Here is a 144,179-nt window from a genome sequence, read left to right as displayed (position 1 = left end):
ATATAAGCATTTTTTTAGAGAAATAGAAATCTGCATTGATCGAATTTTATAACATTAAAAAAATAATACTGGAGACACGAATGAAATTGCTTATTAGTGTTTGATTAAAGGACGACCAACTGAACATTTAGAACGTTTTGAGCATTTCTAGAATATGAGTTGTCCTCAAATTTCAGCCTTGATCAATGTTTATATAATAAATGAATGGATGACCTAATGACACCTATTATTTATTTTAGAGAGATCATGCAATACATCGTGCCCTAGGGCACCAATAGGCTTCAATTGAACCATGCTGACATTTATGCTTGCGTCTCAATACAAGTTAAAATGCCAGAGAGCTTTTGCCGAAAGCTTCCATCATGCGTCAAGGCTTTAAAAGAGTGAAAGTCGTAAAAAAATTTTGCTCGCCGTCAATTTAGAAATTGGCTTCCATTCTTCATACTTTGACGTTAAGCTTCACGAGAAACAAGGCCGTAATAAAGAAAAAGCGTTCCAACGAAACATTTGTGTAAAAGTTGCTTGAGATGCTTAGTTGATTAAAAAGTTCCTCCATAAACTCGGTTGCCAAAAATCGTAAGAAAAATCAACAAAAAACATGCATTATATTCGAGTTCTGATTCATCAGTCATCTAGAAAATTAGGTTAACAACTTTTAAGGAACTTTTCGTAATTCATGACATTGTAATTTCGAGCTTTTGTCACGAAATATAGACGGTAAGGTAGATTTTTTATATTCAAAAGATTTTTCAACAGAACAAGTTACTCGAAATTGTCTAAAATTTACACACTGAGCCACGTTTCACTGAACTTGCAGTTGTTTTACTCATTGTTTTCCTCAAAAATTATTTCGCACACTAGGTTAATACCATCGATGATATTTTCTTCTGGTATTTCTTACACACCTGATTATTATCGCTCATTAATTAACTAAAACAATTCAATAAACAACAAATTAAACAACAATGGGAATTTGATCAAACAGCAAAGCAAGTCTGTATAAATATCCCATGCCTAATTACATGCTAACTAATTCGTGAACTGCAATGTTTAGCCGCGACTGCGTCATTGAAACATTGTACGTTAACACATTAACGGCTGGTATAGATGAGCTGGAATTTAGATAAGAATATTATTTTGACAGCTGCTAAATTATCCAGTAGGTGCTTTAAATTTAGTCGAATTATATATTTATCGAAAACTTTATGAACTTGTTGAACCTCTTGTCTGTTGCTCATTATTTCAACAACGGACTTCAAGGCAGAGCATCGTGGCCAGTTTTTATTCAATGAGTGAATAGAAGAACTACGCTTGAGTAAGCAAGTTTTGGTTAGTAGGAGTTTTTGCTCAAGGTAAGAGGGAATCATTCATTTGAATATGTAATCATATTACTTGCCAGACATGAAATACAATGCTTCCATTCAGGCACGGTGAGCTCAATTCAGTAGTATGTAATTAAAATATAGAGTAAGAAATAATTAAAGTACTTTTCTTAGTAACGAACAAGCGTTCCCTAAATGGTTTAATTTTTATAATTACTAGATGAATTATTCTGCAAGCAAAGTGAGGGGATAGCATTCCTTGTACTGAAATGAGTCATTGATAATGCGGTGAAATTACGAATAATTTATCAGCTACTTTTTAGCGCATTTTATCATTTATGGAAAAAATGCACTATTGCATGTGCTCGCCATGTCCGTCTGTTTTTTTTCGTCGACGAGAAAATGCGCTCTCTGTCACTCACTGCAGTGAGTACTGAGTTATATTTTTTTAGTTAGGTTGTTGGCTTATGGTGACAATGGCACCCACCTACCTGATCTCTGTCTATAAATATCTGCTAGGTATCAGTGCGCTCGAGGTAGACCCCGAAAGTAAAATGAAGCTGATGGACGTGTCAAGTGTTGGGATGAAATGCCCTCGAATCATCGTACATTTTCTATGTCAACTACAGTTGAGTGTTGATTTCAAGTCAATGCATCAACTGACAGACAATCCATAACTCTGTTGAGTGGGGTGAGCTGTAAAGATTCAGAAGCTATTTGTCAGATATGAGTAAGCTATTGCGAGCATAGAAGTTACAGTCTGCTGCGAGTAAATTCTATTAGACAATTAATTTCAACTATTTATGACGAAAAATTGACACCAATCGGAAAAAATCATATAAACAAAGTAATAAACTTTAAACGGAAAATGCTACATTCTAATGATTTAACCGATTTCAATATAACGTAAAATCCAACTGATCTATGACTCTCATGAAATTTTATCGCTTCTAATTTACAATGCAATGCAATACTTCAATTTCTTGACTATTATTGATAAACAACTTGTTGGAAGTGTACTTCTCCTCCTCATTGATTGGCACTATGACATAATACACTTTGGTACAAATGCCAAGATCATAACTCGAGTGATACAAATAATGTACTTCCACTTGTGTGCGTCCAGGATTTCAACGTCCACCGTATTCATTTATCTGAACCACGTCTCCATAAAAGCGTGATATACGTGTATGGACCACATATGTCCCCGAAAATAGATAATATACGTGAATGGATCGCGTATTTCTCGGTAAATTCTTATAATATAAGTATATGGACGACGTAAGTCTCCGTAGCACGAGCGGCAACCAAGAGAATGGGTCTGTAAGTTTCTAAGTCAGTGATTCCCAGCGGTCCATGACGCAGACTGGCACAAATGTCGGGGACGGCCGTTGCGGCTTCCTTCAGACGCCAACAACCTTAAAATTCTACAAAAATATTCCCCGTAGGAGGCTAACAATTTCTCAACAGCTCATGAAAGAATAGGAGACAGTCAGTGTTCACATTTCCCCCTGCAACTCTTGAAAGAATAAATTGTGCGACAGCTATAATATAAGTCGACTTAAAACTGAGCTCACCCATTCCAAAGCTGCGACTGACGTAGAGGCAATGTATACGCGAGTCTAAAAATAATCTATTTCTAAAAGTTTAGTGAGACCCATTGGAAATGTTATTTTCTTAGGTATAAAAAACAAGCTTTCAGTGGCTTCATTTTCTTTTGGCTGTCAAAAGAACCGTTGGGGTAGCGCATATCAGTAATAAGCAAAAATAGGGATGTATTTATTAAAATGACGAAATTTCTTATTAAAATTGGTCTGCCCTAGAATTAAAAAAATTGTCATGCGTGAATTATAATAGAATTAACTTATCCGCAACGGCAAAAAATCATAAAGGGAAACATTATTATTACATGTAAATTCGCATTTTAAGTCAATCTAAACGTGATTTTTCGCATGGTATGGCTTTATTCGCAAGTGTAATTTGAGCAGCTTTGAAGCTAACGCAGTATGTTCGGCCCACATGAGTTCAACGGAAATGCATACTCGGCAATAAATTTTACGGTTCGACCAGGTATTTTAGCGCTTGCCATTCAGTAAATTCCTTTGCAGAAATCAAGTAAGCAATTTTTTCGTATATTTCTTCTCAGAAATCAATTCGGTTGTGATCAAACAAATAAAAATATAATTTAAAACCTCTGTGTATAAAACAATCGTTAAAATTAAAGACCAAACAATATTGCTGTATCTAAATTTTTATCAACAACATTGAAGAAATTTAATATACATAGAGTGAGCTTGCGTTAATTTTCGCTCATATTTCTGTCGCATCAAATCAAAAGTTTGATCTTCTGCAAAACTTCTCATCTGACTGTAAAATTGTCGTTATTCATCTGCAATCAGAACGAACTTTTTTATTCGAAACGGAAATCATTGACTGAAAATTTGATTGATATGTTTGACTTTGTATATAATTGTATCCATAACGGATAAATAAAGAAATCAAAAATATTTTTAAGAGTTACAATAATTACCTGCAGTGTGGGGTTTTTAATGTAAGTTACTCGTGTTTCTGCCGCCCCAATTCGGAAAGTCCAATAATTGCGCCTTGATGCTTCTTATGTGAAACTCCGTCAAAAAAACGCTTAACAAAAACCTTTTTAATGAACAAATGAGACTAAAAGGCACCCGGAAACTAAATAGAAGATTCAAATAAAATTTAATGTAAGTTATTTTCATCTTCGACAGACCTTCATGATTTTAGAATTTGAAACAGAATTATACTGTGAGGTCATAAGCAGGTCTGATTAAGATGTTCCCGAAAATACATATTGTTTATCAAATGATACATGACCATCCTATTGAATTTAACGAACGCTACTACCACTTCACGTAAGCCTCATATATACTCATTGGACACTAAAATACAGGAAAATAAACTTTATTCACAAGAAACATTTTCTTCGCAGCAAAACGGATTTCGAATTCTCCCACTAGACATTTCATCAACATCAAACATTCGGATATACAACCTGTACAACATTCATTTTTAAGTTGAATTCATTTCTCTTGAACGAAAGCAATGCAGAGTTGATCGAGTTGGCGCGCTGACCAGCAGCGGAGAAAGCAGTTAATCTCGTCTGCGAGCCCGATAATGCTTTTGCTTCGTTTCTTTCGGTACTGCAAATAGAAAAGCAAGCGATGGAGCCCCCTTGATATTAAAAAAAAGACCAGGCGAGTTTTCTCATTGTTACAATAGTGTGGCTCGGCATCTCGGCGTTTTCGAGTAATTTTTTCTCTGTTACAAACGCAAGCAAGCATTCACCGTTTTTAGTCCTCAAAAAAAAAGCGTGTTTTCTTGTATACAGATCTTAGGACGCTCTAAAAAAGAAGAAACATGAATGCAGTCCTAAAAATGTGCAATTTTAAATCAAATTTAAACACAAGGTGCAAGCAACAATAACTCGACCCAAATCATCTTTCAATGGCCCGCGAACACAATCAATGGGTCTGAATCGCGACTCACTTTCTGTACTTAGGACTTTACGATCTAATTCCTGACAAAATGGTTCAGGATGATACAAAAAGGACTAAAATTGCGTCGCTATTGGGACTAAAGTCTTATCATTCTTTTCAGATAAATATTCCTATGAATTTAGGGAATCCAAGAATTGCAAGCCATCGATTAAAAAATTTAGCCAGACGTCTTTGAAATAAAGAATAGTTTTTCAGTTTACAAAATTAACTGAGCCGATAACAGGGAAGATGCAGAGGTTTTCACCGCGTAGTTGGATATATAATGTGTATCGGCTGCATCACTGTATCCCTCAACAATAAATCTCGTCATCTAGCCAAAATAACATTTGCGTTCCCGTTCACGTTGGAAACTCGTCATGAAACGTTTTGTAAAATTAGTATCTACTAAAAAATACTGACGGGTTCAGCGCGTGTATTCGAAAGCAACACAGTCATTGTTTTTGTATTGTTTTTATTATTATTATTGATATTATTATTGCTATTGTTTTTATAACTGTTATTATTTTTGTCATAATTATTATTATTGATAATAATATTATTATTCTTATTACTATTATCCTGTTCAATTGAAATTCGAGGGCACTCCACACACGAGTTAGCAAGCGAAAAATAAAAGACACGAGCAAAGATGACGATGGATAAAAATGACTACGCACTTGATTCATAGGCTCTACGAAATAGTTCCATCTTTAGGCGTCGACGAATCACCTGCAACGAACGAGCCAATATTGCGGAAGCCGGCAGACTGTTCCAGGTTCTGGCGGCGGCGGTCGGGAACGCTGGTCGCTCAGGGTAGATAGACGTGTAGATGAAACGACGAGGTCCGCTGTTGATGACGAACGCAGTCGTCTTCTGGATGGCAGATTCTGTACGCTCTGCAGGCATTCCGTGAGATAAGGAGGCGTTAGACCGTGGAGACATCTGAACGTCAGAACAGCGACCTTAAACTGCGTGCGCTGCTGAATGCACAGCCAGTGAAGATCGCGCAATATCAGCGTCACGTGGTCGAATTTTCGCTGATTGCACACGAGTCGTGCAGCAGCGTTCATTGCGAATTGCGTTTTAGTAAGGGCCTTGGTTGGATGTCTATAGAGTGTGGCATTGCCATAGTCCAATCTGGTCAGAACGAGCACCACCACGAGGGCCTCGTGGACTGGCCTCGAGGGACAGCGACTGGCTCTACGTATTAATCGCAGAGCTCCAAAAAAAGCAATGGTGACTTTGGCACTGTTATTGTTCATAGAAAGTTCGGAATCCAGCAGAATGCAATTGGTAAACAACCGATCTCCATTTCTTATGTTGCTGTTGGCTCACCCTTCTATTGCAAACTAGACTCTGACATTCAATAATGAACAATTCACATACGGTCGAGTTCGTCCTTTCGACCCACGCACTCAATTAGTCTATTTTTGAAAGAATTTCCTGCGTTTATTGTTGGTTCAATTAGACAATCGATTGTCTAATCGACCCATCAATCGATCGGTCCGTTTATGCATTGATGACCAAAATTTTATGTTTGAGCCTGAACTTAGCTTCTAGGATGTCAATAAACTTCCAATTACGACTGAGTTCAATGATGATGTTACTGAAAACAAGCACTAAGTTAAGAATACTACTAAATCAACAAGTCAGGAGAATATAGTTAACTTAGATAGCGAGTATATGAAAACGAAGATAAACCTTCAGCATGTAAAACTTTTGCATCTATCATCATTTTCACTCTAGACACCTTCATCAAAGCTCCACAGAAAATGGTGACACTGTCCCACTTAACGTATAAATATAAAGCATTGAACAAAGTTTTTTAAAAAATAATCTTTCAAAAATTAAAATCCTGAAAACTTTGCACATTGTCTTACATTCCACAACAGAAAAACTTATAATTATTTATCCTAATTATGTATTTGTACAAATGCTGCACTCATATGTTACGCTTATGGTAGGTGAAATATCATCACCCTTTTTAGCGCATTTTCTCATTTATGGAAAAAATGCACTATTGTGCTCGCCATGTCCGTCTGTCTGTTTGTCCGTCCGTCTGTCCGTCCATGACTTCAAGTTTTCGTCGACGAGAAAATGCGCTCTCTGTCACTCACTGCAGGGAGCACTGAGTTATATCTTTTCCGTTTCCATTTGCCAGGCAATGCCCGTTACGGACAACGCAGGCAGGCGGTCGTGCGCGCGGCTCGCGTGAAGTGACTTCTCATTTCTGTAATTCATTCCGGCCAGGCGGGGCAAATTCTGTGCTACAATTGAAGGGATCCAATATCACAAGGGATCGCCGTCAGCTGCGCCAGGCCGCCTCTACGTGATCGGCAAAATTATATCAGCGAGACCTCAGGGTGCGGAACGCCTGGCTCGCCATTATTCCTTGAGAGCACCATGGGCATTAAATTAAGCCACGTTCTGGTCATCATAATAAGAAGAACATGCACTGTAAGTGGATAGTTAAGGGAATTAAATGATCTACAATTCTATTTCTCCTGCAATAGAAAAGACCAATGCTTGCCAATGGATAAATTACATTAATACTATAGTAATTGTATAATAATGAATTGAAAACAATGAGTTCTCCCTACTTCAATTACCCCATTACCTTTGCTTAGACGGCAACAAGGTATGTAACGCACGTTTTTATTATCATATGTCATTAATGCATCCAGACATCAAGCAAATTATGAAGTTGGTGACCTAACTTTTGACGTCATGTAGCTAATTGGAGGAATAAATTTTATTGTGAAGCAAATGATAATTGATAATCTGGAGATAGATTGTAATTGACTGATGTACGATAACTAACTTGATTGCAGGAGTTCACTGCCCGCAAGATGCCTTAGATGCAGTAAGCTCAGCGCTTTTACTGGACATATAAGTCTCTGTCTGGCGAACAGCGATTATTATAAACAAAAGTTTGAAGTTAGTATAGAAGTTTGGGCGGTAATCGAACTTGCTCAGAACTTGCTAGGGAAAAGAGAACCATCAGAGCCTCAAAAATGAGCAGATTAAAGCGCAGTGTAAATATTTATTTGCAAGCATGCAATAACGAGTAGAAATCGGAATTATATTAATTCGTATATATCCCATATTACAACACTTCTCTTTAACTTCACTTCTTGTTTGTCTGTCTGCTACAAATCTTGTAATCGAAATTTAATACACTTCTACTTATCCTATCAATCTGACATTTTGCACACTTCCGTAAAGTTGGAGACCATGCATGAATCAATTGACAAAATAAATAATTTGATGAATAACAATTTTTTAATATAAAAAATGGAAAAATAATTTTGTCAGCTACAAGTCTTATAATTGATATTTGACACACTTTTACCTGTCCAATTGATATGAAATTTTGCACACTTGTGTGAAATTGGAAGCAATGCATGAATCAATTGACAGAATAAAAAATAATTTTGAAAAAAATTTTATATATTAAAAAAATTGAAAAATTAATTTTTTAATATTCGAAAATAAAATGAGAAATTCATTGTACATCTGTAACATTGGAAACACTGGATTCCTTAGAAGTGTTGTCTTTAAAAAGTAATTTTTAAATGTATATTATTTTAAACTTTACTCATACATGGGAATTTCGGAATGTGTATATTAGCCTGTAAGTTATCGATTTTACAGTTCATTTTCAGTGTGCTTGTATTACAAATACCACCTTGTATTTTTGTATTCTGCTCTAATTTTCAACTTGAAGCTCAAAAAACCTATCTATAGAATTAAGCTGCGAATTACTTGTAATAGTAATGATTTTTTATTAAATGTAGTACACATCGCCGCAGAGTTCGTCTCTATATTATTAGAGGGAAAATTTTATTAGTAAATTTTTTATTATTCTTATATTAGTAATGTCATAATTTTACCATTATGACCTTACCTGTCATAATGGACCCACAAAATTGTCCTGACTTTTTATTTACTATATCCCCGCTTTAAATTATCCGCTTTCACAATGTATTAAATTTTGCTTTAATTTCGAATACTTTTATTTTTTTTTAATTTTGAATCGTGACTTTACACTGAGCGGTTCACTAAAAGAAGTAGAAAACAAGCGGATACCGCTTGTGTGCTTTCTTATTTTGTACTTAAAAAGAATTTAATTCACCTACATTCAAACAAGTGACAAGTAAATAGCTTAAATAAAGTTAAAATTAATTAGGTAATTTAATATCATTCGAAAAATTTTATGCAGAGATATAATCAATTGAAAAGCTCGGGACATTTTTGTGAGACATCCTGTATATGTTGGGAGAGATTCTGCCGCACAGAGTACGTATCATCAAACGCAACAGAGTATCATCAAACGCCACCGAGTATCATCAAACGCCGCAGAGTATCATCAAACGCCACCGAGTATCATCAAACGCCACAGAGTATCATCAAACGCCACAGAGTATCATCAAACGCCACAGAGTATCATCAAACGCCACAGAGTATCATCAACCGTCAAACTTAAAGTTTACTTCGCGTGTTCATGTCAGCAGAAATTTCTAATAAGAGGAGTTGGCTTCGCATGCGTACATAAGCCACCTTCCCAATTATCAGAGTTGTTTATTATGGAAGCAAACTGTGCTGCGAAATTGTCGCCTTCCTATTCTTAACTCTCAACACATATTCATTTGAATAAATAAGTAACAAAACGGTATATGATTTATATTTCGCGTGAAAAGGCGTGACTAGAAAATGTCTTTCATTTTGCCGACATAGTAATGCGAATTGGAAACTGTAAGACAGTGAAAATTGAAGCCACAAGAAAAGCTGTCCTCATCACCAACTCTACGGTAAGAAGTGAGTAAACTGGAAAAATCCAACAATGTCTCCATATCGTCGAAACTTTAAACAAATAAAATGTACGTAGATAACTCATTTACTGGAAGAACTATAAGCATCGTCTCTAGCACGCAGAGGTGATAATTTAAATGCCCCGAGAACACTTACCTTTCTCTTGAAATACTCGTGAGAAAATAATATCAAATGTTGCGTGGCCGTGTACATAAATTCTAACCATCTATATAAATAACCATCATTTTGGGCATCACAAAATCGATTTAGCAAACACGGACCGCTTTCCTCAGCCATGATTCAACATCAGTTCAAAATTAAAGCTGCAAGATTAATGTGACTGGCAGGGAAAAAGTCATCTCGAGAGCCCTCTGGAAGCGGCATTTCAGCGCCTTCTATAGTGGACTTTGTATCGCTCACAAAAGCGTCCTAAACTTCTGACTTGCTTCCAGCATATAGCCAACAAAAACTCGCTAATTTCGTTCGCTGATGGATTAGAAGCCAACAAAACGAACTCGGGCTTTTGGCCGCGATTGTGATGAACATGATGCCTTCCCAGCGGCGATTCGTTGCTACGCAGAAGACGTTTGTTCGGCATGAAGGCTATATACTTCATATTTTCAGGAGGTATTTCTGATAAGAACTTATTGAATATAGCGGAGTTTTCTTGTCTTGTATTCTCACGTTTGATTCATCAAAGTAGGTTTTGTTCCGAATGAAAACCTAAACGAAGAAACAGAATTTAGTTGATTCGCCAGTAATTTATGTATAACACAAATAAAGTTTTCTTAGTCGAATAATAATTGTCCTCTTCACAAAGAATCGTGTTTCTAATAAATAAACGTCACTAAAGATGAACAATTAATTTTTATATTTTCGGAGCTAAATCCATAAGTTTCCAGGGTTTAATGGGCTCTATAAATCTTATAATTCATGGTTTACTTGGGTTATAGAGATATTCCTTGCCTTCAGATACAAAAGTATTGTTTTAGCATAAAATTCGGCTTCGGATGTCTAATAGCCGTACAAATGGGATAAATACCCTATTATATAAATAAAATAATAGAGCAACATATTCTTATTATTCTTGATTAAATGAGCTAATTTTCAACAATAATTTTACCCAAATGCCGACACGTTCCGACACCAATTTGAACGAATATTAATTCTGGATGGTAACCACTGAAGCATTTATAGCAAGTTTAGTATAACTTAATTTCATTTCAGTTCAATTTTTGCCAAGAAAGTGATGCAAAGTGTGTTATGGATGAGTCAGTGGAGACCAAACTGAGTTTAAATGATATTAAATTATACTTAACTTCTTTTAAATGACGCAGTAGAGACCTACTAAACTTGAATAATACTAAGTGATAGATAGATTTTAATAAATACTTAGGGGGGAGAACGTGGCCGCTCAACCACACCCTCGTACGGTCGATACACGATCATTTCCCCCTGTTCTTAACTGCGCTCAATCATCGGAAAACTCTTACTCGGGCAGTTGCTTTGATTTTTGTTTTCCTGAACAAAAGGAAGTTGTTTGTTGAAAAAACAGCCCCCCTGCGAACTGGAGGAAACATTAAATTTCCTCGCTGACTACAGAACAATCAAAATAAAAGTTTCCCTTCAACTAATTGCTATTTCTGCTTATCTAAACATCTGTACTGAATGTAAATGTTTATGTAATAGTCTTCGGAGAAGTCACTTAAGTTGCGTATCCCAAATAATTGAAGCAGATGATATTCTAAGTTCTCCGACAATAAAAGGGAAGAAAAATAACCAGAACTTGGATGTTCGGGGCAAAAAATTGTTTTTCTGTTTAAATATTATTTGTGCTGGTGTCCTAAAAGAGAATCGATTTATCTGTTTTAAATAGACACAAGACGCCGAAAAAAACAAAATGTTTTCAAAATGAACACATAGGCAGGAAGAGGGGCTAGAGGTGGATTAGTTTTGTGTACTTTTTAAGCTACTGCAGTTACAATATTTTTCAACGTTTCTTCGAAAATGCAAAAAAAAAACTGGACCATCCGTTCTAAAAGCTGGAAAAATACAATTTTTACAGGCCAGAAAAAATGTTCATTTCCAACAAGATCAAAATCAAACGATGTAATATACTCGACGCTTTCTAATAGAAAATTCTGCTCCGTGAACGATTTTTAGTCTGAGATAAAAGATCTTGTCATAAACTCGTGCGGTTTGAGCTGGAAAGTTACTCCACCGTTCGGAAAAAAACGAACTGGTAATCGACCAAGGGCGAAAAAAGTGCCCTTAACTTCATCTTCTGAACCGAAAAGAAAGACTTTCTGCTCAATTGCATTAGAGAAGCAAAAAGTCGCCGCCCCCAACACTGAAGAAAATTCAGGCCTGCCTTTCTGTGGCTTCCTTACGATAATCTCCTAAATCGTGAAAAGGAAACAATGCTTCTCATAATGGACAGTTTACTTAGAAGGCTGAAACTTATGTTAAGAATATAATAACTGATGGCAGGGATTTAACGTTAGTTACAGTAATGGTCGCCAGAATGATTTCAAGTTATTTTTCCTAAGTTTAATGTCTTAAATTGCAGTTTAGTTGACTCAGAATTGAAATAATTACATTAAAATTATTCAAGCGAAGGTAATATAACGTGTAATTGTTTGAGCATTGCATAGGAAGCACCATCTGAGTTTCGATTGTTAATTGTTCGAACGTTGCTGCTCTCGCTGGCAGCAGCGATGAGACGTTTGTCTTTTCCCTAGGAAGTTCTGAGAAAGTTCAATTAAGTCACTAACTTCATAATTTTATTGAAGTCCGGATGCAGTAACGACGTATGGTATTAAACACGTGCGTTACATAACTTTTAACCGTCTAAGCGAAGGTAATGAGTTTTGCCGCGCGCACATATGCGCGCTCCGCTCTGTCGCACCGCATCCATTATGACGGAAAACCCGTATTTATCAGCCCAAAAATTAAATCGGTGTTTAATGTAAGGAATTATATCGAATTTATTTTCATTAGTCGTACTACATTAATAAAGTTGATGGCAGTTATTGACAATGAAGGGAAATTGTTATGAAATAGAAATTTAGATGCCTACTGGTCTCATATGCTTTCTCAACATTCCAGAATGTTGAAGGCCGGTCCTAGCACTTACGGAAATCACTTTTTTTACTTGGACTATTCATCACGAAGGCAGCTCATCTGAGGTGCAAAGAAAAATGGTTCACTTTTTTCAGAAACCAGTGAAGGGATCTGCACTAATTGGTCGTCGTAGACTCCCACAAAGACGGATCTGATCTCTTATATTACAAGCGAAAATTTGTATGCAAAAAAAACTTCCTTTTACCAGCTGTTCTTTGATGAACTCTATCCCAATAATTTCACACTCTAATCTGTAGCGGGCATAAAGTTCTTAAAGCAAATTAACGTATGGTGATAAGTTATAAAGTCATTATTAACGAATAGCTAATTCGTAAATCAAATAAACTCATGCAAACGTAAGTATAACTTATATTGCGCTTGGTGTTCAACGCTTAAAGTTCAGATGAACATGATTTCATCGCATCATGTTAGGGTTAACATGACTACTTCACTCAGTGTTCAGGCTAAACCTAATTCAAGTTTCCTATAAAGCGGCTTTATTTGGAATTGAAGTATTAGGATTGAAAATGTTATTAATTATTAGCGTGACGAAATTTTAGTTGCGAATCGATTAATACCTATTAAAATAGTGGATTAATTTGGTCTTTCGTCTTTCCACGTAGGCGTGCCTAATTATAGTTATTATTCAGATTGAGCAGACCTGAACAGAAATCTCCCTTCAGTTACATAAATAACAGCTAAGCCTCGCATAGCTGTTCAAAACGTTGAAACACTTAGCTAGTAGTCTCGAGTTCAGTGTAAGGATTGTGCAAAATTATGAACAAGCTATACATTATTGCTTCATAACCTTCAATATACTCCATTCATTATCGGTGCCAATTGGCATTTGACTCACCATGAATAGCGGTCAACGGACACACTTCTGCCCAGTACTAAGTAAGGAATATGAGGGGTTACAAGCTCACTTTTTGATCGTTTGGCCGGGTATCGCGATAACTTTCTTGAGAGTTTCTCTTACAAAAAAAAAAAACAAATCACAAATTAACCATTGAATAAGGCTTAAACTTACAAAATTGCGCACTTTTACTTACATGCCATTTTAAAACTACATTTTTTTAATCATGTTTGAACTCACGTCGAAAACATCCTAAAAAGTAAAATCTCAGATTATATTTTATATTTTCTTCTCATTATTTCTGATGAACAGTATATTGAAACCAGTGGAATCCCAGAAATCTGCTTCGATAACAAGAAAGCTGAGGCGTTTTAGTGCCTTGCTAGGTGTGCTCCACGAGAGGCGGAGGCGCAATAAGATTAGAAGCGTCGCTATTCCAATTCATACAGACTCTCATGACGACGCCAATGCTGTGTTTAGACATCGTCAGGCGCGCTCAAATTACACCTTCGCCTGGCGGAACTCGCTCGTTCCGAGCCTCAAAAGTGAACGCTTTAAAACCATCAAAGTCTCGAACGCCTCTCACGAAACGCAAATGAGAGACGCGTAGCAGCCATGCTATTCACACCAGGAAAAACACCGGCTCGTTCGTTGTGGGAATCACGGTTTATTGGTCGAATTTTGTAATCGCACCCTGATATTCTGTGGAAAATGTTGTAAGGTCTCCAATATATTATGCATGAGTCTACGAAACCTGTACAACATTTCTTTCTTACCCAAATAATATGTACAAATCGGTGCTGTGAAAAGATGAATCGAACTTGACTGGAATATTATTGTGGTTTCATTTTCATTGCACAGGTTATAGAAAATACCATGAAAAATGGAATAGCTCTGAAAAAAATATAGTCGTAAAAATAATCACCTATATAGATTTTTCTATTCGTAATCACTTGAAAGGATCTAAACTTTCATGTGATCATCCATGGGAGAACATAGGTCCTGAGCTTGAAAATTAGTTCCTCGCAGAGAGCTTCCAGTTTCATAAGTACTTGGTCAGAGCGTAATCGCTGTAATTCCTTATGCAAATTCATGGAACTTCTAGCAAAAAAATCGTTCGAGCATAAAATCCTGGAAGCTCTTACTAACAATAAATATTGCATCAACATTGCAGTTATAGGGATATTTCGAAATATCTGAAAATGGTTGAGAATAAAAGTAACAAAACTAAAAGAAAAAATACGGGAATGAAATGAAAACAGAGATGTGTATTCAATTTGAGCAAGATAACGGTACAAATGTGTTAATGTCACTTATTTGCTTAAATCGCAAGTTGACTAAAAATTTAAAAGCAAAGAATAGTCCACAAAAATTCATATCTTTATAGAAAACGTTTTCTATAAAGATATTCTTGTTTTCAATAAAGATATAAAGTTTTATGGACTATTCTTTGCTTTTAAATTTTTAGTACAAATGTGATTCCGGAAACAAGACGCCCAGATGATTGAGAGCAAGCCCCGAAGACAGCCACGCATGTCTCTCGACCGCGACGCAGGCTTTATCGCGTCAGTGCAGCTGTTAAGGGAATTATCGTAGTGATTGTTTGTCGCTTCGTCCGACGTGCGCAAGTGCAAAACAATTAATTCCGTTATCAACGTCGGCTCGTGAAATCGTACCTGGAGATTAGAATTTATGCACTATTGGTGGAACAGGTTACACAGAAAACCTGTTCCATTGATTCTTGTTGTGGAAGCAATGAATCAGCCATATTTTCATGGTCAAATTCTGAAGTTCGTATTCTCCACGCGCCAGGTAAGTCATTTTCAAGCAGTATATAATAATTATGCTCAATTGTATAAGATTCTGTTCGTTGCTGGAAAGGAAATATACGCAAGTTCTTTAGAAAATTTGCAATTTAATTGAATCTGCAACGATATAGCATCTTTAAAATAGAATTCAACGGGAGTGAATGTTGTAGCATCCACTAGAGATGTTGATAATATTTAAACTGGAGATGTGGGAGGTTACTTTACTGTAGAAATTTATTTTATTGTAACTTGGAACGTGGAATTTCCTGGAACCTATAATTTTTCCGCTAGTTTGATTAAAAGATAAAAGCAATTAGTCTAGTGCCTGCGCCACACCCAGTTTAGAACTTAAAAAAATCTGTTTTCAGGTACCGAAGGATATTCATTTAGTTTTCGGTAAATTATTGATCAACGGAAACTTAAATTATAACAACATATATGAATTACATGACTTAAACACATTAATTTTTCACCGCATGTTCGTACATACGAGAAATTTTTATCTTGTACATCAATTTAAACTAACTGAAAAATTCCCAGCAAAATTCAATAAATTACTTTTTTCTCTTCCGTCTAATTCAAATCGTGCATGGAAACTCAAATAAATATATAAAAATTGCTATATTATAATAATCTGGATCTAATATCGAAAACATTCATCCACTTGCCTGAAGGATCGTAGTTTAAATTTTATTTTCATGTATCTAGAGTCAGGTCATGACTTTCAGGCGTGATTGCTAATTAATATAAAGCTTATCTTGTGCGCTTTACCTCTCGTACTTGCGGGATCCAAATTAAACAGCGCTGTTGCTTGCTATCTCGCTGGCTAATGTTAATTAACAGACGGGAAAAAATAGCTCTTCGCACTTCACTGGCCCTACACCCTACATTTGCTGGGGCAGTACAGGGCTGCCTGGAAAAAGTTCTTTGTTTACACCCAAGTTTGCCTCGTTTTAATGATAATAGTTGGGGCCTATCTCGGCCTAACAGCGAGCCAGATGCTCAAACGGAGATAGAAATAAATCATTTTAATTTCATAGATCTAATTTACAATTTGTATACGAGGAAGTTGTTCTGATTTTCTGATCTTATACAGAAATGTTTTTTGTGCAATTTATACAACTTTATATAATTTTTTATGCAACGTAAATTTATACAACTTTTCTTCAAACTGATATTGGGCAATCTACAATTTCTGACTCGTTTTTATATTGTGGCAATTGGCTTGACAATAGAAGTACTTTATATATCTGATCAAGAAGTTTAATTTATGATCTTTTGCTTTGACAATAATAGCTGTTATCTCTATATTCGAGATGCATCAAGCTCTGTGTTTGCCAAACGTGAGCGTGAATTTCATTTCGTCTGATGCGGGCTCAGCGAAGCGTTTTACTAGTTTTTTTAAGCCAGTTTTTCTAAAGTCAAAAGAGGGTTTGCCTAAAAATATGCAAGGGAAGAACCCAAAATCAAGAGAAGGTTAAAATGTTCCTTCAAAAGTCCGCCCACAAAATACGGTGCCCTCGTCCAACTTTTGTCGGGTGGTTTGATTAAATAGTTCACGTTACGACGTTGGTGAAAATCGTGTCCTGAGATTGCTTTAATTGAAATAATTAAATGCTACCATAACGCGGTAATTTAAGTACAGCCGGTAATCTTGCCAGAAAATAGTAGACGAGCAACTGTGGTTTTAACTGAAAATAGAAGAAAGTAGAGATATTTTATGGTTTCACCGAGAAAAATCTTAACATCAACTAATAAATTAATTTGTACATTCTTGTTGTATCATTCGTTGAAATAATTATAATCCAAATAATACTTCCATTAAACTATCCCTCGTGGATCCATTTGTTTGTGAGTATCGATTCATGCACAAATACCCATCAACATAGTCTACATTCAATTTATTGATTATCAACTTAGATATTTCATACAATATATTCAAATTTTTCTGTTGAAATATTCCCGTATCACGCTGTTATTCCTACTGTCGTTTGTGCACCATTTGAGACACTTAGTGCGTCTAAATTTACATCTTTGAATCTCTTCACGAATTCCTCTACCCTCCTCCTATATACCCTCCTATTTCTACCTTAGCTGCAAGATATGAAAGATTTACGCCTATTGTAATTTTAATCCAGACCTTTGGGGCATGTCAAGCTAGGCAGAAGAAGCTCGGCCGTCAATATCCGTGACAGGAAACACTCGCTTTGGCCGCCCCAATCGCTCCTCTAGCAAGACGGATGGGCGCTCCCTTCTGTTTTTATGCCTTTTTTGACCCCGATATTTCTACGGGTAGAGCAACCAGTAAAAATTGGCGAACTGACTGGTTTCTCGACTGAATTTCTTTCCAGATTTACTTACTACATTTTATCAAATTGGTCATGGAGAAACTAAATTTTTTGGTAAGCTGGATAAAATTAGATAACGATCAGATGAATCAGGAGCGCCTGGTCATTAAAAAATCTTTGCATTTAATAAGCTTGCACGTTCTGCCTCTTGTCACTAGTGATTGCTTGTGTTGAGCTTCGAAAAATATATTTCGAAAAAAGCTGGGATAAAAATTGTGAATTCCAAGTTTTGTAATTACAAAACCGGAAGTAATTTGACCTTAGCATTTCAGAAAGTCAAAATTCGTTCTTTCAGGTTCATGGATTGCTCTCTGGCATTTATTAGCGCATTGCCGACAATCTCTACACAGATAATGGTGTTGCGCAGTTAATCAGATACTTTTTCATTATTGTACCATTTAGCAAGAGATCAAATGTAAACATTGAAATTTTTGGTGCCAAATTGATTTAAAATCTTTGCGTCAAACGAATTAAACATTGCAAAGAAAATAGGTTGCCACTAGGTGTAACATCAGAAGTATAAGAAGTTCTTGGAATTTATCCAGATTGATTTCTGCCCCTCATTAACCTGATGTTTTCCGCATTTTAGAAGCTGTCAAGCGAAGCAAGAGTAGTTCCGTCCGGCAGACCGTGCCACCCGCCCCACGTCATCAGGCGCCATTAGACTTTCTTTATACTGAAAGTTTGCTCGTGCAAGAGCTTTAGCGGGACCAAATCTTCAACTTTCGCCTGCCGCTGGGACCTGTGGAGCAAATGGCGCACTCTTCCAGAATTATGGTCGTACCTGCACTCGTTATCTTTGCTACGACGTGGGACAGATTTTCGGGAACATTTTCCTTATAAGTGTACTTAACTTTCCAACTTCGTTCCATTGCTACGAGACGACTTTGAATTTTAATCAATGACTTTCCAATACATTTTTGGGAGCTGCACCGTAACTTCGCAAATCGAAAGACGAGATTTGAGAGAATTCTGGGATCATGTATCACAGTAAAATCAAACCTTTAATTTAGCTGAAAAACTGAAGAATGTATGTCCATAAATTAACACATGATTGGGCAATTTCAATGGTGAAATCATCTTGAAATATTTATTTCTATCTAACTATAAGATTTGAGATGAAAAATTCAATATTCAAAGCCCGATTAAAATTATACATCCTCATATTAATTTGATACGCCAACACGTCACGTCCGACGCCTATACTGAAGCAGTAACGTCGTCGCCATTGATTTTGGGGGCAAAAAGAAAAATTTGAACAGGAATTTTTTATATATGAAAATACATATGTGAAGTTCATGATATTATATATGTATGAAAAATGAAGTCCTTGGCCATAAATTTAGTCCTCACATGATGTCTAAGCTTGCTCAGTTATTCAATAGTGAATTTCAAAGTGATAAGTTCAATTGGTAGTTTTCTTAATTCACACCATCGACTGATCAACAATGACCTTTGAGGTAACCATAATATCTATAAGGGATAATCCATCTAATAACATGAGGTAAGATCCCCGCACGAGCAAATTGCCTAGATGTAAACCACTTTTGCGTCTCGAATGATCTTCAAACAACGCAGCTGCATCGACTTATGAATATCTGGTCGCATAATTCAGCAACTTCGTCCTATGTATTTTCTCGCGCAAGTTGCATCGTTTGCAAGTGCTTGAAGGGATTAGTACGGGATTATGAAGGGCTTGTAATTAAAGCAGCGAGGTCATCAAGCATCGCCCCATCTCATCACTCGCTACACGCCGCTCTTGTCGGCTCGACCCTCGCCTCCATGTGTCGAACGCGGAAGGTTTTCAAAAGTAACATCGACTTCAATTTATCGTAACGCTATATGTCACATCGACTTCAATTTATCGTAACGCTATATGTCACATCAACTTCAATTTATCGTAACGCTATATGTCACATCGACTTCAATTTTATCGTAACGCTATATGTCACATCGACTTCAATTTTATCGTAACGCTATGCTTCAATATCACTTTATGCTCCTCCAGAGTTAAGAAGTAATTTAATTTATGTTGCTTTATTGTTTTAAAGCAATGGCAGGTTAACATAGCTTTGATCGGAATATTGTGCGAGGTGCGTAGCAATTTACCCTATGGTCTCAGGTCAGGTTAAATCCACCTAAATTGCCGTTTAATTAACCTAACGAAGCAAGTTAATTTGTCGTAGCCGGGCAACGAATTTTTTTGCGAGTGTCTTCAAGTGAAAAAAAAAATTGTAGCATTGATGCCGTTCTATTCAATCTATTGTATGCACTCGAGAGGCAATCGTCTGAGGTTCAATATGTGATTTATTTACCTTAGTATATATTTCGTATATAGCCTGGTTAATAGTAATATTATGTTCAACCTCAAACAATTGATTCGGAGTGCATACAAAATAATAATAATAAATAACGCTACAATTTTTTTCACTCGAGTAAAAAATATTTGTTTCTTCGCAAAAATTCGCTCTGTGCTAGAGAATGTAATCCATGATTCCTGGCTTCAGGTAAATTCAAGGTATAATAGTGAAAAAAACGTAACTCAGTACTCACTTCAGTGAGTGACAGAGAGCGCATTTTCTCGTCGACGAAAACTTGAAGTCACGGACGGACAGACGGACGGACGGACGGACATAGCGAGCACAGTAGTGCATTTTTTTCCATAAATGAGAAAATGCGCTAAAAACGTTCCATAACTTGTGTACAGCTTATTTTATCACTTGTTATTGTTTTAAAAACTTCGGAATATATGTAAACTGGACCTAAAATTTCATTTGAATATTCTTGAATTGCTGGAAGAACAAAAGACGTTACATTAAATTTAAATTTTGTTTATAGATTTTGTAATTTACATTCTCCGAACAACATCATGCATTTAACTTTCGATGGTTTCCATTTGAATATTAGAGAATCGAGCACTTCGATCGATGCAGGTTTCTCCAATTATAGACCTTCACTAATATATGTATTGACACCGTATCAAAGAAAAACGCCATTCGCTTTTATACATCATTCTAAGTCCCTGGGCAATACACTCTCAGGACGTGAAACGGCTGTTAAACAGTAGTATCATCATCTGAGAACAAATGCGTCCATATTTTATGCCATTGAATTGTATGCTCGTTCTGTTTCACGTTGATTTCCAAGCAAATTACGATGCCTTGTCGTGATTTGTGGATAATTCTATCAGTAATCGTACATGGGATCGCCAGCGCTGATTTAAGAAGCCTCACTTCATTTGAGTTGCCATGAAGTCTCTCATGCAGGGCCATGGATCTCCCCCATTGAATTTATTGCTATTCGAGCCGCATTCCAGGAAATTTATTTGACAGCTAAAGCTTGTATGGTTTATTTAACGACTAGACTCTTTATAAAGAAGCGATCTACTCTCCATCTCTAAAGTTATAAGCTTAATTTTCTCCCGTCTTCGTCCGCCGTGCACTAAGTTACGTGGTTTAGCAGCGCCATGATTGAGATCAAATGTTATTGTTTATTGCGTAAATTGAAAGTAAATGGTATTTTGACTTCAATAAATTCGTTTTAAGCTCCATAAGGAAAACGGTTATTATTATTGCTAGTCTCTCCTCAGTCTTCCAATGCCGATGCGACTTATTATTTAAAAACGAAAACATTTATTCCCCATAAGTTAATTTTCATCGCAATAAATTATTGCTTATTTCTTGAATAAGTTAAAGCTGAAGTAAAATTTAAAAGATATCCATCCCTATGGAAAAAAATTTGTTTCAGATAAATATTCAGCGTCACGTTGCAGTAAATTGATAAAAGTTTCCATTCTGTACGTCTTCACGCTTACATCCGGTGATCCAATGCGTTTTGTTTTACAACATTAGAATGTAAATGTAAATAAAAAATTACTGGATGACAGCCCAACAAGACCATGAGTCTGTCGCATTTTGTTGACATTGTAAACTCACTGCCAAATGGCACAATCAATAACTTCATCATCAATTCTTTTGACTGAAAAATATCGACTTTTCTTCGAGTCCTTCTTTGAATCGAGTATGAAATTAACAGCGCTCAAATAACTGAAGCTGAAATAACTATCTTTGAAAATAAATAACTGAACTTTGAAAACAAATAACTGAATAACTGAAGGGCTGAATTTTTTCGATAATAATGATTTTGCAATGCGTAATTTTAGGGATAATATTTATAATGACAATATTTCTTCAAATATTTCTTTTCAGTGGTACGTAGGAAACTCTAAACAATTCGTAAAAAATATCGTCTTCCCCAAGTTGTTTTTCATCCTCGCAAAGAAATTGAAATCTTGCACTGCTTCTGGTTAAGTTTTAAATCCATTTATTAAAATGTCTTGTTTTTAGCGCATTTTCTCATTTATGGAAAAAATGCACTATTGTGCTCGCCATGTCCGTCTGTCTGTCTGTCTGTCTGTCTGTCTGTCCGTCCGTTTGTCCGTGACCTCAAGTTTTCGTCGACGAGAAAATGCGCTCTCTGTCACTCACTGCAGTAAGTACTGAGTTATATTTTTTTTAATACGCCGTCTTGAGGTTTCAAAGCCTGAAGCCATCTTCAAGTTATGAAGTCTCGCGGCAACTAAGCTGAACCCAATGATTTTTGAGAACAAAAATATTCCCTTTATCGCTTAATGGTTCAAGTTTTTATCTTCATAGTTTAAAATTTGCATTTTCGAGTTAGTTATAATAAATGAGCTCAGCCAAAGTCGGCTTGCCAAACTTTAAATCGTTCGGCCTAGCTATTAAAAATTTTCAGTGGATGAGATTATACAAAATGTTTTAAATTATTCAATATAACCCATGTATCACCGTAGATTAAAAACTTATACTAGGTGAAAAGACTAGCAATCGCTTTTACTTTTCAACCAGGTGTCTATATACTAGTACTATTTCAATCATAGATCACATATTTATTTTTTAGTATCAAATGTCATTTTAATCTGAATTACATACCCAGGTGCCTGTAAGCTGATGTTAAAGACCTATTCTAAACTATACACTTGAAGTACCTCAATATTACCATTCATTATTAAGATTCGGGGTAAATAAGAACTTAAGCATATGTATATATTTTAAATGGTGTATTAACACGATTTCATTACACGAATCTGAGTGTAATTATCAATTGACGTGACATATTTACGTATTCATAAAAAATCGTCGTGTTGAATGACTTGCCCTATGTTATTCAGTGAATGGCTTTTCAATTATTCCAATGAATGACTTATTATTAGTGAATCACTGAAGACATAACTTTTCCAGCACATCTTGCACATTTCTTACGTCAAGCATTTCATTACCTATGTCTCCACCAGGATAATGTTTGTACAATTCAAGTGCGGTGACTGAAATATCGCCATTCCACGGGTCTATAAATCGAACAACGAAGAAAGTTTTCGCCTTCTGACGCGTTCCTCTGTTCAGACTTGGAATCAAACACGGAAATAAAATTGAAAGAGTACGAAGTGATTTATTTACGAAGGGTCGCATTTTTACTTGCTATTGGAGAAGAAATGGTGATTTGTTACGTCTTATAATATGGATGACCTCAGTTTTAAGTTCATGCGCCGACCAAGTTTGTATATGACAAACAAATTCGGCGCGCAATAAAATATCAAATGATTTATGACCTGTTTTTTTCTAGTATTCGAATTGCAATGAAATCTAAATTTTAATTCTACACGAAATTTTAAATATAAAAGTTTGTTTTCGCCGCCATATTGGCTAGGCTATAAAATTTTACTAAATTTTAATCTGAATTTAGTTATAAAATTGTAAACCTCACCCATTTTTCATTGTAGACTTACAAAAGAACACTGTTCTTAGGCAACAAATATCCTATAAACTGAATTTAAATTCACTAAGCGTCCTTCATAGTTCAGCTCAGCTCTAACTCACGCCGTCGTCTCATGGTGATATAACGCGATGCTCGGATTGTAAAAACCAGCGGACTGACTAGAAAATGTAAGATGATATCAATTTGAAGCGAGGCGAGCACGCGTTTGATAGATGGCCGGAACAAGACGGCGCTGCGCGAGCGGACTGCGTTCCAAGTGCAGAAATTTATCGATGCTGGTCAAGATTGCGGTGCCCCAAGTTCTAAAATATGACCGCATGTTGCGTGCAAGTCCGGTGCTCTTCCTGGCTTCCCCGGCTCTTGATGTAGCACAGCAGGCTTAGCAATTTCCAGAAGAAAATAAGTGAAATCGTGCATGCGACATTCTTCGTGATCTAGGCTGACGGTCAAGGCTCACTGTACGCACGGTGTCGCACTTTACTTACTGAAACTTACTGAAACACGCGACACGTGAAATAAATCATTCACGTGATTTCTCTTCCTTGAATAAAAACAATTCTGGTTGAATAAGTATAAGTAATTTATACTTAAATGAGTAATTTATATTTAAATGAGTAATTTATACTTAAATGAGTAATTTATACTTAAATGAGTATTTTATACTTAAATGAGTAATTTATACGTAACATTATTATCTGAAATTTTAGGCAGAAACATTTATGTCAACGTCTAGGAAGAATACCGCCAGCTCTGTTTGCAAGGTGACATCGCCATTCACTGAGAAATTAATTAATGTAAGAAGTCCATTAATATGAGTGTAGCTAAGATGAGAGGAGTAAGTAATTAAGAGCTTGTCAAGTGACAGCTTTGGCTGCTCACAGTCTGCGAGATTAATTATGACGAGGCTGCTCCGTTAACGCTGGGCTCCTAACAGCGTCAGGCCGCTTGCCACTTATGGATGGACTCCTATCAATATTGAAGAGGCGCAAATGAAGACCGAATAGCTCGCATGATTAGCGAGAGGCGCCAGTAACCATGAGATTCCCGCCAAATGAGTCCTGAATGTATCCAATGTGGCGGTATTCCGGCCAAAATGCGGCGAATGGAAGGCGACGTTAGCTCGAGACTCTCAGCTAAATAGGCAACTTTCCGTCCTTTTTCGATACTTACGAATAACGAATTGATGAAGTGAAGTCAACCAAGGGTGCGTTGATGAAGTAAAGTCAACCAATATCACAGTTAAGGAGTAAAGTCAACCAAAAACACATTTATGGAGTAAAGTCAACTTATAACCAATTTATGGAATGAAATCAACGAATAACGCATTTATGGAGTAAAGTCAACCAATAACACATTTATGGAGTAAAGTCAACTTATAACCAATTCATGGAATAAAGTCAACCAATAACACATTGATGGAGTAAAGTCAACTTATAACCAATTTATGTAATAATGTCAACCAATAACGCATTTTTGGAGTAAATTCAACTTATAACCAATTTATTTCCATAAATTGGTTATAAGTTGACTTTACTATTGTTGACTGAAGTCAACATTTATTGGTTGACTAAAGTCAACCAATAATACATTTATGGAATCAAGTCAACCAATAACACATTTATGGAGTAAAGTCAACCAATAGCCCATTTACGGAGTAGATTTCATAAGACTGTGTCGCTTCTCGAATTTTGTGAGGCGTCTTCAGATCTCCAACTCGCCAGGATTAAAGAATTTATCGGAAAAATTTTTTGGATCCGGATCCGTGTTTGAAAATAAATTTTGTTTTGAGACTCGGAGGATTGCGCAAGTCTTCCTTTTGGAACTCTCAAAATCTTATATATATATTTACTATATACATCAACATCTTTTATTATTTGTTTAATAACATTGAATTATTTTCAAAGAGTGGCTGGTATCTAACTAAAACATGCAATATTAGTTTAAATTTCTTAATCTCCCATGAAACATTGTATTTTCTAAGTACGCATCTTAAGTACACAATGTACATATATAACTATAACTGTTCAACTCCATGAAAATTCAAATGCACTCTCTGGTCATAAATTGTACGCATATAATCAAGACATTTCTGCCATCTTATGATAACATAACTATAAAAAGACCTTTCCATGGACTATTATGCAAAATATAGACAAATTGGATTCAACTATAATCTGATGCTTGTGATGCTCCTAATACATTCCTCGGCAACGCAACGCCACACCAGACAAATATTTCCAAGTCTTGCCGGTAATTTCCACGGCAGTCACCTTTGGACATCAAAATTATAGGGACAGGCCCCAGGAGGTTCCAATTCGTACCGAGCGATGGGCTTCCATTTATCGCTGACCAAGTTGACCAATGACCGCTCGATCTTTGCTAGGAAAGCTGGGCCTCACCAGTCGAACTCCTCTACGTTCCCGGTTGACAACAATAGTAAATTCCAGCATAGACAACTTCCGGGGTATGTTCCGAGGCAAACGTGGCATCCTTCAAACAAATTCCGAGCCATCCAGTATAATATGTAAATTACTTTAAGCTTAGGTCAAAAAAGCAGTGCAATTCAGAAGTCACTATTCATTTTCGAATCAAAATCACAAAATAGCTAATGCCGCGTCATCGACCAATCCTTTAAAATTTTTAAAATAATGCAGAAAAACTAAAATCAAAAGAGAGCCATCGATTCATTTACGATCGATGTGCGCCGTTAAGCTCAGTTGATTCAGAGGCTCTCGTGGCAATAAACGATCAAATAGAGACGAATTGCATCGCAGAAGCGCTTCAGATGCAATAAATTGGAGTGCGCCTGTCTGTTACTTCCGGTAGTGCGCTTTAAAACGCAACAGAATTCACTACTAAACTTGAAGCCAACAATAAATTTGCATATTCTAGTGATCACCATTTATTTTCATTTAAATCCAATCAACAATCCTGCTGTAAAAGAGATATTCATCGTATACTTTCGTCTGACCCTTTACACTTTACAGGGTTGGAGAGGGTGGTCACAATCAGCGACAGTCCCGTATGCAGTCAACCTCAGATATGACCATTATTCTGCGTTTCAATATCATAAGTTTCATTGGCAGCCCTGCATTTCTTCGGCATAAAATGATGCTCTTTCGGGTTAATGATGGGATTAATCAATAGTGTTGTAAAATATGATTGTGGTGGAATGCAATAGTGATGATGAACGAATGGGATTTACTGTGTACGATTACTGGCGAACCTCGCGATATCCTTTAGTCTGAAAGATTTTGATCTTTCCTCAAAAAGATTAAACTCAACGAACTTTAATTCAAAAGGATTATTTTTCTGCAAGTATCACTTAATTAAGTTTACAATTAAGCTGAGAATTATGTGAATTTAATTATAAACTAAAACTTTAATGTAGGAATCAGTTTATAAGCCTGGTGTAAATTTTAATGTTGTTTCTATTTCCTCGCGAACATTTTAGCGTTTCGGGTGAAATTTTCAACCTTTTTCACTTCATAGAGAATAAATGAATGATAACAGTTTGCATTTTCACATCGTACGCAGTAGTTAGGCATAATTTCCACATATATTCGTATTTTTCAACTCGTCACGTTGTCAGGCACGAACTAGAGCAGACAATTAGCCATACGTAAAATGAGAGTAGATGTATAGATTAAATATATTTTAATGTACTTTTTCGGTTTTATGAAAATTTCGTCTAAAACGGAAAAGTTGAACGGTGTCTAGAAATGGAAACTCCATATTTTTCGAAAAGTGGATGACTGAATTTATAGTGAAAGTGCTCTCGATCATGGTCAAATTGGTTTTGTAGGCGAATTGGTTCCGTATAAATGTAAAGCGAGGATTAAAGTGTGTTGACCTCACTAAAATATTCATAACATTTCGAATCAAAACTATGCGAAGTCAAAAAGTTTTCGTAATATGACGCATCTTAGATCGAACAAGAAATAAATCATAGGGTCTACATGCTATAGGAAATTTTGATCACCTAATTTTCGTATTAGAGATTTCGAACTTTCCTGCAAATTCGGAAATTGTTTGTTGCTTAAATTCTTTTTTTACAATTAACATTTCAACGTATATGTTCCAAAGCTGTTCAAATTTAATTTTATATTTGGCTTAAGTTTCTCTTCATTTCAAGTCGCAGCCTTGCAATGTATGGCGGCCTCAAGATTCAAATTTTCAACTCTCAAAGAAGTTGAGCAGACTGAGTTTCCCTAGGAATGCTGAGGCTTCGAAAATTTTCAAATAGAAACTCCTGAAGCTTTAAGAAACTGAGGAAAGATGCATTCTTTGTTGAACGAAGATTTGCATTGAAGACGTATCGGTCGAAAACCAGAGACGCCTTCGAGAGCTCAGTGGCAAAACCAACTGAAGTTTTTTTAACGATTTGCTCTCCGAGACTCAAGAATTTTGGGTAAACTTTTCAAGGGCTCTTTTTGAGCCTTGAGGGCGCAAATAAATATAATTTATAAGTATACAAACACACACATTTTATACCGTCTGAATTTTTTTCGAGTCAATATATATGTATCATATCTTGGAACTTGACTATTCTCGTTGGAGGAACTCTTTCATTTTTGTAATCTCTGTAGAACTTGACTTATTTTGTTCATTCATCAAATAATTTACTTTTTGCAAATCATCTTAAAGATATTTCAGTCGATCGACCGATTTTATAAAATTTATTGCAGTAAAATGATTCGAATGAATCACAAGTACCGTTATAAATGATTTAAACTGTTCATATTATAAGATCAACATTAAATTTTACCGTTTTCCTCATTCAAATACTGAACGGTGATACTGATACAGATACTGAACGTGATACAGATACAGATGAATGTAATACAGATACTGAACGGTGTACGGTGTACGTGTTTAGAAGAATTCTCACTTCACTATTCATAGGATAACATGTCAAGTGATTCATATCCAGTTACTTCTCCCACCCTCAGCACTTAAACAAATGCAATGCATGGCTTGGGTCCCAAGCGGGCATGAAACCGTAACAATCTCCTGCCGAGCCCCTCACTCCGGCGAGATGGTGGAGCTCTCAGGGCACTAGAGCATCCTCTAGGATGATGCTGTATGAAGCGGTCCTAGAGTGTAGAGCGCTCATAGAGTGTAGAGCGTTCCTAGAGTGTGGAACGTTCCTAGAGTGTGGAGCGTTCCTAGAGTGTGGAGCGTTCCTAGAGTGTGGAGCGTTCCTAGAGTGTGGAACGTTCATAGAGTGTAGAGCGTTTCTAGAATGTGGAGCGTTCCTAGACTGTGGAACGTTCCTAGAGTGTGGAGCGTTCCTAGACTGTGGAAGGCTCCTAGAGTGTGGAGCGTTTCTAGAATGTGGAACGTTCCTAGAGTGTGGAGCGTTCCTAAAGTGTGGAGCGTTCCAAAAGTGTGGAGCGTTCCTAGAGTGTGGAGCGTTCCTCGAGTGTAGAGTGTTCCCAGAGTGTGAAGCGTTCCTTGAGTGTAGAGTGTTCCCAGAGTGTAAAGCGTTCCTAGAGTGTAGAGTGTTCCCAGAGTGTGAATCGTTCCTTGAGTGTAGAGTGTTCCTAGAGTGTGAAGCGTTCCTAGAGTGTAGAGCAGTGTTGAGCAGTCAGCTTGACAGCCATCAACGGTCGGACCAAAGATGATCAACCAAGAAATAATAATTAAATTATTTTTCATTAAAAATAACAAATAATTAAAAACATGGCATGACATGCGGTATTCGATCGTTGCCGTAGCAAGTGAAAAGAAAATATCTGTCGACGACCGCCTTCAAAACACGAGCGGAAAACTTTAACGAACTAACGAACTTCTCATATCTTATTTATGCGGTTGTATATTTATATTTGTATATTTATATTTGAACGCGGTTGTTTGGATCACTGGAGCTTCGAATGCGAGGAGTGTCGTTTCGACTAAAACTTATGGCAAACTGAAGAAGAAATTAATCAAATTTTCTGATCTGGTCCACTGAAAATTCTGTTGAGCTGCGTAATAATTTCATTTAAATTAATATTGCCTTGTAGGAAAAATAATATTAGTCACGTTTCACCAACGAAATGGCTATAACTGGTCTAAATTTCATCAAAATTGTTTCCGATTTCTGAATATTAAATTCAAGTTGATCGATAAACTCTTAAAATTTGTTTTCGATTCTAATCTAAACTTTTCGAGTCATTCGTGAAATTCATTTAATTAAATAGCAAATTAGGTGGTCATTTACCACTTCCGCCATCCAAAAACTATACTAGAAGCTTTTTCCGGCCAATTTAGTTGTCTTGGCTTAGTAATTTGATTGACTGTTGAGGCCTACGGTGATGGAGTCCATCTGATCTGAAGAATTAACTGAGTCCATCGGAGAAGTTGGGCTCCAATACTTGAACCATCAGGGATTCAATAGACGCATCGCTGGAGAAGCTTAACAGGAGCATCGCTAAGCGAATATCTCTGAATGGTTGAGGTGATTGGCCGGGCCTTTCACACGACTGAGTCTGATGTTGGCAGCTTCGTTTAGGCCACGTTTACACTGAACTCCAACTGCACAAAAGTTTTAAAAATAAAGTATCCTAAACCCTGCAAAAAATAGAGAGTGTCACATTCTAAGCAATAAATAAGAAATTATCTTGAACTGAAAACTCGGAAATTGTTTGTGCCACGGACACGCGATGCTAGTGCTAATATTAAGAATTTTCAGTTATGGCCCATGACGAAGCTTTAAACGTCCCACCTCAAGCCTAATTCGCACAGACGACTAGATCACAGCTTGAAATCAAAGTGATGCAGTCCAAATGTTGGGTGATTATCAAGCCAGAGTCTTCCAGGTTCTGTGACAAACTTTGGTCTACCAGCTTACGTGACAAACTCGGGTCTTCTACTCTTGTGCCAAAATTGGGTCTTTCAGCTTCACGATAAACTCGGATCTTTTACTCACAAGAAAACTATATTCTCTTACTTTTATAATAAACACTGCTCTTCCAGTGTCATTGTCAGCAAAAAATCCAACTTCCATTGATATTGATAGACATTCAGTTACAGAATGAAGTCAATCTTTCAGTTTTCATGAGGAGTAAGTGTTTTTCAGATTCTGAGGAAAGGTAAAGTCTTTCCAACTGAAGTCCGCAAGAGCCGCCCAACTTCAGTGTCACGTCTGCTGTCCGACCAAGCAAGTGTTCGCCAGCTTCTGCTGTCATCCAGCGCGGTTCAATATATATGATTGAGACGTAATAAATTATATTGCGTTCTACCGCTTGGATTGTCAAAGACGCTCGTCCAGGAGACTAATCGAATTATGTGTTATGTTGGTGACCGCCAAACTGGAGGAACAACATTAAATGTTTCAGCTTTTGCTTCGAGTATCTAATCCGAAGAATTCCGAGGTTCCCAATTTCATGATTATATAGCAATTATCCAGTAGTCCTATATCGTGTTTTTGAGAATTACCTCGAAATGATCGTTTTTATCTGAGATTTCTAAAAAATTCTGCCTGAATATCCAGATTGATGGGTGGCTTTTTCCCGATCTTCTAGTTTAGAAGCTAGATTAAACTTGAGAATATTAGTTGAGTATTCCTAGAATACAACCTGGATACTGGAACTGTTTATTGTCATGTAAAGAATGCCAGATATAAATGATTCATTTGAGAATTGGACTACTGCAGGATATCCCTAGCCTCAAAGTAAAGTTTCATCTATACTTGCAATCCAATAGCCTGTAGGATACAAAGATTCAGAAGCTAATAATGATATGCAGTCAAAAAATTTCCTCTATTTTCACATCCCCAATTCAAAAACTCTAATCCAGCTATTCAATATTGCAAGACTTCTTAAATTCAACAAGCCTAGCATTGCTCAATCCACCCAGCCCTTGTGTTTCGCCTGGTGGGATTTTACTAATGAAGTTCATATATTCAATATTGATTAAGCTGGGACACTAATTTGATCTAAAAATGTTCCACTTAAATTAATGGTGCAGTTTCCACCTTTACGCATATTAATTTTATACCACTCTCAAATTTTACTTTTAAGTACATTAGAATTTGCAGCTTGCAACAATAGAAAAACTTACACATCAACCAAATAGTAGTCGGTTATTTTAATTTTTCTACGGAATTTGAGATAATATAAAAACTACTCGAACTAATTCAAGAACTAATTCAATTTTACTCGAACTAATTCAATTTAATTCAAATCTGATCATGTTGAAACGGAGTCCCAAGCCTGGACGGTGTGTGTCAATGATATTAGAAATATTAATCTAATATTTACGTACGTGAAGATTTTGAAGACCTATTAGATAAAGTACGTCGCTAAATCAATGACTTTCGAGCAAACCGTGTAGGTAGATATTACTTCAACGAAGATTTAGATTGTAGGAGACGTCGGAACTATAAATATACAAACTCGGTTAGCCGCTACCCTCTAGGCCGCATCGAAACAATTTTTCTGCATTTCATCATGATTTTAAATTGGCATAGCACTAATAGTTAACAAATTCAGTTGAAAAATCACTAGCACCGTTATTGGAACGAGTCTTCGATGTAATCAGGAAACAGCTAATGATCACACTGCCGTTAGTTGCTTCCACACAAACCTCTGGTGGAAGACAATTCCAGTAGATGACGCTTTATCTATCATATTGTTCCAAGCACTCGAAAATTACCGAAGAAAATTCCAAGAGTTGATTACTAACACCTCTTAGAATATGTAGGATTATTACATGTACGAAGGAATTTTTTTCCAAATTCTATCTATCATAAGTCGAGCGTATGAAAACATTTCCAAACTATTAATTTCAATATATGGATAAGTGAAATTTGAACAATTTTTGTCAATTTTACTGTCGTAAATGTTCGAAAATTTTGAAATGAGAGAAATATGGTTAACGTAAATGGCAGCAATATAGACCATTCACCGACACCACGATGTCACCTCATTTCCATATTAACTCTGCATTGGCCCTATATAAAATTGTTACTATAGGGAGGAGATACATTATAACACGATTCCGTGGCCCACCACAATGTGCACAAGTTCCAAGACTAGCGTAACAGATGAAGAGTTCTGTCAGTTTGAACTCAGTCGAATACGACCAACTCTTCTTATAATAAAGCGATGGATATTCTTCCATTGGGCGTCGCCGCGGTGGCTGCCAATCAAAACTTTCAGTTGACAGTCAAAACTTTCTCTTCGTCAGAATTATTCTACACGTCAAGGTTCCTTCGAACTTTGCCAGTGTCTAGACATTCAAACAATCCCTCGACTAATATTGGTTGAAGGAGCGGGCGGAAGATGGTGCTCGGGTAATTGTCGACTCCTCACCTTACTTGACGCTTGTACTTTGACGCAAACTATTACGCACTGGCTCCATACAAAATACAATATATATACAAAGATTTAGTATTTCATCTTTCCATTGTCATAACTTTTGAAAAAATAATTTAGTATTTGCACACGAAAATCTGGGGGTTAAATGCTTATATTTATATTATAATAAGAAATTTCAGTAACCGCAGCACTTTAGATTTAAAGTTGTCCGTCAAATTGCTGGACAAGACCTTAAATCAAATATCATGAAAAATTTTGCTAATATTCAAGATGTAATTCAACAAATTCACTCGTTTGTAGTCGACAGATGAGCAAAAACTCTGAGAAACCTTTGCTGGCTCTATTATTCTTATTATAATCTGCGGCCTCTCCCGACTGTGCTTGACTGAAGGCTTAATTATGTCAAACCAAGCAGCCAATAATCCAATTGAGCTGCTATAAAACATGCTAGCGTGAGCCTACACTTTTTGGTATCGTTACAAACGAGAGTTTTTGATAAAGTCGTAAGAATCACGGCATTTCCCTAGCAGCGGTCACGGTATTCCTATGTTATTGCTGTTTAGTGTGAGGCTTTCCGAATTTACACAGACCGTTGCACAGAGTTAGCTTTCTAGCAAGCACTATTCCAGTACCTCATATAATTTAGATTTATTAAATATTTTACGCTATAAGATGATGACACACAAGATGCACAAGACAGAGAAAAGTCGCGGTCTTAATATGAATTAATAATGAACGAGTTTGACATTTGCATGCAAAGCGCCCTGAAGGCCGCATATCTTGGTAAAGTTTATTTTAGTGAAAGAATCAATAAATCTTTAAAATAATAAAAATATGTTCGAAACGTTTCATTTATGGTACAAGTGCTTGATTTCATCTAGATTTTTGTTATTGTGATTTCTGGTTTGTATTGAAGCTGCTGTAGATGTGACAATATTTGTAATTTGACGGTGCGTTGCCATACAAAGTCGAACAGTCATAGATAAACCACGAACAATTTGCTCATTTGGGACCGACTCCTTGTTAAAAATTCTTTACTGATGAATTAATGGCAAGTTTACATTACCATCAGAATGCTTGCAATAAGACTCATATTATAATGGTTCGATGAAAGGTGAAACATTGCCATTATCACTGTTTATCACACGACATTCTTTCCCTTATTTTGAGTTTACTGATACTGATAGTACGAGTAAGAAGTAACCGTCCGTAGCCATAAGCTGAATTTTTCGAGTGACTCAATGAACTTCTGAAGTGGAGATTAATTCGATATATTAATTATATTATAATTAACATCCATAAATCTAAAATTTTCAGTGTAATTTTTTAGTAAAACTATATTATTTAATTATTTCTATAGCAAAAAAATTAGTACCTATAAAAAAAGTTCGCTTCTAAGAGTTTTGCAACTTTAATTTTAATGTCATATATTCTGCAAAGTATCAGCTTATTTATAATTTTACTTCCTTATTAGTTAACAAGCAGTAGAGACAATACCCATGAGGTTAGTTAATATCTTTTTTTCTTTTACGAAATTGTTACATTTAGTTTACCTTTTTCGCGAATGACAATCGATTCTATCCAAACTTTAGAGCTTTATTCAACTTTTAAATATACATCTTCTTAAAATGAATTAAGTACCAAAATAATGAATATACTTTTTCTTTAGAATTTTAAAATATTACGTAGCCTTTTCTCTCGAATTTTTTTCTTTTTAGTTTTTTTAATAAATAAGTTCATCTTATTTACATCTCTGAAATTCATCAGGATCTGCCGGCCTTGCTTTCATAGGAAGCTGCCATAAATTTTTAATGACCGCTTTATAGATAAAAGTGACAAGAGTGGCCTTTTATTTCATATTTTACTCAGAATTAAGAGTAATTCATTAAGAGTATTTATATAAGAGTATTTTTAGTAAAAGAATTAAGAGTATTTATTTCATATTTTACTCTGAAAATTAAAAAAAATTCCGAAACGCAACAAGGAAACAGCAAATAAATCTAACAATTTTGTGCTATTTTGTAACTCTTTTTGTTGGTCAACATGATAAGAACCTATATCATCCTAACAAAAATATTACAACATTCTCACTGCGCTGCTTGCTATTGAATATTCCTCACTCCACAGGAGCTGAATGTCGTCAAAAATTATTAACACTAATTTATCTTTGACTGAATAATTTGTTGTAATTGACGCTGATAAGAATACAGAATATCTGTTCTGTAATTCCAGTTGAGAATTGTCTCGCCTTTTCAATCTGAATTTTACGTTTGCAAAATTCACGTTACGTTCCCAGCTTTATTAATTTTTTATATGAAACAATATAGTAGTTCTCGTAGTGAATTTTAAATCACACTTTGAAATAAATTCCAGTACAGTTCTCATTACTCATCTCATATCACGGCTTCATTTCTAGCAATCATGGCTGATATGTTCCAGTAAATTGCACTAATGAGAAGGAGGGAGCGGTGCCCTCTTTTATGCAACGCATGCAAGGGAATGACGCTGGACTCATGCACCCACTCATACGGCAGCACTGACCTTAAAAATATGTTAATATCATTTTAGCGCTACTATGAATACTTTTTTCTAATTTGTGTTCTGTAGCTCTATGTGACACAAAAATTATTTTTATTGCAGGAAATGCAAATAAAATTAATTCCTAAGTAAATCTTTGATCATGAGTGGAGATTCTTCACAATGCTACTCGGACTTGCTAATGTAAACCAGCATCAGGAACCTAAGGGACAGACGTCTTATTTGTTGTGCAATGCGCAGGTCGCTTGGTGCTTGGTTTCTCTGCGACCCAAGCATAACGTCCACGCATTCGCCACTTTACATGCATAACAAAACGAACAAAATTTAGCGCAGGACTGTTGGTGTTATAGGTACTGTAGCTAGCCGTTCAATGCAAGACGCATGGACGGTAAAAAGCAGCAAATAATAATTATTTTCGAGTAAAATCCTAACATGAGTCACAGGAAATTATAATTTTTAAACAAATTTGATGATAAATAAATTTATTAATAAAGTATATATGAGAGTGTTAGGATAGATCGGACGTCTTTCTGTCACGGATAAATCTGTTTTTAGTCCGCAGATAAGTTGGCTGTCATAGATGACAGGCGAACACAACAGGAGAATATTGAAGTTTTCGCCTGCATCAGCCCTCATCGCATCGTGTGAGAAGTTGTGAGTAACGCCTTAAAAACCTGCAAACGCCTGTTAAATTAATAAAAAAATGAGTGTTTATGAAACATTTATGCATTATTGTTGAAAGTATTAAGGAAATAGTGTTTTCTCATGTTCGCTCATTTATATTCTCCTGCGTGTTTAGTCAACCTATTTTCTGAAGTTTCCAATACTGATATACATCTACGACGCAATGAATGTCTTGAACTCTCAGCAAAATCGACACCGAAGTCAGGCCTCTAAGGCATCTGAATTACCGTACGAGATTCAAGATCCACAGGGGATAAATGAATTTAGGATTCAGTTTTAGGATATATTCACGTCGAAGGATATTTAGAGCAGCCACCAGCAGCGTCCTTTCAAGTGGCTTCGGTGTCAACAATAATCGGAATTGTAGGATGAATGCTACTACTCGATTTAAAATGAACATCATGAATGATTTCAGTGTGAATGTAAATGTTCTGAGTTGAAATCTTGCCGTGATATTCACGACCGGGAATGAGAAAGGCACGTGTTTGGCTCTATTATTTTCAATAATCAGTCAGTAATGAATGTGGAATTGACAAGCAATTTTGTCGCTTACTACGTGCAATTTCAAGCAATGTGTATTGGTATTAATGTACGAATCATCCCCTTTGTGTACATTTTGTTTGCTCCTTTCCTATTGTAATCAGTAGTAAACTATCGTTTCATGAAATGAATTATGATACTAAAAATTCCACAAGTAAATCTCGATAAAACTGAAAAGGTCTTCAAAGAGAAAGCGGATCCAATAATAATGATCCAGAGAATACGGTTTTCAAGAAGACATTGACGATGCGTTGATCAATCCGCAATCCGAGCAATCTTCACTAAAGAAAAACCAATCTTGGGGTCGGATCAATCTTAACTAAAAGCAGAAGATGCTATCAGCTACACATTTTAAAAGTCTATTGCATTTACTCTAAGATATTGGCCCTTTCGGTCATTGCTTGTCTCTAGAGCTTGTGCACAAATACAGCAACGCTAGACGGCTTCGCTCGATCTCAGAAGATGTTAGTATGGTCTTTTATGAGAGTACAATCTCGCATTAGAGATACGTTTCTAAAATTTGCAATTTTCTTTTGCAGAATATCCTATGATAAAATTGATTGCAAACTGAGCGTTAAGTAAGTCGAAAATAGCACTTTCTTTCATGCTCTTAGTCAATACAAATTATACTGAACTCTTTAAGGGGTGGATCGAGCTTATATGTTCAAATTTCTCATTCAAATTAGTTAAACCCTATGGTCCCGTGAGAAAATTGTGACGTCATAATTTAATATTAACTGACGAAGAGCTCCAAATTTTGACGTAAAATGCGCCTAATTAGAATTTGTTGGCAAAGTTTGCCCATTCTTTATTCCACCATTGCCGTTTCTGTCATATCTTTCAAGATATTGAATCGTTGAAGTCATTTTAGAATCAAACCCCCAATAAACTCTGCGGAAGTTACTCCTGAGATTTGAGTTACTTTCTTTAGTCGAGATTTTGTCGCCTCTACTACATTTTCCAGAGCTCCAACGATTTCAAGGAAATCAACAATGATGAATCATTGACAATCTTAATATATTAGAATTACGAATCGCCATTATATGTTGTAGTTATTCTAATCAAAGAACTACTGGGGTATTCACAGATGAACACGTATATCAATTTAAGGCAATAAACAGTTATGTGGCAATAACTTATCTTAAAGAACGACAAAATAAATATCATTAATATCTAAACTACAGGCAATGGAACATAATATTAACAATGTAACACGATTATTTATAATGAGAATAGAGTCTTCAAGAAGGTTCTAATTTAACTAAAAGATACAAATAATTTAGGTGCAGTCTTTGAAAAATTGTTTTTGAATTGTAAGTTTGAGTATTTTCACTTTTTCCCCATACTACAATACATTAAAAATTTAGTCCTCAAACCAAAAGTTAAAGACAAATTAAAAACATTCTCGTCGTTGCCTGTAATTAGCTATCTAAGTTCCACCCCCAAGAGTATCTCAATACCCCCTGCGCAGAGAACGATAAAAGTTATCATGCATTAATTAGTATAATTTATGGTAAACTTTAAAGCTCTCCATAAGCCACAGACTAAGAAGCATCTGCGCTGAACGCGGTTATCAGCTATAAGTTTTGCATCGCATCATCCGGCCACTTGAGAGGCCATTGCTATATCACTAAACTCACGTGTAAACTGTTGATCGCGAAGTTAAGAGAAAAGGCAGATACAACTCAATAAAACTTTTCAAAACTTTTCTAATAAATATTATGAAAGAGCAATCAACTCTGACTTTTCTTAAAACCCGTAATTGACTTCAGTCCTTCCTTCACCGAAATGCTATATCGCTCTGAATACAAGTGAATCGCTCTGAATCCTCAAGAAAATGCATCGACTGCCAATCTAAATGTAGTCGGAATAAGCTTTCGTGAAAATTGACTTCGATGTGACACACATATTATTTTCTAATTTTCCGAAAAGCATGATTTCATACAAAAAGTGAAAATTGGACCTCAAAAAACAGTACTTCAAATCGTGCAGCAAAGAGAAAATCTATCACCAAATCACTTTTTGCATCTCACTAAACTTCACTATTAATATGCCTGGCATGACAGACCTCAAGTAGTAAAACATTATTCTATTTAAAGCTTAGCATATCAGAATCATTTTCAACCTCATTCTACAGGAATGGTGATCCCATACTCCATGTTGCTCATGACAATCCTTCAGTATTACACTGCAGAAAAAAATTTTCTATGAAGCATGCAGCGCAACACGGCCATAAGCCCCAAGATCGCGCCGTAAACAGGATACACAAGAGACCTCGCTCCTCATGCAATAGAGATCAGCAGCGTAGCTGCTCTTCACTTGGCCCATATTTCTGAGCAAGGCTCGCCTGTTTTATGGAAGCTTGCCGTCTTTTGTGACAGCTTCTGTCTCCTCAAAATTCTTTATTACAACAGCTCCGTAAACTCTATAAAAACGCCCCACATCGCATAGCGTGAGATCTCCCGACGATGCATTTCTTCTCCTCGCTTCATCGGGAAGAAAGGCGTAATTTTCCAAGGTATTTCAGGAATCTCAGGCAATGAGGGCGTTTCGTTATTTTGATCGCTCATTGCATGCGTTGGTTAGAGCTGCTCTTCAGTTTTCATCGGTTGCTTTATAATGTGCAATGTCGTAAAAGAAAGAGAGGATTATTTCCTAACAGCTCCCTGGAATGATAGCTATTTACCATCTATCTGAATTTAAACCACAAACGGTTTCACGCATTGGCCACTTTGATGATGAGAAATTTTATCACGTAAAAAGAACTACATCAGAACTATTTTCTCCCTCATAATGCAAAGTGGAAGCCATACCTAAGTTATCTACCTATGGGCCCATGCTCGTGATCTCTTAGAAGTTACTTATTATCAAATGTGTTCACTGATCTTTCGAATGGAAATTAGTCTACAACCCACAAGATTGAACCATAAAATCATAGGATCTAGAAGCCTGGACCTCATTAAGTTTTCACACTCGATTTATAATTTATGATTGGTAGAAATGGAATCATTAATGGAATCCGGTCAAAAAATTCCGTACTCGGCAACTTCGTCAGGCTAAGTCTGGACTAATTAGCGGTAAAAGCCCGAATGAAGCGAGAATTTTCCGCTACGCGTGTAATGCCCATTCGCTTTGAGATCAAAAGTGAGTTCTCATGAGAGTAACTTCTTCAATAAGTAAATATATCTAAACTTTTGAATGGGAAATCAAGGTAACCCTATACTGAATGAATGAGTTTAGATTGATTTTGATTCAAAACCTCAACTTATGCACGAGTGACGATTTTTACTACCTATTTCAGAACAAAAATGTTTGCAGTGAAATTACCTAATTATTGAGGAGTGTTCCTGTCTGTTTACTCACAACTGTTCCTAATGCTATGTCATGTAAATTAATTAAATTGCGCATTAATTCCCTTGTAGTTGGGGAAATACAACATATATGTTGTATTTCTCTTCTGTATTGATGTTCTTCGGCACTCAAACCTACAAAAATCGTCGAAAGCGAATTACTATTCTAATCCCCGGAGAATTGCTCGACAGTACGAATAATTCGCAGTTTCTGAGCTCGTAACAACCTTAACCTTTCTTGCATCCCTGACATGCATAGCACTTTTAATTTGTGATCAGCAATGAATAATTGCACGTCTCTCATGAGAGTGTACGTTGAGGTACACTAAATACAATCGTTATGTTGAAATCATCACTGAAATATTCTCAATTACATCGCTTTAATATTAAGTTAATATGAATACATTACGTTTTCAGATGCAGCGTTATCCCCAATTGAACAGGTTTTTCTATAAAATTGCCTTAGAATATCTTTGAGAAAATACATAATATCAACTAAATGTTATCGGCTGATGGACGTGGATGATTCAAATTGGATCACAACACTAGACATTTCCCGCTGATGAAAGCTTAATAATAAAGAGAGGATAATTTTTCATTTAACCTATGGCCTTCTGTTTTTACTCCGTTTCAATATACAGTTAATTAATCGAGAAAAATAATGTTTCATTCTAGTTACAGATGGTCTCTCAATCATTTTGTACATTGATTTCAAAACTTCACCTTTATTTTATGAAGCGATTAAATACAAGGATTTCCAGTGTAAAGCATTTCTTAATTCTGGTTTCAGCGAACTAGTAAAATATCAACAGCATTTACACTCTTCTTAAATCCCTGCACTAAACTATGAATTTAATCTGAGCAATTGATAATATAGCGTCCTCAAATAATAATAAAAAATCACTCTGTTTGAATTTCTTTCAGGCATTGGGAAGCTTCCCCGCTAAATGCAAAACAACCAAACAGACACTGCATATGTAGAGCATCCGCACTGCCTATGTAAAGCATCCACACTGCCTATGTAAAGCATCCACACTGCCTATGTAAAGCATCCACACCGCCTATGTAAAGCATCCACACCGCCTATGTAAAGCATCCACACTGCCTATTTAAAGCATACACACTGCATTTCTAATGCATCCCCACTGGCTATGCACAACATTCACACAGATTCACAGTGTAGTCTTCAGTACACATAGTCTTCACAATCAGTTAACAGACGAACGTCGCCGCGTTGCCTATGAAAACGATTCTCTAATCATGTCAATCATGTCGTTTTAGTAGACAATTTAAAGCTCTTCACTAATAAAAATATTCATCACTTAATCAAACAATCATTTTCCTAATTTTGAAGATGACGGTACTGGAGTTGCGTAAGCAATAGAATCAGTCGCAAGGTGTTACGTTTCTTTCCATTGAAGTGCCGGTGTATTGCTGGCGCTGAAGCGCGGTCTCCTCTGCTAATTCCAAGGAACGCTCATCCTCTTTAAAGGATAATTCAGCTGTCAGGGCCGCTAAAATGAACGTTCAAGTGTCGCACTCGGGCTAAAACTCTGCTGGAGTAAACTGTCTGTGTGGCAGGTGGGGGGGGGGGAGGGGGACGAACGCTAAGTACATGGTCTTCGCTGCTATTTCTGAGACCCAACCGGATTTGAGGAGTTCTTTAAAGTGAGGCGAATCCTTAGTAGCGAAATTTTTCTCGGTAATCTCGAAGCACTTGCAGTGGCGTCAGAAACCGTCAGCTTTGCGCGCAAGCGACTGCTTTAAATTGAATGGCGTCTGAGCGAGCCTCACAACTTACCTCTAACACTTTGTATCTTTCTTGCTTAAAAATAGCGGGTTTCTTGTTTACCACCACGACCCATGCAGGCTCGTTGCCATTTCCTTCACTACTAACATTGTTGATTTAAAATTTTATTCTCTTTGATTCTTCGACAATTCAATAAATGCACTTCTGATATTATGTAAAATTTATAACACGCAAGATTTTTCTGACTAAGCGTTCGAGTTTCTGTCTCGGCAGGAGAGGACAAGTGGAAACTTACTTTGAAAATCAATCAACGACCATCAATTGTTTTGTTTTAATTTTCCTTTGTTTCAAGGGCAAAATAACGACCTAATTTTTAATCTTTTTCAAACAAATGAATATGATCGCAGTAGCTTCGAGAGGCGTTAACGTTTATTCTAAAGACTGATTTAAAGTGAATCAGAAGCAGGTGAATTTATTTATCTTTAAATATTTAACATTTATTGTTTTATCTAACTTTCTCTCGTCTCAGCTTACGATGTGCCATCATTTTTAACATTCGCGGGATTGACAGTAATTTTACAGATTTTTACGTTTCATCATCTCACAGGAAAATGTATTCAATTTTGTGTCGGAAAAAGAAGCGCAGAGTGAATCCAGTGTCACGAGGGAACAAGGGAGACGTTTTTACCCTCAGCTACCAATTCGCTGATGCCCTCATGAGCGAGCAAAACTGAAGGCTGCCATCAGGATGATTGGTTGCAACTGCGTTCCCATATTATTGCTTTCAGACACTTTTTATTGATACTCGTATCACATCGAGTAATCGAACAAGCGAGGAAATTACTCTGAATTATGTCTCCCCATATTTTTCTATGGTGAAGTCCCACAAAATTCGAAAACTAATCAATTGTAACTAAATTATTCGTGTTCCCTCAACGCGCTGTAATCATCAATGAGAAATATTATTGACCTCTGTCATGATGCAAGAACTGCTGAAATGAAAATAATTTGAAAATTTGAGAGGAAGAAGCAAATCATTTTAAGAGCACAACTCGAAAAATAAATGCAATAGGGGTTCCCTAAAAAATTAATTGAAAATACTTTTAGTATGAAGGAAGAAATAATCTATTATATATTATATGAAATATATATTATATTATATAATATATATAAGCTTTCATATTATATGAAAGCTTGCGCTTTTGTTTGAAGCTTGGCGCTGGAAATATAAAGGGGCGGTTCGGGAGCGTATCCAGGATACATATCGTGTCGGGATATAACCTGGAAACAAAATCGAATTTGAATTGGAATGTGAATGGGAAAATTGAACTCGGATTTTTACTTTGGTAGGTGTAAATTTAAGTCAAAAGTAAAAAAGACGTATTGTTTTGAATTTCAAAAACGAGGGTTGAGTGGGAGTTTAGTGAAAAAAGGCGCGAATGTTTTCTTTTCTAACTATAGTTCTTTGGCTTCAAAATTATTTTAGGGATTCGGGATAATGGAATTCGTAATCTAGGGGATTCTCCCAGACAAAGCCCGGTCAACCTGCTACTTTGATCATAAAAAAATAATATAGTTAGACAACTATTTTGCTATTTCGCAAATAATTATCGCTCAGCATAAATAATGTCAAAAATAATACATTTAATTTCAGATAGATTAACATTATTGTTTAATAAACATTGACAATATGACAAGTCTCTTCGTGAATTTCGGATGCTGTTGAGGGAGAGAGGAGCTGCGTGACGATTGGGACGCCAGAAAGCTTTGGCTCGGTCAAAATTCTGTCGACACTTGCCGACTGTGAACGGCTTCCTCTCGAGCGCCGCCAATTTATTGGAGAGCTTTCTTCCATCTGCCTACAAGCCGCCTGAGATCCTCGCCCTCTGGCACTGTGACCCGTTGTGTCCTAAAGCTAGGCCCGAGTTTGTACCATAGCATGCACGTATGGGGACTCTTCACAATATAAATCACATATATACCTGAATTTGTTTGTTTATTGTCCGTCACATTTCCACCCAGCGAACGGTCTATGTCGCATGAACATTTCTTTGGTTCTTCTGCGAAGAAACGACATGTGCCTTGTTTCAGCGAATAATTCCGAGAAAAGCCACAAAAGTTATGGAAAAAAATCTTTCTATCAACTAGTTTGCTCGTCGTGGACAGAATTTAATTCTTTCACTGGTATTTCGACGGGTAATTTTTTCAAAACCAATGCGAAATAAATTTATTTTTGAAATCCATTTAAACATTATAATGCAAAACACGGGTCTAGATGAACACTTTTCATTTATGAGTCTCGCACGCGCTTCCCTCGCATCAAGTGGGCTTATTTTTACTCAGGACTTGCACTCGAGGATCTCAACGACTACGACGATAATTAAAAGTTGCTGTTTTCCTGGAAATCCTTGAGTGAAACACCACCGACGTTGGCCACTTAACGTCAGATGTGATAAAAAGCTTTTACCGAGATTGATATTGGCAGTAATAACACCGGCGAGTGCTGAAAATATTTACCGATGATTCTGATTAAAATCAAATATCAATGTTGATATCATGAGTAATAATTGCGTCAAACGATGAGAATAGTTTATGGAGATCGTCATAAGAAGCAAATTTCGATAGTGACTTTAACAGTGGTAACACCGCCACGCACTGAGAATATTCGTCGAAATTTTTGATAAAAGTAATTTTCTATATTGATATCAACTGTAATAACAGCGCTAAAGGCTGACAATATCTAACGAAGATCCCGGTTATAATTTTCCTACGCATTGCTATCTACTTGAACATTGATACGACATGCTGAAAATATTTTTTTGTGACTTTTGCTAAAAATTTATAACTGTGATATCCACAGTAATAACGATGATAAATCCTGACAAATTTAATTTCAGGATTTTATTTTAGGTTTTTGTTAACGTCGATCGCCACAGAGATGACTGCACCCCAAGCCTAAAATAAGCGTTTACATCTCTGCTAAAATATTTAAATGGACGAATTCCCAAAGGACCATGCGGATTTCAACTTTTATTAAGATAGTACTTGCTGAAAGCGGCTAACCATAACTACCTAAATACTCTTTCTGGCGTGACGTAATGTTTTCTTTATTGATATCAGATGAATATCATCCGTTGACGTACGATGGGCAAAATAACCATCATCCTGTAACATACGAGTAGAGTTGACAAGATGACTATCATCATAACAAGTACATTGCATTGCGCGCTAAGGATGTTAAAATATGTTAGTCTAAATGCAAATGAAACAAATTACACTGAAGTGCAAGCAAATTGTAATGACGTTTTCTACTTGTGCACAAAAGCCCGAAACTGAAACCCTTGTAGCCTAGCTCTTAAATTCTGACATATTCAGCACACACGCAAGATAATCCATTCTTTGATACGCAAGCCCGAAACTGAAACCCTTGTAGCCTAGCTCTTATATTCTGACATGTTCAGCACACACGCAAGATAATCCATTCTTGCGCTCCTCGATTTGAATTGCCGTCACCAGGCGCTCTTAATAAAGCCTAATGAACGCGCGTCTTGAGAAGTGCTCAGCTTTGAAGTATTCAGTCCGGCTTCAAGTGAATATGAATCGTTTTTGCTCACGCTCAGAGATTGCTTAAATTACACTCAGAACTTCTGTGTTCGAGGCTGTGGACATTTTCGGGATTCAGAGGAGCAGAGTAGATTAATTGAAACAGGTGCTAGATATACGTACGACTACGAGTGCGATCTTGCTGCTTTTGGAAATATATAACAACCGAAAACAGATACTTGGAACTTTTTAAATTCTAGAATAAGATATTCGAATTGTTTCTTATCCAACATTAAATTACCGTTTCCCAATTTTTGAATCCACATTTAAAATTTTAACTGAGAAAAATAAAAGAATCAATATAAGGAAAATTTGCTGCAGCGCTATCCGTCAAAAAACAATTTTTATGCAGTGAAAACGCTTCCAATATTTCCAACTTCCCTACTCTGAATGGATGCAAACTTGTATTCCAAAGTGAGAAATGCGGACTAAAACGATTCCGACTTAACTTCACTACAGATAACCAAGGGAAATAACTTTTCAAATAAAAAGGCAGGCAAGAACATATTTCATTCCAAATGCATACTTCCATTTTTCATCCAATGTTTCCCCCGTTTTTCTCTCTGGATGCCCCAAGTCGTAGAACTGCTTTTACGAGACATTTGACATTTTTTATCACATTTTAGGCAACTAAAGTGGTTCCCGTTTAGAATATGAAGAAGCTCGAGCGCTTATATACCAGAAAAAATCCTGCATCAAAACGGCCCGCTTCTTAAAATTTTATGAAGCGAGGTTGCAGACGATGCTGCGACCGACGGCCTGCTTCTCAAGCAGATTTTTTGGGCTTACGAGTTTTTCTCAAATTCCGCGCCTTATGTTGAGACAAAAGAGCTTATATTTTTGAAATCTGAACTTAAAGCTAGAGATAGTGAGATGGTTTTGAAAATAGGAGAAAATGAATTGATTGACTATTGAAGGTGAGATAAAAATTGTTGAAATTCATGGGATGTAAATTTGTGACCATCTGACAAGTCTATTATTACATCAAACCTGGATAAAGACAAAAAACGGACGACCCAGCACGATAAACGAGCCAAAGAATAGTTATTAATGACTTTAATACGAAGTTGATGCAAAGACTTCCTCGTGTTGATACAAGTTTAAAGTTGAATGTGATTTTAACTGGAAGAACATCGAAGCTCTCAAAGGATTGAGGTGCAGATCCGAGCGTTGGGAGTTGAGCAGCAGTGTCCCTCACTAAAAGGACATCCAGGTTCTCTGTCGGAGGATTGAGGTGCAGAGCCGAGCGTTGGTAGTTGAGCAGCCGGTCCCTCATTTAGACTGAAGGAACATCGAGGCGCTCTATATCAAAGGATTGAGGTGCAGATCCGAGCGTTGGTAGTTGAGCAGCAGGTCCCTCATTTAGACTGAAGGAACATCGAGGTGCTCTATCGGAGGATTGAGGTGCAGATCCGAGCGTTGGGAGTTGAGCAGCAGGTCCCTCATTTAGACTGAAGGAACATCGAGGTGCTCTATCAGAGGATCGAGGTGCAGATCCGAGCGTCGAGGGTCGAGCAGCAGCATCCCTGATTTACATGCGACGCCCAGTCATCTCGCTCGTTTAGCCAGAGCCTCTAGTGCGTCGCCATCGACTTTAAGTCTTAGTAAGAAATTTTCCTGAGAGAGACAAAAGGACCAAGGCTGAGATGCCATATCTCTGCTAAGTAATCACGCGATGCATATTCAGGCCTGGTGGTTTGTGGGGGACTCAAGCCTTCATCTTTTATGAAGACGATCTGCGAGATCGTCGTACTTGGCTTCTCGTATTGGGCAAGATTATGCGCAATCACCAGCGGCTCTAAGAATGGGGCTTTCGGGATCATGCCACCCAAGGTAAATAAAGACGGAATACTAGGTATCAAGCAAGCCACATAAGAGGATGAATAGATGAAATGTGCCTTATTAATTAAAATCAAATTTGTTCAAGCTATAAATTTGCTCTCAAATAGAATAGAATAGAAGTGTCGGCACTGAAGAAATACGCCTTCAAATGACAATACAGCAAGACAAATTCCACAGAATAGAATTGTCTAACGTTCTTTGTCACTCATTAGTTGAAATTTTTTTGTTGGTATAATGCCACCATCAAAGCCAAACGAATTTTCACTACAGTTCTTCTTGCAAAAGTAAGATAACTGCTGTTGCTTAATATGGAGAATTGGACAAATGGAACGAAAATGCATTACTTTTAATGAAACATTATCGAGACAACACAGATACCTGGCAAGCAGTTGAAATATCTTCTTGTAAAACAGCGCACAATCAAACATATCTACATGTAGAATTTTTGTAAAATAATACACGAATACACAAGTTTTTCGTCGTTATTTGATTGGTGTCTAAAATTGCTGCTACTCCCCAAATGCATACACAAACAATTCTTTACGAAATAGGCGCAAGAATACAAGACAGAACTGAATGGCTTTCTCGTAAAGTTCTATAGCAACTTGCCCTTTCTGCGCCTGAGCTACGCCACCTGAACAAAGGCTTAGCCTCAAACAAGCTCGTTTCAGCAGCAGCGAGTTTTTTCGAGCGCATGAATTGAAGTGAACGTCTCTGTGAAGCGTTCTTGTTCTCCTTAGAGCACGTGCAGCTCTGAGGTTCTCATAGCAGACTAATTTCTGAGCTCAATTTCAAAGTTTGTAGCTTTTGAGAAAGAACATTACACGTTCAAAGGCGAACAACATAAAAAGATGCAAACCATCTCTGCAAAGCGGAAAATTATCACCTATTTTGAGAACGAATGGATCTGGGAGCTTGCATTTTTTGCTATATTGTCGCAATTAGGATGCTGCTCTGACGACAATAGGTTGCGGGTACACGAATGATAATAAACATTAATATTTATTGCTTAACCTGCATCTCGTAAAGGAGCGAAAAAAAATCTACCCTAAGGTGAGTGTGAAAGGGAACGCACAATCTCACGTCAATTTTCAGAACGGAAAATCCATTTTAATTAAAATCACAAATTTACAACTGTTGTGTTCCTCAAAATATTTACAGTGTTCAAAGTGAAGACTTATTTCACGAAGGTTAATTAGGAAGGGTTGTGTGTTATGAACAATTACGCTGCGTTGCGCACGGAAGGTACGACAAAAAAAATCAATGATCAAAGAGAAAGACTCTATCATCCGGCTGGAAAAGTATAACTTTTAAAACGGAAACACACTTGGCCTGTGAAGTTCGGGCTCTTCACTTACAGTCAAAGCAACAGGCCAAGAGATATTTAATTGCTACATCATAACACCATCTGCATGCATTAATTCTACGCCAGTGCATAGAGCGCCGCCAAATTACTTATGCATAGAGCTTGGATCCTCGACACTTGCCTTCAAATGGCCTCCTCGTATGCGAGGTCGCACTGCACCAGAAAACTCTGTCTCGAAGTCTCACTGAAATTGCTGACAGTCATCGTAGATGGCTCTCGTTACCGGAAGACTTCTTTATTTTCCTTTTCCAATCGAATACGATTGAAACACAATTCGTTTTCCCAATATTGGGGACAGTGTTTTAAGCTAAGATTCAACTTTTGTCCGAAGCGCTAAATTATCACTCGCTTTTGATAGCAGCGTCTGCTTGATAACTCTTCATTAGCTTTGCCTGCACTTCCGACGTTTGAGAAACGAGCTTCATCACGTAGAAGGATCTTTGACCATGACCGCGTTGCCGCCGGATCAAAGCAGATTTAAGGCTGTTATTGCTAGCCTAGAAGTGATCCTACGCTTCTGTTTCTCGTCTACGACGGCGATCTTGCACCCGTGTCTTGCTTTATTTTCATGGCAGATGATTGAGTACTTTTGAACAAGGAACTTCCACTCCTTTTGTTAGGCCTTGGATGCTGCAGGGGCGTCAAAGAAGGCCCTTTACGATGTGCCGTTGAGTTTGTCTGCTCTTGTGGAGGCTGTAAATCGTTATTGAATTCTTTTGACTTTCTCTAGGCTATTTTTTATGGAGCATGACTTGAAATTCCTCCAGCAGGCTTGTGGACGCTGTGCGCTGCTGCAGTGATTTGATTAAGCAGGTTTCTATTTTTATCACGTGTGTCTAGCTCAGAAAATATTTGTTTGCCATCGTCATTATTAACAATACCGACAGGACGATGGATAGTTCTTACGTTGGATCGCCAAATTTTTCATGTTCCCTTATCTCCCAGCCAATTGACCATGATCTTCGAAAATGCCATCGGTAGGACCTTCGTCAGGATTCGATTCAGTCGGATTTGGGATTGGACTTGGAGCCTCTGGATTGAAATCCGTATTCTTGCAGACCCCGTGTCTCGCCTCTAGAAGAAACTCCTCAAATATTCGCAACTTATTCCTGAAATCTACAAGCGTTTCTTCCATGAGATCTAATCTCGCTGTGCAATGAGCCTTCTCTTCATTCTCGGCGTGATCCATTTGCGCGGTTCTCTTGGTAAAGCGCGTATCAAATGGCTGCTTTTGAGGCGCATTTACATGGATCTTGCATGTGCCTGAAAGGTCTATAATTTCATCCCGTCGCTGCTCTGACGAAGAACCATCTTCCGGTTCCGTGTTCTTGAATTTTGTTGGCTTTTCCGAATCATAAATCCTTGAGTGCTTAGAAATTCCGTGTGCATTTATTGTGGCTTCTTTTGACTGAATGAAGAGATTTTAAATGCATGCACAGCATTTATCTTCAGAGTTATTTGACTTGAATGAAGTTCTTGAGGTAATTTGCGTTTGAAAGGTTTCATGACTGAATAGAACTTCAGCTGCTTCACATCCATTATCTTCATTGACGTTTTCAACAGATGGCGCATTCGCTATCAATTCTGCCGACGTAAGTAATCTTGAATTGCTCTGAACAATTGGAGTTTTATCCTTATCATATCTGTAATAGGTATCAGCAATCTGTTTGTGGACTGTTTTAAGGTTTTCTGAAGGTACTTCAGATGCAGCAGCCGATATTTCTTCATTAATATCGCGCTGCGCAGTCAGCTTTAGTAGAGGAAAACGATCTACATAACAACTTAGTCTGTATCTCTTCCCTTCAAAACTGAAAAGAGCAGAGAGAGAATTCAACTGCGAATTATATTTAGTACATCCATGTGATTTGTATCTCTGAAGTTTACCGCTCTTTCTTCTTATTCTATTGCACAACGTGAGGTTCACAAAATAGTGATCATTTACCATGACAAACGATGTTACAAAGAGCCACTTAGCGTTCGTATCATCAGCTTCAACTGCAATTTTCACTTCACGAGGAGCTTCGTTGCCATTCTTGCCCAGACTCCGGAACGCAAATGAAAATTCACTGCCGTGCAGCATTAACGGCGAGCCTTCATTCGCTAAATCGACCGAGCCGAGCGCGACGCCGTTATAGTTGCTCTTGGTGAACAGGAGTCTGGAGTAGCTTCGCTGCTCGTACGTGGTGTGATCGATGGTGTAGAGGTAGGGGCCGAGCTCCCTTCTAACCTCGCCCACTCCGCAACAAAACTTAGGTTGCCGTCAGGGCGTGTACGGAAAATAGTGTGGTAAATAGTGCTTCACATCAACTTCTAAATGTTGATCTCTTATTGATAACGTGCCGCAGTAGAGCGAAGTGTTCGTATCTTAGCTACAACCCTCGTATCTTAGCTACAACCCAGGGGCTGCTCTACTTTGAAGAGCGTACAACAGATCTCGAACTCATCAGGAATATCTCAGCGCGGGGGACTTTTGTGACTGTGGCTACACCTGGGGTTTGCATTTCTTCACCAGCGACCACAAATGGATTTGTTTTATTCAGGAAAATGAATGAGTGAAATTGGATTCAGTGGAATCGGATACTCACCGACGACTACTGGGACCACGACAAACAAATATAAGATAAATTCTTGAACTAACTAAAAGCAGAGACAAATAACTTGCATTCTCGGAAGAATGTAATGTTTCATTTGTTCACAAATTACGAAAATACTGCACATCGTACGAAGAATTCTGTTATATTTTAGCGAGCTCTTAAGTTCCGAAGTTAACGTAATTGGTATTATCAACTTAATTCAAAACGCTGCGAAGGAGCAGTAACATTGGCCAAAAACACCATATATTCGGGAATGTAGCGTGCTGTATTACATGCAATATTATGAAGCACCAGGTACAGACGTGGACAAAGTGAGACAATAATATAAGAATATGCAATAATTCAGCATGATAGAAAGTGTTGAATTCGACATTCAAAGCCAATTAAAAGAGTAAGAGGTTAATGAGCCCAATAATTCATCAGATAATGTTGTCCGACAATTTTAACTAAATTTATTAGTATTTTGAAAACATCCGCACTAATTGAAGGTTTCGTAAATAAGTAAATTTCGAATAAGAGCTACGATGAGCAACCCGACTTCTATAAACGTTCTCTTATTATAATGACAAGGCAAGCTTGGTGACTATTTTATGCGTACCATGAATCCATAAATTGAGTAGAATTGCATTTAATTACATTACCTTGTTACTGACTCAGAGAGTTATACGGGGTACAGTTTGGGTTAACCTTGTTACTGACTCAGAGAGTTATACGGGGTACAGTTTACGTTAACCTTGTTACTGACTCAGAGAGTTATACGGGGTACAGTTTGCATTAACCTTGTTACTGACCCAAAGAGTTATACGGGGTACAGTTTGCATTAACCTTGTTACTGACCCAAAGAGTTTTACGGGGTAAAGTTTGCATTAACCTTGTTCTTTATTCTGCAATTGATAAACAAAATATGATATAAAATTTAGTTTAACCTTGTTCCCAATAAAGGCTGCAGTGTCGATCACCCTGGTAGAGGCGAAGGATTTCTCCTGCAGGGCGCATATGGCGTCGTCGAGATGCAGGCAGAGCAACACGTGCGTAAGAGGTGAGTACTGCGTACCGCCATGGTTGAATTAATATTGTATTCAACCATGCGTACTGCGCCCCCAGTAGCGGCGTCACCATCCCTGATGTCGCTCACCCGAGGTCTCCCGCTTCTTGATGTCCAATGTTTTGAAAGTACGGCCCCAGTTTCCTAATTTTTCAAGACATAAAATATTTTTTGTAATGTTTATTGAGACACGTGTAGTTTAATTTGAGGATTAAATTTTGAGTTTGAACCTCTATTTGTGTAATTCTTAACCAAATAAGTTGAAATTTTCAGCTTCTTGGTTTACTAGGGACAAAATGATTGCGTACTGCTAAGAGAAAGCTGTAGGTTAATTGTCTTGATAATAACATGAATCTGACCGCAGCCTTTTGTTATCAGTAGGTTTCAAAAATTATTCATATTAGTACATTAATTTTATTGATATATTAGAAAATATCGAAAACGTGAGCAAATAAAATTGGGGTCGAATAAAATTGATCGGCTTCTTAAGTAAGAATAAGATTTTGCATTACTATGCCTCTGTTTATTTTAGTGTAGTGATGACAATTTTGCAAGACAAAGCTATAAGCTCTGAATAAATCTGCCCTTAATCTTTACATTCGAGAATAGATTTGTCAGACATAACAAAACCTCCATTCTATTAATTATATAGATTTTAGATCAAACGAATATAACTTTTCGGTAAGGTATAAAACATTTTTCAAAAAGGTTACTGAAAAAACCGTTCTTTAATATGCAGATAAATTTTGAATTTGAACATCAATTTATGGATTTATAACCCAATTTCCTAAACTTTTCAGCCCAATGACAATACTTCAGCAGAGCAATGAAATAAATGATCAATTAAAAGAATTTTATGTGACCAAGAAATTATAAGATAATAAGGTTCAAGGGTGTTCATTTAACTTTGGCAAATCCGGATTTTAACTCTCGAAGTAGCAATTTTTGCAATGGTTCAACTGAAAAAATACACCAGCAATATTTGAATCTTGACATTATCCTCATTCAAATAGTTTACATGTTATCAATTTTTCAACATCATTAATGCTGCAATCTTTATACCGAATTTTTTCAGTAAAATCAGAACTAGGCTATTATCATAAAATCTAATATCACGCCGCTACAGGCAATGCCTATAACGCTAGGCTACACCGCGCTCCTTACCTCTAGCGTTGCGTCTGAAGTCGGTTATCGAACAATCAACTATGCATCAAACACTCGTGCGCCACAAAGCCGTCCCGGCCTCCCTCTTGTTCACGTCTTGATGTGTGAATGAGATTCCAGGCAGGCTGCTCAGCACTACTGAACACTCACTGCAGCTGTTCAAACAACCACCACCTGCAGCCTTGTGTAGTTCGTATGGGCATTACATAATAGAACGAAACAGTAGTTCCGTTAATTTTGAAGGCCCTCTTTGTACTTCTTAATAGAGTTTATGAATTTATGTACACAACAATTTCAGGAGTGTATTTACAGTATTGCTATGAAATTCGCGCCTAATAATTATCATACCATCAATATATCAATGACATAACTTATCCAGTTGGCATTTTGAACATTTGTATATAATTCTTGCTCTTAGAATGGTATGCAAAGTAATTACAAGATAAGGCATATACCTGGGCCGGCTATCGAAGTTAACGCTGGCTGCTTCGTAGCAACTGAGTCAACGTCCTGGAACCTTTCAAGTACTCAGTCCAGCAAATGATAGGAATGGTTAAAGTAAAAAGAAAACAAACTAGTTCCTTTATAAATGGGATCAAAGAATGTAATATTTTTATTCTGTTTATTCCTATAACAAAAAGTTTGCCACTCAGCAGCCGCGGCATTTGTTAATATGCAATTTAGCAATACCACAACCTAATTTAATATTTGAAACTTTAATGACTCCTCACAATAAGCATCTCTTCTTTAATCTATCAAAAATATATTCTTAAAATAACTCAACTTGAAGAATTTGTGTAGAAACAAAATCATCGAATCCTCATTCAAGTCTACTAAGAAAGGACTCAAGTTGAGTCTACTATGAAGACTCAGAAATTAATTAAACCAGATTCATGGCCCTTAGAAGAAGAGCTATTTTTCTGCCCCGGATCTAAATTTCAAACACAGCTGTTTGAATAAATTTTATTTTTAAGATAATTGAGCCACAAGAATTTCATGTATCCGGAGAAACTTTTGATCATATCGGCTGAGCACATATACAGCTAAACGTCTACAAATCATGAATAACTAAAACCATGATTCGATTAACCGAAAATTTTTTCTTTCGCGAGTCAATGATGTTGAGGTTTGTTAGGGTCACACATAAACGAATAAATAAGACATATATAAGTAATATGTGATTAATAAATTAATTATCATTGCACGCAAATAAATTTATTAATGTCATATCGTGTTCGAACATCTGTTATTAGATCACAAGCAGCTAGAGCTTTATGGGTACTCGTGATCCTCTTAATCTGAGTCAAGGTACCTCGTGTGCATAAAGCCTGTTTATTTTAAATATGATGAGACATGCTTAATTAAAACGCAATGTTGCTGAACAAATTATCGCGAACTAATTCAATAGATCATCTTAATAAGGAACAAGTCTGAATTTGCAGGCTTTTGATGGCATGTAGAGGTTCATATGCGGGCTGATTGCCTCTCAAACATCATTAACATCGCATTGACAAGCGCTGTCGCAAAAATAATGCACGCATTGATAAATGTCCAAGCAGGAATAGAGCAGGCTTTGGAATGAGTCCACGCAAAAAAAAATAGACGTAATGGACGCAAATTTTTCCACTAGAACGGAATGGACGTATATTGCAGCTTATCAAAAAGAAATATTGTCATATCTTAGTCATTCAAAAATTTATGTATGATACGCAAATTTGTGTATAAGGTCGGCGTAATGTATTGTGAATCAACAAGATATTTTCGATGTTTACGTGATAAGGAAAAATGAGCCTTTAAGATATTTTGAAACAATATCGATTCGAAATTTCAGTGTAAATTTTAAAATTTATACTGAGTTGAAATACATCCTTAACCACGAAAAACAACTGAAGCTTACTATTAATTAATGAGTAAATGTGTGGAAAGGGATAAAAGCTAAATGCGTCAATAATAATTCCCTTCTGTTCCTGAACTTGAATAAAGAAACAATCAGGTTTCCAGGTGAATTTAAACAATTTTGTCAATATTCTCGACATGTTCAGGTTAAATGTTAAGTTATTACCTAATAATTCATAACTATACTTGTTTAGTTTAGTGCACATTTAACGAATTTGCTGCGTTCAAAACTCCATGAGCGGATATTAAACCTGGTCTAAGAAGACCTGACTAAGGAGAAGCTCATTTTATTTGATCAGAAGACAAGATAAAATGCGGGTCTTATTAAGCCCTGCCAATCCTGCAAGCCGGAAATGGCTGGTAGGATAAGCGAAAATCAAGCGAATAAACAAACTTGTTCCTGCAAATGACGTCCTAAGCGAAAATCAAGCGAATAAACAAACATGTTCCTGCAAATGACGTCCTAAGCGAAAATCAAGCGAATAAACAAACTTGTTCCTGCAAATGATGTCCTAATAACGCGACATGAGCACCTGGTAGCTGCAAATCATCGTTCATTCACTGACAATGAGTCGTAGTCCTGCTAATTATATGCCATTTACTGATCATAATTATTAATGTGAATTGTGAACGACTTGTCATTTGACATAAATTTGTTATTGCCCTGCAACGGGAATGTTTTATTGATGCGATAATTTATTCTTGGCGATAGACCTGAACTTTTGTTTATTTCTAGCAAGTATCTTTTCAACGCGGTGTGATAGAGAAAAAATTGTATGGTTGTTAATCTTTGAGTGTAACTTTATTCTTGAATGAGCTGTGCATGAATAATGTAAATCTAATTATAATAAAAGTTATACTTTTTGATAATTTAATGCTATTACAAATATAACACTCGAACCCTTTAAGTCTCTAAACGACTTTCATTATGAGCTCCCAACTCTGTCACTCCTGAAAAGTTCAACATCGGCGCTGGATAAACAGCGTTGATATCCAAAAAACTCTCTGGGGGACAGAAAAGCAATCATCTCCGTATTCAAATCGAGGCATTCCATTAAAAATTGATGAACAAAAACACCGCTTCATTCGGCAGCGAAACGACCTGCGGCTCGTGATAGTGGAGCGATTAAGGACCACAAATTAAAAGGAGAAATTACTGCATGCCAAAGGAGATCAATCAAATCAGTCACTCAATTTACCGAGAAAACAAACTGCATTAATGGACTGTCACCGACACTTATGTCGCCGGCACTGGCGACTGCCTCATCAGTTCAGGCTTCACGTCGACAGCTTCACGCCGACACAAGCAATGATGGTGCAGCTCACGCGTGTAGTGGAGTATAGTATAGAGAATAGTTTAAAAATGATAGTTTAACATAGAATAGTTATGTATAAGATAGTTTGATAAAGGATTCTTTAATATAGAATAGCTTAATATAGGATAGTTTAATATAGCATATTTAAAAAATGATAGTTTTAAAAATGATAGTTTAATATAGGATAGTTATATATACGATTGTTTGATATAGCATATTTAATATAGAGTAGTTTAATATAGGATAATTGTATGTAGGATAGTCTAATAAAAGATAGTTTAATATAGCATATTTAATATAGAATACTTAAATATAGGATAGTTTAATATAGGATAGTTTAATATTAAACAATAATGCCACCGGTCACCGATTGCCAGGATTTCAAAATAATCACAGGTCGCCCAGAATCAAACCCGCTGCTCACTACGAAAATTTTTACTCATGAACACTTGGCCACCCGGTCAAGGGTCGGATATTACAAGCTGGGCAGTTAATTAGACGTCAAATAGAGGTTAGTAGTAATCTATGAATAGCGCCGCTGATTAAAACTAATTAACTGCTGAAACGAATAAGTTACAACATAAGTATACATAAAGCCAAATTTTCAACTTAATTACTCTCATCGGCAACGATGTTTGTTGCGGGGGAATATTTACGCAGCACTTCCCAACGTGCATTTTATTAACAGCGATCAAGTCTTGATGCGGTCATTATCTCTATTTTCATGACCACTAAAGAGGGATGGTTGATTTGAAATTATCTTTGTGCGCTCGACTTCCATTCAAGGAGCCATAACATGCAGCTTCACGATGTGAACATAGACGCTGAAATTACTCAAAATGAACGTAGGACAGGTTATGTCGAAGATTTAGATTGATATGGGTATTACATATTTAATATTTGGTAGTTAACAATTTGAGTGTGACCATATCAAAGTCCCATTGTTAAGAATATAAATTATTACTATACCCTTGTGTAGTCTGAAAATTCTTCCAATGAGCGAATTTTAAAATGCTACCGATTAAATACTCCAAATAAGCTTCGCAAAACTGTAGCTGCACAAAACGTCGTAAACTGTGTCTGACATACGGACATCGGGGGCGAGTCTCTCGTGTTTACCCAACCAGAAACTACACCTGCTTTACCAGGTGCGTCTTAAAGTGTCTAATAGCAAACTGTATCCGCAGCCTACACACTTCACTGAGCACACGCACGACACTTGCGAGCGCGACAACCTACGGACTGTGGTGGCAAGTTTCTTTAGTTTGCCCGCATGGGGATGCTTCACAGGGACGCTATTACCACAAGTGTTCGCTGAGTTGCCTAACTCGGCTTGACTTTCGAGCAGCACTTTAGAGAGCTACAAAAGTTTGTCACTAATGGAATCACTTCAATGTAAATAAGGCACGGTGAGCACTTCGTTCACGCCAATCAAAGTAATCTCCGGCAGTGGGCTCGGCACAACATTCAAAAATAAATGTTAAGAAAAACGTGTTTTCTTAACCGTATCCTTTCTATGATTATACGTGAAAGGTGGACTCAGTCGAAAGAAAAGTATTATTTATCACTGATTTAGTTAACAACTTCGTACGAAATTTGATATCACAAAAAACTTTGTGTCTTGTGTAGGCTCCGCGTTAAATTCTATCGGATATCAGGATTGACACAGGCTGGTTTCAGCCGATAAATTTACAGTGCAACAGGACTCTTACTTACCTGTGTTTCTCTCACACTGACGTCGGTTTAAAACAGCGACGATAAAATTCGGAGTGACAATTAAGTGAAACATGGGTCATGTTCATTCCCTCTGTAAGATCTTGCGTTCGTGCAGCAGAAGACATGTTCCTAACCCAAAACTCGACTAAGCCAGAACGTCTCCTTTGCACTGCCTCGACTGCCAAATCTCAATGCAGAAGAACAACGAAAGGATAACTCGATCTGGCGTGCCTCACTCGTGCAAAAACTGGATCGTCTGCTGTGTCTTGCCGAGGTGTCGAATTCCTGGAAGGAATCTGATATCCATGTAGTGAAGAGGCTTTATTTAGATCTGGACGGGATTGGTGGGGCAATGGGTGGATGTTTTTGAGAAAAGGAGACGTAAAATCATAAAAGACATGAAACAAATTCTCGGAACAAGACCTTCGCTCTCAATGTGAATGTTAAAATGCCCAGATGCCATCGAGTGCGTTGTGAGGTCCGACGAAAACTCTGGACAAAATGTTCCACGACGAGACAAACAAATTTCTAGCCGACACGGCAAAAATTACTGGAAACGACACGAGCCGTTGTGTTATAGGGTGAACTGTAGAGGTCACCATATTTTAAGATTGGAAACTTCCGATTTAACAATATCAGATTGAAATAACGCCTAAATGCTGGAGGTTCTCTAATAATAAATTATGTTTCTTACAATTTATATCATGTATACCAGTCATAAAAGTTGAGGCACAATGATGAGATGTTTCAATGAAAACTGACGATAAAACTTCAATTTATTCTTTCGTTTGGTTTGAAATGCAACTAATTAAAAATGTTCATTGAGTGAATTTTTACCTATTTTTCAATTAAAAATTCTCCGAAGAAGTCGGAAACAAACTTTAAAATTCGATGTTTGAAGAGCACTGGACGCCCAACACTTTCTCCTACGACAAATAACGATTGCCCAGAAAATAAATGTATATTCGGAATAAACTCCATCGACAAATCTACGGATTTAGTTCCTATATTTTCGATGGGAGACTGAAAAGGTGTCGCAAAGCTGCAGTGTGCCACCAGTAAAAATTTGGTACCTCTGAATGGAGGTTGTGCTCCTTTAATTGATCACTTGTTTTTCTGGTTTAAAAAAATACATGAATGAGTCGAGGCTACAACTAAGTTTTAAGAAGATAACAGCAGGTAAAATGAGAGGAATTTAGGAAGCGAGCAACAGGTGAAAACAAACAACAGAAATTTACGAATTTTTAAATAACTGTCTCAGACACAAATATTTAAAACAGATGCTTTGAATATGGCATGGGATCCTAGGCAACCAAATTTTATTACGTTATTATTTATCTAACGAAAACGATCTAACGACCGTGCGCTCCTGCGTATGGATCGATTGTACTGGAAAAGACTAAGACGGCTCCTCTACTCAGATCTCTGATGGATAGTTTCCTAGTAAAGTGTAAACACTAGCGTTCATGACACCAGATTTAATGTTAATTAAATCTTACCGGCAAATGTTTCACGCAATAGTTTCTGAATTCGAGTGGTGTATTTCAAATGAAAGCTTTGAATTCTTAAATAATAGTGCTGGTTGAAATTATCGCAATATATTGATAATAAATACCAGTCAAGTTCCTAAAATGTACACATTGTTGGTTGTTACAACAGGCCGGGTTCACACCACACTGCCAGCCCATTCCAGGCAAGTGCCAGTCACGGTCCAGTCCAATATTCTTTAATGCATTTTCATAAAAACATTCACACCACCAGCACGGCAGGTGCCTTGCACGGCTGATATGAATACTTCTATAAGAATGTATTAAAGAATATTGGACCGGACACTTACCAGTACGTGCCCGGCAGTGTGGTGCGAACCAAACTTTTTTAGTTCAGTAATAACCTTTAGAAAAATAATCACCAAGTTGACTGATTGTCTTGATTCTTTTCGTGTAGGGTAATTGTTAAAAAAAAATCCACGAGTTTCTATTGAACTCGTCAAAAAAATCAAAGTTTAAACCAATGCCAGTCGAATGTGTGGCCTCAACAGTCAACACTTCCATGAGCAAATGCAACTATGGAGGATCTATAAACACGTTTGATATTGTTTGCATTTTCGGAGCTGAAATTGCTGGAGACTCGAACAAAATAAAAGTGACATCACAACGCAGCTTTGCCATTACTGCTTCACCAACAGCAAAAACCTTTAAAAGCAAGTCCTGCCTAGCGAGTTTACGCTCATGTTTTATTCTTTTCTTTCTTCTTCCTTGGGTAGAACAGAATTAAAAACAAACTCGAGAACAATTCCCGGGCCACACTCAACGGCGGTGACTGAAACTAAATCTTTCAGAGTCGCTCTTGTATTTCAGGGCTCGACTAATGCAGAAAATAATAAGACTTGAATCTAGCTGGGCTTTTCATTTGTAGAAAAAGTGACGACAGCGGCGCGGGATAAAAACGGGCTTTGGATTAGGACCGGCAGAGCGCTGACGGAAATCGCTGCTACGTTTGTTCTGGCGTGCACCGACAAGAGTTCTGGTGTTTGTTCGGGTGCTAAATTGTTGGCAGGTCTAGGCGGGAAATTATCACAAGCATCGATTGTAGGCTATCGTACAATTGAAACGAAACCGAAGTCTCCTCGTGTCGAGGCAGATCCGAGCGACCATTTTTATGCGAATCTCAAAAAGTTTCCTTTGTTGAATAAATATGGTTTTGAAACTTGACTGATGCTGGGCGGGAAACTCGTGGCTTTCATTTTTAAATTTATCTATTCACCAGATCACGACTATCGATCTAACCAAGGTGATGCGAAAAAATTTACGCAATTTTCAAATATTTTATAATTAATTATTTAAACTACCGACACATTTCTTGGGGTGTTTAACCGGCAAAACTAATAACGCTTAATCTCTGAAAATATCTCCGTTAGCAATATGAAGGACTTGATCTGAATTAAGATAAACCTTCACTTCAGCTGTCTCCCATAAAAATCTACAGGGTTCACATTTCGGACCCAGGTGAACCAACACTGATCGCATCAACCCTGTTACGCGGGATCGCTTCCGACAGACGGGATTTCATCACTAAACCTATTAACCCAGCGCAACCGTTGGCTTCACTCTCAGGACTACACTAAAATTGGCAGGTAGTAGCCTATTCTTTCGATTCGAAACCCAAACCATCATGTTTACTTCAAGACAATTCCGGCTGCAAAGGGAGGGATGAATTGAAACACAAGAGGAATAAAGAAAATTTAAGTGAATACTATGTACAGTTTAGCTTCTCGTGAGAACCCCTAAAGAAAAGAAGACCTTAGCGCTACCGAACCAAAAGCTGGTCACTCACAGAATGACTAACGCGCTCTTTGTAACAATTTCAGCTGAGAAATATTTTGTTGTGCACTTGAAATTACCAAAATGATGTCTCTTTTAAATCAGATAATAGAAGAAAAAAAAAGAAAAAGATACTAAAGATAACGTAACGGTCTAATACGTTATCCTAGACGATTCGAATACTTTTCTAATGAATAAAAAGCAATTACAGATCGAAAAGCGCATTTTTACACCAACTCGGAAGATACCACATACATAACTAATAACTAAAAGACTTTCCTAATTCTCACTATACACTAAAATAGAATTTAAATCAATTAATTTTGAAGTAATTCGGGGAAAAAAGTAACAAAACAAGATTTCGATGTTTCAAAGCCAAATTTCATGACAAACAATTCGGTTCGCTTACAAACCAGTTCAATTTGTGGAAGTTATGCAGATACATGACATGTATTTACACGCACAAGCCAATTATATAAAGAGAGCGCAACCCTCGACAGACGTAAACCCATTTCTTGAGTCGATCTGCACAGAGGAGAATATCCTCTCTCGCCGATATCCAGGGAGATCCTAGGGACATCTGCACAGAGGAACATATCCTCTCTCGCGGGTATCCAGGGAAATCCTAGGGACATCTGCACAGAGGAGCATATCCTCTCTCGCCGATATCCAGGGAAATCCTAGGGACATCTGCACAGAGGAGCATTAGGAGAATATCCTCTCTCGTGGATATCCAGGGAAATCCTAGGGACAGCTGCACAGAGGAGAATATCCTCTCTCGTGGATATCCAGGGAAATCCTAGGGACAGCTGCACAGAGGAGCATATCCTCTCTCGCGGGTATCCAGGGAAATCCTAGGGACATCTGCACAGAGGAGCATATCCTCTCTCGCGGATATCCATGGAGATCCTCTGCTCGGGATATCTGCGCGGCGTAAAATATCCTCTCGACAGTCCCTCGTCACCAATAACAAAAACGACCGCAAGCAAGACACGATCCATAAAGCAGAAAGACAATATTTTACAAGTTGAGTGGCAAATTATTCTATAAGCTGATCACAAAAAAATGCATTGAAAACACCCTTCATTGACACCAGGCGAAAAAATAGTAAAAACAGTTTGAAAACTGATGACATTTGGTAAAAAATAAGTCGTCAGTGCGGAAATAAAAATTTACTTAAATCATGAAATTAATGAAGTAGCATTGAAAAAAAAAATTCAAGCCCATGAAGAAAAACTTTATTGAATTTCAAACCAGAGTCTGGACAGAACAAAAAATCTAAGCAATGAGACGAGCGGTGCACAGACACAGCCGTCTGTTGTGTGAACGCAGGTAATTCTAAAACATTTTTTTTTTGCTAATGTGGTTCCCAAACTTGGCCAAATTAGTCCAAAAAAGTATATAATATGTCAATTTTTCGGAGAAATTGGAGTGAAAAATATTTTATTTGCTTAACGGGGTTAATAAGGGTAACAGATTTATGGTGGAAGGCCGGGTTAGGTAAAGAGTAGAAGAGTTCGGTAACCACTGCCTTACACTAATGATAGGCCGCGCGCCCGACTAACACTCAACTGGTGCGAGGAATCCGAAGCCCTCTACACGACATCCATAACATCACTAAAGTTAATACATAAAATTTACACACAATATCGCCTTATCAGGACAACATATCCCAAGAATGATATATAATACGAGCGCAGAAATAGTTAATCTTCGAATTGATACACATCTTTATCTAAATTCTCTTTCAATGACAGAAAAAAACTCTTAGCTTTTCCAGGTCAAAATATAAGCACTCGCTGCCCAGTTCCTACGCGCATTAAAGCTCAAAAGACTGCAAAAGAATACTGTATTTTGGCATTACAATCAAATAATTACAGGATTCATTTAGAATTTACCAATTTTCTTCATTCACAATAAATAACTCTTTTACGTCAACAGATAAAGTTCTGAAAAGACACAAAAATATTAATTGCCTTCCAAGATTATATTCGTGAGTAAGTCTCGAAAATGAACCTTCGAGGAACTAATACAAAGATCGAGGTATGCTCGGTCCCCGGTGAAGCACACATGAGAAACGAGAGAAGCGAGAACCAGTAGACCAGACCGCACAAATGTCTATTTTCATTACAATAATCGTGACTATTACCTTTATAGTCTCAAATACGGCTTCTTACGTTAGACATTTCTAAAGCTTCGAAAGCATCGACAAAATTGAGCTAAAATAATTCTGAAGAGTAAAATTAAAGTGCCATATTTTCCAATAGAAATAGTGCCCAGGTAACTAAGAAATTAAGGTGTCACATTTTCCCACTATAGAAGGTACGCAGATTAAGAATAAATTAAATTGCCATATTTATTCACCAAAGAAGATGCGTAGGTCATGAATAAATAGAGGTGTCATATTATCTCTCTAAAGATGATGGGCAGATTAAGAATATATTACGAGTCATTTGGCAGTACTCACATGGCACACGCAAGCTGGCAGTGCTCAAGTCGGTCTGGTAGCGACCAGCTCAATATTCCTTGCATAGAACATCGAACCTAAAACATATTTGCGCATGCACCTTCATTTCAAATATCGTCTTGAAACCTTTTAGTTTTGATACGGTCAAGTTGATGGCTAAAAAGCTACGCATTCTGCGATAACTTCTTTCAAAACAGATTTATTAGGAGTGTGCACATAAAATACCTTACAGCGAATACTTAGTCACCAAGCCGTAAAATTCTGAGGGGTACGATGTCATCACAAGTTTTGCCTGCACGCAATGAATATGAATCAGAATTATAATGGAAGAGGTCGCAACACGCTCACTATGAGATGGGGATTGTGCAGCAGTCGTCACAATTGTAACAAATGTTCTGACAACTATACAATAAACGACCGGCTGTGCGAGGTCCCTGTTAGATCCTAACGCGAGATGAAAGGCAAAGTTAATATGGATTGATGTCATTAAGTGACGGCGGACATTTCTTTGAATTAAAAGACCCATCTTGAGACTGTTCAATTATTTCAAGCTCAACGAGCAATGAGCAGGTAAAATTATTGTTTTGCCTTGCGTCGAAGATTGTCAGTTTATGATAGATAGATCCAAAGATAAACTATCGAATGTAGTCACTAACAGAAGTTGAAGGCCGAACATGTGTGAGTCTTCTGAAGATGGAAGTAATGAGCCTGAACTTGAGATCATCCACAGGGTGCCACGGCTGCCGTGAGGTGGAAGCAACGCGCTCGAGTATTCTCTAATCAACCAAACTTTGACGGCTAAAAATATAATATAAATTAAAACAATAGTATTTTTTCAACACATACACATTTTTCCTTCAATTCTAACAAAAAAACACTCAAATAAAATATAAAGTAAAATCGTATCTAAAAAGAACTGAAGAAGTAAAGTGGCGCATCAACGAGTAAAATTTTTTACATCTAAGAAACAAGAAGGCTTGAAATTGTTAACTCCGGTAGACTGTGAGTAAAAAGTCCCTCGACGAAAAAAGTCAATAAATTACGAGAAAAATCGTATGCAAGAAATGAAGATAAATAAAGAATTAGGCTTCGTTTGAGCTATAATAACCTAGTCAATAAATAGCCATGGACGCGCCTGGCACAGCGTCGAGTGACGCTCATGAAGTAATATGAACGTCACGCTGATCAGCACCCTATGAGCAGGGTTCTCGTCCAGCAGACACAAGACACGCTACGCTGCACATCACTAGAGTTTGTTCGTCGCATAAATACAAGGAGTCTTTGTCTTTAAATCCTACACAAAGATTAAGCAGCACACGCGCCAGCTACAGACAGCATTCGAACTCGCAGCAATGAGGAAACCGTAATCTTGATTACAAATTTAAGCGATTAAGATCAAGTTTTAGGATTTCTGCGGAAATATGGAACGCATGCCAAAAAATATTGGGTGTTAACTGTGCTTGTCAAGTAGGTACTGATATAAAAACATATCCCAGTTTTGGGATTTTAGTTTGATACGGGATATCTCGATCGCTGCACGGTGCTGGTGTACACAAAGGCAAGTGTTCACAGACTCGCCATGTTACAAGGCAGATCTAATGATACATTGCATCAATTTATTTAATCATCTTCATCACGGGAATTGCGGTAAAACGGAGAATTGCGCATGAAGGCGGGCGGGTAGCCGAAACCAAAGGTGCAGTTCCTCGCCTTCCGCCCGATACGAATAATGCGGACTGCACTAGCGCGAAGTCAATGACATGTACAGAATATAATCAAGTCAGGGCCGGACAGTGCATGTTACACATGCACTTCAGTGCCCGGCCGGCGACGCATGGTAGGTGCAGCAGAGATTCCCCACACAGCCATGCGGGACAATAATGACATAAGTGGTACATTTAATAGGTTCGTAAAGAAGAAGGTATTCAAAGGCATCAATTGTTGTGGAGACGAGCAGCGGACGACGTCAGCATCGTCCATGGATGGCGGATGACAAAATGAAGATGTGGATGCGGGCGGGAGCCGAGAACGTGGATGCAGAGGTCGTTCGGATCCACCAGACGTCCGTTGACAAAGCAGAAGAATTATAAAGAAAAAAGAAAATTACTATATGGGTACGCAGAAATATTCTGAAAAATGCTGCTGCATAATTCAATTGCAGGTATTTGAGTTGGGAAATAGGCTGCAAAACGGCCATGAGATATTTGAAAATGTTTATAGGTTACCTTATTCTGAAATTTCAAATCTATTTGAAAAGTATTTTTACATCTCAATAAAATACAATTTAATTAATAATATGACAAATAGAATGAACAAATCAGGCCATCATGATCAAACTTAATGTAGAAATTTAATGTAAGGAATAAAATGTAGTGATATAATTAGTATAACGAGACGCTAGTCACACACAGACTACACTTCCAAGCGCTAAGCACTTTACTGCAATATTTAATTGCTACATCGCTGTCGAAATTCAGGAAATCTTTAACAAATGTGCAAGCGCAATAATATCGTGAAATTCATTAATTAGCCATTTTTTTATCAGCACAACACACGATGGTCTGGCTAGAGATTTAAATGCAAAAATTACAAATTTCCTAAATTTTAGAAAGTTTTAAGGCCTTCAAACTTGCGTTAAATTTAAATAAAATGACTGCAACCAGCATGAAACAATGATTTTACTTCGGACTTCACTCATCAAAAATCCCGTAACAGGAGAGAAAATACCAGGGGCCATACTTTCAAAACTCGCTAAGTGAGCGTAAATACTTACGCTCTATTTTCTTGTCCATGATTGGTGGATTTGGCTTGAATGGCCGTCAATGATTGGCTAATGAACTTACGATGTCTTAACTTTTTTTGAAAGTATAGGCCCTGTTCACTGATATTCATGTGATTTGACAACGACATAGCATGTCCTGTAAGTGGTCACTAAATTGTTAGTCTACGTACGACAGACACAAGCGCAGACGCCGCGCCACTCGGCGGAGGAGTGACGAACAAGTTACTTGTCGCTTCCAGAGCGCAACTTGCGCACTGTGTGCATCACACCGTTGTTGCGTGGGGATTACAGAGGTAACAACACGAGTGTTGCGCAGGGTATACAGAGGCAACAACACGAGTGTTGCGCAGGGGTTACGGAGGTAACAACACGAGTGTTGCGCAGGGGTTACGGAGGTAACAACACGAGTGTTGGGCGGAGAAGTATGGCCACAACAAGAGGGTTAGTCGAGGTGTTACCCCGTCGGAGTAACACGGATGTTAGAGAGTCACGAAGATTAACATCGGTGTTACACGGCATCAAACACCGCGCGGAGACACGCCCGAGCCCTCAAACATGGTTGCACAAGCCACAGCAGCACACAGGGAAAGGGAGAAAAACAAATGTTAATTAGTTAATTATTGATAATGTTTTCTTCAACACAAGTTATAATCTACAATGGATTACGCATTTCACGACTAACTTATTACAAGCCGTATCGTGAAGATATTAGGATACACACATCAACAATTACAGTACACACGTTACTAGAGATGAGCTGTAATAAGAGCCCGCTGTAAATTGAGAGGATATGTTAGAAGACTGCAAAACTACAAGCAGCCTCTTCAAGACACGCAACGTTTTAATGCGACAGGGCAGCAATGCAGAGCCTGCAAGCAGACGGATCATTAGACACGCCGAAAATTCCAAAACACGATATTGGTTAAGAATTAGCAATTTCATGCAAGGAGTCGTCAGCTTGAAGTATGATAATCAATCTTCAATTTGTTAGTAACGAACTATGCAAAATTAAAGCAAATGCCTGGTATAAATTTTTGGAAGAATGAGGAAGGTCTGTCAGTACAATATTACAATATGGCTAGAAATGAAATTGATAAGGAAAAAGTGCGAGTTAATAATTTTTAAATAAAGTCAACTCGCAACGCAGCACAATATTTGGTCCAAACATTGATATTAGTAAGAACATTGATTATACATAATAAACGTCGTTGAAATGATACACGATCGACTTAATCATACGCGTAGTAATGTAACAAATAAATAATTCAAGTTGAACAAATTGTTCAGTATTCCCTGTAAAAAAAATCCTGATGGATTCCGGATAATCAAAAAATAAAAAGCCTTTCATGCTGAATAAGCAAATAGATTAGGAGTAATTAAAATAAAGATAAATACAATCCTACACATTGAAGGATTATCATAAGGATTTAATGAATAAATGACATACTTTTCATAAGAAAATGTGTATAAGAACCTGGACTGGAACAAGGAAAGCTTGCAATGTTCCAAATTGTTCGGAGACGAGGAATAAACCTACGGAGTTTTGAGCACAACTTCCAGCAAGTGACTGCAGGTAGAGCAGCTCTAATGCACTCGTAATTTAGACAAGATTACGTCTTGGTGGAAGGCTGGTCTGAACAAATACGATTGAGGCTAAGCAATGAAGTAACAGAGGAGGTGTTCTGCATGCAAGGGATGTCGCTACACTGCCACACGAGCGGTAGGTAGTATCAACGCATGCGGATTAGATTGGTTAGTCGTTGGCAATCATCTAAGTGGAAGAAAATCTTTGGGCAAACAATGCAGCCAAATCTCCATCATGCTGAGCGCGTTTCAAAAACGTTGGAAATTCGCCGTGACAACGTTTGAATTTTCAATTATCTTATAGAGTTCAAAAAAAAAGCAATGCGTCCTTTAACAGTAAAGTGGCTTACTGCCTTTTTCCAGGTTTCAAAAGTCAAAGTTGAACAATAAATATTTGAAAATAGCAAAGAAATTGGTAATTTTAGAGGGAATGAAGACAAGCAACGCAACTAATAATCCGCAACATAATATCGAAACAAAGATGGTATTTTTTTTAATAATTCATCTAAACGTTTAGAATGATGAAGACAACATAGTATTTTTTACTTATATGCACATTGAACTCAGAATAAGATGTGTCAAACTCTATTAAAAAGGTCGTGGGGAAAATCTCAGCAGAAAAATAAAACTTAAGAATAATTTCAGCAAAACGAAAAATAGGTTCACACTTTAACAGCGAAGTTACCCATACGATTATCGACAGATGGGCTATGCAGTGCACAAATTACACAGTAAAACAACTAAGATTAAAACCCATAACCAAAGGCAATAAAATATGGAAGGGCCAATTAATACTTCTAGACAACACGGGTCTTCATGAAGCACCTTTACCAGTTCAGTTTTGTTTCCTTATTTAATTGCCACTAACAAACGAGTAAATTTATGCAAAGGCACTCAAACGCATGATTTTATGGTATGTGATTTTTACTCGTCGATTTCCGTCATGTTCTGCCTTGCGACGTATGTTCTTCTAGATAATGTTACCTGCAAACCGATAGCATGAGACAGAACCACTCCTTAATATTATGATTTTTATGCAAGATATTTAGTCTCCTAAATATTTCAAAATTGAAAAACAAAATATGGAGACAACAAATGCATGGCGATTACGACTAGCGAATAATTTTCTTAGGCTAACAATTAACTTATCTATATTGATGCCATCAGGCAAGCTATCTTATTCCTATTTACGCTAATAATTTACAAATTGAAACTAAGGCGCAAGGAAGAACAACGGAAGTGGGCGTGTGGACGTAGTGAGGTAAAGTCGTCACAAGAGGCCATACTTTCAAAGTTTGCTAAGTGAACGTAAGTATTTACGCGCTATTTTCTTGTCTATGATTGGTGGATTTTGCTTGGAAGGCCGTCAATGATTGGCTGATGAACTTACGATCTCTTAACTTTTTTTGAAAGTACAGGCCAAGGCCTCCACAGGCGTACCTGCGAAGCCACGTTCAGACGAAGGTGCAACTGCAGCCAAAATCTGTTCCAGCACCAGCGCTTTTCAAGTCCAGCACACCTCTGATGGTTTGTTTGCAAATTCGTGCGATGGCAATGTAGTGTTTCAAGTATAACTATATCTTTATCCATTTGCTCACTGATTACATGTTTCTTCGTACAAATACGATTCGATTCGTTCAGGGTTTCCTTTCACACCAATTGATATAGTGCAAACATTAAATCGTTCAACACTTCAAATTTTCGAGTCACGCGTACACAATATAGACACCACATCTCGCACTCTTTTATTAACAGAACACATTTAAGCCACCGTATGATACATTAGCTACCGTGCCCCGGAGGTCGAGGCGATGTGGTCTCCTCGGGATATTGAGTTATTCCTCTTGACTGCGACACGATGCATGGCATGCATGAGCCTTGTATGGTACCGATGATACGAGGCAGTGAGGTCGAGAACATGCAATTCAGTGGTTGTCCAATTAGAATTACTTCTTATGGCAATTAATCCATTTATACATTTTTGAGAGTTTTAATTTTTATTGACTTAATTCTGCGGCCTTTGTAAGCATTTACAGCATTTGTGGACAGGACAGAATACCAATTTAAGCACGTAAAATTTAGTTACAAGGTGAAAACGTTTGGCAGCCACTGAGCTAGACTAACAATAAGACACGATGAACTGAAGAGGAGATCGTTACGCGGCTGCGACTTCGTCGCCTTCGTCGGACGAGAAGCCATCTTCGCTGTCGGAGAGCGTGGAGTCCAGGTCCTCAGGCGGGATGCCGGGCGAGTCTTGCAGCTGCTGCTGCTTTATCCTCGCGGGCACCGTAAAGCTAAGACTCGCGCCCTCCGTCGACACCACCGGCCGAGGGCGCCGTGTCTTTAGGCCAATGCGAACTACGACGCACCAATGGCCCCCGTGGCAACGTGAACGTAGGCCAAAAATGCGGAAATGGTCGTTACCGGCAGGTTATGGAGGTTACCATGACCGGCAGTTGCGTAGGTGGTTCCCGCATTGACGAACTTTCAGATTACCGTCGTTTGATGAGGTTACAGATGTGATGTTGATGATCGCATATTTGTAACGTTGGCCACTCGAACAGTACGAGCAAATTTGTTTCACTCCCATTGAACGAGTTCGTTTCAAGTGTGGAAAGAGCGTCAGTTTTAACCAGAATGAATCTCGAGAGGCACCATAGAACTCGGAGTAATTCATTTAAGAAGTTCGTGTGTCGGATAGTAAACAAGAAGATATATTTCACGCGTGTCATTATTTTTATCGGCAAAAGTGCGTATATAGTGGGAGTGTGAGTGACGTAGAAGAGTGAGCAGGGCAGTCACGGGTCCCGGCACACGAGGGACAGAGAGTGGGGGGGAAAAAGAATAGATATAGAAGCAGATAAGGAGGCAGTCGGTCAGAGCGATCACACCTAATCGTGACTAAATCATAATATAATAAATTAAACACTGAAAGATAGTTCGGTAAATAAATCACGCTTAAGAGAAATTAAATCAAAATAAACCTAACGAACATCGGAATCGTGTGACAGGAAATAAGGTAAGAAAAAATAAATCACAGTAAACGCAAATAAAAAGAAACAAAAAATAAAAATAACGATGAAACAAAACGCCTCAGCAAATACCGCAACCCAGACCGCATCCACAGAACGCGTCCTCAGGACAAGCTGCTCCTCTAATGCCCCCGTCATCGATAAACCAACAAGAAAATGAGCAAAACAAGCCAAACGTAAACAAGAAATCCTCGACGAAAAGAAAGAAATCATAAGCTTTCCGAAGGATTAGACTCAAAACACCGCCTTCGTAAGGAACATAAAATCAATTGAAGCTCAACAGTTGAATGCGTGACAGGCGAAGACAATGTAACTTGAAAACGTGACAGGCGAAGACAACGTAACCTGAAAGCGTGACAGGCGAAGACAACGTAACCTGAAAGCGTGACAGGCGAAGACAACGTAACCTGAAAGCGTTACCGGCGAAGACAACGTAACATGAAAGCTGAGCAGCGTCGTAGCCAAACACAAGATGAGCGCTGACGAACATAATAATGAATGGGTGAAGCGTGGAAATAATTGAAGATGAAATGATAGACAAAGAAGAAACTTTCGTCAGGCTATTCTTTAGTTCTGCAAGTTCTGTCATAAAATCATTAGGTATTTCTGATAAGATGTCTCGAAAACTTTTGCACGGAAATTTAATCCAGAAATACTAGATCGTGATTGAGAATCCTTGAATGTTAGTTCAATAGAAGCATATGTCAAGTTGAAGTTCTCTAATTATTCGTCGGTAAGAAGCGAAATTTTATTTGTTAGTAGAAACTTCAAGCTTTCTACATTTACTTATCATTCAAGAACCATCCTTCAAGTTCAGAAGCATCTATAAAAGATTTCTTGTGAAATTATGCCAGCAGGCAATGCACAGGTCAAGATTTGGAAGCGTTTGTACAAAATTGAACTATTGGAACACGAACAACAAGCAAAAGTTTAAAATTAGGGCTCAATGAGTTTGTTGTAAGTCTACCGAGAGCAAGAGGTTAAAAGCAACAACATATTGAGTACTGCACTCCCTTAACGCCAAGTCAAGCGTTAGGACGCGAGCGTCTCTTGCAGTAAGAGCATCAAACAACATTAGCATCATCAGATCAAACAAATCCCGGCCTTGTAATTAATTTCGCTGATATTCACATTAGAGAGAATTGATGACTTTGGATGAGAATGAAACATCGCAAATGATTCAGTCTCCAGAAATTGGCGAAACCGAGAACATGTGCCCGAGAAGCACGTGATTCATTGATCAAGATCAAGGTTATTGAGAAACATAAGTGACATGATCTTGACGAGCGAATGTTTTGGAAAATATCAATTCTCTCTGAGTAATAACACTTTCGTACTGAGATCTGTCTGCAAAAGCACTGCTCGCGCAAAATAAGCACTGAATTGAGCGTTACATGAGCAGTAAAATGGAGGCACTTTACCTTGACAACCACGAAGCTCATCGGTGAAGCTTTATTTACACAACGCCTCCAGATTAACTTGTAAATCTTCCCTTGACTAACTTACTAATAAAGTAATCTATGAGCTACGAAAAAGAGAATCTATTATAATGGAGAGCGCGTTCTATTTGTCTTTGGAGCCTCTCCTCCGGACCAGGTCGATGCCTTTCCGTATGAGCGCCATGGCTCTACTGTGGCGGCGCGGCTTGAGGCCAGTGCGGACTGCGGGACAGGCAGTGCATAACACCCAGTGAGTATAGGCTTCTCATATTATCAATCATCAACTCAACAATATCATTGAGTATTCATTGTGGTGGTAAATTAGTTATTGAGGCCGGTGCGGACTGCGGGACAGGCAGTGCATAACACCCAGTGAGTATAGGCTTCTCATATTATCAATCATCAGCTCAACAATATCATCGAGTATTCATTGTGGTGGTAAATTAGTTATTCTGAGACTTGGGCCTCTTAGTGTACAGGGCTCACTGCTGGTACGGGTAGCAAGTGCAAGCAGGTCAATACCGAACAAGTATAGTTTGAAACGAGCCAAATGACTGTCGAAATTTTCCGCGATCTACGTTATGAATTACCTTCTAAAAAATTAATTAAAGTTTCATATGAATAATTATAATTATAATATAGATTAATTAATCAAAGCTCCGAGCCACGGTAAATCATCCGAAGAGAAAGGTGTCCATGAGGCCACAATAAATAACAACAATACGATCATTTGTACCAACTTCGGTAACCAATATTCACCGATTACTTTTAAGAGCACAACATCCCACGAACATAACATGCGTTTTTACGCACTTCATCAAGTTCAGTTCCCCAGGCCTGGTGACGGGAAGAAAAGTGAGCAACGCCACAATAGTGCAGTTAGCCAGCTATACGATGAAGTACTTCGCAACAGTGATGACATGTTAACAAAATTGCAATAATAAGTCCCTCTAGCGCTTTTCACAGTGATACCGACTAGTTATCGACAGTCGTTAGGTATCGACAGTCGTATGGTTAATAACAACATAGAGAAACCTGCATCGTATTGTTGTAATTTTATTTTTTATTTATTTAAATTTATTATAACCTGCCTCGTATTTTTTTGTAATTTTTAACTGGTTATTACGCTTAATGATGAGAAATAGAGTCAGGTAAAGCTAGTCGCCTTCCATTTGTGCGCTAAGTTACAATGAAGTGGACTTTTAAATTCGTTACCTACATGGATATTCTGCATGGATGCCTATATAGAAGAGTTACTCCACGGACACAAACGTCGGACATGATACGTAGACACACAGTGAAACACGCAAACGAGTTGTCAGGGAACTTTCTTATTATCATGAATGTTTGCAGTCAATAAAAGACATAAAGGGTAGCAAGGGAGGGCCGCAATACATAGACATGAGTTTGCAGGTCTCAGCTCATAGATGGTAGTTGACATACATAGCGTCTGTGACGCTATGTAATCTGCAGGAAAACGGCGCCTTACACACAACATTTAATACTGACAACACATAAAATACTGACAGCACATGTAATACTGACAACACGTGAAATGCTGATAACACATGAAATGCTGATAACACATGAAATACTGATAACACATTAAATACTGACAACACAAGAAATACTGAAAATATATTAGTGCTGAAAATACATTAATATTGGAGAGACATTTGTGTTAAGACGCTCACAGCCGATGACGTTCGCTGAACGGCTCTCGGAGGCGGACTACGGTCGACTCCCTAGCAGGCGACGAAGGAAATTAAACTTCTATAAACTTTCTCTGCGCAAGTGAGCAAGCTACAGGGAAGAATTAATACTAACTTTATCAAGGCTTTACCGTAAAGCAGGATAATAATCCTCACAAATGAATTATTCTATAGAAAAAAGCTGAAGTAATGACGACTGTGATTTGAAGCGAAAAAAAATTGGGTTATAAGCAACCAATGGCGACAAACAAATTATTAGTTAACATTCGATATCAAAACTAGGTTTACCCATAAAATTTAATGCACTTTCGAAAACCCAAGTTTTGCAACTTGCAGGTATACAGGAAAATGTTCGATATGAAATTGGAAAGTTATGTTCATGGCACGAGCTTCGAAGCATCATGAGTAACCATCGCAAACGAACCTTTGATCAAACCAATGAATCCCACCCTATGTCTCGACGGAACGAGCACAGCGCTGGTGACGTAGAGAGGAGCTACATAGACTACACGATAAGAACTTCATGAAACGTAGCACACAAGTGGATAGACCGAGTAACCAACGGAGGACTGCAGGTAAACAAACAGAAATTAAATCAAGATAAACAAGATGACCGAGGAAGAATTCGACCAGATTTTTCAAATCAAAAGCCATAAGCTTTCCTTAAAACTCAGCAAACGACATCGAATTCGAGAGCATCAAAACAAAACAAAAATACTAAGCAAAAAATATATTATAATATTAAAAGTTGCTTATTTATAATTCATGAAAAATATCAATACATACAACAGAAAGAAAAAGAATAACAAAAAATAAATGAAGTAAAGAAAAGTTACTTCTTCACAAGACATGAAAAATTTCAAAATATTCAAGAATGTATTTCACAAACTGCAAGTGATAACTCATGATGAAGCAAATAAAAACCTAAAATTATCAATAATAATAAAAAAAACATAATAGAGGAACATTTTAAAGGGTCAAAATAATGGATGAATCGGGGTAGCAATAAGTAAAATATAAATATAAATAATATAAAATCTACATAATGCTATGAAAGGTGACATAGAAGTCCTGTATAAGATACGATGCGATCTCACCCCTACTCACACGTAAACAGTTCTCATGCATTTCCCACGATCTTCTCACACTTTATATAAACTTTATATTCAATACACGTACAAGGCATTCTTCAAACCTCTTCCGTTCATTTTGCACACTTATCCACATTGTAAACATCCATACAATTAATAAAATTTTTCATATTTTTTTATCAACCATGCATTTTCGTTACCATCAGGACATCACCAACATCTTATATTGAAGATTTTAACTGACAAAGTCTAGAAAATAAGCTAAAAAGTAAGGTTCAAAAATTTGAATTCGAAAGCAAAATTCTAAGTGTATCTCTGCTCTAGGTCCTGTATGTTATATTGACTGAGTAGGTAGTTAAGGCACCTCAGGACACTTATAAAAACTGCCTAATAAAACCTATGCACACACGTATGAATAGGTACTAATAAATTAAACAATACTAAATCATACATAATTGACACTCGCGACTGCAATGAAGATAAATAAGCATTGGGAAGTGAAGAACAAAGCAGGTTGGCAGCAGGTTACAAGTTAGCATTGAAAGATGAGTCAGTACGATGGTAGCCTGTTTAAGGAGGAGATTACCAGTAATATATGACATTCAAAAGAACGAAACAAGATTTAGTCGGGATAAAAAGTGACGTTATTAATGATTTGCGCTATCAAATAATACGGAGAACTTCTTCACTGAGTGTTTCTGTGCTACGGAGGTTTTAGAACGGACTCAACCGGTAAAAATATTCCGCGAATTAAGATTGGTTAGATATGTATCTTATTGTTGGAAGTTTGCACGCCAAGACGTTTCTTTCAGAATAAGCTAATTTTTCGTGAGACGTAACTAAAAGCCTGCAAATTCCGATTGATAGGACAGTCTGAGAATTTTGTGTGAGATCGAAAACAAACAATGATTAAGTACGAGAGAAGTTCAACTCATAATGCTGCTTGAGTTCAACTCATATTGCTACTTCAGGGAATAAACAACCAAATTTTCAAGCTTTTTCATAAAAACGGTGGAATAATAATATATGATATAAAAAACAATAGGGAACAAAAATTAAAAAATATATTTAACTTTACCCAGACAATATCTTGCAAGACAAGGAGTACCTATACACCTGCTTTCTGATGTCACCGAAAGTACGCGCGAAGCTTTGGTCGAGATCAGTTCACGTGATGACGACAAAAAAGATGTATAGTTTGAGATAGAAAATAAACTCATAAAAGGATTTAAATCACGTGAAATAACAAGAATAAAAAAGGGATGACATATCGAATGAAGGAAATACAGCAAAAGGAATAAAGAATAAAAAAGGGATGACATATCAAACGAAAGAAATACAGCAAAAGGAATAAAGAATAAAAAAGGGATGACATATCAAACGAAGGGAATACAGCAAAAGGAATATAAATAAAGGAATATAAAATAAAACGTCAAATGACAAGGAATATATGGCAAGGAATATGGGGAAGAGCGAGGGTGTGGAGCGAGGGCGACGCTTGGACCAACCTTCCGCCAAAACTACGCCCGAGACGCGGCGCCAGAGACACGGGCAAGTGGGGGAGATGAGAGAGCAGCGTGTGAGTGACAACACTAAGTCCTGCCACAGTATATTGGCTATGCCAGTACTCGTCACGCCAATACTCCGTGCCAATACTTGCCATGCCAATACTTGCTATGCCAATACTCCATGCCAATACTTGCTATGCCAATACTCCATGCCAATAATCGACACGCTAATGAAGAGTAACCTGGGTGCTCCAAAGCGCCATAACTTGACCAAAAATTGGAAAATTGACGAAAAATTCTCCGTAGCGGCCATCGGGCTCGATGATATAAGCCTCGCGCTACGTCAGCAATATAAAAATATTTCATTGACCTATAACTCAGAATTGGTCAAATTAATAGGAAATTATTATTATTGTGATGATTATAAGATAATTGAGCTAGTGAGCAAGGTTTGCTGCGCAAGCGACCACAATTGACGGAGTGGCAGGAGTGGCAGGAGTGGCATAAGTGGCCTAGGTGGCATGAGTGGCAGGAGTGGCATGAGTGGCAGGAGTGGCAGAAGTGGCATGAGTGGCAATATTGGCGTGGCGAGTTCACCATCAGAATGTCGGTAACGTCGAAGCACCACAACAAAACTAGAAGAAAATACTGCAAAAAAATCACTGAGTGCTGTAAATAAAAATAACACTAATCAAGAATAAAATTGACGCTAATCAGACACTAAAGTTAGACTTGACAAAGCACATGCAAACTGGACAAACTTTTGCCAAATAATAATTGAAATTGACATGTACGGTATATTTAACACCTTCATAGTTCTCACGAGATCAAGATAACATTATAAATATTATTACAATAAGGACACAAAAAGCTTATATAGCTTGCACGTCCCGGGAACTGCAAGAGAATACATTAGGTTTTACTTGACATAAGTAACTACAGACTCGATCGTCCTCCATGCCGCGAGCTGCGTAACTTAACGCATTAAAAAAATCCCATTAGTAGCGAGGAGCAAGAAGTCCTCGATAGTTTACTAAAAAATTCTTGAGACTATCACGATTATTCGACTAGAAAAGAAACGGGTTTTCCTGGTAACACAGTTACGTTTATATACTGCGATCTCGAACTCAGCAGACAGTACGAAGACTAGGTCTTAGTTACGCACCTTGGGCCATACTTTCAAAACTCGCTAAGTGAACGTAAGTACTTACGCTCTATTTTCTTGTCTATGATTGGGGGATTTTGCTTGAAAGGCCGACAATGATTGGCTGATGAACTTACGATCTCTTAACTTTTTTTGAAAGTACAGAACCTTATTGCCACGCACATATTGATCGGCATTAGGAACCACGCTGCAGATGAAGCTAGAGGCTAAAGAATTTAATGAGAAATGCGCTCGCGGAATGCTTTTGTGAGATATAACTCGCCGAAAATGAGATTTTACGAAATTTCCTATCTATGTTGTAAATCACGACACAGGTTGTAAATCACGACACAGGTTGTAAATCACAACACAGGTTGTAAATCACGACACAGGTTGTAAATCATAAATCACGACACAGGTTGTTAATCACAACACAGGTTGTAAATCACGACACAGGTTGTTAATCACGACACAGGTTGTAAATCACGACACAGGTTGTAAATCACGAAACAGGTTGTAAATCACGACAGGTTGTAAATCACGACACAGATCGCAAATCACAGCACAGGTTGTTAATCACGACAAAGGTTGTGAATCACGACACAGGATGAAAAAATTTCCCCGCATTCCGTAAGAGATATGAGTGAAATATCTGACGGCGAAATTCAAATCGTAATTCGTCGCGATTGCCGAAGAGATTTTGAACACCAAAAGTTCTGGCAGAAAAGGCGTAGTTTCAAGTGCAGTCTAAAAAAAGTTTCTGCAAGATTGGGGCGTTCGATCAAAATTCTTACTTACTCCGGTTAAGTACGGGAAATCCCTGTAATTGTTGGAAAGTTTTCATACAGCATGACCCTTTGAAAAATACAAATTCTAACGCAGCCAATTTGAAAGAAATTGATTCAGACAGAATCGCAGATGAAGGATTGTGATTTGAAGAGTAAGAAAAATACGTTTTTTCACATCAAATTAGGAAACGGGAGAATGGAATCATCAGTCGGTTGGCCACCACGCGGTAGACTGGCAAACGAGATCGCCAAAGAGTATCGTATCAATGAAACGAAGTTGCGCATTCAACATGAGAATTACAAATTGTCTACAACATTAACCAAATATAAATAATTAGAGACAGAAAGTGCTTTTAGCCTCCAAATCGCCCACAGAGAACAAATGAGAACCTTCGTTCAATGATAAAATAACTTGAACAAGTAGATTGTGCAACGTCCTTCCCTAGTAAAGCAATCGGACAATACAAATACATAAAAATTTATTAAAATAACTGTTGCTATCAATATGCATGAATACGAGGATTTCCTAACAATACACTTATTACCGCATGTTTATCTATCAACCACCAAACTCCATGGAAAAATTGTAGGAATTTTCTGACATTGAACAAAGTAAGATTATTTTTGCATGCACACTTGCAGCTCTAACAAATGACCTTTGAACACATCACACCCTGTAATACAGAACATCTCATGCCTGAAGATGAAAATAATAGAGGAAATATACTCACAAGTATCAAGGTTCTTCTGGAGCTGCCGTGAGACTCGGTTCCTCGCGTCGTTGAACTCGAAGTGGATGCCGACGCGCAGCAGCGTGTTGTTCTCTTCGATGAGGTTAGTGAGCTGCATCTCGATCTTGTTGCCCAGCACTCCTTGTTGCTGAAATGCCATAACGGTTAATACACGATTAGAAAAAACGGTGAAAAAACGGTCCCACTGCCGTTCTAGTGGCCGGTCGTCCCGTGAAAATAAACTGTTTCGCCGTTTTTATCAGATGTTTTACGAATTTCTAGTGTTAAATTAGAATAAAAACGACGACACAGTGTTTCTTTTCACGTGCCGACCGGCCACTGAAATGCCGGTATTACCGTTAACGGTAATTTTTCTAACAGTGTAACATATGCAAAATAACACGCTTTAAAATTGAAATACGATGTTACTAAATTAGGAATAAATGCCTTGCACTTAAATTCATACTGCACAGATTAGAGAAGTGCGTAATTTGAAGCGCTAGTAAATTGATGTCAGAAATAGCGATGGGATGTTGATGCACTGCTTCGACCTATAGAAGATAAAAAAATCATATTCTCAGTTGAGAGAGCGGAGAGCAGGTGCGGTTAAGGAGCGGGGCACTCAGGTGCTGTCACGTGAATGTAATCATCTAACAAGCTCATTAAGCATGTTAAGCCTGATAAACATGTTAAGCCTGGTGAGCATGTTACATAAGTCTGCTTTTATTAGGTACTACTGTCCACACGGCAGCCACGAAGGAGCCAGTTCAGCCCTTGCTGACCTGGTTGGCAAGCCTGACTTCCTCGACTGACCTGGTTGGCAAGCCTGACTTCCTCGACTGACCTGGTTGGCAAGCCTAACTTCCTCGACTGACCTGGTTGGCGAGCCTAACTTCCTCGACTGACCTGGTTGGCGAGCCTAACTTCCTCGACTGACCTGGTTGGCGAGCCTAACTTCCTCGACTGACCTGGTTGGCGAGCCTAACTTCCTCGACTGACCTGGTTGGCGAGCCTAACTTCCTCGACTGACCTGGTTGGCGAGCCTAACTTCCTCGACTGAATGCATTTTGTTGAGGGCCTCCATGACTCGCACCACGCCCGGCGGGGTGATGTTGTTCGTCTCCAAACTGAATACAACAAAATCAGATTATTTGTATGAACATTGAAGACGCATGACAAAGATGAAGGGTTGGTAAAACAGGGAGTCCTAGTGTTCAGAAAAAAACTACTACTCGAAATAATTTATCTTTTCAAACTGTGAAATATATGAATTTGATGCAAAATAATAATATTTCAGGTTTGGAAAAATTTCAGAAACATTTCCAGGCTGAAGTGACAAGGTTGTCGTAAATTCAGAGAATACAAGCTTAATATCTGACAAAATAAAGTTAAGTGAAGTATAATATTCATTTCATATTCAATTGTATACTAATTAAAGTTTAACATCCTTCTCAAACAGCCTTTAGACCACAAAACTGTCTTGAGCTAGCGCAGCCTCTTCTTCTGGACAAGGTCAAAAGTGGTTCGGCCTTCATTAAACTACAAAGTCTTCAATATTATAATACTACCGAGTTCAGCTACAACAATAACAAGGCAAAACAAGGTTTAATATTCAATAATGAGGTAGAATATTAGTGATAAAAGTGCGTGTAGACCACACGACGCACTTGAGGGTGCGGAGTGTGTTGTTCTGTGCGAGAGCAGACGTGAGGGCGTCGAGGTGTCTGTCAGAGAGGCCGGTGTTGGCCATACTCAGCGTCTCCAGGTGACTGTTGCTGCCCAGAGCGCCGAACAGCCTGCCCAGCTGCTCGTCCGTCATTTTCTGCAAACAAAAAATATTGTTAGACTTACAAAATCTTTTAAAGCTTAGCTCAAAACTTGTATTCAATATTGTAGAGTTACAACATCTTTTAAAGCTTACCTCAAAGTCAACTTATATTCAATATTACGTATTAGACTTACAACATCTTTTAAAGCTTAGCTCCTGTTCAACTCGTATTCAATATTGAAGAGTTACAACATCTTTTTAAGCTTAGCTCCAAGTCAACTTGTATTCAATATTGTAGTGTTACAACATCTTTTAAAGCTTAGCTCAAAGTCAACTTGTATTCAATACTGTAAAGTTACAACATCTTTTAAAGATTAGCTCATATTCAACTCAAAGCATCAAACTATTAAAGCATTGATACAAATAAAGATGAAATGTCGCACATCTTGGTTGCATGAAGATATTTTAAAGTAAGCCATTGCAAGATGTGAATTAACAAACTTGGTCCTAATATTACCAGGTATGGAAGTTACTTTCATAATAGGAATGTTTTTAACGCTAGAGTTTGTAAAGAACAGTTACAAATAATGCTAACACACAGCTCACTAATATTGTCGAGGTAGAGTACAATTTCACAATTCTATACACTCACTCTAATATTGTTAAGGTTGAGTTCCTTGAACTTGGCGTCGTCGCTCTTGAGTCTCTTGATGCTCTCCTCAGGATCGGTGTCGTTGGGAGGCTCAGCGGGCAGAGGCTTGAATTTTGTGGCTTTAGTGATGCCGCCCCAGCCCACGCCCACCGGCCGCCCCTTGTTCAGTAGCGACGCGTGGTACTGGTCCTGGTTCATCATTGAGTGGAAGCCCAAGATGGCTGCACACACAACATATTCGTTACTATTTACCCCTGGTCCTGGTTCATCATCGATTGGAAGCCCAAGAAGGGATGAGGTGTGACCACAGATAATGAAGTGTGTGAGGAAGGGATGGGGTATGACCATAGATAATGAAGTATGCAGGTGTAGGAATGAGGTATGCAGGTGGAGGAATGATATGTGACCATAGATAATGAGGTGTGCGGATGAAGTACTGAGGTATTATCATAGATAATGAAGTGAGTAAATAAGGGATGAGGTACGACCATAGATAATAAAATCAAGTATGCAGGTGCAGGAATGAGGTACGACCATAGATAATCAAGTATGCAGGTGCAGGAATGAGGTACGACCATAGATAATCAAGTATGCAGGTGGAGGAATGAGGTACGACCATAGATAATCAAGTATGCAGGTGGAGGAATGAGGTACGACCATAGATAATCAAGTATGCAGGTGGAGGAATGAGGTACGACCATAGATAATCAAGTATGCAGGTGGAGGAATGAGGTACGACCATAGATAATCAAGTATGCAGGTGGAGGAATGAGGTACGACCATAGATAATAAAGTATGCAGGTGGAGGAATGAGGTACGACCATAGATAATCAAGTATGCAGGTGGAGGAATGAGGTACGACCATAGATAATCAAGTATGCAGGTGGAGGAATGAGGTACGACCATAGATAATAAAGTATGCAGGTGGAGGAATGAGGTACGACCATAGATAATAAAGTATGCAGGTGGAGGAATGAGGTACGACCATAGATAATCAAGTATGCAGGTGGAGGAATGAGGTACGACCATAGATAATCAAGTATGCAGGTGGAGGAATGAGGTATGTCCATATATGACATGCACTAGTCACCTGCGAGGTCGACGATCTCATCCTCGGTGGCGATCTCGAGGACGGAGTTGAACTCCTCGTCGAGGTCGACCTCAACCTGGTCGATGGTTGGGTCGTCGGGGTCCTCGCTCACTGGAGGGGGCGGCGGCACCCACTGCAACCACAGCACAATATTATCTCAGCGCACTCACACACTAACTTAACAATAGGCAATAATAATAATAATAGGCAATAACAATTCAGCCTTTAATGCTATTCGTACTAATAATAATAGATAATAATTAATTACCAGCCTTTAATACTATTCGTACGTAATAGCCTTGTCACGTAATTCGTACGTAATAGCCCTTGTAAGGCACCAGCTCGGGCCGGTCAACATTTTTAAAATGTACTACTTTAATCACGCAATTAAAGTTCAGCGTGTTGAAGACAAGTTCAGACCTTCTTGCCTCTGACGGTACCGGGCACGTAAGGCACCAGCTCGGGCCGGTCAGGTTCGTTGATGGCCTGTTCATTGATGTGGTCGATGAGCTGTTTCCTGTCCAGCGGTCCCGTGCTCTCCTTCTCGCACTTGTAGCCGCACCGCTCGCTGGGCGGTACCAGGGAGTCCTGCACCACAGTCACCAATTATTTATTCATTCATTCATTCATTTATTTGTCGCCGAATTTATTCTACTGCACACCAGTACCAACAGGGGGAAATAAAAGTACAGTTGTACCTATATATAATTTGGACTGAAGGAACTGAAAGTGAACTTTATAAATTAACTGATCATATTGAACCGAGCAAGTGACCCAGCTGGATCGATGTTGAATCTATGAATCGTAATGCCTATAATTCCACTCCTGCTGCATTCACAGACTCATAAGCAATGATTCGCCGTCGATGTGTACAAAGTTATTTTAACATATTTTCGGTCTCACTTCCAATGTAATGCGAAAATATTCGGGTCGTATACGTGTGTGTATGTAGCATGATAAACAAATTACTGCCACACGCAAGACAGTCATAAGTTAATGTAGCCCTGTATAGAGAGTCCGGCTAAGTCACAATGAGTCACTAGTGAGGCCTTCATGTTCTTTGCAATGGGTCTTTGATAAGGATATATTGTCGCACGTCAGAGATAATGAGCAAATATAACATTTTCATGCACACTTACAATGTAACATGATCCGTGGCCCTGATGATATGCACGCTGCGGATCATTCTACGTATAATCAAGCTTGGAGCTTCAAAAGCACATTGTCCTAGTAGTAATCACCATCATACATGCTAATCTTATAAGGACACAATTCCACCAAACCTGCACCATGAAGTCTACGGACACTCACGTCAGGGTCCACGTCACCGGCGAGCAGCTCGAGCTCCTCAGGGGAGAGCTGCTCCAGAAGAGCGTCGACGTCCACCTCGTCGTACTCTGTCAGGTCCTTCCCGAACAACTTGCCGGACGTCATCTCCTGCGAATACATTAACACGTGGTAAAACTGCACTTCAACATGTTTATTTCTTGGTCACGTGAAGGAAAAAGTAGACACATTTGATAGGTACTTTCTAAAGAACTTGCCAGAGGTCATCTCCGCAATACATCAAAACATTGTAAAACGGAGCTGAAATGAGCTGTTATAGTCACTTCGATAAAAAAATATACTTTTGATACTTAATTAAGCGATACTCGGACGTAAGATCCTGCTAAATCGTCAACACGTTGTAAAACAGAGCTTCAGTAAGTGGTGATCGGAGTCACTATATAGGAAGCGTTCCATCATATTTTTATGTCACCAAGAAGCCAACCTCATGAAAAGTTACACACACAAATCTAACTAGAGCTTTGAGGTACCACAGGTTCTCATTTCCCGCTCGGAGGAAACATCGCCTGACCTAAACAGCCACATAGTTTGACAAGCCTTTTGTTGAGTGGTAATAAAAACATAGGCTTCGCCGCTATATACACAGCACCTTTCTCAGCGTCCATAAAACCATCACAGTACTACTTAATTCTTTTACTATACTAGCTCCTGTTGTCTTGCACCGGCCAGAAGTAGGACAATATTTACAATAATCTCAACCGATCCATAGACACTTGAGGCCCGAAGGCGTTAAGTGGAGCAACTGAAAGAACTACAGGGTGCGGCGCGGGAACTTACTTATTTGAATTGCGCGCCACGTGGCGGCCATTAGTCCTAGGAAGGTGGCGCCATGCGCAATATGGTGCGCGGGCTATGAAGTTTTTCGTCCACTCAGTTCAGTTGCGACCATGCAGTGGTCGAGAGAGGAGCGCGCGTTCGCAGTCTCTGTGTACTTTTCTAGTGGTACATTACACTACAAGACCATTAGGTCATTCGTGGCGAGAAGTAAGACCTTTACACATTACACTACAGGACCTTTATGACATTCGTGGCGAGAAGTAAGACCTTTAAACATTACACTACAAGACCTTTATGACATTCGTGGTGAGAAGTAAGACCTTTACACATTACACTACAAGACCATTAGGACATTCGTGGCGAGAAGTAAGTGCGTTAAAGCTGTTATAATTGGCGGCATTAAAGCAGTCGCTTTAAGTCGCCATGGGCCTATTTCTTCAACGCCGACACTTCTATTCTATTCTATATCTCAGCAGCTCAGGACGGAACGGAAGCAAGTGCAAGCAAGCCTCCTGTAGGCGCCAAGACGATGAGGTCAGCGACCGCACATCAGCAATGCAGGGCCGCTGCACTAACTGCTACAGCAGCAACTCCACCCCAGCCGCGCCCATGAAACCATCCGTCTAGTCTCTCGTCTTGATATTCTCGTCTTGATATTCTCGTCTTGATATTCTCGTCTTGATATTCTCGTCTTGATATTCTCGTCTTGATATTCTTGTCTTGATATTCTCGTCTTATAAGCAAAGTATCATGAATAATATTCAATTTTATTCACAATGCTAGCAGGCCCAAACCCTAGGATGCAATTTTACTGTCCATGCAAAAATCTTAATTCTAGCAGAAATTAAAATCAACACTTTCCTTACAGGGTTGCAAAGTTATGACGTTAATTCTTGATCCTATGTATATCAAGTATGTTGCACGGATCAATAACCCTTGAGGGGACAGTTATCACGAATCCATTTATCTCAAATTGTGCTAATGGTGATAAAACTAATGCATTTGAATAGAAGAAAAACCTAGAGAAATCATATTTTATATCAAATATATAACTCCCATTTATTTCCATTGTGAAATATGGAATAACTATTCGTCTAAATTTTAAAATACCAATTTGATAATCGAATTCCAATTTTCGATCTAATCCATTCCTCCCAGTTTGGCAATACCTCACTATTCTCCCACCAAGAATAAAGTTTCAGGTCCAGCGGAAATATTCCGGCACAATAGGTATCCTAAAAATAGGCGCCCTACAAGCCCTTATATGAAGTCACCGTGTCAGGCTTGCAGCACGCAAACTTCAACAAATAAATGCAATACTAGAAGCACCCTATGTAGCCCTGGGGGAGAGAGTTAAGCCCAGTGTTGTGAAACGTTGCAGTGAAATGACACTACCGTAAACTTGGCAATAAAATCTGTTTGATACTTGATAAAATCTGTTTGAAATCTGATAAAGTAATTATAAAACGCGACCAATCCGATTGTAAAAATTTGGGAAAATCAAAGCAATTTTCAATTAGACCTATAGAATCACGCAAACGTGGTAATGAGAAAAAAAATTTTAGGCAACAATGAATATAGTTAACATATTGGGACGACAACTTAATACAGGCATGATATTTCAAAAGCTGAACGCCAATTTACAAATGTTACTGTAATTGTTGCAACATTCATCCTAACCTCGAACCTCATTTCATCAAACTCAATAATTAATGAAGTAGCGCGCTGAAAATATTTATGATGTATGTCGTATGAAAATAGACTTGATCAAATCGTAGTGACGTTTCTAGCCTTCGCGATACACGTGTTAAGTGATGCTTGAAGTACAGCCTGAAGCGTGTGAGCGCAGCTTGTGCAACAGTATAAGCGATCACAAAACAACGAAACTAAGGTAACTCTTAGCTTTATGTATCACTAAAAGCGTCTTGAACAAGCTTCAAACACGGCAACGCGTAAATAATCAAACTTACAAGCTTAGAACAACAATCGTGAACACGAAACGTTGGCAACAAACGGTATCACGTGCATTTGGTTGACCGGAGACGCGTCCCTCTTAGACACCAAAGGGCGTGGCGCGTCGCCATGGCAACGCGACGGGACAATTTAGCCTGGTTTGACGGCTCGATTCCATGCTACGAGCGTGCCACGAGTGACATTGTTGCGTGAGTGAAGGATGGAATCCACCTGTGTTGTGAAGGATCGATGGATGGAATCCTCCTGTGTTGTCAAGGACCGATGGATGGATGGAATCCACCTGTGTTGTCAGGGCATGATGGATGGAATCCACCTGTGCTATCAAGGTATGATGGATGAAATCCACCTGTGCTATCAAGGACCAATGGATTTCAGTCCACTTGAGGTTTCAAGGACCGTAGGATGGAATCCATTTGTGTTTTCAAGGGCCGATGGATGCAAGTCCAGCTGTGGTTTCATGTTGCGGGATCGCATCCGAGAACATTTCCGCATGCCAGTTCGGTGAGCCGAGCAAGCCGCGAGTCGTGGCCAGGGGCCATACTTTCAAAACTCGCTAAGTGAACGTAAGTACTTAAGCTCTATTTTCTTGTCTATGATTGGTGGATTTGGCTTGAAAGGCCGTCAATGGTTGGCTGATGAACTTACGGTCTCTTCACTTTTTTCGAAATTATGGGCCCAGGCCGCTCGCATTGAACGCAGCACACCTTATTTCGCGCTGTTATTATACGTTTCATAAGAGCTCATAGCTCAGAAAGTTTCTAGGTTCTACAAGAACTAGCCACGAGCTTTCCCAAACCTTTTGTTGAAGGATAGGGAACAAATAATTAATTAATCGAGTGCAGGCAGAAATGAAACGCTACAATTGATCAAAATAAATGTGCTAATATACTTCATTTTCTATTTACTTTTTTCTATTAAACGTCTGTATCTGTATTTTCATAGAATTTATTAAACGTTAAAAAATTAATTTTAATTAAAAAAAATTAAAAGCAATCATCAATCCAGAACCATAGTTGAGTACCTATGCGAGATAATCATGATAGCTCGCTACTACTTTAATGCTTACAAATAGTACGAGCAAATGAAGCGAGTGTCCGTGGAAAATCAGCATCGATGGCAGGAAAGCAACCTTCGGACTTGATATTGCGATACAAAACTTCCTACAATTCACAAATTGACATTATACTATATAATGGCAAAGCATCCGAGAGAATTGTTGCGGTGAAGCACTGCATTGTAATGAGAGTACAATAGACATACGTAACATTTTCATTGAAGTGGTTAACATAAGAAGAAATTATATCTGGTGTTTACGTTCAGTTTTTTATACCTGGTCGCGATAGACTTACAAAAACAAAATTGTAACCATCAATTGTTTTATATTAGGTACCTATAGTTAAAAACGAAGAACGATATTACGCGCAGAAGAAATTCCTCGTAGAGCTGGAAGCCAACAAAATTCCTTAATGTATTGGATTTTTACAGGAGTATTTTTCCAATTTTAATGAATAATTTCGTTTTCAGTCACAGAAATTTGTTTCGAGAGCATAAAAAGAAGCACAGGAAACGTGCCCTGGTGGTGGCGACACGATGTACGCGTTGATTTATTGAACACGCGCGGCGTGGGCGAGGAGATCGCGTGTGATCGAGGTCGGAGTCAACCATGCGCGGAGCAGTTTTACCACACAAATATCGTGGCGGTAAATTAGAATGCCGGTTTAAATTAGCAAATATTAGCGAAAATAATATTATAGGGCCAATATTTCTGCTAACAACAGAAAAGTAAGAAAAACTCTCGGAATAAGTTACAGAGCCAGGTTCTAAACTTGTCACTATACGGTATTTCAGAGTACGATAAATGAGTGATGAACCACCGATATATATAATGAAGTAAGACCAATAAAAATATCGACTACGGTATTTTAATTACTCGGGAACCACAATGGCGATGGCAGGCAAATAAAAATCGCCTCGTGTGATTTAGAGGTGTGTCAACCAACGGGAACACCAAAGGAAAATAAACAATAGCCCAAAAAATAAGATTTATACGTACGTTCCTGTATGATTTCAAGAAGCAAAGTACATGTTAATTATAAAATTTGTCGGACACAGAATACCTCAAAAACCCATGCCTAAAAATAATTACATATGAACATCTAAGAAAACTACATCAACATTAGAGAAAACCAAACATCTTTTCGATAAATTTCTGGAATAAAATTGTAAATGATTCTTGGCACTAGAGATCCCATCATTATCATTCGAGGATTGGGAAAATAATGTTTTATAAACACCGTGTTCAAAAAAATACAGAAAATTTCTAGTTGCGTACCATTATCATTCGAGGATTGGGATTATAATGTTTTATAAACACCGTGCTAAAAAAAATCCATAAAATTTCTAGTTCTAGTTGCGCACAGCAGGATGGCCAACACGGGCCACGTGTTTCACGCGCGGTAACTCGAGCGTAGAAACGGCATGGCAGCACCAGGAAGACGAGGTAGAATAGGAATGAGGAACAGAGGGTGTAACAGGTGTGACATCACGCTGCTAGGAGGAAGTGGTAGCGCGGACACGCTTCACTCTACTGCACACCGAGGACACGCTTCACTCTACTGCACACCGAGGACACGCTTCACTCTACTGCACACCGAGGACACGCTTCACTCTACTGCCCGCCGAGGACACGCTATAAAGAGGTCAATGTTAAATTACGTCATTTGTCTCGCATCATCTAAAAGGAAATATATTATTTATTTATTCTAATTCTATTTTATTGTTCCTTACACTAATAATTTCAAGTAAGATAGTTTCATATCACTCAAGTTTCACTAAAGCAGCACATATAACTATGCTGGAATACAAGGTCCTCGACGTGTAGGAAACGTCACGGCAGAGAAGCAGATGCAATTCGATGGAATCCGCAGCATCAAACACAACAACTTTCCAGCAGGAATATTAGATGCCAAATCCAACAATTTGTATACCGGTAGCATAGAAGATTCATTAATGAAGCTAGGTTTAGTATTTCTTATCTGTACGATATGACATTATACGTTTCTACAACGAATTCTGCTCAATTCTTCTAGCTCCCAAGTTACCGCCATCTACATGCTAGGGAAATTATGATAAAACGGTGGCCAATGTATGATACCAGAGGGGCTGTATCTTACAGGCATCCTCGCTATAATTTTAAACATGCGTCATACTTTCGTTTTAGATTAAACGAAGCTAAATAATAGCAAAGCCAGAGAAGATTTTTGTAGAAGTCTTTGTTTGCGGAGCTTCATCGTATAAATTTTATTTGTTTTAGTAGCTAATCGGAACCCAAGAAGTGTCCCTTAAACGCCATTAAAGTGACAGCAAAACAGCGAATGACACTAGCGGCAGTTGCAATTACGTCTAGCCTCATGCACTCATCGTTGGATCTCCACAGCCATTAGAAACGATATTTGAAAGCTATAAGGCAAAAACTCCACAATTATCTGCCAAAGGCGACGTCCTGAACACAGAAGAAAGAGAAGGTGAAAAGCTGCTGATGCGCTGCCTGCCAAGCTGCCCAACTAATCCCAAGGTCATCGAGCAAATTTAACTCATTCACGAGTGCCCGCTCAAGTATTTCTACTCATCTTTTAAATCGAGGACTGCGTTAGGTAGGTAACATCTAATAGTGTAAGGGAGAGAAATGTCAACATAATGCAACCCAATCAAAGTCAAGGCGAAGGTTTAGTAAATAGCGTTAAAATTTAACTCATTCACGAGTGCCCGCTCAAGTATTTCTACTCATCTTTCAAATCGAGGACTGCGTTCGGTAAGTAACATCTAATAGGGTGTAAGGGAGAGAAATCTCAACAAAATGCAACCCAATCAAAGTCAAGGCGAAGGTTTAGTAAATAGCGTTTAGGTCGGTGGATGAAACGAGCCAACATTAAAAGTCAAGGCAACAGTTTTGTAAACAAACGATGGGTATGGATTACAGCTGTCACGTGTTGTGAGTTCGGTAAAATTTAAGCAGGGACATTAAAGTTTGTGGCTTGTCCACGTTTTCTGATAACTGGGCTTACATGAGGGATTCTCGCGCCGCGACAGAACTGAACAGAATACGATGAAAGCCTTTAGTATGAGCGAATACTACACGCTTTCCATTATCACTAAAAATTAAAATTTTAATGCGAACATTAGTGCATTTGCATAGGAAATATACTTCTACATGATAGAATATAGATTAACACACAAAATATTGAATATTGTGAAAATTCAATTTTGAAAAATTTGAATATTGTAGTGCATCCACCAGCTGAGCAATTCGATAAAATTGCATTTTATATAAATACACGAATAAGGTAAATAAAATGCAAAATTATCATCGTGATAAAAGATGCATAACGTGAGGCTACGGGTACAGAGGTCATGGACTCTTGCTCAAGCGTCTTGCCGCACAGCTCAATGCGGTGCGGAACTTTCACAAGATTTCTTGTCCCGAAATTTTATAACTTTAAAAATATGGTATAGGTTTAGAGATACAATAACAAATTCCCCTAAGTTCAATAACCAGCTAGACGACAATGAATTAGGTTGAACGAACACTTTAGGTTGAACCGCTGATCAAAGTTCGAGTTGGTTGTAGCAAAAATAACAGAATTGTCCGACATTCATTCATACTCTCAAGTTTAGGTTTTGTTTCTTGACAGTTTGATCGCAGAATTTAATAGCATCGAGGTGGTATAGCCCTTATTGGATTACATAGATATAATTATACCTAAACTCGGTACGTTTATAACTTATTAAAATTTAAAATTATGACAGTTTGATTAGATACAAGTTTCGAAGCTTGCAGCGGAACGATGACTTGTAAGACGCTTTAATAAAGCCTGCCGCGTCACAGGAGAAAGCTCGAGACAACGCAAGCTGCGGTCGTCAAAGAAATTCCGTGGTGAGATCTTACCGAGACGAGGTGATGAATAAATTCCGTGGTGAGATCTTACCGAGACGAGGTGATGAATAAATTCCGTGGTGAGATCTTACTGAGACGAGGTGATGGATAAATTCCGTGGTGAGATCTTNCTATCTAATTGCAGAAATCTTGTGCTGTCTCTTATACACATCTAGATGTGTATAAGAGACAGGATCTGAGATGAGGTGATGAATAAATTCTGTGGTGAGATCTTAGTGAGATGAGGTGATGAATAAATTCTGTGGTGAGATCTGAGATGAGGTGATGAATAAATTCCGTGGTGAGATCTTACCGAGATAAGGTAATGAATATATTCTGCGGTGAGATCTTAGTGAGACGGAGTAATGAATAAAACAATAAGGCAGGAGCCAAACAGTAATCCAGTTCGGAAGTAAACAATAAATTAAAATTAATTACAGACAGGGCTCTTGCATCATGAAAAACAGACACGCTTCCTAAGAAACGCTTCGAAATTCCTGGGCATCGGTTTGGGTATGCGAGTTTCACTATTGAGTTGAGACAGGGCAGCTTTGACACATTAATCAACACGCGTTATTATTAACGTATTTAACACGCAATATTACCAACGGAAGAAAAATTATGAAAAATGCTCTCGAAAGACCTCGTTTTGTTAAAATGTTGCATACAAAACGTATTATGGGTAATTTATTTTAATTAAACTTGTTTATTCAAGAGGTTTATGAATTCAACTTTCTGTCTAGTTTTTTACTTGTTCAATCGGGAAATTGTTCCTATATGCTTACCTATAATTTAAGGTAGATTATAATTGTAGAGAATAAATCTGATCAACGTACTGCCAAAGAACGCATGAGTGGCCACACAACTTACGCCGCTAAACTCTAATAGACTCGATTTTTATGTTATAAATGCATATAGTTTCTACCAACATCTACTATACTTTGCTGTTCTATTTAGTGTTCCAAGAACAGGATATAATCTAATCAGCATCGTATTGTTTCGTAGAAAAGCGGTGAATTTATTGTAATGTTATAATAAATTAGAGTAGTAGGTAGTAGTTGAATTTCGTGTACGTAGTGCTTTAGCCAATTACTGTCTAATTAAATACAGTTAACATTGCGTCTCAAATATTAAAAAATCGAATTCTATGAAACTAGCAATATAACAAATAAAAAACAATCAAATACGGGATAGAATCAAACAGAAAATATATGATGAAAATCATATCGTACTGGTACTGGAAGAAAAATGACCATATCGTACTGGAAGAAAAATGACGCACGCCCAGTTTACCAAGCACTTTCATAATATCAATAGAAGGGTGAAATTTCATGTTCAAGGATGCATGACTAATTTATTAAGTGTTGCTTGCAGACGAGCGAGATGTGCAAACAAGAGAGTCTTGTCAGGCAAGGCAGAGGGCACTCGTGATGTCATCACTCCAACTGCCTGTAATGCCCATAATGACATGCAAGAGTCGAGGCAGTGGGCACTCGTGATGTCATCACACCAACTGCCTGTAATGCCCATAATGGCATGCAAGAGTCGCGGCAGTAGAGGCAGTGTGCACTCGTGATGTCATCACACCAACTGCCTGTAATGCCCATGATAATATGCAATACCGTAGTCTTGGCAGTCGAGGCAGAGGGTAGAAACATTCAGGAGGTATTTTTCAGTGCATTTTTCAATCTCAATATTATCAGCATGATCCGTCAACCTCCAATTATGTAATGGGTTTCATTCTATGCAGAGCCAAATTTCATCAGGCTTAACATTCAAGCACTTTTATTGCTTTCACAATAGCTTATTAGTAGTTGTTAAGTTGTTAAGTGACTGACTGATACATTTCAGTCAAAATATGAACATATCAACTTGTATTGCTATTGAAGAAAAGTGACCAAACAAAACTCCTTGATTGTTCTACAGAGTTATGGAAGCAAGAACTTCACCGCTATGTTCACTGCATTACATGTAAGCTACATACATTATTCAAATTTCTATAGTTATTTCTCAAGTATAATACCTACTGACAATAACAACCAAGTTAATTTTCTATTGATAGGTTGATAGCTTGCAGACATTATGAGTTCATATTTATTTTCATAACAGTTTCATGCTCGTGTAAAAAGAGATTAATAGGAAAATGTGGTCAGCAAGATGTTGAGTGTACATGTAAGCTTTTATATATGATGTATTGCAATAGAATGGCCAGTAAATAATGGTAAAGAAGGTTTGGAAGCCAGTTGCAAAAATGTTAATACTATGGATAGGTTTTCAATCCTGTAGTGTATATACGCAGTTATGTATTCTAAATGATGGACCCAAGTTAATAAATTAGTAATTAATTATAAATTCAAGATGAATAATTTATGCTCCAATGGAAAAAGAAAGATTTCAATTTTTTAACCTATTTAAAAGTGGAATTGGGCTGCCTATCAGCATCTTGATGTCCAAAACTTTTTTAATCAGTCACTTCCTAAGCATTGGGTTGGATGCGCAGGAAATGAAGATCAGGCTCTACACTTCTGGCCACCAAAATCACCTGATCTCATCCCATATGACTATTTCTTATGGGAATATTTTAAAGAAGCTGTTGATGTCACACCTCTACCAGCAACTCTGTTTATGTCCCGCCTCTACCGGCAACTCTGGTTGATCTAAAGAACCGTATCATTGCTACGGTGCACTCAGTAACAGAAGATGTGCTTTCTTGTGTGTGGGACGAGTAAGCTAGGTACTGTTCGGATCTTTGCCCTGCAGCACAAGGAAGACATACCTACTGAACATTTTTATTAATCTTAGAATCTTCTTTCCATTAGTGTATTAATTTTTATTATTTAGAATTTATTATTAAAAACAAATTCATTTAATTAGTTCCATCATTTGAATAAACTGGTTTTCCTAATACCTTGAATACCCTATGAAGCCACAATGTACCTACATTCAGCACTACTTGCAAAATGTGTACATTGTACCAGTTAATTTTCCTCAAAAGCAAATGTTGACCAAGATTGAGTTATTCAATCTTCACATAGATCCTGACCGTAATGTAACTGTAAGAAGCCATGTTTAAATTGATGTGGATAGCAGTAGGAGATAAAAAACAACAATCTATATTTTGCAGTGGCTGCAAAAAAAAGCACAACAGAGACACAGAACATGCTGATATGTTGTTTGAACTATCAAGAGGCATGGCAGTTGCAAATTGCACTATCCCACAGATGAGATTTATGATTAATATGCCCATTAGAGAATGATTGATACTACAACTAATTACTACATTTCTGTAGAATGAATACCAATCAATAAATCAGCCAATACAGTGGTAGGTACCATTCAATATAACATCAATTTCTAGATTACATATAGAATCTCTAAAAATTTGTTGCTCCCAATTCATTTCTCAGTTGAATTCAAAAACTTATGGTAAAATTTTGCCAGTAAATCAATGATAAAACCTGATATAAACTTGGCTATTCATTTGATATGCAAGTGAAGTATGAATAACAGGATTTCTGGCAGAGCTAAAGAAACCCTCTTTACAAGAGTTCTATTGTGCAGCCTCTTGTTGTGGTAGTGATGGCTAGAATATTAAACTATTTTTAACACGTGGCAATAGGCTAGATAATGCACTTATATTCTATGCATGCTACAAGGCATCTACTATCCAATCTGGGACTTCAGGTTTCCTGCCATTTTTGGAGACACAAGATTTCTGCAATTAAATTCTCACCTATCTATCTAATTGTTGCAAAAAAGTACACAATGTGCATGATGATGATTCCAAATTGAAAAAAGACCTCAGCATGCAGCATATTTCACCCATTCTTAAGGGCCTTGACAGACTTTGATAAATTTGACAACGACAAAAATAAAAGATTGAAAATTTTCCACATAACATAACATAGTGATGTCAGAGCTGAAGAGTAGGCCTGATGTGGCCTGTTGCCAATTCATGTACTTTTCATGACTTATTCACAGAAGATATAAAATCATGTCCTTTGACCAGATCTTTTCAAGACTGATGATAGTTTGAAATAGCTTCTAGTCTTCCACTTGATATACTGAAAAAATAAATTAAAAATCCTGGAGCTTCAGAGTAACATATTTTTTGAAAACTTTTGAATCTTTCATCTTAATTCTGCAATTTTGTAAAAATGCACTGGAGTTAATTCATATAGTAAGACTGACTGTGCTTGAGAATCTCAAGGCTCTGAAAATTGTAAAAAAAATCTCTAGTTCAAAGTAGCGGTGTCTTTGTAAGTAATTATAATTATAATAGTGCCATTATATACAAAATTTTAAATCTTGTCAGCCAATTTAGAATGCCCTATTTGGCACTTGGCAGAAGTTTCCTAAAATAGCAGGTGAAATGATCAATTCACTGGATATTTTTGACAATTGCTGCAAAAGCAGGTAGTTTTTCTCATTTTTTACTGAACCTAAGTTGGAAAAATACCACTGAAATTAGTATAATTTATCACTTAGGATTGTGACTTGTCAGAACCTACTAGCCTACCTACACCTAAAGGGCAAAGGCTGAAGCAGGGCTGGAAAAGTCTAATTTTTCCTGAAATATCGCGGCTGAGCAGCTCTAATGTCATAATTTATTGTTTGATTAAAAAAATTGCCGCTTGCACTTTGCAAACATGTTGTTCCATGAAATTTTCAACTTTCACCATCCTCAGTAGCCTATATTCAGAGGTGGGCAGTAGCGCGCTACATGTAGCGGCCGCTACATTTTCAGTAGCGGTAGCGGTAGCGGCTCTACATTTAAGGCAATGTAGCGGTAGCGGTAGCGCCCGCTACATATTTAAGTAGCGATATTGTAATAAGTTCGTGGCTTGTAAATAGTTCATCATTACTCAGCGTAAATGGCTTTTCATTAAAAATTACCCGGCGACGCATCTTTAAAATGGCCGGCGACGCTTTGGGCTTAAAAATCCATATATTGCTGACGCTGCATCCACCCTCTGCATAGTGGGGCTGTACCTATCATCACTTGTTCAGTTGCTGCTTGAGCAAAGACAAATGTTAGTGACTGTTTTTAGGATAAAATTAGATATGTGGGGTAACATGTGCATGGGACTTTATAAATAATGAGTGCGCGACTGCGCGCAGCGCAGCTCATAAATGGCTTTTCACGGCCAAGATATGAAATTCATGGCTCAAAGAAATGGAATCACGGCTAGCTAGCAAACCCATAAACTACGGCTCAAAAAATTCAGACGTAGATTATTCCATGCCTCCTCCTAGGATAGTTATAGTAGTAGGTTAGGTCCGTTAGGATTTTGGGCTACCTACAAGGCTACAATAAATAGCAATAGACTTGAATAGTTTGATATGATAAAAATTCAACCATTGGTTAGCTATTATAGGCTATCAATATATGTGCAAAAATTCTACAAAAAAACTCCATCTTACTGAATAGAGTAATAGAAAGCTCAAAAAGAGAACAATAAATTAATAACAGCAATATCGCATAAATCTCAAAATTATTGGCTCGGAGCGTCGGGCAAGAGGCTCCACTTTTGAATGATATTGATTGATGAAGAACTAAAATCGGCCTCTGCCCCACTTTACAAGGGTAGAAGCTCAGCTTCAATGAATTGCTAAGAATAAAATAAATGTGACACAAAACTTACGTATTTAAACAGAGCAATAAGAGTCAAGCAGAAAACAACCACGCCTAGTCCTCAAAGCAAAGTACAGGACAGAAGTGATTACCACCTCACTCGATACTTCGTTCTTGCACACTGACGTAATGATTGTCTGCATTAGCGGAAAACGCATTGCTATAAAACTCGGATTGTCTGAACATGAAAGTTCAATTTTGTCACTATCAAAAATGAAAGGTTCAACAATGCATCGCACCTGTATAAGCCTGTTTATAATATACGCATTGCTCTCTGAGCAATATTGATTGTGAAACCTTTGAACGGGGCGTATAAGCTACTAAGTAGATATCACATAGTGATCTTCTCAGGACGCCATTTTCCTTAAAACTATAATTACTTGTCAAAATTACTCGTTTGATATAACATTTGGTGTGCAAGACTACTATGATTTAGCTAGAGACTCTAATGTCATTTACTATATAAAATCGCAATCGAGTACCACGGCTCGTAGATGAGTAGGTAAATTACGAAATTGCACCTGTAGCTAATACAACATCCAAAAAATTATGTATATTGCAATGATGCGCTAAATGAGAGACAATATGTTACGGGCTATAAAAACATGAATATTTACTGACATTGCCTGCGTAAGTGATGCGGTTCCCGAACATGCTGCCGCGCCTCTCAGCGGTCGCTGAGCTGCGACGTCGGCCTGAGGCGTAGCTGCTCTCTTCCGCTGCCTCCTCTGATTCCATGATTAATTATTGTTTCAGTTTAATTTTACTTTAGCTTGAGTTAAATATTGCCTTATTTAAATAATTTTTCCAAGTTTATGTCGTGACGATCTTGCCAGTTAAGAAATGTCCTCTTTCAACAGCGTTCTCCCTAGAATATTAAAGTTCCTTATTCAAGATATTATACTTGAAAATTACGTAGGCTACCTGCCAAACACATCAAAATATCTCAATGGTGAATGAATTTTAAAATATTTGTTGATTTGACTGCTCCATATAGCGATTTATTGCCTGAGTTCTTATTAATTACTGATAAATTATTAAGTTATTTATTGTCTGAGTTCAGCTAAGAAAACACAATACCCACTGCTCTAGGAACTATAAGCTCGTTTGAATCCCGATGATTCAATTTCTTAAAACATAACTCAAAAGAAGAAATATTTCTATTCCATGGTGCAGCTGTTAAGCTAGTCTAATGTAATTCCATCGAGCTAAGGACAAGTGAAATAGATTCAAAAAGTAGTATCAACACCTGTTATTTTTTCCGAATGTTTTGTTCATCAAAACTGGCCTATACGCATTTAAATTTTAGCTAAAATATACTTTCTGCTATTATTTAATGTCTAGTTAATTTTCTTATGGGTTTTTGCAAATTACTTAATGGAAGTTACAGTTACACAAGCGAATATTTCCATGCAATTAACCCAAATCTACAGCGCCATTTCATATAACGCACGCGCATTTATTTATTGCATTTATTAGGCATTTATTTATTATATAATATATATATATTCATTCCACTCAAGAACTCTTCATTCGTGAATTTCATTTTAGTTAAAAAGTTAGCAGAAACATAAAACGTAATACTTATTAAATACGTTATAAAATTCGTACTGTTGATGTAACAATACATGGTTGAACTAATATATAGTTCAAACATGTAACAATAGCCGGAAACAATTGGTAGCACGGTTCTGATGCGATATCAAAGCGTGTGTAGCAGGAATTTGTTGTGTTTGTTTTGTAGTTCAGCACAAAAGTTTTTAGTAACAATCACATGGATTATTTGAAGAATATATTGTTTCGATGCCCCACAGTACTTTCAACACAGGACAACGTTATGCGTGCTGATGCACCGGACACAAAGATCACACTGGGCGATGGAGACCCGAGAAGCCCCGTGTTTATTTTCAAGCTCAATTCTATGGAGGTATCAGTGGCACTTCACCTGTCAATCTCACCAGCAGGCTGCCGGTGCGGGCACCAAATCTGCATGAACATATTTCTCCTGTTCTTCTTCATCAACAAAGTTTATAGGAATATTTTATTCGTTAATTTCTCTGTAAGCATGACCACAGACTCATTGTGCTCGAATTGACAGGATTTTTGCTTCATAAAAGAAATTCGTCCAATAGAAAGTTAGCAGAAAAAACACTGCTTGAACACGCAGCGTCCGGCGGGGAGGCCCAGCGATATGGCTGCCGCCACCGAGCCAAGCAAGGCGCGAGTTCTCTGCTATATTATAAATAAAATATAACTCAGTACTCACTGAAGTGAATGACAGAGAGCGCATTTTCTCGTCGACGAACACTTGAGGTCACGGACGGACGGACAGACAGACAGACGGACATGGCGAGCACAATAGTGCATTTTTTCCATAAATGAGAAAATGCTCTAAAAATGAGAGTTGGACACGGCCAGTTACCCCCCGAGGAGTGACCAGCCTTTTACAATGATAAGTTTAACTAAGCTCCTGCAGGCTACTCTGCTGTTATAGAAACTTTTACTCAGTATACCGCAGTATATTTTACTCAGTATAAATATTTTTGCAGATACGTAGCATCTTCCCCGGATGATATATCGGGGTATAAAAAGCGATCGTACCAAGCGATGATCCACTGTTTAGAAAAAATATGTGCCAAACTTGACATGTGGAATAACTATACACAAGGCAGCGCTTAGCAGACCAATGAGTGCTTTGTCAGCAAAATGAAAATAATGGGCATTACCTATAAAAAGCTGCGCATTTATACATTCTTAAACTTGCATTGAATCTAGGTTTATTTACAACTATCTCAAATATCGCTATTTCTAATATTCATGATCAATTTGTTTGAAAAATTCAAATATCAGGGCGATTAATATTTATCGTAGAAATAATTTCAAATTTAACATTTGGTTTTCCTTTGTTTTTGGGCTATGCAGGAGCATATGTTCAGTCTTGAAATGCCTAGCAAATTACGGACCAGGCAATAAGTCCAGCAGCTATCTCAATCAATCGTCAGTTATGGAAAGATTGGGTTCCAAAGGCCGGATCCCTTGTGAATCAAGTCACGAAAAGTACAAGAATCGGCAGCAGGCTATGGGCCTATTTCTTCAGTGCCGACAATTTTATTTTATTCTATACCTTAATGCAAAAAACATCCAAAACTTTATTGCTAATATTTATTCTTCAAGAAATACTAATTTAGCTATCAATAACATTGAAAATAAACAAATTGCAGTTGTTGACGAAACCAATTAATGCTGTTTAATCTAATAACGAGATGAGCATTATTTTAAATGGCCCAGCTAGTCACGGGCGACTCTTTCAAGTTCTTTCTCAAGCTTCACCGCGGCTTGCTACTGATGATAATTTAAACTATCCCAAGTAAAGATGTCTTTTTAATAATATTCTATACATTTTCCTACTCTGTATTACAAGTGTTATTTAAACTTTAAAATTCAATCGCCATATATGGCGTTTTGAATTTAACGTCGCATCAACCACACTCTGAATGCATTAATTTCGAAACACGGCAATTTGGAATTCATATAATAACAAATAATGGTCGCCGTGTACAGGTCTTTGTATTTAATTACGTGTATTAATGCCACGTATAACGTGAAGTTCTCTCACGTTATCATCACGTCAGCTCAGTTCTTCACTCCCCTCGCCCTGTACAGGTCATTGTATTTAATTACGTGTATTAATGCCATGTATAACGTGAAGTTCTCTCATGTTATCATCACGTCAGCTCAGTTCTTCACTCCCCTCGCCCTGTACAGGTCATTGTATTTAATTACGTGTATTAATGCCACGTATAACGTGAAGTTCTCTCATGTTATCATCACGTCAGCTCATTTCTTCACTCCCCTCGCCCTGGCTCGGCTCCAAGAACGTCAGGCGCATCACATCAAGTCGTGGCTGAGACGTGACGCTATTTCTTGTCGTAGAAACCTAATACGACGCTCCGACTCTTTCGTTGTTGATTTTAATCTATTCACAGTGAGTTAATTAGATAGTTTATATTACTCGACAATTTCATTTATGTCTGGACAACATACCTGAAACTGCAGCTAAAAGAACACTGCATGACATTTTTTTTAATTTTGGTATTTATTTACTAGTTATTCAATTATTTATTTTTGTTCAGGAATTAAATTTTCGTCGCCAAGGGTTACATTTTTATCGTATAATTCTTAACGCTTAAAGCCTGAGTTGACTTTCTCCATTTTTCTATATATTCCCTATGTACGGCGCCAGAGGTTTACTATAGTCATGCGATAACACATACTTTACAATATTACATTGTCAAGTTACGATATTTATAAATAATTTAAATCGGCATAAACACTTTTTGGAGTGGCGGTGTCAATGAAATACCATTTATCAATGAGATTTAAAAATTTTAAGCGAAACAAAAAGAAAATTTTACGTAATTTTGATCATTTACTTTGTATGATTTATGATGCAGTTATAAGTAATGAATCTTAATTAAAATAAGTTCTTATTTATGTTTCAATGATGAAATGAAGCGGAATTATAACTATTATGTTTCAAACATCTCGCATCACTCAATAAATTAAAAGAAAATTCTTCGCATACAAAACCCATACAACGCAAAATTTCCAGATTTCAAATGAACTGAAAGCTGTTTAGTAAGTAGAATCTCTTTCACACTTTCATTCTCAAAGTCACACTTAAAATTAAAATATAAAAGTTTGGAATATAACGTTAGCGAGTTGAGCTGAGGTTACGTTTGTTCCGAGCGTAGCTGCTAACTTCTCGGAATTTTATTCAAGTGCGTATGTATGATTTATTGATAAAAAATATAACTCAGTACTCACTGCAGTGAGTGACAGAGAGCACATTTTCTCGTCGAAGAAAACGTGAAGTCACGGACGGACAGACAGACGGACAGACGGACGGACAGACGGACGGACAGACAGACGGACATGGCGAGCACAATAGTGCATTTTTTCCATAAATGAGAATATTTCCTAAAAAGATAATTCATAACATCCGAACATACACTACAACCAAAATCTCAGTAATGCTCAAAGTGTTAAGTAGTGTTAAAGCCTGCACAGTTGATACGATCGAGCGCCCGTGCTGTGGTCATGCGCTGCAACTATACAGAACTACATTAACTCGATTCTAAGCTATTACCCAATTGCAAATTCGTATAATTATCGTTGATAGCAAATCTCGAAATGATTTTTCTTTCACAGATTCATTAAATTCCTATGTTGTGCCTTTGATCAGGCTCATGATGAATTCTTAATATTCTTTCAAGCGATAAACTTGCTACTTACAACTCAACAATTAATTTGTAGATTATTTGATGGTCTTCAATGACGTGATATCCCATATTTTATGTAGTTTAAATATTCAATTATCTCAAAGTTTCTCGAGCATTTTACTAAAAGTCGCGCGAGTAAGAATCCAATCACTAGTAAAAGCAAGAACCACTTAATTAAAAAATATTTTCAAGCAGACAGTAGACCTGCTGCTCGAGTTGTTACTGTTCATTGATTTTAAAATCTTCAGTGAACGAAATCACGTGTACAGTCACACGTAATAATTTAGCTTCATGAGACAAAACCCATGCAAAATTAACTCGCTCAATTGAGACGAAGCTTCATATTTGTTTGGGTGGACATTGAATTTTCTGCACTAAAAAATTTATGAGTGAATGAATCCATCATGGCTCAGCCTGATAATGGAAGCCTTTCTTCGATCAGAAATATGATTGCAATATATAATCTTTAATATGGACCACAAATCATGCTTAATTTAAAATTATTACGTACAAATTGCTGGCACTCACCTTGTAGCCCGTTTCACGGACGGATATTTCAGATGTTCGGGTGATTTTGGTCACCTTCCTCGATATGGTCGTCTGAGTCACCTCCATTCTAACAATTTGTTCCACCGAGGGACTCACGACAATCCCCTCAAAAGATTATATTTCTGATCTCAAGAAGTTCTCCGCCCGTAAACTCACGAGTCTCACTTCTCCGCCCGTAAACTCAAGAGTCTCACTTCTCCGCCCGTAAACTCAAAAGTCTCACTTCCCCGCCCGTAAGGCGTAAACTCAAGGAATTTTAATGAAAACAGTTTTTAGAGGCAGATCCCCCACCGCACTGTCACCCACTGTATCACGTTACACTGTTGCTAGCAACACTGTGGAGTAGAGGACCTGGATATCAGTATGGGCCAATTACATGTTAAAACTCAATACAAAATAAGCACCAAACGCAGTAATCTTGTTGATGAAGAAATTTATTATGCGTGTATTACGGTCAAACGTAAAACATTAGTACGCCTTTCAAATGAAAACTGTTCTAATAAATTTACTCTGCATATCAAGAAGAGGCAAACGACTGCTATTTCAATCTGTGCTTAAAATGGTGCATAAAATGTCAATTGTGTATTTTGCAGTTCAATTTACTTGAATTTAACGATAGAAAAACGTAATGGTAATTAGCAGGTGAACTTAATTTTGTTAATATGATCCTGCATTGAGGTAAGAATACCTGATCGAACAAAATAGTTAATCATTTTTGAAGAAAAAAATCCAAACTCCTGTTTAAAACTTAAAATGATGTACATTCTTAATTAAGGACATAGTTAATGAAAGAAGAACAAGAAATTTCCAAGAGGCCTTGAATATTTATATGGACAGGGCAGTTCAGGGTCTGAAGGATTGGAAGAATTAATTCACTGATCAAGGAGGAATCGTGCTTTTTCAGGCGCATTTGTAGTTTACATCAATAAATGTTAGGTAAAATATCACTATTCAGTCCCATTTCTCTATACAATTTAGCGAACGTTTATGAAGCAAGACGAACGAGGATCGAACTATCTAATTCGTAACTTCTCGGATCTAAATCACGTAACTAAGTGCTGAGGTTTTCTGAATCAATAATGGAGGATCAAATGATTAAATAATTGATTGGAATGTCTTCTGAAGCTAGAGAGAAGTGAAGCAGTGAATGGGCTAAGAGGCGCTCATGCAGTAGCGCTGCCAAGAGTCGGCACGAATATAACCTCTGGGGGCAAGCTGCTGCAGCTGTCCACTGAGAACCACTGCACGAACCAGTGGCAACACTGCATCACGTCTACCTTGTGTGGCAACACTGCACGAACCAGTGGCAACACTACATCACGTCTACCATGTCGTGTGGCAACAATGCATCACGTCTACATTGTCGTGTGGCAACACTGCACGAACCAGTGGCAACACTGCATCACGTCACCATGTCGTGTGGCAACACTGCATCACGTCTACCATGTGTGGCAACACTGCATCACGTCTACCTTGTGTGGCAACACTGCACGAACCAGTGGCAACACTGCATCACGTCTACCATGTGTGGCAACACTGCATCACGTCTACCTTGTCGTGTGGCAACACTGCATCACGTCTACCTTGTCGTGTGGCAACACTGCATCACGTCAACTTTTTCATGTGGCAACACTGCATCGCATCTACCTTGTGTGGCAACACTGCATCACATCTACCATGTCATGTGGCAACACTGCATCATGTCTACCTTGTGTGGCAACACTGCATCACATCTACCTTGTCATGTGGCAACACTGCACATCATATGGCAATACTGCATACATATATACTGTATGTATGAAGCAGTGTCTACCTTGCCATTACCACACCGCTTTATTGTCAATAAGATGAACAGAATTCCTCCTCATGTCCTAAAGTGAGAAGCTTCATTTCATCATTTATAGATTTTCGAGAAATTTATTACCACACTTTATTCATGACTGATCCGTTCAACCAAATCTTTTTCTCCAGTATTGAAGAGGCTCACTTCACTCTTTAATCTCTCTTCACCAGGTAGGAAGAGTCTCACTTCACTCTATAAGCTCTCTTCACCAGGTAGGAAGAGTCTCACTTCACTCTATAGTCTCTCTTCACCAGGTAGGAAGAGTCTCACTTCACTCTATAAGCTCTTTTCACCGGGTAGGAAGAGTCTCACTTCACTTCATAATCTCTCTTCACAAGGTAGGAAGAGTCTCATTTCACTCTATAATCTCTCTTCACCAGGTAGGAAGAGTCTGATGGCTATAATAAATCATCTTCAATCATTGACACAATCACAAGAAGTGCCAGATTTCAGCTGTGTGTTCACCTAAGCTGCGTTGTGCAGCGCGCGATGTCTCGCGTCTTGAGACGACGTCTCGAGGCTCGTAGCGAGACACAATTTATTGCAGCACCTGCGAGACTCGTGACGTCACTTTCTCCCATGGCCGCAAACTTCTTTGTACATATTACTCGGGCCTTATATATGATTATTTCTTCTTTATTTCTATTTTGAATTGGTAAGTGCTCGTGTTCAGAAAATTATTTGGATCGTTAATTTTTCCCTTAGTGAAGTAATCACAAACACTAGAAGATGAATTTAACCTGATCGATCCAAAATTTATTATCATCAGTAAGGTTATTATCAGTAAGGTATAGTTATTTATTAGCAACAGTAATAACTAATAACTATGCATAAAAATTTTCCCAAGAAGAAATTGACCTCGTATGTAGTGCCTCTTAGGTTGGCTGCGCCTCGAGGGTTGATTCACACTCGAAAATCTCGGCAATTGATTCCGAAAATTTTCAATGTTTATATAAATCGTGCACAATTAATCTGCTTCTTCCACTTTCATTTCATCAATCAGTATCGGGTTATTCAAGTTCATCAAAAAAAATGTCAAACCAGAATTCAATGAATTTTAACTTGTTCCAAATAGTATTTGCATGCACATTTTACCTACATTTTCGTTCGCTTGCACCGTGAGAAAAACCACTCGGCAAAGGCACGTCTGTCAAGAGGTAGGAGATGAGATGTCACCTCTTAACAGCCCTTCTTGACAGCTTCGCTATTCTCATTTTTAAATATTATAAATAACTTCGATCTTAACATGACATTGTTAAGATTCATGCATTAGTTAAGATTCATTGAATAGCGTGTCATGCACGCTATCCTTCTTTCCTTCAGTAGAAACTTTAACGGACTAATGAATTACTTCCTTCATTGTTGTTTTCACAATACCGCCCGCTGTTGCCAGTTACTTTGAAATGAAAATCGATTACAATTTTTAATTATCGTGACAACATTTTTCAGAATTGAAAATAGTGGAATACCATATCAGAATCTCAATTTAATTTTACAGAAAACCCATTTTCAGAGTGAATATTAATTTAAAAATTCAATTTGTTGCCATATCACGATACGTTCATTATAAACTTTCTCTTGTGGTAAAAATGACAATGGTTTTTTCAAAAACCGAATTTGATTATATCTATAAGAACACTACCACTTTCGTCCATTAAAACAAGTACAATGTAACTGCAGGCATCGCACTGCTGTTGACCATCACTAAATTTTATTTGGAAGATAACACTCGAAGACGGACACATTGAATTGATTACACTACTGATGGTATATTCCATTAATTTATTTGGAATATCGCGAAATCCATAGAGAAAGCGGAGCGGCACAATATTAACTCTAAATTTGTGTTTAGCTTCAATTTTTTGGCCACACGATCCACAGCGTTGATCTTTGACAGCCTGATGATCGTTGACAAAATTATTCACCAATACAAGATTATGTAATTATCAACTTGAACGCGTTTACGCCGATCATACGCTTGACAGAACGCTTCACCACTCTCACAACTGTATTTCTATCGCTAACGTAATGACAGAAAGTTCGATACCGTAACTCGTATCAGATAAGCGGCGCAGAGACGCTCTTGTCGTTGCGACCACGGAATGCGGCAAGACTGTGAAGCTCCGCCGCGACGAGGCTTTCCGCACTTTAGTGGAGCTGCTAATGGCGGCCGCCCAACCTACCCTCCACGTCACACTGCCTTCGCTTGTACATAGTGCTGCCTAATGTTGTGCGGTCACTGTGATATATTTCTTAGTAATTTCTTGGTCTCACTTTAACATATTTTGACATATTTTGCACTGAGTCCTCTTGGTGAGTTGTGCTGTCTAAATATTAGCTATTGCAATGCCCATTTCTACATAGGTTGCTATGCTACCTACGTACATCTGTGAAGCAACGCTGTTTGCTTATTAAGGTACTGGCGCTGCTTTTTCTGGCTTGTTGGGCTTCGTGATTTTGCGCCAGTTCATCTTTACGCTCTTGTGTCCGATCAGTTGAAAAACGTTGGTGTATCAAATACATTCTTCTTGCCCAGCATTTAACGTCAAACTAGGCGCTACCTTGACGTTTTACCTAAATATTGCAATTAATGCTTAAGTAATACCTATACTGCGGTACTGACTTCCAGTTTTATCTATTTAGGCTGCTAGTAGACTCGCACTAGGCTTCTGCAGTACTAACATTAACAATACACCTTCTTTTTATCTTAAAGGGGTCTTATAAAGTACAAAACTTTACACCAAAATTATGCATATTCGCTTCACCGCACTAATTTTCATCAATTTGGCCTGGTGGGTGGCCACCATTCTACTGGTATTGTCCGCCATGATGTCACCACGCGGCGCTGGCCACGCACTTTCCTCGCACAGGCGATCGACGCGCCGAGAATGTCAGGATGTTATTCTCAGCGCCCAGGGCCCATACTTTCAAAAAAAAGTTAAGAGATCGTAAGTTCATCAGCCAATCATTGACGGCCTTTCAAGCAAAATCCACCAATCATAGACAAGAAAATAGAGCGTAAGTACTTACGTTCACTTAGCGAGTTTTGAAAGTATGGCCCCACTGATCGTTACCTGGGGTGACAGGCACGCATGCCCACACCTGGTGGGATATTAGGAACAATGTCCATGCTAGGATTATTTAAGGTTAACGTAAATCTTATGAAATTATTGAAGAATAGATTCGAAGAAATAATAATGTTATTAAATTAAACGCAAGAAAAGTTTCACAACATCGAATACAAGAATCAATTTACTAGAAAACCGAGAACGTGTCATTATTTTATAGTCTATCAAGGATTTCCTCGACGATATATAATTTAAAATAATTTTAATAAGTGCCAAAAAATCCAGGAATAAAAATAAAACATTACGAGCCTCCATCGAATATTTGCAGGATTGCAGATTCAAAAAGAGATTTAAATTCAATTCAAATTCATTCATTGACTGAGGATAGATGACAGGCAAATTTGTACGTAGAAGTTGGTATAAACTTGTTATCATAATAAACTTCTAATATATCACTAGCTAAATCGATGCACGTTAACGGTTCCCAGTCTTCAATTATGTTAACGAATATAATAACATTTGCATGCTTAATTTGTTACCGAGGTATTATTTTTCATCAAATATTCTACAGGCTTTCTATTTGCCTTTGGCATTCTTTGCTCTCTTGATGAAAATAGCGACTAAATATGCGATATTTTCTCAGTGCCTCCTTGTCTTTGCCAGCCAGTGCACTTGCTGCCTGGCAAATAGTTTTGCAGTTACTAACCGCTTGCTCTTCAGTCAAACACAACATGATTTGCGATCAAATACAACTTATTTTGCTGTCGCAGCTTGGTTTACAGTCAAACGCCGTTCGTTTTCATTAGTTTTGCATATACATATACGGAATTTGCAAAACTAATGCACAAACTGCAAACTAATGCATAAACTGCATAAACTGACTTTGCATAAACATATACGGAAAAGAATGATGGACGAAATATCGATGACTGGAAGACCCTTTTTTACAAACGATAATTCCTTATACTTCCCATTACGAACCAGCTAGCTGTGAGATCCAGTGCAATTGCAGCTTTAAAATGCACCAATACTGTAAATAAAGTATGGCATAAGAAATAATTCAGAACTAAAAATTTAACATGGATAATTAAAAAATAAATAATAGTTTAAACAATGCCTTTACCCTCGTTTCAAGTCGTACAATTCTTGCCTCCGTTGGAATTCGCATGCAACGCACAAATCAGGAATGGAATCACTAAAAATAATTTTCAGGGAATGGATATAATAGAGAAAGTAATAAGTAATAAAGATGCAAGACATAATATCTGTTCAACAACAAACAGCCAGGTTAAATGAGAGAAAGGATCAAAATAATGCTGAGTAAAGCTATTGTTGGCAACACACATTTTGTGCGCGACATTTCTCAGTCCTTATGTATATGGCCCCGCTTGTCCAGGGCATCGCCCTCGCTTCGCCATAAATTTTAGTCGCTTAATTATAAAATACATTATTAACTAAATAAATTTAATATTCAAAATCTATTCCATTCGCATCAATGTTCTTCCGCATACGAAAAGATAATATTCAAGTAGGCGATGGATATCGAGACAGTTTTAGTAAGGACTGTAAATATGAAATTCATTGTATGAATATGACTGTAAATGTGAATATGACTGTAAATATGAAAGAGCCATGAAGCGCAATACATTATACAGGATATAATGAGCTAAATATTTTACCCTCTTGCGCAGTTCGGACCCCATTTGCCGTTAATTTTATCAACCAGAGATTTATACTCTCAAAAATACGGCAGGCAATGCAGCTCCAACACGATCGCAAAATGGCAGAATGAAAAACGAGCACGTCGTTGAATATGTTGGAAAGGGAAGATTTGTAAAACATTTGTTAAAAGACCATTCGGTTGTATAAAAGTCCGCATAGTTACAAAACACACGCAGAGGACCAGACAACTTAATAAATTAATAGCGTCGTAAAATAACTTTAAAGAACGCGGCATGAGGCGTCAACTTTTTATGCGGCCCCCAGGCTTGCCAAAGCCAAATCGCCTCCAAGAGCAACAGTCGATCGCACGCGCGTCGTTGGCCGTGACAACTGCATGCCATATGACCCTGACGCGGCCCAACTGCCCCTTAATGCATTGCGCCATTAGCTGGAGATTTGATTTTTTGTTTCCTAATGATTTCTTTGGGCACTGATAAAGCATAATTTATTGGCAACCTTGATCTTGATTCATAGTTCTCTTGCGAAATAGAGTGAGGTCCATGCTGCGTTAACATGAACATAATTGCAAACATGGTTAATATTATGCTAGGCAGATTCAAGATTTATTCTTGAAGATCTATACTTGCTGCTGAAATACAGCTGAAGTTCTTAAGAACGACCTGCTGGTAATGATCGATATATTTTACCCGTCGAACCCCGAACTCATATTTATGGACAGTGGCAATTTCCTTTAGCGCAAAGCAATATTCCTGTTCAGCCGCATGCAAAACCACAGTCGCTCGATAAGAACTACTTTACATTCCAAAATTCAATCAAATCCGTTCAGTATTGAAAGTCTTATGACTGGTTAAGTTGAGCGTGTAGTTAGATTTTGTTTTGAGTCCGCAGGCGAATTCGAAGAAGTTTCGATTCGGTGGCGCTCTGCCGCGATTACGTGGCGCATTTGGCTTGGCGTCCAATTGGTACACACATTTTTTGATGCATGCAGGTGCATATAAAACTTGCTGCAAATAAGCTGTATATTCCTCTCGATAATACTATACACCTTACCTATATAGTCCAGAAAGACCCTGTATTATTCATATATCGAATGTCATAGGTAATATATGAAACCGAATAGGCGAGCTGTTCGGACTACCACGTACGCTCTACAAGTTCCTTATTAAAAAAAATCATTACAACTAAAACAGGGCAGCTCCTGACCTTACTTCGGGTTACTGAAAGAAACGCTTTAAACAAAAGGACTAGTTGTGTACACTGATGCATACAAAACGTATGCACTGCTGACATTAGCACTATAAAGCTTCTTCTAAAAAGCAAAGTTGCTAACGTGATCAAAACTGCTGCACTTCATTTAGTGTAAATTTATACGCATGATCCGTAACACTTTGCACGATACTTATACTCTGGTATTCTTAACTTCTCTTCACAACTACACATATTTCATGTATAACAAAGCGGCTCTCGCCCAGGATATCTCGCATGAGTCATGTTTTAGGCTATTTCAAGCTCAAACCCTTGCGCAAAAAATACCCCCGGCAGCCACTCATCTTCCTGGTGGCTGCACGTCAACGTCTACTGCACATAAGGCCACGTGGAAAAGCTAAGGAACCCAGTCAGGATGTATCTGAATTGTACGTTGGAGGGCGTTATGCGATTGTTACTTCAGTATCATAAAATCGTGTCTATGCTTAGGTTGACCCTAAAGCGTTTAGTAACTAACTGAGGTTTAGCGATCGTTTGATCGAAAAACGTTGATCGTTTTGGGAGCGCAGCCGTGCACCACCAATTTTGTGCACCAAAAAGCCCTGAATCGAACGCCTTGGATCTCTCCGGACATCCACCAATAAGCCGTGAACCACTCGGCTTTGTCTTCCTCCGGCCTCGCATAGAACCTGCCGTGCACCACCAGGCCGCGGATCGAATCTGACTTCCGGGCATCGTTAAATTACGTAATTTTACGTTCACCGCATCTGAGGTTAGGTTTCAGATAGCATAGTTCTGTTCCCAAATTTATCGTCCTTCGACAAGTGGCCGTTCAACCGAGGGCTGGTTCGACCCACGGCCTAGATACGGACGGCTTGAAGTGTTGAAGGCTACGTTCCGGAAGGCAGGAATCATGATGGTCCATTACATCCAGGGCAGTGGTGGTCTTCGGCAGGCGACCCGAACATTTTACCTTCAAATTGCATCAATACCATTAGCATGCTGCCTGCGAAGTGTACGATTTTAATAGTAGCTGTCACTAAGTATTTGGACTTAGTGACGAGTTTATAGAGATATGCACTCAGATGCAGTCTAGCTTCAATTGCCACCTTGTAACAGACTCCTTGTAAAGTTTTCAGTGGCTAAGGATTTTTAAGCAAAATGACTAACGTAACCGCTGGCAATCAGTTTATGCGGGAACTATGCCATTAGTTATGATGAACCTTCTGCCTAGCGACGGTAACTTCGAGTTTCCGAAAACTTTGGGTTTCAGTCAAGTGCATTGCAAGCGACCTCTTCTCTGCAAGCTGGTGGCCGGCGCTGCATGGCGCGATACGCTCAAACATCAACAAATCGTAGAGGTGCTCACAAATAGCTCCTGACTGTCGATCAGAGCGTAAGCTGGTGAAAGACGCCGTGTTTGTTTGGTCAAGTTCTTTCCCGCCTACATCCTTTTCCCGCCCGGCCAGCCGATTTGTCTGCCTCGTACCTACAATGCAAGGAAAGTTCATAATGTCTTGCTTATCAAACCGTCGACGTCATCGATGCATTGATACGCATCTTCTTTGTGATGCCAACTGCTCCCTTTAAAATATATCATCGCCTGATTAACCCCTTAAATGTATGTTTAGCGATACAACTTCTTGGGAGGGTGGTGCTAAAAAAGCCTCAATGTCTGACTCATAATAACAGCAACCGGATGAAAGTTGTAAGGCTCTTGTATCTGATTTACTTTTTGGAGTTGGTATGAACTTCCATTGACGACCAATGATTCTTGATGAAAACATGACTATTATTTTTTTTATAGTTGGGTTGAAGACTTTTGTGATAAAGACATCTACCACTCAGATCTCTGTCAAAAACAATTAAAACACAGTAGGACTAGGAACCATGCACATTAAAACCTTCATGGTGCATCGCACAGAAAAAAAATTCGAACGAATTCACCATTTTTGAAGGATTTTCTACATAGAAGTGAAGCTATGAAATATTTTCTCAGTTATTGTATTATCATCCCCAGAAGATCGAAGCCTTTAAATCTTTTCTTTTCTATAGATTTATGTTGAACAACACTAATAGCATGCGTAACGAATTAATTAAATGTCTTCATTATGACTTTTAATAGAAGGGAGACCGCTTGAATCTTCTGTACCCAGGAGTCAATAATTTTTAATATATAAACATATGCTATGGTGGTTTAGATAAGAAGATTGGAGTAGAAAAAATGCAAAATTGTACCCATGAGTCTATCCTGAAATTAAGATAGCATGAAAGGCAAAAAAAACTAATTAGCTTTCAAAGAGCTGAAAATCATTACGGGAGATCCAGCAAGCACAATGCAGTTTCATTTATAAATTGAAAATGAAAGAACACGAAGCCTGACGAGTTTCCGGAACTGCTGATAATGTGCCGACTTTTTTCTCAGAAGTTAGAACCTGCCGCGCGTTCTCCTCAGAGTCGCGCTGTAAGTTGGCGTGAAGCAGTCAGAAGGAATATCAATAGTGACACGGATTTAGGCTGCTGACATTCTTTTCTATCAAAGTAATGAAAGCGACTCTCACCAGAACTAGAATCATAAAAGCTAAGTAAATTTAAGAATATTAAATTATACATTAATTTCCTCAGATAAAAATGCACGTTTAAAAATCTCTGATCGAAGAAAATACAAGTTTTACTTTCGATGAATTAACTTGGATGTACTCGTTATTTTACCTTTGAACTCACTTGATGGTGAACGTCACAAAACGTGAGAAGCAAAAGGTATAGCTGTCGTAGGAGCGTTTGTGTGATGCGTAAAGGTAGTGATGAGCGGATTTAACAAAATCATTTAGTTAATAATCCCTTTCCCAGAAAACCCTGATTGATCACATCACTTGCGCTTCACCTTTGTTCTCATCCCATTGACGATGATCAAAAGTTCTGGTGACTGCGAGACACGAGTAAAGAAAGGCCACGTCTATTCTCAGGCAAAAATAATGTCGATCAATTTATTCACTCGCTTTAATTTCCCTATTGGCCTTGCCAAAGTCTTACGAACAAATTGCGGCAGCTTGTCTTCAGCCGCAGATAAGATTTTATTACCTTGCCAGGTCTTCCTAGTGCTTTATATTAAAAATCATATTTCCTTTTATGCTTCTATGAACTTCTAATCAAGTTCAGATAATCTTCGAATATATCAGATCCTGAGGTTCAGCCTCTGTTTTACATTTTAAATTTTTATATATCAACGCAAGGCTGAGATCCTCTGCATTATTCTCTGCCACTGCTTCATGAACGGCCCTTCTTACAAAATCTGTTTTATAGCCTGATTTATATCATATCCTGTAGTGTGTTTTTCTATGGCAAGCGAGTTTTAGTTAAGCGTCTTGTACATTTTGAAATTTCCTACATCGTGTATCATAGATCGCTTCTTATCGGGTGTCCTTTCAAACATCCTCCGTCATTAGTTCGAATTAAAACTACTTGATAAAAATGAATTAAGAAAATATTATTTAATTATTAGTTAATTTGGGAATAAGAAACAACCTTACTTTCATGAGAGCATATTATAAAATAATTATAGAAATAATTATTTGAAATTCCTTAAAATTGAGTTGAATATTTATGTTAATTTATCTGGGAATGCTGAAAAAGTTTATTTTACATTTTATTCCAATTAACTTCGGATAGATCAGAGTTGATGCTGCGAATTATACAGCTATTTGAGACACGCTTACGGGACAACTTTTCTAACATTGGTCGTCAGAAGTTCAAATAAAATATTCCTGGCAATAACTTATCAACTGAACCCTGAGTGCGAAGCATGTCATCATCTCGGTAAATAAGGGAACCTTTAAACGCTCCCGCTCTCCCTAAACAACGTCACTCATCGCTAATAAAAACCTCTTTTGGTTGGTAAACAACCGATAATACGATTGAAGGTCAACCTTGAATTTCATGGCAAGATCTGCTCAATGTTAAATAAAATGTGACCGAACGTAAGATATATAAAAGTAATTTTATGCAAATTCACGGACATATTTATCGTAATTACTCGTATAAAGTATAAATTTTTCATTAATTAAATAAATTGTGCGATACTACCTGTACATGGACACATAAATAAATTAAGAATCACGACACTGAATATTAAGTTCTAATTGTGAAATGTTATGTTGTGACAATGTGTAACAAGGAGCAGCTTTAACGCGGCATATTTCCGCACAGATTATAGCAGTAATAAAGCCTTGTGATGCTGCAGCCAGAGATGCAGTATAACCATTAATGCTGCACTCAATATATTAACACGACTCTATAGTATAGAGTAACCGAGCTGTGTCGCAAAGTATCACTGCAGTGCAATTTTATACATCATCAAGACTGCTCAACACTGTAAGTAGCAGCACAACGCAGCAGCACGGCACAGCACAGCGCAGCAGCACGGCACAGCGCAGCGCAGCAGCACGGCTCAGCAGCATAGCGCAGCAGCAAGGCACAGCACAGCGCAGCAGCACGGCACAGCACAGCGCAGCTAGCAGCACGGCATAGCACAGCGCAGCAGCACGGCACAGCAGCACGGTAAGTAGCAGCACGGCATAGCAGCACAGCGCAGCAGCACGGCGCAGTAGCACGGTAAGTATCAGCACGACATAGCATCACGGTAAGCGACAGTGTCGGAAGTGTTGGCAAACTCTGCAGTGAACGCTACGTTGGCAGCGGCAGGCCCTTGCACTCTCGCTCGCTTGAACGTCTCGTTCAGTTAAATACATTTGTTAACTGTCATTACGATACTCAACTTGCCTCTTGCATATTATTTTCGATAAAAAAGTTCATAAGAAAGGAATTTGTTTCAGGAACTTTCCAATCGCCACCCATCATTGCTAAAAACCATAGCAATAAACTTCTTGAATCAGGTATATTGTGCGCTCTACTGAAGTATACCTGTCTAAAATAATGTTATTGGCTATCTAATATCAAGCCAGCGTCTTTATATGTACGGTAATTTTAAAGTATAGAATTTATTAATTTATGAAAATATGTCATAACTTTAGTCCCAGTCTGAGTGCATTAGCTCGTAACGTCTTGAATTATATCAAGAATATTACATAGATCAGCGGCAGGGCCGACATAGCATAATCTTCAACGTCATCACTATTAATATTATTCTAAACTACAGTGTGCTACAATATTGCATATAGTATTCTAATACTACATAGTAAACTACCACATACTATACTATTGCATATAGTATTCTAATAGTACATAGTAAACTACCACATAATATACTATGCTTTGAGGTGAGGACAACGACACGTGCGCGTGAACAAACACACTCACGCACACGTCGGGGGCAGCTGGCAGCCCAAATACGGCCTGGCGCGCGTCTCTGTGGCGGTGCGTTCACGACCACTTTGTGCACCACACGCACACAAGCTGTGATGCGCACTCTCGTCTTGTGTCCACCCAGGACTGTCTAAATGTATGACCTGCATATGCATGTATGACCTACGTGTGCATGTATGACTACGTATGCATGTATGACAGTATGACCTACGTATGTATGTATGACCTACTTATGCATGTATGACCTGCGTATGTATGACCTGCGTAGCGTATGTATGTATGAACATCCGTTTGTATGAACATCTAGCCTCTCTTCGGCCATTACTTGTGATGTGCGCTGAACCTGCATGATTTTGTAAAAGATTACCCTTTTCAAATATAAAAACGCGTTTATGTTGGAGAGAACATTTTATGCATCGTTTATAAGTGCAAATCAACCTGCTGCTGCGTATCAAATTGCTATTTATAAGCTTATACAACCGGGTTAAATGTGGATTGTACCTGTTACGCCTAATTTCAGTCATGTTCACGCGAGACATGTCAGAGACATGTTAGTACTTGCCACAAACATGGGACCGTCTGCAGGGCAGTGAGAGGTGCCCGGCAACTCGCTCATGGCAACAAACGAAACATTCAGCTCGCCATCCAAGAAATGATTCCGATGTTGTATCAAATTTATCAACATACATCTCAAGATATTTCATGGCTCATAATATTCTTCATCGACAAACCGGTGACGGTACAACATTATAAGATCGTAGTTTTTAACACAATCATCTAAGAATTTCGTCATCATTCTATTCTTTGATATCTTCTCACCAGTAAGTCTGCAGCCTGCAAATATTAACTTCTAATGAGCATTCTATAAACATAAATTTTATGAGCAACTCTTTTTTCCAAGCTCAAAATCATCTCATATCTTTCATTCATATTTTGAATCATATATTTTGCTGAAGTTGTTTGTTGATCGATAAATCCGAAAATTCTAAAAATTAAATTTCAAACAACCGCTTACACCATTTTAGCTTGCACGCAATAAATTAAGGGTTTTATAACTTAGTAATAATAATTGATGGCTAATTGATATAAATACTATATAATTGAATATAATTATATAATTAATTGAATTGCTATAAATACTTACTGTAATCCTCCTTGTGTTGGAGAGGATGACCACACGTTCCTTCACTCCCAGGGGCCTGTCGACGTGTGCAAACATGGCTGCCTCTTCTTCAGTTGTAGCTCAGCAACTAAAGCTCTCCAGGTGCGCTTATCTTATCGCAGTAAACCGATTCATTGGTTTATCTATAAGATGAGAGCTTATAAAATGGGTGTTTTTGAATACAATTAAATCAATTAAAATTTTGAATACAATTAATTTTTCAATCTTTTGAAGTTTGACGATTTGTGCAAAAGACCACGTAAGACATTGCTGACAGCTGAGTGAAAATATTTTTTAAACTTCAGGCAACAAAGAAAGTTCGTATTGAATCTGAAACTCAATCAAAAAGAGGGATGAATTAATTAGAAGAAGTTCACTTTCTTTTAAGCTCCATCATAGTCTAACACAAACTTAACTTAGTCGGTGTCGTTTTGACAATGAGCTTCCAACAGCAATGATAAATTGGCCTTCTATTATATTCTTTCCACATACTTGCAATCCTAAATTGTGAAATAAAAGTTGAGTTGAATTTATTACAATCTAAATGTAGACTGAACGGCGAAAAAACATTGGTTCCATCGTTTGTTGGCGTTGCGCTGAATATGGATCCATAAACTAAATGATGAAGGTGAGCTACCGTGACATAATATCCAACAGTTCTTCAGCGGAACTAATATTGTTGATGGTGTTCAACTAATTTCTTCGAATTCCACTACAAAATAAGCAAAAAATTTGACAGGCATTGTGTACGCATAATAGTGATAAGAATGTTCGAGAATGTCATGATTCGTTTCGGATTGAAACCATTAATGTCGTTTCGGATTGAATTATTGTTCTACGCACGCGTGACTGAGACTATGCAGCGTACGTATGTCATACGTCTATAAGACATACGTCTGTGTGACATACGTCTGTATGACATACGTCTTTATGAAGAATACAACCAGGGTTATTTCGCATCAGGCGTTCAGTTCCAGTCTGCAGTGAGCATTGGGTGTTATCATCTCATGTTGGGTGTTTACTTCATCGCGCCACGCACTGATAGGCATTTTCTGCAGACATGTCAGTGATCACTCTGATACTATGAAAATATTACATACTAATGTAGGTCAATATGTTTACCTTATGGTACGTTACACTGAAAAAAATCGTTTTACACAAATGTATCAAGTGGTCCCGCAGTAGTATAGAATGTTGTAAAGTGAGACGATTGTATCCCTGATGGCACCCCACACTGAAATAAACCATGTTTTGTATAGAAGTGTCAGAGACTCGGCACAATGTCGATGAGATGTGTTAACTTATGGCAAGTATTGGAGGAACTGCTGAGGTTACCAGCCTCTGAGCAGGCCGTGACTGTGGCGAGGTAAGCCTCACTCGCTTACATCTTGGCTGCCGCCTTTAACTCTCGCGTTCGCTCCCTCTTTTCTATAGCAGCGATCACCAGCTGAGCGTGTCGCTATTATGATTATTTATACCAGGGCTCCGCGTCGCTGATCACGAGCCCAGCAGCCTCGGCTTTGAAGGCGATCATTAGCGCGATATTGAGACGCGCCGCCCGCCACGCCCCGCGTCTGGGAGCTTGTACACACTACCGTTCTCTTCCAAGAAAAGAAAATTGCACAATTGGCATTGAAAATTAGAGCTCAATCCCTCTGTTTGATTATGACATGCATGCGAATGTAGCTGTTTGAATAATAGAGCATTTCTATACATGAACTGTGGAAACATTCGACTTACCGTATCACTTGAGGCACGAAATGTTTTTCAACCAGTTTCCTACAAGGTTGGGAAGCAGCATGAGGTAGTTCGTTTGAGGTAAAAAAAATGAAGCCAAAACGTGTCATATATATTATTAATGTCATCAGATATCTCATATGTTGCTACCGCGTGCTACTAACACACAACTCTGGAAATAAACATGAAAACAAAGACGTACCAACAACACTAGAATCAACTTACTCTAACACCACTTAGGACAAAAAACAGTATGTCCATTGGATGATCTACGCGACTAGCAGCTCTTCCATGCTATTATCAGCTCTAACGAGGGCGAGTTCCTGTTCGATAACAATGCTTCAATCATGAATTAAGCCATTCAATAATAAATGAAAATAAATAGTTCAAACACACACAACTAGAAACATTTGTCGTTAAAATCTAAACATTAAATTCATGAGCAAAGTGTTCCAGAAAAAATTTCTTTAATCAATAATTTCGACACACATGTAACTTTCACGACTAAGAGTACGAAAACAAAATAACTCTAGAACAATTAAATAAAGACTATAAAGAGAAGACGAGATTAGTTATTCAAACGCACGCGCAAAAAAAAAAAAAAACTCATGAACACGAGGAGAAAAATGGCAGGAATGCTGCATGATTTTCAGCATATCCTTAACGGAGGAATTGTAAAGAAAGTAAAGAAATTGCAGAAAGAAGAGTTAGAAGGTATCATTCACCATAATCTCAATATATCGAAATAATTTTTGAAGTACGTTCAAAACGCTGCAGGAAGAACTAGTCCACCAACAGCCAGGATGGACTTTGATAATTCCCTGAAATGGCGGTGAAGCTTAGCGTGGGCTTACCATCAGTTGACGTCCGTATCAGAAATGATTGAAAAATCTCGACGAAAAAGTTTTAAATGAATTGATCTACAAAAAGGTAGCGAAGCTAAGCATTTAGTAATGCGGACATAACACGAGCGTAACGCGCTGGCTATGAGCGGAACTATTCAAATATACTGTAATTCTAATATATTACCTACACCAACCAAACTGTTGATAGTTTCGATTGTTAGTTTTCAACATGAACATAAGTATAACAAATTAAGCAAATAATTCTCAAACGCCCCTTAATCTCACGGATATAATCCTGTGTAATTTGCATAGTTCGAAAAAATTAAAGCATCGTCGCACATGAATTACAAGGCTTTATAAATGAATAATTTGAAAAAATCTCTTCAAAACAAAACATCACCTTGGGCTGCTTCCTGGAGCCATGAAGAAGCAGCAGTGAGTGGAGTGAAGTGTCGGATAAAGCAATATCGTTGGGATTGCCAGTTGCCTACATTTCTATCGCCCTCGAAACATATGCCTTAAAAAATAAAAATTAAGCATACATAGTCGACGATTTCCAGAACTCCTCTCCAGCAACGAACACGTAGTTTAAATAAGCGTGGTAAGGTATCACTGCTGGATAAACCTACTGATAAACATTTGCAGAGAAGATTTTGAATATATAACATATACTGAAAAATTACGACATATGCAGGGCATGTTGACTCTTTATTATTTCATCTTTTTCAAACTATAATAACATAGAAATAGAGTTATATGTAGTAAGTTTTGTCACATTTCAAAATTTTCATGAAGCTTTTTACTATATAGCTAAACAAGGAGACAGACTGACGAAAAACAAATGAGTTACTGAGTTTCAAAATGAGGCTTAAAGCCAAAAATTTTTTCTAGTTTTTTATTGTGAAAATAAAAGTCTAAATAATCTATGTATAACGATCAGCACATTTAGATCAGCAACTATAATAAGCTATGAATTGACCAGCTTGAAGATGTTACCATCATTAGTGTATTCCTGCACAACAGTCAAGTGATGAAGTGTGGCCGGGGCTCACAATAATAATTAATCGATGGAATGTAACGCTATTCTCCTTATATATTTTACACTCTACGAATTTAGAGAATGAACTGTCCAGCAGTTCAAAGAATAGAAACACACATAGAATAGAAAGTATTTTGATAAATTATGGATAGAGATGTCTACATTATGATGGATAACTAGAAAAAAAATAGAAAGAAATAAATTAAAAATAATTAAGTTATACATGAACTTAGAAATATCTATTTTCGTGAAACATCACCTTTACTTCAACATTGGCCTTAAATGAAAATAGAGTCACAATAAAAATATTCCAACAGAGAATACACAGTATTTCATAAAATTTCAAATAACTGATATGGACATCAGTTAATTGGAACGATTTTTTCGTTTCACTGCGCTTTAGTGATTTCCTTTAGTTGGCCGATTTGTTTTCAATCCTCAAATTATTCATACGAATTTAGTGAAGACAATTCAATTTGAAACAAAATTCAGCTAATTTAGAAATCGGTTTTATAGCAACCCAAACACGTAAAAACATTCAAATATGCAGTAGCTCTACCTGATCACCGACGTTGTCTAATAAGTAGCAAAGGTTAATCAGGCGTTTAGAGTAAGGTTGGGCAGCAGTGCTTACTGAGCAATGTTAAATACCTGGGCCCATACTTTCAAAAAAAGTTAAGAGATCGTAAGTTCATCAGCCAATCATTGACGGCCTTTCAACCAAAATCCACCAATCATAGACAAGAAAATAGAGCGTAAGTACTTACGTTCACTTAGCGAGTTTTGAAAGTATGGCCCCTGGCCACGACGTTATACAGGATGAACAAATATGCATCAACAAATGTGAAGATTAGGTATGCAGGTATTCATGATACCAAGCCGACAACGTACATACTCTCCAGCATAATACTAAGTCATCCTCAAAGGTAGCTATAACATCTACACTTGCTCAACATATCTTAGTGAACAAAATTCAGCAAATGGCAGCAATGCTATCAATCTCACAGCGTGGGCGCAATATACGCAAACCTGCACGATTTGTAAGCTGGCTGGATGCATAACTGATAGTAGCTAAATTTTTGAGTGAAATTGGAATGAAAAATTTGCTATTAAATCCAAAAAAAATATAACTCAGTACTCACTGCAGTGAGTGACAGAGAGCGCATTTTCTCGTCGACGAAAACTTGAGGTCACGGACAGACGAACGACAGACGGACATGGCGAGCACAATAGTGCATTTTTTCCATAAATGAGAAAATGCGCTAAAAAACAGGAACAAACAAAACCCGAATTAAAACATGATTAAACTGTCCTATTAGAATAGAATAAATAGCAGGTGGGGGCGTACACTTAGCATTAGCACGCCAAAAGCTATGAAAGTGTTCAAACTATGCCACCAAAATGAATAAAATCAATTAGATTTAAATAAAATCAATTAGATTTATATAAAATCAGTTACATTTATCTCTATCTACGCCAACCATTTCAAATCTACGGGTCAAAAAGTTCGGAAAACTTCGATCGAATTTATCACGTTTCCTTTTATCAGGAGTGAATTGCACTGCGAGTACCTACGTAAGACTACGTCATAAGGTAAACTAAATCAACCAATCTACAGATATATATTATTACTTTCAAATCTCCATTGTAAATGCATAAGTTCCAGAGAAGCGACTATCAAGGAAAATTAATATGAACAGAAAAATAATATTAAAATAGCCCAAAGTCTTACTTAAAGATCCTAAATACAAGCTGGATATATCGAGTCTTCTATGGCACTCACCAGATCACTATAAAGGTTTAATTTAAAAAGTCGCGGCTCGGTATCTATGCCTACATCTCTAACAATCTTAAGGCAAATTCAACGATAAATACTACTTTGGATACGATCTAAAAATAGCAAGTAGATCCAACGGTTGGCGATGCTGTTCATCTTTGATTTCGAAGAAAGGTTTTAATTTAATACAGCTTGCGTGCACAAAAACCTCAACATCAAAGACCCGCAACAAAACTCCATCAGAATGTAGCCGTATACTTGATTCAAGCATGTGCAATCCATCCTTCACTACTTGACGATGGAGAATAAGAGGAATGCATTATACAGTATATCTGTACTCGTACTTAGAGCACAAGAGCTGTTACCCCTGAATTTTTTATGTCAAGCTCCCCAACTTGATTATTTCACAAACATTAATGCATTTTCAAACACTGTGCAACTATTTAACAGAATTTCAAACATTTTGAAGTTCAAACATGATGAGAGTTATGATTCGTATGAATGTTAGACATCAAGTTGTTTTTGATTGATTACCAGATTCAACCTGAAGCTGCTAAACGATTCTCATCTTTCAAAAGTTGCACGCTGCATCAACAAAGAGTTTACAGGAAGTTTAGTTCTATGAGGAAAGGCGCAGAGTCCACATCAGTGTCGGGCAAGCGGAAAAGCTGCGCATGTTGCCACGCGCTCTCGCCCTCGCCGCCCCCCAGCACCGCCCTCACCACAAGCTCTCCGCTCACTTTACCATCACGCCACGTGTTGTCCAGGCCACCGGTCGTCCTGTCACCACTACCCCATGCTTCCTTTCTGTCCTGTCCACTGACAGCAGACGCCGTTTGTTTTATTGATGAAGACTTGCCGCCAGATGATGGTCGTTGCCTGTCGTCTACAGCCAAGCCAGCCCCTTTCCGGGACTCACTAGCTGATCGTTGAGATACGTTCTTGTTATCTGAACTTGATGATTCGGCCTTGACCGATGCAGAAGGAACAGGTTTATTATTGCCACTTTGATTCTTGGATAATTTACGAACGTCGGGGGAGACTGGCACATGAGACTTACCCTTAGATATATTAGAACTCTTACAGGGGTCGTTACTTTTGCCTCGAGGCTTAGCACCTCTCGAGCTTGGTGAGGTTGACGAGTGACGGTGAGAGGCCTCCACGCCACCGTTATTTCGAGAAGACGTTTCCGATGGACTTGCCCTCCGAGTAAATTTGTTAGCTTTATTTGCTGTGTCTTTGTCGTTAATTTTCGATTTGGCTGATTGGGATTGTTGGCCAGCGTCGGCGGCTGGATTGTTGTTATCCTGGTTGGAATCAAGAGCAGCGCTGCTGCCAGTAACCAAGCAAGACTTGAGGTTAGCGGCTGCTTTGTTGGCAGCTCGGCTGCACAGATTCTCTATTCGAAGCTCTCCGCCTGAAAAATATAAACTCAGTGTAAGGAAATCGCAATTATCAACACTGCCAAATGAAGCAGCGTGAAAGAAAAAGATGAACGCGGAGGAAATAGAAAACAGAAGAAGAGTAAACAAAGGAAGAGTGAAGAGAGATTGACGGAACAGCAGAACTTTAGATGGAGGAAGAAAGATGGGAGCCAGAAGGGGCAGAAATTGAACAGGGATATTGAAATGAAAAAATTATGTAAAACACGGAGAAAATGAGGAACAAGGAAAACCATAAATAAAAATATAACACAGTACCCACTGAAGTGAGTGACAGAGCGCGCATTTTCTCGTCGACGAAAACGTAAAGTCACGGACGGACGGACGAACAGACAGACAGACAGACGGACGGACATGATGAGCACAATAGCGCCTTTTTCCCATAAATGAGAAAATGCGCTAAAAACAAAAAAGAAATTTTAGAGAAACAATCAATTGAAGAAGAAAATGGAAATAAAATAAATAAAATTATGTCTCTCATCATTATAAGTAAGTTAATAACGAGGACATTTTTGGGTGCGACATATGATTAAAGGACACGAATACAACAATAATGAACATTACATTCAATGTTGCAGTGCGCAAATTACTTATCTGTCAATAGACGGTAACTCCCGTAGTCAGGCCTCTAAATATTAATAGGTATCATCTACGACGGTTAATACATAAGTAATTTAGGTTAACCCATGGTATACAGACGGTAACTCAGTCCCAGGCTTTTAGGCAAGAATAACGGAACGACAGATAAGCCATGAATGAAGATAAGAGTAACTTATGATATGCTGGCGGTGAACCTCGTTACCATGTCATCATCTACGAATATCCGTGACTTCAATAAATGTATTAGTATTGTTGCCAGAACTCACTGTGAACATTATATACGAATATTATTGACAACTGTTAGTGTTGTGATGAACAAAATTGTTTAATGTCTTTGGAACTCACAGTGGTCGTTTTTGGGATTTATACAAACATAGTTATACACTAATTTCATTGACCACGGTAAATGTATTGGCGTAACGAGGAGATAATGTCGCCGGAACTCACTGTGAACATTATATATGAATATTATTGACACCGGTTAGTGTTGCGATAAACAAATGGGGTAATGCCTCTAGAACTTACAGTATTCGTTGTTTGTGATTTATACGAACATTGTTATACATGATTATCATTAACAACGGTAAATGTATTGGTAAAACTGGAATATAACGTCGCCGGAACTCACTGTGGTCACCAGCGTGATGCTCGCCGTCAACGGTGACGCCCCACGTGACGGTGGCGCCATGGAAGAGCGCGTGTCGCAGCACCACGTGCAGCGCATCCAAGCGCACGCGGCAGCTCTCCCAACGCACGCGCCACGTCACCTCTCCAACGCGCGCGCCCGTCTCCCCTTCTGATGGGTGGACACTTGAATTACATTTCCTTTCTGACTTTTAAAGATAATTTGAATATATATCAATCAATACAGGCAGCGAGCTCCAGTCTCGATGCTTACCTCATATTTGTACGTTGGAAGTTTTATAAAATTGAGCTCTCTTTTTTTGGGGCAATTTCAAGGAGAGAATATCAATCAGACACTATGACATTTCAATCACTTATTCGGAAGTCCCTAATTTTTAACTTTTAAAATAAAATCATAACACGTAATTTTATCACTTTCTATGAAAAATCTTACTTGGGAAAGAATCGCAGTCACATTATATTGCTTCAAAGATGATAATTAGGAAAATTTCGTCCCTGCCATGTCAATGATCATTCTCTGATGACAGTAATGAATTAATACGTTGAGCGAGGAGTTAATTTAAGCATTAATTAAAGAACGCAGGGGCTTATGTTTAATTAATATTGTCGATGAATCACAATTCCTCAAGGAAAATTCGAATGGGCATTCGAAGAAAACTGTCCAATGTATATGCCCATTACAACCGGAGACAAACTAGGTATGTCTGTAGTTTTTCACTTTTAAAAATAAACTTTAAAGCTCTACCTTTGTACAAGTTCATTATTGCAGCAGAGATATAAATTGAAAAGCCATATCAGAAAATTTTACCTAAGTATTAAGATCACTTGATTGCTTAAATCGCAAGTTTATCAAGAATTAAAAAGCAAAGAAAACAGCCAAAAAATTCACCATTTCATATGAGAGAAAACGTTTCGAGTTTAGCTCCATCGTCAGTTCAAAAACCTAGAATAAGAAAAACAATTAGCGAACTAAAATTCCTAATGAAGATATTAAAACATAAATTTTCCAATGAAAACAAATATAAATGAAGTAAACATGAGCAGTCAAACCCATCTATTTACAATTTTGAGGGGATATGACCTGTAGGCTGCATTTAAACTAGGCTTCTGTTAAAAACATACAGGGACTCTTAAATTCGTAGGTCAGAAACACCGGTCGTGGGGGCTAAAACACTAAAATCACCATTAGACACCAGAAACGTTCAGGCCAGGACGTTTCACTGCTCGGCATGAACACGTACTGCTGAATGAGGGATGTGCGCAAGCAGGCTTTTACTTTTCTAATTGTTTGTACTTGCGTTCTATGTTTTTGGACTCCGAAACGTTTCCTCTCATAAGAAATGGTTAATTTTTTGGCTATTTTCTTTGCTTTCATATTCTTGAAAATTTTACCTCATCGAGCTACTTGTAAATGTTGAAATAAACAGCGTCATTTTTGTTCACAGAGTTTTTATGGGAAAACGAACCAATATATGAGATGAGGAGTTGAAAAAAGTAAATAAAAAAATTAAAACAAATAAGAGCCAATGCAATCCTCACTGAACATAGTACCCCATCACTGTCATAATATAGCGTGCCTAGAGCCTGATATTTTAATTAAGACTCGCGGGATCTCACCGGTCCTGGCGATGTAGACGTTATGCCAGTCATGTTCCCGCTTGATGGCGAGGTTAGCTGCCGTGTGCACGCCGGACTGCCAGCCCTGCAGCATCGCTGGGCCTACGGTGCCCTCGCACAGGTAAGAGTCTCGGACTGGATTGTACCTGAAAAGTCGACCATTTCCGTATTACAACGAAAAAAAGTCACTAAAAATAAAAGCGACGTTACCTCACGCAAACTCCTTCACATATCACACATACAGATAACCAATCCCAGATGTTTTAAGCAAAAATATCTTCAATTTGCTTATATTTTTCTTTCCGACATAATCCAAAAACACCTCACTCAGCAGCACTTGATGTAAGATGGAGGTGAAAGCAGTGAACAGCGTGAAGGATAAAGCAGGCTGGTAATCGGAATGTATAAAAGAAGAGACTGACTTGACAGAAAGCGTGGTGATGCGTTGGTAATTGGAATGTATAAGAGAAGAGACTGACTTGACAGAAAGCGTGGTGATGCGCTGGTAATGTATAAGAGAAGAGACTGACTTGACAGAGAGCGTGGTGATGCGCGCGGTGTGGTGGAGGGTGAAGGTGTGGTGTGACGTGGTCTGCAGCACGCCAGTCTCCCCTCTCGAGACTCGCCAGCCCAATGAACCAGAGCTGCGGCCTTCCAGTTCAGCTGATGTATAAATGATAAAAGTTAGCTTATGAGAGAAGTAAACCAGTTTGTCTATTCCTTGAAATAAAATTTATTTAATGTTACTCTTCGTAGCGAATTCACTTCATTAAGTTATGTAAATCACAATTAAGTAACGTCAACAATATTGCTGGTAAGAGGTTTTACTCGAAACTTAAAAAAAAAATTCAAATAATTCCTAAAATCAAACGAGGTCCAAATTATTCAACTGATCAAAAGAAAGTGCTGTTGATATTTTCCAACAAAAAACTTCCATATAATTCCTCAATAATTAAAATAAGACAGCAGTGAACAGAGGACCTTTAGTGGGCGTTCGAGTTGGAGAGAAGAAGGAGGCGATCTCCCGAGCCATCCTGATGTGGAGCTGATGGCGCGTGTGCTGCTGGTGCTGCTGCTGCAACTGCACCGTCAAGCCCCACAGATGCTGACACAGCTCCTCTTCACTCACCCTGCAACATATCATTTTAATCAAAATACATACGTCAATAATTAAGCTTACTTAAACATCCAACACTTTCTTCTCACATAAATTACTTTCAACAAGTCACAATAATTCGCTGCATTTCGGAAGGCTTTTTCTTGTTTTTTTTTACCTCGTTTGTAAGGTATGTTCATATTTTGTTAGGTATGTCCATATTTTCTTAGGTATGTTCATATTTTATTAGGTATGTTATTTATGGTTTACCATAAAAAGCGGAAATTTCCATCACAGTTACCGTAGTAGAAATTTTTTAATTCAAGATCAATAGAGCCTTGTAACAGCGTTCGAAATCATTGACTTGTCGCGGCGCTAGGTACTCAAATACCAATAAGCAACAAGGTAAATGGTACAACAGCTGACAGTTCTCACGTCATTAGACAACACTACACTCACGAATCACTATGCTTCTTTGGCTCGTAAGCTACAGAATGAATAGTACGACAACTAACAGTTGTTATTAATATGCTCCCCTCTTCGTGTTTGACTCACTTGTCGCGGCGCTACTCTAATACCAATAAGCAACAAGGTAAATGGTACGACAACTGCCAGTTCTCACGTCATTAGCCAACACTACACTCACGAGTCACTATGCTTCTTTAGCTCGTAAGCTACAGAATGAATAGTACGACAACTAACGGTTGTTATTAATATGCTCCCCTCTTCGTGTTTGACTCACTTGTCGCGGCGCTTCTTAACCTCGTTAGGCTGGAGCGTGTAGCGCCATGTGACGTCCATGACCTCGTCCCTGGACACGGCGATGACGTAGCTCAGGGCCTTGCCCCAGCCGCACTCGTACAGCAGGGGGCAGTCGATGCGGCCTTCGCATGGGTCAACGTGCACCCAACGCGACTGAGACTGCGACCAAACCTCCGTCCAGGTGTGGTCGGTCTCATCGAATACTTGTCTGCAATAATTACACGCTTCATTTACATGCCCAAGATACAGATAAATAGTTCAAATATTCGTCTTTGTGTTGTGGGTATCGTTGAGGAACGATTTAGTTGATTATATGCTTTTTACACAACCAAGGCTTCAACGATGCCAGAATATAAACGCATTTACTTTCTTTATATCATAAATGATAAATTTCAAGTTCTCATCACAATTTTATCCTGTACAGCGTCGAGGAGACATACGTCACCACCAATTTCAGAGCTCCAGATTCCAATTATAACATTTTCCATACACCACATATAGCTCACGAACGTGTCAAACGAAGTTTAATTCTAGAATTTTGATAATCTTAATGCAATTTTGAATAAAAATTAAATTGGAAGGAAAAAAATTCAAGTTTGCATGCTAATAGGTTTTCTATGAAGTCACGAGCAAAGAAAATGGTGTATTACATTTCAAAGGCAAAGAATTTATAGGAGTAATATTTAATAAAAATTATACAAGGAGAACACTTAGGAGAGCAGTTGACCTGGCATCGAAGCCGAGCGTCCTGCAGCAGAGCGTGAAGCAAGACGCCCACTCCCCACATCGGCCCTCGCGCGTCTCCAGCAGCCGCCCCACGTCCAGGTAGCGGGGGAACCTCCTGTCTGCGCCGCACCTCTGCAGCGTCCAGGTCACCATGAAATAAATTACTATTATCAACTCTAGATACAAAATTAATTATAAAACCGACCAGAAGAAAGCACCGTTATTGTTTCTCAAACTATGAAAAAATAAATAAGAACAATATTTAATTGAATTATAAAAATGACGAAATGCACAAGCATTATTCATTTCAATTAGTTAACCACAAAAATATAGGTACCATACGTATATAGAAGATATTCAAACAAAAGTAGGTAAAACAAAACATACTAGTATGGCAACAAAACTAGTGGGCTATTTCAACTTAATAGATTTAGAAAGCATGCTTTCTGTATAAAATTTTATGGCAACGCAGGTGCGTCTATCTGTTTGGTTTGACCTAAAATAAGACTATAGGTGTACCTGGCACTGGTAATATTCTACTGTGTTGGCCTCTCCTTTGAGCTCATGCTTGGTAGGAGGCACGGTGCTCTTGCTGGCCATGTTGCAGCGACACGCCGAGCACCAACCACAGTCAAACCAACGGAAGAAGTCGCTCTTGAACCAATTAGTGAGCTCGCCTAGTAGGTGGTCCTGTGAAGTGATCATCATTATTAAACTTAAATCATTGATTAGTGAACTGTGACTATCAAAATAGTGTCAAAAGTACTTTGGAAACCAAACAAAAAAGTGCTTTTAAACCTAACCACATTGTTATCTGGGGAACAATACTGAACTCACATCGATGTCAGAACGCTCTTAACGTCAGTATCTTGACCGCTCAAAAATGGTATAAATTGACAAATTTTCACCACTTGATACATTTACTCACATTGAGATCTAGGGGTTTATCAAGTCGCTCATGAGGTTCCTTTACTTTAGCTTCACCTTTGGCACCTTCTTTGCGAGCAAGAAGTGCTTGCTTTAGCTGAGTATTGGCTGCGCTGTGCAAACGTGCCATGGGTATCAAGGATCGCGCTTTGGCTTGGTTCACAGGATCTTCATAAGTTAAGACACGTTGCAGGTAACCTTGGAAGCGGCTCAGCCAGCGCTGATGTGGTTGCAACTGAGGAAGTCAAACCTCCATTAGCACTAAAACATTTGAGTTGCTATTACTATTGCTCTAGTTATTATAAGGTGGCTGCAACTGAGCGTAGTTATATGAAGCTATTGTAGATACTGCCGTAATTAGTTCATGTTGTGTGGTACTTTACAGAATTTGCAGTACAAAACGAAACATTTCAATGAGATAAACACAGACTGAATAAAAGATTATAACAATATAAAGAAAATATTTCCAAATTTTTTAAGGACACCTCAACATGTTTTAATTATATAGGTCTAATTGTTGACGAAACATTGCTTATTAAGGGTAACAAGTACTTTTCATCTTATGTTACCCATCACTTTAAAGAATTTTATTCAGTTCTTCATGTGCCAGCTTTTATTCTTCATTGCATAGGTACTATTCAATATGAGATACGTACATGACCAAATCCAACTAAAACCTTAAATCCAAACCAAACCTAACTCCTTAAAAACCAAATTCAGGACAATCTTACAATTTCTTAATTTCTTTTGGCACACCAAAAAGCCATGACGCAGTCAGAGGTACAAAATGCAACAGATTAACAACCATGCGCCGGATACAACAAATCAATAATCATGTCCCAGATACAAAAGATTAGCAACCTTGTAAGGAGACAGACGTTTGCTTGTGGCGCCTGTGGCGGCCGCGGTCACAGTGGAGCTGCTCAAGGGCGTCACGACGGACGAAGCAAGTGAGCTGCTGCCGCTTGCACTCCCACTGCTGCCCCCTGTGCTGGCAGACGCGTGGCTGCTGCTGCTGCTGCGTGATGCGGTGTCCGATGGCTTCATGGGCGCACCGTTCACTGGAGGAGGCAGGCTGTCAGTTTGCTGGGGGCCTGTGCACAATGCAACTGCAGGTTGACCCATGGCCTTAACATTCAATGCCGCTGGTGTCACCACAGCAGAGTGAGGCGTTCTAACTGGATTTTTTCCACCATTTGCATTATCTGTAGGTTTGGAATCAGAGATTTCAGACATTTTCACATGGCCATTTTCAAGTGTTAAAGACTGGCGTGTGGGAGAAGGTTTAGGCTTGTCAGAAGTAACTCTAGACGACATCATACTGGCTTTAGTAATTTTTTTAGGAACATTTTCTAATTGAGATCTGTCTTTCTCTGTCTTTTTTAAACTATATTTTTTACTGGGAAAAGTTGTCACAGTTTTATTCTCAGTCATGGAGCTCCCAGGCGAGCTTTTGGACGTAAGAGCAGCCATAACTTTTGAGGTTGAAGAACTGCTTTGGTTACCACTACTGGAAATTGATCCTCCACTAGGTAATCTCTTCTTCTCTTGGGCTTTGTTATTTTTGGTCTTGTCTTGCGGGGATTGTTTAGCAGAGGAGGAGCGGAGTAAGGCTGGGCTGTGCAGTGAGGTAGGACTTGGAAGAGAGCGGTCTGTAGCTGCCCCTCCTGAACCCCCTGCAAATGACAAATTCAGAAAGGAATCCTTGGAAAATAGTCAATAGAATCTTCCAAAATAACCCATTAAATTAAATATGTTCAAAGAATAAAGTTTTCCAAAAATACTAAGCAGCAAGTAAAATGAGAAGCTAAATCATTTCTTTTATATGTAGATAATCATAAAGATAGGTATGTAATCATCCTGCATCTATTCTGCATAGCAGAAACCAAAGACACATGTCTAAGTTTATATAGCATCAGAAGAATCAATAGTCAGATTTACCAGAAGAATTAGAAGTCTTCCAGTTGAGCAGTTGATGGAGCTGTTCTTGGTACATCTTCACTGTCTCCAGGCAAGCATCATCTGGCATGACCAATCGGTCATTGGCCTGCCACAAAAATAGGCTTTATTTTTCATTCTAGCGTGTTACTCTCTCTATTGACAATAGATGTACCTGAAATTTGGATAACACAATGCCTGTAAAAATATAAAAATTTAATATAATTACCAGTGGAAATTTATTCTCAAGCACTTGATCATAGCTGGATGAATTATACATTTAGCTCACTTCCTGAAAGCCCATGAAGAACAATAATTCAAAGGCACCATGAGCCGGCAGCAGCGTTAGCTCCATTGCCCGGCTGTTCAGGTTGAGACTCCTCACTCTCTTTTCATTAGGTTGTTGCACAATACTGCTGCTGATCTGCACACAAGTGAAACATTGGTAACAAAAAGATACAGGTACTACTGCCACACAAAAATAGATAGTATATTTGAGAGCTGAACAATAATAAAATACCAACAGATATTTATTTCTTCTCAAAATACAACACCTGTTACAGATGATAGTAAGGCAAACAACTATTTATATTTATATACAACATTTGCATATACATTGAAGATTCATCAAGTAAAGATTAATAATCCAATGGTTGTAAAGGGCCACACAGTTTATAGGTCCTGTATACATACATATATTTATGGTCTTTACCTTGAGCAATAAAGTGATTGCTTTCTCACATAAGGTCTCTTCATTAGTCAAGAGAAGTGCAACTTCAGGATCAACAGCCGGAGGAATCATTGAAGACATTGTAGATCAATTGCAATATGATGGATTGCTTTCTAAACAATTCTAAACATTTAGTAGCCTCATAAATATTATCCCAAAAATTGCTCCTGAAGAACATATATATTTTTTACCAGTTATATACAGTTCTGTAATGAAGGATAATTGATTCTAATTTTTGAAATTACAATACAAACCTGCCAATTAGTATATTTCTAAAAACCTATCAATTGACAATTCATGAATTTCAAAGCCTAAACATCAATAAAATCAATCAAATATTCTATGTATATCAAAATTGATCTCTGGGAGTAGGAGCACTTAATTGAAACACGAGGCTAATTAGCATTTTAATATTATTTGAGATAACATAAGCAGAACTTAGGGAAAGTAATCTTGACTTGCCACATAAATGGGAAGTGATCTTGACTTGCCACAACCTCCTCAAAATATAAGCAAGAAAGACAGTTTATCAATATTACCGGTACTAACTGGACAGTATTGAGTGCGGTCCTTGATAATTGGTGTAAGACTGAAAAAAAAACTACTTTTAATTAACTTATCACAATACACAACACCAACTAGGACTACAAAGGTCATATGGCACATAATCCAAACTCAACCTGGAAATTAGTATTTCTATTCAGGTCCATGTCAGGAACACATGGCAAACACATCTTGCGTCATGCAGCAGGCGCACAAACCAGTCTAAGCACTGGAATCTCCTTCGCTCCCTAGAAGATATTCAAGTAAACATTTTTAAACCCTGCACATGCCATCCTCCCGCTGGAAAGCAAAACTGCCATCCCCCCCAATCAGCCAATCCTATTTGGTCTGAATACCCTCTCATCCCAGCGCAAGATGTCTTCCGCCTTCTGCAAGTTATTTACTTCAATTGCTCCTCACTCCCCAAGCCCCTTCACCTGCCGCCTCATACATCAGTGTCATCTGCCAATACGCGAAAAAATTTTAAACCACCCGGAGAGAATGCGCCGGAGCCGTCTATCTGTCCTGCATGTCAAATCAGCCTACAGTCAAACGGCCACTCATCATACGGTTATATAAATTTTTAATATAGAAGAATTTGTATCTTTCATTTTTTCACATGACTATATTGATATTGGTTTCACATTGGTTGCCGGTGCGGTTGGTATCCCTGCTACCTTCTTTTTTTATGTTTTTCGTTTGGCTGATTGCAACAAAAGGATATTGTATGTCTCAGCTGATTGCATTGGTGGTCAGTTTTGTAATTGTGGATTGAATCATAGGCAGTTTTTCATTTATTTGTGAGTGAGTGTACATAGTGAAGATGTTATTCTTTGCAATTTCCATCAATAATGACATAACTACAATATTGTATTGCGCTCTTGAAATAAGAATTGTAGCATTACGCATTAAGTTAGCATCAGTGCGTTAACATTGTGTGCATTTGAGGCGGTCCCTTCCAGCTTTCTATCGCTGATTGGATTCCAGTAGCTGTGACGTTGAACACGTTCTAGCGATGATTGGATCCCTGTGACAGTACATTGGATGCATTCAAGCATTGATTGGATTCTTGTGACTGTTACGTTGGGTGCGTTCAAGGGTTGATTGGATTCTTGTTACTGTGATGATGCAAGCGCTGTTTTTTTCAATGAAACAGCTGTGGCATCTTGCAGAGACTCATCAGAGATGATGATGGACTGAAAGTGGAAGTGTGCTGGACGTTCCAGAGAAGTTTCTCCAACTGCCGATGAGTTCTCAATTTGAAAGCTGAGGTAACAAATAGGTGCCATAAATTTTTTTATATTTAATTTGAAACTATTATGTTGGGAGTAAATAGTATTTCCTTCTGTAGATCCATCCCTCGTGCTCATCTGTGAGTGATGCGCGCAATTAACAATCTTGCATGGGACCTTCTCTGTGTTGCCTGACTTGACGTTCATACAATCATAGCTACCGTAACCAAAGCCAATTTCTGATGGCCTGCAAACCTGTTTCTAGTTGCCTGGAACATTTTTTTTAAGGCAGAACGTTTTTTTTATGTGAGCCACAAATTTTAGAATTCCCGCCTAGTCTGTTGTACCTACGCAAGTTACAGTTTGAGCTAAAGTCAGGGTATGAAGAGATGATTTAATGCAACAATCAGTGGTGATCCTCTTCGTCTTTGCAGGGTGTCCACTTGGAGTGGACTTGAAGCCGCAAGTCTGCCAGATGGATGACCATTGGGAACTTGGGCCTGAGAGCTTATAGCTTGTGGTTTTCAGCTTCATTGTATATGAAATAAATTGCTGCCATCTTGTGAGGTTGGCTGATGTAAGCTCAGTACAGGATTGGGTAGAAGTTTACAGGGAACATATATTAGTAAATGAAATGAGTTGCTGCTAATGTAATTTAGATAAGTAAGGGCTGCTAATATAACAACCTTCATTACACAAAAATAATAATAATAATAATAATAATAGAAATATATACATAATTATAATAATATTGAAAAAAACTTAGATGATCTACTTGCTAAATCAAAACATACATCAGCTGCATAATCAGCAGTTACCATGCCCATGCTGGCCATGCATTAACAATTCTATCATGCTTGCACATATACAGCATTACAAGGCACTCATGCTTGTCTAAACCATGGTCAGGAAGATGTGCCAGGTGCGCGGGAATTTATTTTGTCATTTTAACGACCTGCGCGGTGCGCCGTACTATGCTGGTAAAAAAATGCACCGTGCGCCGTACTTTAGAAAGCTTAAATAGTTCTACTATTTTAGTAGACAATATACGCGAGTATATTGACTTTGCGAGTCATAGTGCTATTAGTGGCAAACCAGAGCTTTTTTAGAATCAGTTCATTTTTAATTTTCTCATTTACTCAAGATTCAAGCCAATTTCTTATGTATGATAATGCTGGTATCCAGGATACTTTACTGGTCTACTTATAGGACTCAAAAATGAACTTGAGGGAGAGTCTAAAAAACTCTCTGCTTTGCCACTATGAATTATTGCGAGTTGAACTGACAATAATAAAATGTAAGACATGTCCGGGTTACTTCTGACTCTTCCGCTTGTCTGCCTTGTCGGATACGGAACGTACGGTAATCGTAAACTGCGGCTATTATACATACAAAATGTAAACAGACGGTGTTCAGTGTTGCCATATGACTTTGGAGAAAATTTCTTCTAAAATAAAGTTCTAGATTTCTCATTCACCAAATTTCCGTATCAAGAAAAATCATATATTATTGAAAGATAATTCAAGGCATACTGTACTGAGTAATGTGAGTATTACGTCTGTTCCTCCACGATACTGCTCATGCGCGGCAGCGCGACATAGAATTGATGGCCGGGATTGCGCGAACACGTGCGCGAAGAGAATCAATTTTCATTACATTGCGCCAACTGAGCACCGCAATAGCTTAAAAATAGTGAAAATGTGCGGGAAAATTCACCGAAAACATACATCATCCTGAGTGTGGCCTGACCATGGCATTGATGCTTCTCAAGTTACTTAGTAGGCCTAGCTCCTGTCTTGGTAGCACATGACACATGACACTGACAGTCCAGAAGAAAGTGAACAATTGTGTCTGTTGTGTTGCAGGGCAGCCGGGCAGATGGTCTGGTGGTGTATGTGTAAGTGGTGGTGTATGTGTAAGTGGTGGAGGTCCTGGTGGACAATCATTAGGGTAAACGCGGTATATTCCGACACTTTAAGGACGCATCGAGAAATGAAAAACTATAAAAAAAAACCGTATGCATTACGTAAGTTCTGTTGCCTTGGCAAAGCAGAGAGTTTTTTAGACTCTCCCTCAAGTTCATTTTTGAGTCCTATAAGTAGACCAGTAAAGTATCATGGATACCAGCATTACCTTACATAAGAAATTGGTTTAAGTCTTGAGTAAATGAGGAAATTAAAAATGAATTGATTCTAAAAAATCTCTGGTCTGTCACTATGATTCAGCCTATTCACTTCAGAATACGGTGGCGTAAAGCTCCTTATATTTAAAGCAAGATGATATCACGGGCTGGGTACCGACGGATGCCTTAATCCACGGCTGATTTTTTTTAGTGGAGGTTAAGAGACTTGTGGGGTTGTGGCGACAAAAGCGCCCACCAGCCTGATTTCTGTCAGAAAAAGAAAGCAAAGCAGCAGACTCGGAGCTCTACTAGACTAGGTTGCTGCCCCAGCACAGTGGTGAGCACACTATGGACCAATGCAGTCTCCATCGACCACCACGGCTGATTATTGGTCATCCGGAAATATGCTAGGCGTTTCAAGGCTGATTGGTGCACAAATTTGGTGGTGCACTGCTGCGTACCCCATAATCCCAGGAACTGTGACTGAAACACGGACGACCGGACCCAAACCAAATGACTAAAACCTGGACCCAGATCGGTCCGCCACACCACTCACATGAATAAAAATTTGCAAATCATCTTAATCGACGAAAAAAATTGAAACTTTACATTGCAAATCTTCAAATTTACTTAGAAAACTTTCGTATGACCACCACCTGAGGGTCTCTGAAAGGTGCATCCTTTGATCGTGCTAATCGACAGAGAATGTTCTGAAACGTCCAGAAATCATTGAACATTTTCATAGACTTTTTGTCATTTTAGGAAAATTTCATGCCAGGTCCAGGAGACCCCAGATCAAGTGACTAAAGTGACCAAAAACCGGGCCCGGACCCATGTATTCGGGCCACAGAAAAAAAACAATTTTCGATCGAACTATCCGCCCAGTATTGTGAAATGCCCAGAAAACTTAAAACATTTATATCGAATTTTTGTCAATTAATTCGAATTCATGTCAGGTCCGGGGGATCCAAAGCCTTGTATTCGCGTCACAGAATATTGCATTTTTCGATCGAACTAATCGATAGAGAATGTTCTAAAACGTCCAGAAACATTAAACATTTATATCGAATTTATGTCGATTTACTTCGAAAAATTCCATATCAGGTGCCTCCAATTTTGCAACATTGGGTCCATGCGAAGGGCTCGACGATATGGTTGTAAATTCTTTTTGTTTTTACAAAAAAAAATCCATTCATTCACAGAAATTTTGTTAAATTAATTGCTCATTATACGCTGTTTTTCACGGCTCTTGAAATTCACGGCCCTGAGAGTGAGGCCATGCTTCAGAGAGGAGTAAACCTGCGCCTTCTAAAGTACGACATTTGCTCATACTGTACGTGGGGGCTCGCACCCGACCGAATTAAATCGTTAGACTCATTTTCAGTGGTTTTCAAGGCCAGGGTCTCCAGAGTTATAACATAAAATAACATAGTGATTTCGACGCTGAAATGTAGGCTTGATGTGGCCTGTCGCCGATTCTTTTCCTTTTCGTGCCTTGTTCATAGAAGATCTAAAATCGTGTCATGTGACCGGATCTTTTCATGACTGGCGATAGTTTGAAGTAGCTACTAGACTTCCACCGGGTTCGATATGGTGCTAGGCATTTCAAGTCTGAACATATATTTTTCCATACTGACTAGATTCCATTTTTTCCATATCTAGTCTGTTCTTGAACGCGTTCATACTTGGAGCGCCAACGATGTCATCGGGGAGGCTGTTCCACATGTCGGTGATGCGAAGCGAGAAGAAATGTTGTCGCGTGGAGAAGTTGCAGCGCAGTTTTTTTATGCTAATAGGAACACGTTGAAATTAACTGAGGCCACTTGATGGAATTGGCTGGTTAATGACAACAAATTAGTAATTGACAGTTTATTTTTAGCTGTCGTGACCTGCTTGACAATGGTGACCACGGGACAAACTAGGAGACAAGGGTACGTGGTGATGGCGAGGTGTCAGGAGCACGTGGTGATGACGAGGTGTCAGGAGCACGTGGTGATGACGAGGTGTCAAGAGCACGTGGTGATGACGAGGTGTCAGGAGCACGTGATGATGACGAGGTGAATATCCTCCGCTCCCTATCCGGAAAGCTTAGCCGCCCCCCACCCAATCAGCCAATCCAATTTGGTCAGACTCCCCTCTCGTCGCAGCTCAAGATCTACACCGATTTCTGCAAACTATTCACCTCCATCGCTCCGCACTCCCAAAACCCATCCACCTGCCGCCTTATGCGTCGAATTTGGGCTGAGCACCCCCTGGACAGGGACTTCGCCCCTTTCACCCCCAACATGGTGAAACTTGCCATCAGAGCCGCCAACAATTCTTCCGCCCGGGGTCCGGATGGCCTCACGGTTCTCCACCTCAAACATCTTGGCCCACGTGGCTTCCAGTTCCTCACCCACATCTTTAATACGGCCTCGATTAAATCTATATGGAAAAACTCAATAATTATCCCGTTACTAAAACCAGGTAAACCTGGTAACCAGGGCTCCTAATACCGCCCCATCTATCTCCTCTGTCCAGCGGTCAAGATCCTGGAACGCCTACTACTCCCATACATCTCTGATTCTCTCGTCACGGTATTTTTGCAACATGGCTTTAAACCGGGACACTCTACAGTCACCGCCCTCTTCCCGCTCGCGCACCGGATTGCGACGGGTTTTAATTCACGCCGTCCCCCAGCACGTACACTGGCAGCTGCGGTCGACTTATCAAAAGCTTTCGATAGTGGCGACCACCCTCTCCTCCTTAGCATGATCGCGCCCTCAGACCTACATTGTAGCGGATCTCGCTACATAGAACTAATATTATGCATAACATATCTTTAATTTTTATGTTTCTCATACTAACATACTATAACTAATTTTTATGTTTCTCGTACTAACATCAATATTAATACTTACAATATACATTAAAGTCATACACATTAAATCATATTAAATAATTATAACATCATCACGAGAGTTTCGGAGAAAGCAGCTCAGTCGATGGCAACATCCAAGGCCCTTTTTCACTGGTTCTTTCATAGCCCCTCAAAAATAATCAAAATCTTAACGGTCTGTTTGCCTTCTGACTTCGAGCGGTCAACATCTCTCTCACTTTCACAACTTCGGCAACCTACAGCCTGTTTCCTGCAACGTATAAGTTCAAGATCACGCGCCATCTCCTGACTCTATCTCTGTCAGCAACTCTGACTCTGTCTCGGCCAGCATCTCTATCGGCGTCCAAGCCAGTTTTCCCGCCAACTCGTACGCCGCCATCTTGCCGCGCCCCTGCACCGTCCCTGTCTACTGACGCTCATCCGTGAACATCCAGTGAACATTTGCTGTAAACTTACTCAGTTAACTAACATTCAGTGAATTCATGCTGTGCACTTATTCAGTTAACTAACATTCAGTGAATTCTGTCTGTGCACTTATTCAGTTAACAAACATTCAGTGAATTCTTGCTGTGCACTTATTACGTTAACTAATATTCAGTGAACTCTTGCCGTGTACTCATTCAGTTGACTGATATTATGTGAACTCATTCAGGGAACTTTCGCTAGAGATACTCTGTGAGCTAGGCACATCGAGCACGTTCAGTATAAAGTAGTGTGTGAACTTTCAACGCGCACGCTCAGTTAACTTCGTCAACCTCACAACGTGCATCGAATAACGTCTCCAACGTCTCACCACGCAACCACGTGTATATCAACGCAACAACGCAACAACGGTGGCCCGTGGACCCGCACCTCCTGCATCAAAACGAGCAGGTCACGTGAGCTAAGACAATAAATGAAATTGTCAATTAATTGTGTGTTTGCTTAACCAACCAAATTCGTCCTGCCGATCTCTATGTTTCTGTCTGTCCTCCGTGAATAATTCAAGTTAGCTACCTAGGCCGTTCAGATTCCCTGATTGGAGTTAATAACTTAACGTGGAGTGGTAAATAAAACCCCCACAACATCATAATCTGGTCCGCTTGCTGTGCTGTTACCTTAGAGGCAGGATGGCATCCTGCCTCTATCTGAGAACACGGTCCTTCTTCAGAACAATCCATTCTGGAGTCCCCCAAGGGTCGGTCATCTCACCAGCCCTATTCAAGTACTGCATCTCGGACATACCTCTTCCGGCCCCAACATATCGCCTCGTATGCAGACGACCTTACTATTTTTTGTCGTCCCCGAGGCTCGACGCCGCGGATGCTGACCTCTCTGAGAGCTACGGTGGTGCAGTGGTGAGAGACTTTGTCTCTCGCACCCAGCTCCCGGGTTCGAGTTCCACTGAGGACAAATTCTTCCGGGAAGCTCAGCTCATGGTCAACTCAGCCATTCATCCAACTTTGGTTGATAAATGAGTACCTGGCTTGCCCAGGGTGTTGTGTAATGCAAAAATGGTTCTGGCGGGTCAGCGAGCCAATGATGGTCGTGGAACTACCAGTGGCATTAAAGTGCCCGGAAAAATTGACCTATCACCCCCTCCCTTACCTAGTCGCCACTACCAGGATGGGCAATTACAACAACAACAACCTCTCTGAGCTTCTCCGGGGCGTCTCAGACTGGTCGACTGCCAAGAATCTGGCCGTGGCTCCTGGGAAATCCTCAGTCACGCTCTTCACCCCTGACACTCACCAACCCCGTCTACATCCCTCTGCAACAATCTGCAATGGCATCATCCCCTTGGATAAAAGCCCCAAAATCCTAGGGGTCACCTGGGATACCCATTTTACGTTCTCTCCTCTTGTCAGAGCCATAGCCACCAAAGCCACAGGCTCCTGGCGCATCTTAAAAGCCCTGGCCGGCACCAACTGGGGCTTCTCCAAGGAATACATCATTGCCACTTACCGGACAATTACTCGCCCAATGCTCAATTATGCTGCCCCCATCTGGTATCCAGTTGCCTCACGCACCGCAATTGCAAGTCTGCAAATCATCCAAAACTCAGCCCTGAGACTAGCCACAGGCTGCTTCAAGATGGCCCCAATCGCCCATCTCCACCATGAGACCGGCGTCCTCCCCCTGTCCGCTCACCTGGATCTGGCCTGTGTTCAATTTCTCGCCAGCGCCCTCCAGCCTAACCATACCTCTTTCAACATCGTCTCCGCTCCCCCCGGAGACCGCCCCATGAAAGCGTCAATCAAGACGAGGTTCAGCCACCTTGTGGCGCCTTTCCTGGCTGACGGCATTATGCCCGACGGTGCCTATGAAGAGGCAAAACGCTCCCTCCGCAGGGAGATAGCCTCCCGTGTTGCGGCGACCGCCGTTAACAACGCTGTCCTCACAACCCCACCACCACCGATTGCATCAGAAGAGGCCTCGCTTCCTCGCCCTTACCGCTCAGCGCTATCCCAGCTCCGATCGGGATACTGCAGCTCCCTAGCGTCCTACACCCACACGGTCGAACGCTCTCTTAGCGCCGCTTGCCCGGAGTGCGGGGATCCCCTCCAATCCGTCCAGCAACTCTCCGTCTGCCCCTCCTTCCCCACGTCCCTCAGCGTCTCATCATTGTGGGACACCCCCGTGGATGGGTCGGCGTTCCTGGTCACCCTCCCTGCTTTCGCCCATCTTCCCCCTCTTCCGGTGCCACCCCTCCAACCACCACCAGAGCCTCCACCCACGCGAGCGTGTCGTTTGGCGCAAGAAACAACAACAACGAGGTGTCAGGAGCACGTGATGATGACGAGGTGTCAGGAGCACGTGGTGATGACGAGGTGTCAGGAGCACGTGGTGATGACGAGGTTAGGAGCACGTGGTGATAACGAGGTGTCAGGAGCACGTGGTAATGACGAAGTTTAAAAAGCACGTGGTGTGTGTGGTAGCCAAAGGCACGTGGAGTGGCGTAGAAAAATCACGTGGAGTTGCACGTGGCCCCATAATGAAACATGAACATTGGTTGCTCTTGCTTGTAGACTTAACTAAGCGGTTCATCTTGCTGCTAGACAATTCACAAACAAACCAAGTCTGAGATGCCCATTGAACAATGGGCATTATTTTTGGCTGGATTACATGATGCTCTTTCCCATCGCAGATTCGACTTGAACTTGTGGAGAGGCTATAAGCCTGATGACTTACCTCGATAACTAAAGGTCAGTTACTTGTGCCTTAATAAATATAATTCATTGTTCAAGTTATGCCTATTTTTAAATTTTGATACTTTACTTTTTCATATCATAACGTCAGTGTAAATAATTAACTGGTTTGAGATGGAGTTCTAATGATTCAATGCTTATTTAAACGGTCAAGTTTCAA

General features: G+C 38.5%; 2 protein-coding genes across 11 annotated transcripts; both read right to left on the bottom strand.

Moving 5' to 3' along the window:
- Nucleotides 1–64,935: 64,935 nt before the first annotated feature.
- Nucleotides 64,936–118,343, bottom strand: LOC108672494 (tropomodulin). Of its 8 annotated transcripts, none has more exons than XM_018160165.2 (11): nt 118,158–118,343; nt 84,706–84,831; nt 83,815–83,982; nt 83,395–83,527; nt 82,305–82,525; nt 81,552–81,706; nt 80,915–81,011; nt 79,885–80,032; nt 77,222–77,233; nt 69,880–70,797; nt 65,749–65,809 (listed from the first exon to the last, which is right to left on the bottom strand). In XM_018160165.2, the coding sequence occupies exons 1-10, from the start codon at nt 118,230–118,232 to the stop codon at nt 70,595–70,597; spliced, it is 1,338 nt and encodes a 445-aa protein (XP_018015654.1). In that variant the 5' UTR covers nt 118,233–118,343; the 3' UTR covers nt 65,749–65,809; nt 69,880–70,594. The 8 variants fall into 8 exon arrangements, with proteins under 8 accessions (XP_018015656.1, XP_018015659.1, XP_018015654.1 ...); XM_018160163.2 differs by lacking the exon at nt 118,158–118,343 and adding an exon at nt 103,871–104,266; XM_018160161.2 differs by lacking the exon at nt 118,158–118,343 and adding an exon at nt 98,682–98,983.
- Nucleotides 118,344–123,407: 5,064 nt separating this feature from the next.
- Nucleotides 123,408–134,262, bottom strand: LOC108672488 (peptide-N(4)-(N-acetyl-beta-glucosaminyl)asparagine amidase). 3 transcript variants are annotated; one of them, XM_018160155.2, is made up of 14 exons: nt 134,039–134,262; nt 133,616–133,750; nt 133,330–133,435; nt 132,894–133,064; nt 132,250–132,593; nt 131,390–131,623; nt 130,981–131,151; nt 130,463–130,593; nt 129,716–129,943; nt 128,859–129,007; nt 128,408–128,540; nt 127,878–128,023; nt 126,244–126,411; nt 123,408–124,990 (listed from the first exon to the last, which is right to left on the bottom strand). In XM_018160155.2, exons 1-14 carry the CDS (start codon nt 134,135–134,137, stop codon nt 124,176–124,178), a joined length of 3,030 nt encoding a protein of 1,009 aa, XP_018015644.1. In that variant the 5' UTR covers nt 134,138–134,262; the 3' UTR covers nt 123,408–124,175. The 3 variants fall into 3 exon arrangements, with proteins under 3 accessions (XP_018015644.1, XP_047739631.1, XP_047739630.1); XM_047883675.1 differs by having other exon boundaries at nt 132,250–132,449; XM_047883674.1 differs by having other exon boundaries at nt 132,250–133,064.
- Between the last annotated feature and the right edge of the window lie 9,917 nt (nt 134,263–144,179).

This window comes from Hyalella azteca, unplaced genomic scaffold, assembly GCF_000764305.2.
Source record: "Hyalella azteca isolate HAZT.00-mixed unplaced genomic scaffold, Hazt_2.0.2 contig13457, whole genome shotgun sequence".
Classification (NCBI taxonomy): Eukaryota; Metazoa; Arthropoda; class Malacostraca; order Amphipoda; family Hyalellidae; genus Hyalella; species Hyalella azteca.
This window is presented reverse-complemented; position numbering and strand designations above follow the sequence as displayed.

Excerpts from the sequence above, each read along its gene's own strand:
- LOC108672494 (XM_018160161.2), bottom strand. The coding sequence starts at position 98,798 with ATGGAATCAGAGGAGGCAGCGGAAGAGAGCAGCTACGCCTCAGGCCGA. Across the intron at positions 83,983-84,705 it reads CCGGTGACGTGGACCCTGAC|GACTCCCTGGTACCGCCCAG; the intron begins GTGAGTGTCCGT and ends ACTGTGGTGCAG. Across the intron at positions 81,012-81,551 it reads AACACACTCCGCACCCTCAA|TTTGGAGACGAACAACATCA; the intron begins GTGCGTCGTGTG and ends TGTTGTATTCAG.
- LOC108672488 (XM_047883674.1), bottom strand. The coding sequence starts at position 134,137 with ATGTCTTCAATGATTCCTCCGGCTGTTGATCCTGAAGTTGCACTTCTC. Across the intron at positions 133,065-133,329 it reads GAAGACTTCTAATTCTTCTG|GGGGTTCAGGAGGGGCAGCT; the intron begins GTAAATCTGACT and ends TGTCATTTGCAG. Across the intron at positions 129,944-130,462 it reads ACGCTCGGCTTCGATGCCAG|ACAAGTATTCGATGAGACCG; the intron begins GTCAACTGCTCT and ends TAATTATTGCAG.